At 45.8% G+C, this 144,179-nt stretch overlaps 5 protein-coding genes across 7 annotated transcripts in view; 4 read left to right on the top strand and 1 right to left on the bottom strand.

Annotated features, from left to right (window-relative positions):
* Positions 1–16,574, top strand: part of LOC147213388 (forkhead box protein N3-like) — a 69,045-nt gene extending 52,471 nt beyond the window's left edge. Inside the window, exons 4-6 of the mRNA XM_086142979.1 lie at positions 2,927–2,985; positions 11,558–11,666; positions 12,380–16,574. Of these exons, the coding sequence (XP_085999105.1) occupies positions 2,927–2,985; positions 11,558–11,666; positions 12,380–12,932 (721 nt within the window). The 3' untranslated portion in view covers positions 12,933–16,574. The remainder of the gene's footprint in view (positions 1–2,926; positions 2,986–11,557; positions 11,667–12,379) is intronic.
* Positions 16,575–24,685: 8,111 nt separating this feature from the next.
* gtf2a1 (general transcription factor IIA, 1) lies at positions 24,686–35,192 on the top strand. The gene is made up of 10 exons (XM_086142978.1): positions 24,686–24,923; positions 26,391–26,492; positions 26,782–26,965; positions 28,191–28,255; positions 29,637–29,712; positions 29,820–29,944; positions 30,388–30,495; positions 31,168–31,557; positions 31,642–31,731; positions 33,468–35,192. Exons 1-10 carry the CDS (start codon positions 24,894–24,896, stop codon positions 33,573–33,575), a joined length of 1,278 nt encoding a protein of 425 aa, XP_085999104.1. The 5' UTR covers positions 24,686–24,893; the 3' UTR covers positions 33,576–35,192.
* A 50-nt stretch (positions 35,193–35,242) lies between these two features.
* Positions 35,243–49,389, top strand: LOC147213386 (transcription initiation factor IIA subunit 1-like). Of its 2 annotated transcripts, XM_086142976.1 has the most exons (13): positions 35,243–36,521; positions 36,743–37,037; positions 38,509–38,660; positions 38,752–38,853; positions 40,844–41,045; positions 43,753–43,814; positions 44,030–44,105; positions 44,206–44,339; positions 44,915–45,019; positions 45,140–45,397; positions 45,483–45,572; positions 47,854–47,957; positions 48,576–49,389. In XM_086142976.1, the coding sequence occupies exons 2-13, from the start codon at positions 36,854–36,856 to the stop codon at positions 48,595–48,597; spliced, it is 1,491 nt and encodes a 496-aa protein (XP_085999102.1). In that variant the 5' UTR covers positions 35,243–36,521; positions 36,743–36,853; the 3' UTR covers positions 48,598–49,389. The 2 variants fall into 2 exon arrangements, with proteins under 2 accessions (XP_085999102.1, XP_085999103.1); XM_086142977.1 differs by having other exon boundaries at positions 35,244–37,037; positions 47,854–47,962.
* A 5,558-nt stretch (positions 49,390–54,947) lies between these two features.
* On the bottom strand, positions 54,948–81,726 carry tshr (thyroid stimulating hormone receptor). The gene is made up of 10 exons (XM_086142975.1): positions 81,410–81,726; positions 72,586–72,657; positions 71,674–71,748; positions 69,748–69,822; positions 69,516–69,590; positions 63,675–63,752; positions 62,771–62,839; positions 61,744–61,821; positions 57,340–57,528; positions 54,948–56,908 (listed from the first exon to the last, which is right to left on the bottom strand). Exons 1-10 carry the CDS (start codon positions 81,577–81,579, stop codon positions 55,453–55,455), a joined length of 2,337 nt encoding a protein of 778 aa, XP_085999101.1. The 5' UTR covers positions 81,580–81,726; the 3' UTR covers positions 54,948–55,452.
* Positions 81,727–82,429: 703 nt separating this feature from the next.
* Positions 82,430–125,905, top strand: cep128 (centrosomal protein 128). Of its 2 annotated transcripts, XM_086143330.1 has the most exons (26): positions 82,430–82,541; positions 82,996–83,155; positions 83,241–83,327; positions 84,521–84,647; positions 84,803–84,921; positions 85,977–86,068; positions 86,767–86,839; positions 87,466–87,573; positions 89,246–89,326; positions 89,557–89,631; positions 89,717–89,849; positions 91,370–91,500; positions 92,882–92,953; positions 93,717–93,860; positions 98,733–98,921; positions 99,745–100,206; positions 101,498–101,662; positions 102,721–102,885; positions 110,501–110,560; positions 111,382–111,574; positions 114,291–114,340; positions 119,196–119,219; positions 120,997–121,074; positions 121,239–121,352; positions 123,741–123,849; positions 124,659–125,905. In XM_086143330.1, the coding sequence occupies exons 2-26, from the start codon at positions 82,997–82,999 to the stop codon at positions 124,733–124,735; spliced, it is 3,087 nt and encodes a 1,028-aa protein (XP_085999456.1). In that variant the 5' UTR covers positions 82,430–82,541; position 82,996; the 3' UTR covers positions 124,736–125,905. The 2 variants fall into 2 exon arrangements, with proteins under 2 accessions (XP_085999456.1, XP_085999457.1); XM_086143331.1 differs by lacking the exon at positions 119,196–119,219.
* Positions 125,906–144,179: the final 18,274 nt, after the last annotated feature.

The raw sequence follows: 144,179 nt of genomic DNA, 5'->3' as shown, positions 1-144,179 counted from the left end.
TCATTCACATGTTCTAAAGAGACATACATCAATTCACTCATTCATTCACACATCACAAAGAGATGTGTATCTATTTACTCACTCATTCACCTGTTATACAGACACACAACCATCCACTCATCATATAGACATACATCCGTTCACTTATTCATTCATTCACATCGTAAAGACGTACATCCATTTATTTACTCATTCACCTGTAATGTAGATACACAACCATTCACTCATTCATTCACGTCATAAAGACACACATCCACTCATTGACATGTCATATAGAGACATGCATCCTTTTACTCACTTTTACTCACTCATTCAACCACTCACTCAGCCTAGATTATCCAGGTGTGAATGTCAGAGTGAGTGGTTTTACGTCTTTCTATGACGTGTAATGAGTGTAATGGTGGTTCGTCTCTATAAGACGTGTGAACGAGAGCATGAATGGCTGTTTGGATCTTTACGCCACCCTGATGTGACCCGGCGACCTCTTGCACAATGACGGCCGGGTCAAACTCCAGCGCCTGAGGATGGAATAAGCGCTACAGAGAACGGATGTATGCTGAAAACCGACTCGCCGCGGAAACCGGTGGTCGGATTTTAACCGGGAAATTACCAAACTAATTCCCTCCCCGGTTTGCTCGCGGGGGTCATCGTTAAAGTCGCAACCGTGACAAAGAGATCGAAAGCCTATTCGTCCCGAATCCGGCGGGGGCGCACCGGAAAAAATAGTTCCGCGCGGGTAAACCCGGTTAAAAAAAAAAAAAAAAAAAAAACAGTGACGCCCGTCCGCGTCGGAGGAATTATCCGGTTTCCTTTATCTGCATCTCGGAATTCACGGGCCAATCAATACAACACACTGCGTCTCTCTGAAGAGCCCTCGCTCTCGAGAACGGCGTTGTGAAGTGTAAGGAGCGTGAACGGCTGCACGGCGTGTCTATTATGCTAAGGTCAAGGACTGTCTCCGACACTCAGAGGTGGAGCCAGGAGACGGAGACGCCGCAGGACGGAAGGATGAGGGCGGAGGGAGAGGAAGCCGGGGGGCCGCGACGCTTCTCTTTGTCGCTCAGACGGTTTTCATGGGTCGTAATAACTCACGGCGCGATGCCGACCCCCACCTGCAGCGTCCTTACGCGCGTCTTCAACTCCGTGTGCGTGTTTGCAATGAACGTGTCTGTGCTGAGCGTGCACTTGCGTGTGTGTGTGTGAGAGAGCGTGCACATGTGTGTGTGTGTGTGTGTGCAACTGAGTGAAAGGGAGGGGAGAGCAGAAGCATGCTGGGTAGGAGGTCAGCTTCGTGGTGCATTCCTTCACACTTCATCAGCATCTGGATGAGAGGAGGAGGGGAGGGAAGAATGAATGTCTCAAGGGGGCTGAGAGAAGCTCTCTCTCTCTCTCTCTCTCTTTCTCTCTTTCGCTCCCTCTTTCTCTCTCTTTCTGTCTCTCTCTCCTTCTCTCTGTCTCACTCCCTCTATAGAGAAAGACGGGGGTGTGTGTTCGGGGCTGTGGAAGGGGGGGGGTATCGCTATGAGTGTCTGCCGCAAGTTCAGCCCCTCGCCCCCCCGCTGCACTAAACGCACTGGGGTTGCCTAGGCGATGCGAACGCCACCATGGCAACACGTGTACTGTAGCGTAAGGCAGGTGCCGCCGCGCCGTGGAGCCATTTGTCGAGAGAGGGAGGCAGCGCAGGGGATGGGAGGATGAGTGAAAACTGGAAGGAGGGAGAGAGAGAGGGGGGGGGTGAGATGGGCGGGGGTGGGGTGGTAGGGAAAACAGACAGGCTGTTAGCGCAGGAAAAATATGTTATCGCCGTGGCAACGCAATGTGGCAACTCTCCATGGCAACAGCAGGTGGCTCAGGGCTGAAATTTGCATTTGCTGCTTTTGCTTTTTTGTGCCTCCTGTGTGTATGCGTGCGTGCACATGTGTGAGTGTGTGTGTGTGTGTGTGTGTACGTTTCCACCACCACCACCACCCCCCCCTGCATCTGGCAAGGTGAGAGCCACATCACAAGTGCAGACGTCCAAATCCCTCCATTCAGCAGCTTAGCGGGAACATAAAACAGGCCTCACATTACAAAGGAAAACTCTCCCGACGAGTGGGGAAGGAGCTGGCTGCCGTCCGCCCGGGTCGGCGGCGTCTCCAGGTGTTTTGTGTCGCGCGTATGGCCCCCCCCCGATCTACGTTGTCAGACGCACGCCGGCTGTGTTTGGTCTGACACGAACAAAACAAAACAAAAAAAACACGGGAGTAGAAGGAGCAGCCAGACGTGTCGCCCGTCGGGAAGCTAAAGACCACTCAACCTGGAAAAATTTCCCTCTTCTCCTTTCAAACCGTGGATTTACAAGCAAAGCGGGATCTATTGTCTTTCAATGTGTGTGTGTGTGTGTGTGTGTGTGCGAGCGAGACGACGTCTCCATCTTTTTGAGCAATGCTGTCATTACCCCCCTCATTAGCGTTGCAATGATCAACTAGTCCCCCGACCCGCTCTTCTTCTTCTTCTTCTTCTTCTTCTTCGGGTTCGAACCCGTCTCTCTGCGTGACACTAGCATGTGTTGAATATGTGTGTGTGTGTGTGCGCGCATACCCTCACACTCTCTCCCCCCCTTGAATGTGTGTGAATGGAGCCGCGGTGGGCGGCGGGGGGTTGTCATGAGAAATTACCCCCGTGGACTACGGCGGCGAGGCTGTAATTCTCCGAGGTAATCACAGGGAATAATGGCAACAGTGGGACACCCGGGAATCTAATCACTATAATCAGAAGCGCCGGCTTATAGGCTCAAATTCCTGCCCGCTATCCGCCTGGTGATGAAGCCCGCTGGGCCGGTCCACGACTGCAACATGATCAAATGATTGACCAGTTCTCTCTCTCTTTCTCTTTCTCATCCATCCTTTTTTTTTTTTTTTCATACCGGCATCCCCTCCTCTCCCAGCCCTCCACTGTGGTCGGGGAGTCCCCTCTTCAGAAAGAACGGAGGAGTTCTCCTACAAGGTAACCGTCTCACCTCTGTCAGTCTTGTTCTGTGTGTGTGTGTGTTTGTCTCTTCCTCCCCCCCCCCACAAACACACACACACACACACACTCCACGGTTGTGCCGATTCCGATCGTCTCAATTCACACACACACACCTTGAGAATACACCTTGCTGGGCTGACAGTAGGCAACGGCGAAGGGAAGCTTTTCTGCAGAGGGTGTGTTAGAGTGTTTTTTTTTTTAAATAAAAGTAATAATAATAATAATTTGGCTGGGTGAAGGAGCTTTTGGTGTTTCCGCCTCCCTGCAAGAAGGTTCGATTCGGACGGGAGAGAGTGCACGTCCCCCCCCCCCCCCCCCGCCAGCTGTGTCTGGGTTTCCTCCCACAATCATGCACGAGGTTCACAAAATACCAATTCCCGATGTGCGAATCGTCGTTTGCCTCCACGGAGACGACAGAGCGAATAGTTGCACGTCTAACCGACGAGTATATTTTATTCGTCTCTTTAAGAAACGTGAATGAGTGAACGCTTTTACGTCTCTATATGCTGCTCCGTGATTGGTCCCCGCCTCTCGGCCAATCACAGCCGGGATACTCCCCAGCCCCTCCCTTTTGACCCGGAGTACTAGAGCTAATGAATGAATGAATAATGACGATGACAACGTTGCTGAGCGACGGAGCTGGAAACGAAATCCTCACCTCCGTCTCAGAGGACGGGAAGCGACCCCCCCACACACACACACACACACACACACACACCATCCCCGCCACCTCTTCGACGCTCGAACCGCGCCGGCGCTCCTTCCTTCCCACCCTTTTGTTGTCATACGCCTCCTCTTCCCTGTATTTTCCATTATTCCCCCCCCCCGCCGCCCGCCCCTGGATGGCAGTTTAAATGGACATTCAATCCCAATCAGGGAGCACTCCAGGAGCTCCCTGGGCTGCCGAGTCCTAAATGGAGGGGGAAATGGATACATTAGGCGTCCGCGGCGCGCCCTCCGCCGCCGCCGATAATGGAGTAGTAATGGTCAAGGAGCCGGGGTTGGAGGGAGCGTCTGAAAAACCTGGACTCCCTCTAGACACATGATCCGGGAGCGATGTGTCTGAGCGGCCGGCCGACCGACGGGATAGATAGACGGGTGGAAAGGGGTGGAGGTGTGTGTGTGTGTGTGTGTGTGTGTGGGCGGGGGGTGCATGTGACAGGCGGGGAAGAGAAACTTTTTAAATCTGTAATGTGTTTTTTGAAAGGAGCCGGCGTAGAACGGTCAGGTGTGATATTGCCAGACGGCGTGGGGAAAGAGGAGGTTCTGACAGCCAGCCGGAGGCAAAGACAGGGAAGAGGCGAGGGGGGTGGGCGGAGGTGTGTGTGTGTGTGTGTGTGTTTGGGGGGTGTTCGAGGCCCCTCGGTTCCCGGCGTTATCGCATCCATCTTCCGCTCCCGGAGCTTTCAGACTCGACCCCTCTCTGAGCTGAAGGGGGGGGGCGACTCCCAGCCCACCCGCCCCGCGGCCGCCCTCTGGCTCGGGACGAGCGGAAGGACGCCGAGCATCTGTGGGGCTGTAGATGCACGTCAACCCTCTCCTCACTCCACACACACACACACACACAACCAGACCACATCTATCTGCAAAACTCAAACGTGAACATGAAAACAATACGTTGCTATTTTCCCACTCCTGCCTGTGTTTGCTTAATATTCATTAATACCTTGACGTGCAAATTGAATTGTTGTACGTCTGAAGTGTGAATGGTTGTATGTCTCTGCCCTGTAACTGATTGAATGAATAATAAATGAACGGGTGAATGTGTGGAAAGTCCAATCACGGTCTGCATCGGTGCGTGCACGTTGAACGGTAATACTTACAGTGGAGTAAACGCTGCGGGGCGCTGTGAGGGTTAACTCAAGGTACCGGGTTCCAAACCAACTCCAGCATTTTTTTTTTTTTTTTTCCTCCTTTTTTTTTTTTTTCCACGCGAGCCGGGAGGAAAAATGTCGCGCGAGTCACAGAAAATCACCTCTTCCAAAAAAAAAAAAAAAAAAAAAAAAAAAAAACGTCCGCGCTCGCTTTTTTTCAATAAATAAATAATAAAGATATCGGAAATATCTTCGGCGGGCCGTGTCGCCGGGCGAGGCTGACGCGGATTACACGCCGCCCATTCCGCTTATTAACACCCGTGTTTGTCGTCGCGTCTCGGCGGCCTATCAGGTCCCCCGTAATTGAATGTTCCTTTAATTCCGCCCGTCACCCTTGCGAGTCACGGCGTCAGTCAGCCGGTGCGGGGCCCGGGGAGGGGAGGGGAGGCGGGGAGGTTCGGGACGGACGGGTCGGTCAGCCGCGCGGTCGGACCGCCGGCGGCGGCGAGGTTGGGAGGGGACGGACGCGGTCGCAAAAAAAAAAAAAAAAACACACGCCGGCGAGGAGGAGGAAGGAGGAGGGGGGAGATACGAGGGTGGGCGGCTTTCAAACAGTTGCTTTGTCAAGGTCTGCCGGGGGCGACCTTTGAACCTTAGAGATTGTAAGTTCAGCGCCTCTGTGTGTGTGTGTGTGTGTGTGTGTGTGTGAGGGGCTCCTCTGCCGGCCTGCGCGGAGACTGCAGCCTGCAGGGCCATGTGGAACTCATTTAGCAGGAGAGCAGAGGAGGCTGAGTGCCTGCGCGGCACACGAGAGCCGCGAGGGGCGGCGCGCCCAGGGCTCCCATCGCCCTGGAAAACAGACGGGCGGCGGGCGAAGACGTGGGAAGCAGACAGAGAGGCAGGGAGGCCGACCAGGCGTAGGAAAAAAAAAAAAAAAAAAAGACAAACGAGAGGATATTTTCTCTCCGGGAAAGAAAACGGCACGGTGCAAACAGACTTTTTTTTTTTTTTTCTCCTGTGTCCTTTTTTCTGCTACCAATCAGACGCCTTTTTTTTTATTTATTTTTTTATATTTTTCATTTGTTTTGCTTTAAGTGGGCGAGATGGTTTAGGAGCGCGGCCGGCGCTCCCGCAGCTTCGCTCGTCACCTCCTCTTCGCAGCATATGTCCCAGGATTTTTACCTGCAGAGCCGGCGTGCTGCACGCTCGCCGCACGCTCAGTGGGAGACATGAGTCACCACTATACATAGAATGACAGTGGGATCGATAGGGAGGGAGGAGAGGAGAGGAGGAGTCGGCGAGGGAGGGAGGAAGAGGAGGAGGGGGGGGTTAGAAGACGGCGTACGGCGAGGCTTTGCCGAGAAATGCAAACATTAAACCGAAGAGGCGATGCAACTCACCAGAGGCTGGGAGGCGAGACTTTTTCGCTTTCAGATTGGAGTGCTGTGTCTATGTGTGCGTGTGTGCGTGTGCGTGTGTGTGTGTGCACCCCGGGCAGGAGTGCGTCGCCAGGGCGACGAGGGGCCGAGTCAAACAGAACCCGCCCCACCACCACCACCACCACCACCCCTCCGCTGTATTTCCTGTCTCGCTCACGCGCTCCCCTCTCCTCTCCATCACTTTCTCTGCTGATGCATGATCTACCACTCAGTGGCATGTGGAAGGGAGCCGTTGCCATGGCAACCCCAAAGCCCGACTGGAGCCAGAGGTGGGGAGCACGGGAGGGGAAGGGGGGAGGGGGGGGGCGGGTTGTCAAACCAGGGAGACCTAATGCACTGCCCACACACACAACCGCACAGCGAGTGATCAAGATTACAATAGAGACTCTGTGCAGGGACTTACTTATAAGGTTATGGAGAGCAGAGCTGGAGATATCAGGGGCAGAGCTTCGCTAACTGGAGTCAATGAGATTACCGTGGGCGCAGGCCGGCCGGCGGAGAGTGTATGACCAGCGGCGACGCGCTAAAAGCACCGCCGGCATCATCCGTCTCCGGTTTCGCGACCGAATATGGACGTCGCGGCTTGAATATTTTAATAGGCGCGCGGCGTTAAAAGGGAGCTCTGCGGACGGGGGAGGGCGGAACACCGGCGGCGGCCGCCGGCCACGTGCGCGGCGGCTGGAGTCGCACGCCGACAAAAGAGCCGTTGATTCCCCGCAGCACCTTTCAAACGCCGCGGCCCGCACGTGGCGGCGGGGCCTCCCGGGCAGACGGCGAGGGAAAAAAAAACAGGTCACCGTTTGTGAACTGCGAAGCGACCCCCGGGGAGGAAAGACGACAGCTGTTTTTTTTTTTTTTTTTTTTTTCTCCCTGCAAACCGGGGTTGCCATGGCGATCACCCAGCCTTGAGTAATGAAAGTTTTTGGCTGAGACGGAGGCATGTGTCCTTTTCTCTCTGCGCTTTAATTCTTTCCCTCCGCCGTTCCCGTCGGAAAGAAAAAAACGTGAAACGTTTGCGTTCGTTTTAAAGGGTTTTCCGCGTCCGAGTCCTTCCAACGGGCGATGAACCCGTTCAAACCGACTCCTCGTCGAGCGCACGCCGTCGTCGCGACGGTCGGCGCTTCCGCCTCGCGACGAGAAGCTTTCCGAAAACACGCGTGAGGTTCATTGAATTGTCCAGACATGTGGACGAGAGTGTGAATTATTTAACGTCTCTATATGATGTGCGAATGAAGGAGCGATCAGTTGTAGGTTCTTTATGATGAGAGAGTGAATGGTTGAATAATGATGGAAAACCCCGACCTCTCGCCAGATGGATCCACCCACCATCCCTGCGGCCCCGACTTATGGATACGTGACAGAATGAATGAATATTAGCCTGTCGCTTAGCACCAGTAACTTTCTGCTCGTGTTTTCTTATCAAAACAGGTAGTAGCATCAGTCATTTTTGAGCATTAAATGCTAAGTCAACACTGGACGGAAATCCAGTGATCCTATTTCTCCAATCATTAATTAAGCTTTATTTAGCTTTCATTGCAATGAATTCTGGCCGCAACGTCGAAGTAAAAGCTTGAAAATGTCGACTGCAAACCCGAAAACGGCGATGCCGTTGTTGCTAGACAACCGTCGCGCGGGGAGAGCGCGCGCTGACAGCGCTGACGGCTTTAAATCGTGTGTCTCCCAGATGTCGGACTGGATCAGCGGCGTTGCTGAAACGTGACCCCTCCCCTCCCCTCCCGATTGTTAAACTGTTTGGAATCTGGAGCTTTAGCGGGACACGTGAGGACAGGCGGGGATTTGTTCCAAGCCCGTCATCCTGCGCCGTGGAGCCGCGGATGTTTGTCCCGTCCTGCGGAGATATGCCCTTTACCGAGGGCCCGTCTCCTAATTGGCTTTTTCGCTCGTCGTCTTTTGTCCCGTTTTCCGTCAGAAGAAGCCCAGCCGAGCTCGTGAGCGGCACGTTTACGCCGAACGCCGCTCGCCGCTCGCCCGGGAACCCTTTTCGGCACCCGATGACCTCAGGTCAAACGCAAGCGTGTGTTTGTTAGCGCCACCTTAGCTGAGTCGACCTCTTGACGAGGGCCAGAGTGGAACCGACCGACCCGCGAGCGCGGCGGCGTGACAAAGGCGGCGTCCGTCTTGGACCCCGCTTCCCCGAACACCGCCGCCACCACCACCGGCGTGTGTTCTGTGAGACTCCTCGGGATATCAGAGGGGATATCGTCGTGTTCGCTTCCCTCTGCCTTTCGCATCTTCCGACTGCATCTGCGGTTTGAAGTTCGCTTTCCCTCCCGCATCCCCGTTTTTTTGTACCTCCAGGTATCTGCTTCATCTCCGCACTTTCATGTTCGACGAGGAGCCTTGTTAAGTTACGGCCGATAAAAACAGTGCGTCCCGATTTCGCCGCTCGATAATACGAGCTAATAGACAGCGGGAAAGGCCGGCTTTCGTTGGGAACATTTCCGAGAGGGATGAAACGTGTTTATCCCGCGTTTTTAACGCGGCCCCCCGATAAGCCCGCTGCTTTTAAATGTCACCGAATCAAGACTCCGTGGCTTAAAGAAGGCATCTTCAGACCCATTGTGAAGGAAATTTAAATACGAGGCGGTCCGAGGCGACCCGTCAGACCGCCGGCCCCCTAGCCAGAGGGAAGGGGCTTCAAAAAATTGACACCGACCCCCGTCTTTTAAGAGTCGCTTCAAAAGTTGACGACTTTTGGAGATACGATAGTTTGAATCTGAGGGACGCTTGACCGGCGGTTTTGGGCGAGACGGTGAAGAACGTAGTAGACCTGGAACCAAAACATAAGGATTGACTTCCAGTGAACACCGGCGTTCATATTTGTCACCTTTATCTCCCTCCTTCACCGACCTCTTGGAAGATCTGAAGGTGGAACTTTATTAAAAAACAGATTTTCAGCAAATGAAGGAAAAACCCAACATACGTGATGAGGCGTCGCACGATCGGCTGATTTTCTAGTCAACCTTTCGTTCCCGTGCCGCGTACGTTGCCAAACAGCGCCCGCGTCGTCTCCAGCTCGGCTTCGGCTGTTTAGTCGCCGACCAATGGACGGGTCATGGCACTTGGTTACTTTCTCCCCGTTTTTTGTCGTACGCTAGCCGCTCGCCGCTCTCCTTCCGCTTTTCATCGGACACTCCTGTCTTTTTCGTTGTCTCCTCTTCCTCGTCGACATTCTCTCGCCAGCCTTCCTTCCCAGAGTTTCTCTTAAAAATCTCCACCTCTCCGAATCTCCCGGGGATTTCTTTCTTACAGCTGAGGCTTTCGCACATGGAACCGATAAGCATACCCTGAGTAGACCAGTGAGACCGATTTTATCCGTAGGCCACCAAATCCGATGACACTTTCCATGTAGGGCAGTTCTGGACTGCACTCTTTAAGACGATTGACAGAAACCCAACATTTCCCCAAGTGCGACCTCGGAGAGATCCCAGCTCGGGCTCGGCGGCCTTCTGCCTCGACTGGTTTGGGTAGAAAGAGACAGCGAGAGAACGGGACGGGGAGATAGAAAGCAAAGAGTGAGCGAGACCGAGGTGGGTATGAGGGTTGGGAGGGACGAGCGCTAATCATCTCTTACTTAGAATAACAGCGGCGTTGACAGTTACATGCTAATAGCTGACATGATACAATAATAGCTTTAATATTCATGGGAGAAATAACAATGGTGGATGTTGCAGATCGCTGCAGTCAATCAAGCCGCAGCCCCCGGGATCGTGTGAAATGAGAGAGCCCGAGGACACGGGAGAAGATGTGAGGTTACTATCATGCATAGATGAAGGGACACGAGTGCAGGAAGAGCGGGAGAGAAGTGCATCGCGGGATATCCCTCGACAGAGTAAGCCGATGGCAACGTAACTAGGGGCTAGTCATGCGCTAACCGTTAGCTCTGTCAAAAAGGAAGGTTTCGGAGACGATACCGCAGAGAAGGAACCGGGTAACCGAATGCTCCGGCTCCCGTTCTGCTTTCAGAGACTCCGGGGACCCGGGGGGGGGTCGTGTGCAGATAGTGGATTGTGGGATTTGTAGTTTTTCAGTCTCACATTCCAATGTGTTGATGTGTTCAAAAACTACAACTCGCTAAAGTGGCTATTGGGGGCGGGTGCCATTTGTAGGGCCATCGGCGTCAAACAGGTGCAATACGGACCCGATGTCTCGCTTAAAATGGAAAATCTCTCCCGTTTTTCCTGCTTGTCTTTTCCAAAGAAGTGTAATATTTAATTGCCGGAGTGGCCTTTGTTTGCTCTGTCAGTGTGCGAGATTGCTCAATAAATACATTTAACAATGTTAAATATGTAGAGAGCAAAAAGGGGGAGCTGGGGGGTGAAAGTAAATAAGAATGTCCCCGTTGAATTTAAAAATAAACTGCCTGCTGTTTATCCCAGCACATCAGACGGGCTGGATTTAGCAGAGCCCAGCGGTCGTTGGTAATTGAATGATTCACAGCGGCCTTAACTCATTTATGACGCTTTGCCGCTCAATTTAACCTCGCCTTGCTCATCAATATTGCCCCGTTGGCCTCCCGACGGTCGGCCGGCGCTCATCGAGCTGCTCTCAGGTCTCGTCGTGTTTTGGAGAAGGCAACCTCTGCGTGTTCTCGGGATTTGTTTTTATCGAAAACACCTCCGTGCGCCTCGTGTGCAGTCCTGATTTGGTTTGGCTCCTGAAGTGTGTGCGCGTGTTCTGGAAGTGGACTCGCATCTTTGATTTTGCCATCTAATTTGCTAAATTCGAATGCGGACGGAGCGCTCTGTCCGTCCTCTGCGTTTCTGTCTTGCTACGTTGTCACGTAGTATTTAACGGCCGCACGCAATTGTGCATGTGTGTCTTTCTCAGAACCTACATTAGCATCGGCTACGTCGTCGCCATGTTCGCTATTAGCCGCGGCGAGCCTGACGTAGCAGCTCGGGCCTCTCTATCCGTTTTGTCGCGAGGAAATAGCCAACGGAAATAGATTTTTAAAAAGGCGCTCCCTAGTCTACGAGATGCCGATCGGTTCCTGCGGAAGCGTAAAAAGAGCTAAAATGGTTCCCCCGCTGTCCGAATGCACAATAAAAAGGCCCGGTTCCTGCAGAATGTTGCTACAATGAGAACGGGATTGGTGTCTGCACAGCCCTCTAGTGGGTGTATTGCTTTGCAGCCGTGACGACGTAAAACGCATATGGGACGTCTGAGGGCAGTGACGTTTGACCGCGTCTGAAACGGGCGTAGCTGTTTACAGACGTAACGTTAGCACTAGCGAGCCTTAAGTCTGTTTACCTTTTTTTTTCCCCCCCGCAGTACCCCGTGGTGTGATTCAAAATGGCGCCCGCATACGGAACCAGGCGCTATTCCCGGTGATCAGACCCCTCCCCGTCAGCCCCGTGGGGAGCAGAACCTCGGCCATAAGGTGGGTAGAACTATTCTCACGGTCGCGTTTCACGTTCACGGTACTTCGCCTTCGCCGTGTTGGAGAGGTGCGACGATACAACGGCGGCCTCCCGCGCGTGAACACGCAAACGGGCGTATCGGAGAGGAGAGTCCTATTGAGAAGCGTCCGTAGCACGCGCGGACATGCACATCCATCATAAGAGCACAAGAGTGTGATGGCCCGCGCCGCATAATGAATTAAACATACCCAAAGGCCGGCTAAAGGTATGCAGTGAATATTTGATCACCGCGGGGGTGCCTGTTTTCTTATAAGATATTAATGCGCTAACCCTCTCATTCTGCCGCGGCTGAAATGTCCGAGGGACGTGTAAGAAGCGCCTTTTGATTTATCGGTTGTCAGAACGCCGCCCCCGTCCTCCGGCGCCCGACGCGGACGAGGCTCCTTTGACTAATACGGCCAATTACGCGTCGCGAGGGGGAACTTCTTCAGCCGACCCGCGTCGGATGTCACGGGTTCGTAGTCGTCTTCGTTAAGTTTTCGGGGGAAGATGCCTCCGCCTCTTAGAGACACGAGGGTTTGATTCGAAAAGGGGAGGGGGGGGGGGGGGGGGGGGGCGTCGATAGCTGACGTGAGTAAAGATCATCACCTGGAGTTCTTTGCTTTCGGGCGAAATGAACGGTAAATCGCCCAAACGCCCTCCGTCGGAGTAACTCTGTGCTCCTTCCGCTCAGATCTTCCCTGGGAGATTATCTTAACCGTGGACAAGACAGCCCGTCCCGCTACTCCCCTCCGCCCTGCGGCGAGGACCTTCAGGATGACCACACGTACAGCACGGCCAAGTCCCCCAGCAGGCTGTGCCCGTCCCAGGTCGCGGCCCCTTCCTCTCCGCTGGACGACGACATCATCGCCGTGGAAATCCAATCAGACATCAAACCCGAGCCCCGGGAGATTCCGCTGGACTCTCACGTCGCCGCCGCCGGTGCTACCTACCTTTCCCAGCAGGCCCTGCGCGGGCAGAGACGTGGTTTGGGGGCGGGGGCCGGGAACCCGGCGGGCAGCGGTTTGCCCTGGACCAAAAGCCGAGCGAGGGGCGTGAGCGACACGCTGCCGCTGAAGAAGCGGCGCGCGGCGGCGGTGGAGAAGCCGCCGGAGAGCGACGACGAGGAGATGAAGGAGGCGGCGGGGTCGCTGCTCCACCTGGCGGGGGTCAGAGCCTGCCTCAACAACATCACAAACCGCACGGCTAAGGGCCAGAAGGAGCAGAAGGAGGCCCTGAGAAACTAAAAAAAAAAAAAAAAACATGCAAACAAACACACACACACACACACACACACACACACACACACTGACAGACGGTATACAAAGCACGCACACACACTTACAACACACGAATAGGTCGACAGGTAACCTTACAGCATTAGTCACAACCGACACTTCTCATCTCCCTCTATCTATCTGCAGGGCATTAGGTGAATCCTACTTATTTGTGGCAATATCAAAAATCTGTGTTTTCCTACATGTTCATCAACACTTAACGCCGATGGGTATTTTTTAATTTTTTATTTTCACGCGTCTCTCTCTCTTTCTCTTTCTCTCTCTCTCTCTCTCTGTCTTTCTTTCTCTTGTTCGTTTTTGTTGTTTTAAAAGGGGATGAAAGCCATACACACACACTTAAAAAAAAAAAAAAAAAAAAAAAAAAAGGAAAAAGGAAGCACGCGTCGTCACTGATTCGGACCAGGTGTACAGGACAGAGCGGGATCACGCTGAGGAGCGGTACGTCGGTGGAGAGCGGCCGTTTTTTTTATTTTGTTTGTGTTTTTTTTTTTTTCGTCTTACTCGTTTATTTTTTTTTTCGGTTGTTTTTTTTCTTAATTCTATGTGAATCTGTAGCAATCTCGCGGTGATGCCGGCGAGCGGCAGCGGCCAGCAAGGCAAGACTGCGAGCCCGACCCCCCCTTCCCCAACCCCCGCGACCCCTGACCTCCCCTTCGGCCGCTCGCTAGCATCACTCTCCTACATCCATGAGCACAAACGTGAGACTGTGCCAAAGATAAGCGACCAGGTTGCTTCATGTAGCCAATACAACAGCTGACAAAAAAAAAAAAAGAAAGGAAAAGAAATAAAACGAGCGGAGGGCGCGGCGGAGGGAAGGGGGTGGGCGGACGAGCTCGGGAGAACGACCCGGTGTGTCAAAAACAATTGTAAAACCCCAATGTGATATATACTCATGCACTTAAAAGATTTATTTTACGCCACTTTCTAGTACAAAGCGGTCATGGTTTTTATTTCAAGAGCACTCATAGTATTTAAGAAGAGATATATTAAAATGAAAAAAATAAAAAATAAAAAAAAAGTAAATAAAAAATTAATTAAATAAATAATAGTTAAAAAAAAAAAAAAAAAAAAAAGAATTAAAAAAAAAAAAAAAAAAAATCATCTTTATCATCATAGAGATGGATAGCGTGCCGGGTCTGAGGCAATATCTCCTTCGGTTTGTCGTCGTTGCATAATGGAACCCCCCCCACCCCCGTACTGCTGTCTATATACGTAGACGCCTGGTGTTGTTGCCGTAGCTACCAGAGGCTACCGACTCTTTCCTGTCCATTTTACAATGTCGAAGAACTATTTACATGGAACTGTGGGTTTAGGTTTTTGTTTTGTTTTTTCGTTCGCGTCTCGTTTTTTTTCTTTTTTTTTTTTTTTTTTTTTTTTCTATCCTCACTTGACCCTCATAAAGATATAAGCAATTTGTCCCCACGCGGACAACCCTGTAAAAAGGTTAGAAAATATTTTTATTTTTATTTTATTTTCTTTCTTAATTGAAGCAATTTGACCTGCAGGACTTTTCTCAGTTATATTTGCATGGGTGCTTGTAAATAATGATAATAATAAAAAAAAATAAATAAATAAAAAAAAAAGCAAATCTTTTTTATTCAAAGATCATGTAAGATAAACAATGTATTTAGCATGAAGCATGACTTATTTTCATATAAACCTTGATCCTAGAGGAAAAGAAAAAAAGTTTTGCCGCCAATTCTTATACCCGTGATTATCCTTTTTTTTTTTCTTTTTTTTTTTTTCTTTTTTTTTTTTTTTTAAAAATCCTTTTGGATTCCGAGCGGGCTTTCTAACGACACACCTTCAGGGAGGAGCGCAGGGGATCACTCCGTGTTTTAGAGGCCCGAGGGCGCCGCCGCCCCCCCAACCCGGCTGAAACGCCTCTTCGGGGGGGGCGGGCTTCTGTCTTCTTCTGCCCGTACAGTGATTTTAGGTGTTCAGTGTTAACCCCCCCCCCCGTCTGTAAAGTGTGTGTGTGTGTGTGTGTGTTTTATTTTTTCATTTTTTTTTATTTTAATGCCCAGGAACACACACCCTTTAACATTGTGCCTGCCTGCCTGCCTGCCTGCCCTCAGTACCTCTGTTGTCACGTCTCCTGACATGCGTCGACAGAACCTGTCTTTATTTATGACAGTATTGTTATTTTTTTATTATGTTTTTATTTTTTTGTCCGCCGCCCCCCCCCCTTTCAGTGTGTGTATATGTACATTTGTCCTTCTTTTCATCCGCGTCGTTCGGTGTAAACGTGACGGGCAGTGAGAAACCCCCCCGTCGGTTGTCATCAAGAACGTCATATCTGCCGAAAAATAAAATAAAAAATGGCCGCTCGGGAGAAAACGAAGAAGAAGAAATCGGAAAGCATCTAATGGCGTCGGTGACCGGCAACGCCGCTCTGTTTTCAGTATTATCGACGCGTTGAAGCATGGCTTTTGATTAGCGATAATCAAACGCACTTTTTATTTCTTTTTGCTAGCTGAAGGTGTCCCACTGCAAAGCACGTGTGTGTACATATATATATGTATACGGATATACATACATATATATACTGTATAAATACACAAGGTCAGTGGCGAGCAGTGCTGTACGATACGGCGAAAAATGTCGTGAAGCGATAGCGAATCGTCTACTCAGTATTTCCCCCCATTCCTTCTTCGTCTTTATGGCGTCCGCAAGACGTCCGGCTCCTCCTCAATCTCGGGCGCCGTCCACGCGGCGGCCTGGATGGGGTCAAGTTTTTTTAATTTCGGACTATCGGTAGGGGGGGTTCGACGCCCGCTCGGACTGACCGATGTCATCTCAGCCACCTGTAGCACGCGTCGCCAGCCGACGTGGAAGAGGAGACGCTCGGTCGGGCGGTCGGCGGGTGGGTTGGTTCGCTCGTCCGGCGTCGAGCTCTCCGCCATCGCTCAGTCGACGACGTGCCGGCGGATATCGTGTTCCCGGGTTGTCGTCCTAGCAACCGACTGTCACCGACGTGGAGGGATGGGGAACTCCGTGGGAGGTGGAGGTGTTTCTCTCAGAACTGCCAAACAGCCAAGGAGTGTTCTATTCTACCGGGGAAATAAAGAAATTGCTGCCATTTTTTTTTTTTTTTTTTATTATTATTCGTCGAGCGTTTACCATTTTCCTTTTCCCCCAGGAAATCGCCAGCGCCGCCGCCATTTTCATGTTATTTTTTTTATTCTCGGTGATTGTCTGAGCTGAGTATCGGAAAGCCATAGGTTAGTGATGTCAAAATGCAAAACCGCGATCGATCCGTGAGATGTGACGCAGAGTGCGCCCCGGGTGTTTCATTTTTTTTCTTGTTTTTTTTTTTTTTTTTTTTTTTTTTTTTACGATAAATGTTTCGATTCCCTCCTTATTGTGCAATCATATTGCCAAAGAATTATTTCAAGACCTATTTCATCACTACATGTAAATATCAACGTTGTCCGATACTGTGGCAAAAAAAAAAAAAATTATATATATATATATATATATATAAATGTTGTTTTTATTTTGTTTTCCATTTTCTGAAAAACTACAATGATGTTTATGTGATGTATTGTCTTCCAGTTGGTTGCAATAATAAAAAAAAAAAAAATACAAGTTGCAGAGCATCAGCTCAGCTGTTCTGTTGGACGGCAGCCGGCGAGGATCCGGTCGTCGGGGATCCGCCAAAGCCCCGAGCCAATGGCGGTCAAATCAGGTTTCATTTAAACGCCGCCAAATAGCGTCGAATCGGTTGAGAGTTGGTCCGGAAAGCACTCTTTATGCCGATCGAGAGATCGCCCCGACCCGTTAGCGAGCGCTCGGCCACAGCGGCGAGGAAACAATTGCTTTTTTAGCGGCGGGCAGCGCAACGTGGGCGGCCTTCCGCCTCGACGAAGACGAAGTGGGCAGGGACCGTCGCAAACGTATTCGTGATGTCGGCCTCATCGGATTCAGACGTTTAGGGAAAAAAAAAAAAAAAAAAATGACGCCCTCGTCCCTCCCACTTCCAGCCCTCGCCGAACTCCCTGCGTGGGTAACACACACCGGCCACGCGAGACGGGAGACTCTTAATTTGCTCTCAAGACTGACCCCAGTCATTAACCTCCCACATTCCCATCAACAAGGGTCTTATCATAACCGCGCCTCCTCCGCCCGTTAATTATTCATTTACTTCCTCTAATCGTTTAAGTTCAATACTTCTGATTAAATTCCAACTCTTCTCTCCCTTCGGAGAAAAAGGCAAATGAAGCTACCGAAGATTTTTTTTTTTTTTTTTTTTTTTTATTTACCCCCCCACACCTTATCAATCCGAGGCGGTGCCATTTCGGTGCGGCGTGGCTGCGGCGGCGGCGGGAGCCTATTCATTATTGAACGCCGGGACGAGCTTAATCTCAAGCCGGCGCCTCCCTGTGCAGCCGCGCTCCCACCACCAACACAACTGGAGCTGGCAGCTCCTCTGTTGCTATGCAACTAAAGCGAGAAGAGGAAAAAAAAAAAAAGAAAAAAAAAAAGGTGGTGGGGGGGGGGCGGTCTACATCTTCAGAGGGCATCATACTACTCAAGAGTGAGACTCAAAGGTGGAGGCTCCACGTCTGATCACACCTTCCGGTTCGGAAGGCGCCGCCCACCGGACGCCGGGGCCTCCGATCGTCTCCTCCTCCACGCCGCTTCCTTTTTTTTTTTTTTTTTTTTTGTTTGTTCGCCTTTCTAAAACACAGATCCTCCCGTCAGGGGTGTCGAGGAGGCCTTTAATTTCCACTAAATGGAACCGGGTGGCGGCGGAGGTGTGTGTGTGTGTGGGGAGGGGGGGGTTGATGGATGTAGTCGGCGTGACGCTCACGCGGCCCTCTTAAAGAATGCTGATGCGTGGCACGCCGACTGTTACCCGGGTCTTTATCATCCACAGGATGACCAGTGAGGCAAGTTTCCATGGAGACAGAAGTGGAGGTAATGTTCTCTTGTCAGCTTTCATTTATTGCCGAGCTTTATTGTTTTTAGTAAACCCCCCGACCCAGTCCGGCACACGGCGGTCAGAGGTGTATTTTTGAATAAACAAGATCCGAAGCTTTAACTCACCTTAAATATGGATTGAATTATTGCTGTTTTATACAAACTGAATGGGCCGTGAGTGTGTGTGTGTGTGTGTGTGTGTGTGTGTGTGTGTGTGTGTGTGTGTGAACCCGACTCCAGGCGCGTGGCGTGATCACACTCTTGTGACAGCATCACATTACTACACGCTCCGGAGGCCCACCGTGGACGCCCGGCGTGAAACCGACGTCTCACACGGAGCGACGTGATCAATTCCCGATCGATCGGCGATCGGCGTCGATGAGGTGACCCTTAAACCCCGCCTCTCCCGCCCTCCCCCTATTCGGTTGAGCTAAACCGTCCCAGCTCGCTCGCAATACAGGATCAATATCAATCCAATAATCGGCCGTATCAGTTTTCCACCTGCACCTCGGCGCCGCGTCGCTCCGGCTAACGGCTACAAGTCTGATCATTAACATGAACTGTAAGGTGACCTCGGCGCCGGCGAGGAAACCAGGTGGCTGGAGCGCGGACGTGACGGTAATAATAGGATGAATTAATTGTCTTATTATATCCTTTGGCTGGGAGCGACGCTCGATTGTGTGTGTGTGTGTGAGTGTGTGTGTGTAAGAGATCTACCTGGGGGGGGGGGGGAAGCCGCGGCGTAAGAGAAAATCATTCTCTGGCTCTATCTAGTGGCTGCGCCGCGGCGCCGGCGCCAGAGGGACGCGAATGTCACCGAGGTCACACGGCCATTAACCGGATGCCGCAACTTCAGCCCCGGCGTGCGGCGAGTGTTCCTGCCCGGTGACAAACACCTCACCTCCTGATTGGGCGATTCCATCACTGAGTCACTTCAGGAAGTTACCGTTTCAGCATTCTGTTATTTTCATTCATTCATTCATTCGTCGTCCGCCGGAGTCTATCCAGGCCGCCATCGGTCGAAAGGCCCCGTCAACCAATCGCGTTCATCCGTTCATTCATTCAACCGTCAGCATTATCTCGCTCGTTCGCGGATCATATCGGGACGTTGTTCACACGTCAAATAGACGTACGATATTTCTATTCGTACGCCTGGGCGTTTTGCGCCCGCGGCCACCGTTTTGCAGCACGACTCCGAGCGTCCGGCGGTGCATCTGTGCTCCCACGACCTCGCGACCTCACCCAATTCTCTGGTCATTTCCTCACTCCGTTGTCTTTTTTACCCTTGTTGGTCTCAACCCACTATTTTAGTTAATTTATGTCATTGTCACTCTATGTTTTCATTTAGTTTTTCACCCTTCCTGTCTTTTTTGTTGTCATTCTATCTCTGCTGCCTACTTATTTATCTGTCCACGTCTTTTGCTTTTTCCAAATGTCTATTTATATTTATATTCACATTTATTGACACTTATAAATGTCTTTTGCTTCGTCTAATGGATTGTCTATGTATATTCATATTTACTGACACTTATAACTGTTACGCTGCTGTGACAAAAGAATTTCCCCTGAGGGGATCAATAAAATTGATCTTGTCTTATCTTAATTTAGGGTTTTCAATCAATCTTTATGGACTGTGGGAGGAACCTGGAGGTGGAAAGGCCCCGTGTCGGAATCCAACCGGTGACCTTCGAACTGCGAGGCCGAACGTTTTAACGTCGACGTAATCCAAAGCTAAGCCCCGAGAGCCTTATCGAAAAGAGCAAACAGAGTACGCGTCAGGTTCCCGTGGAAACCAGAACAGTAAAGTTCAACGTTTGGGAATATACAAGCCGTCGTCGCTCACGTTTACGGTAAAAAACATTAAAGGTTCTCCGAATGGAGTGCAAACGCGTCGTGTTTGCAGACTGAAGGATTGAAAGCGGTTCAATTCACACCTCCCGTCAGCTTCCGAGCTTATGTGCCGGCAGATCCTGCGCATCCGCTTTCCGGGGATCATTTTCACAGCCGAGGATAAAATGATATTTGATTCGTGCCCCGTGTTGGAGGTCCAGGTCCGCAGAGATACTTGATCCTGGAGGAAAAAGACGCAATTTCCACCTCCGTGGGTTGCCTCTTCTTCGCTCCGCGCCTGGAATGCGAAGTTCAGTGCGATGTAGTCGAGGGGGAAGCGATGGCCGCCAAAAACGCCTCGCCCACCCTGGAGGACACGGGACGGGTGATGGTGGAGGCGGGAGTGGGATTTGGGACGGTTTGGAGACGGTAGTGACGCCTGTTGTTCCATCCATCCGTTATCTACATCGCTTATCCTTTGAGGGGGCGGAGCCTATCCCTGCTGCCACTGGGTTGGAGGCGGGGCTAATGCTGGGCCGCTCACCTGTCTACGCTTACCACATACAACCATTAGCTCACGCATTCAAACGGCACGATCGGACGAAAAACGTTCACCCTCTCGTCCACAAACAGCTGCTCATATTTATAATAATGTTTACAATCAGTGATGTGCGGTCTGTAGAGGCAGGGGAGGCCGGGCCTCACCTGACATCATGGAAAGAAAATAATGTAAAATAAAAAATAAATTAAATGGTTATATTGTTATATTTATTCAGTGATTTGTACTATCAAGTTATTTTCCACTTAACTTCACCTTTTTTTTTTCCCAAAATCGCTGAAAAATAATTCACTTTTACCGTTCAAATATGAAGAAGAGACATGCACTGACACGGCAACCGGCTGAGCCCACTATGGATTGCGCGATGATTATGCTAACTGTGCTGCCATGCTATCCACTGAGACCGCATTGCTAAGACATGAACTAAATTTCCATAGTTTAGCTGACGTGTATAATGTTTTTCATCAACAACTGTAACGTTTTACTTGTGCTGAGGGATCATAAAACCACTGCGAAGAGACATTAAGTGAGGCACGCAGTGACGGTGCCTCACAGTAGGGGGCACTGGTGATCCCAGGGATCCTTCTTACTACTCGGCTACAAAATAATAGAATTAGCAATAGCAAGCTACAGTAAACGTTGGTGCCCCACCAGCCATGGACCTCACCGCACGTAACTCTGTTTACAATACCGACCTATTGCCAATAAAAATCCCAATGCACTGGGGACAGAAAAGTAAGAATTTCATTGTACTTATACTTTACATATGAAAATAAACACTTTGAATCTTGAATTTAAGTGACACACACAGTTGCCGGCGTCTTTTCAAGGAACACCTCTGTTCAATAACCGCAGACTTTAGCCGGCTCGTTATCGATCTAAAAACGGCGTATTTTACTTTTTCGCCGCTTCCAGCTCTGGGGTTGCAGCGGACTCGCCGTAGAGGAAGCTGTCGTTGCTCCGCCGTCCCATGCGGGACACCGGCGGGAAACAGAAACAGCTGAAAATTCCACCGGGGACAAGCTGGAACTCTGCATCTCATGGGTTTGTAGATGTTTTGAAAGGTATCTGGCTATTTAGCGCGACTCCCGAGCCGCCGGCAGCGTCTCTGAAGCCCGTGAGCGGTTGAAACTTCGCCATCTGTCCTTTGCATTAGCTTGTTTTTGTCGCGTGTGACTCCTCAGACTCACACATGTAACATCAGATAGAAAATCCGCATAGGTGGCGGGAATCTGAAAAGCGGGGAATATTTCGTCTTCTTTTTTTTTCTCCTAAGCCAATACAGATTCTAAACGCTCGTGTAGCGGGAGCGTTAACATCATAACTCAGTCACAAGGATCCAACCGGTGTCTGTGAAAGTCCTTTCAAAGCTTCCATTGAGCTTCTTGATGAGGTTCGAAAGTTGTCCTCGCTTTTTCTTGGGCTTGTCACCTTTAGTTTAGTCCCTTTCAGGCAATGTTCCCTCTAATTTTTCATATGTCTGGGCGTACAGACAACTGGGATCATAGCTTCCATTTAGTCCATATTTTTCCATCAGAAAACTGGCTTACTACTTTAGCTTCGCTGCATGTGTTGCAGAGCAGATCTTTCTCACTCGAAAAAGAAAAATCTCACCCGGTTTCATCGCTTGTTCTTCTATTTGCACATACTCCAACAGCCGTTCCGACATAAAAGAACGGCATTTCTGTTTTGCTTTGGTTTGGTGAGTGGACGTGTCGCATTCGCCGCCCGCTCGTTTCGCCATGATAAGGGGTTAGCATGTTAGCATGTTAGCATTAGGGTCTTTTAACTCCGCCACACTGTTATTATTGTTATATAGCGTGTATGGGCAGAGCAACTGCTCGAGTACTGTCAATGCCGTGATTGGCTGCGTAGCGTGATTGCATCGTATCGTATGATTGGCCGGACACCTGTCACTCACTGAGTTACACAGCAAAATGATACGGAAAAAAATGTTACGTATGTAATTCATTTGCGGTGCACTAACGTCGCTAGATAGGTTTTCTTGTGCGCTGTGCGCAATTGTGCAGTTGTGCAGCTTAGAGGGAACATTGCTCTCAAGTGTATTCTTATATTCAACATCAACCAAATGGAGGGCGGCTCACTAGCACAGTGTTTAGCGCTTCCAGCCTCACAGCTGGTATCCCCTATGGGGATCAATAAAGTTCATCTTATCTTATCTTATCTTATCTTATCTTATCTTATCTTATCTTATCTTATCTTATCTCTATTTTACTTGTGAATGAAAGTGAATGGGTGTACAGGACTGTCTCAGAAAATTTGAATATTGTGATAAAGTTCTTTATCATTTGTAATGCAATTGAAAAAGCAAAAATGACTTTTTCAAATATTCTAATATTTTGAGATAGGATTTTTGAGTTTTCTTAAGATGTAAGCCATAATCAGCAATACTAAAATAATAAAAGGCTTGCAATATTTCAGTTGATTTGTAATGAATCCAGAATGTATGACTTTTTTTTTTTTAATTGCATTACAGAAGATAAAGTACTTTATCACAATATTCTAATTTTCTGAGACAGTCCTGTATGTCTATATGAGGTGTGAATGAATGGATGAATGGTTTTATACTTGGCCCTGTGATTGACTGACAGCTGGGATGGCCTCCAGCACCATGGCAACCCTGACTGCAGGTGAAGCAGTATAGTTAATAAATGAACGAATGAATAAATTGATGAATTGCCGTGGAGAGATATCCGCTGTTTCCCTTATATGCTGATTGATATGAACGATATGCGATGAAAACAAATGGAAAGTGTCAATGTGAAGCGGTCATGGAAAGGGAAATGCATTTATCTGTCCTTTTAAAGTGACCACTTTAAAATGCCATCTATTTGGCGGAAAGCAGTTGATCACACCTCAAAGCCGCCGCTCAAATCTGCAGTAATGGAAATGCAAATCCCTCCCGCTGTGTTAATCTGACCTCACAGATCCGAACCAGCTCAAGCCGAGCCGGCGGGAAGAAAAAGTCCTGCAAGTTTACATTTGAAAAAAAAAACAAAATAAACGGAGCCGGTTCATCTCCGAAAGGCAACTTCAGGAGACACGACGGACCGAATGCTCGAACCGAACGGGTAAATACAGAGTTGCTGAACTGTCAGGGAACAGTTTAGTTTCTGAGGCCACTCCAAAAATGAATGTACATATCTTTAGATAGCCATATAAGTGCTATGTGATGGTGCATTCACATTTAATGCACACAGTAAATCCATGTAATCTCTGCTTTTAATGAGATAGCCAATTATTGTGGAATCTAAAATTGTGCACAAAATGTTTATACTGTTTAATTTGGAGTAAAAATACAAAACGGACTATTTTCATTAAAAAAAAAAAGTAGGAACCAAATCGCACATCAAGTTTGTGTTTTACACGTGTTGCTATTTTTAGAAGCAGAGAGGGTCTTGTTTGTGTGTTCTGCCTCTGAGAGGGAAACCTCTGCACGTAGCTTGATCACACTCTTGTGGCAGCTTTATATTATTACATTAAATTAAAAGGAAGACGCTGGAGTCATAAACTGAGCATTAAATAACTGCTTTCACACTGGAGACATCTTATTTGAACTTAATGGCATAAAATTTCACTGCTTCCAAGACAAGTCTTTCATTATGGGATGCTCAACAAGAGGCATTCCCCTTCCCGTCAACCGCAGGAGATTAACATTGTCTATATTGGCGTTTCCCAATGTGTTGGAAGTCAAAATAACTCATCGTTAATTCAATCACTTGTATAATTTTTAAGCACCGTGTGGGAACGTGAACAAAATTGCAAAGGTAAATTAACGAACCAGTAAAAATAAGGAGGGAAAAACATGCCTATTAAAGCATGCCTGTGAAATAATAAATTCAATCATAATGTGCCTGCAGAGCATGGGTCCACGCCGCAGTGAGTCTTGGTAATGCCGTGCCACCCGCTTCAGGCAAACCTTGGGATGCAAAAGGAACAGGGACAAGAAACCCGTGGCGTTGTGGAAAATTGTGGAGCGTGCATTTAAAATTGAACTGCTATTCCCTTTTGCAAACACGTCAAATCATAACGTGCTTTTATTCAATTAGCTCCCGCAGCTAGGCAGTATTGTGATCAAGGAGGGCCTACACTGTCAAGCTTACTTTGTCGTAATTGAAAAAATAAACATTTTTTTACTAATGATATAATAATAATTACAGAATTGTCACGATTTTAATAGTGGTAGCTCAGCAGACGTGGGTTTATAAAGAGTCTACCGTGTGCGTTTCAAGACTTCAACGTGATTTAAAAAAAGAACTACATTTCCCAGTAGGCTTTGCGCGAATACGCATACTCCACACCAAATCTCGCGTTACGCGCGGCTTGACCCTGCCCTATGTCTCGCGCACTCGCAACTCCATCGCTCAGTATATAAAGCAGAACAACGGCGGAAGCAGGACGGCTGGGGAGTCGCAGCCCGGGATTGTAAATAAGACCGCTAAAACTGTGTTTTATTTACAAGAGTGATGCCGGCTGTTTTACAATACCTTTCCCAGTTGTTTTAACCGTTTTTTTGTCATTTTTTTGGCTCTGCTCCTCGTCTATTTCCGTGTGGTTTTTACACTACGCGTATAATGGCGAGCTCGGCTAACTCGAACCCAGTGGTAAGGATCAATCTCAAGGATTGTCAGCGGGGAAATGGGGGTAAAGTTAACGGAAAGCTGTCGACCATCTGGTTTTGTTTATGCAGCAAAACGATTTTGATTTTTTTTCCTCCTTTTTTGCACACATCACTGTTATATCCAATAAAAAAATTAAAATGGGCTCAATCTATCGGCCATTTTAAACGGTTTTGGAAACTAACATTAGCCTAACGATGGTCTTTCAGGTGAGACCATATGGAAAAAAGCAGCAATGAGAGTAGTCGATTTCCATGAGAGGTGTGTTTAAAACTTGTAGAAGTTTGGATTTTTTTTCACATGAAAATGCGACTTCTACGTCTGTGTGTCTCCCCTTTCTAGCCACTCGATTTAACTTTGGCTTTGTCACATCTAAAATTAATGCTAGTTACATCCGATGTGTCGCGTTTGTGTGAGTGCGGATGAACCTCGAGTGGCTGCTTTCGTTGATAGGAGTGAGTCAAAAAGGGACAAATGGTTACTTCGTTTAGTTTTTTTTGGAACAGATGTACTCTAAGCACCTCGCATCCTCCACTTTGAATGAATAGCGCAAAAAAACGTTTTTTTTATAAATTTTCAAGTATCCGCAGCCGAGTCAATCCTCAAACGTTTCAGCCCGTTGCCTCATTGTCCACCATTCCACGACCAGAAAGCAGAATAGCCGCCCCATAACCAGTTATTTCTTTTTATTTTTATATTTTTTTAACCCACGTCCTCTCAGTTTACCCCCTGAAAAGACAACCAAAAAAAATCATTTTGACACAGCCGAACATTTTAACGCTATTTCGACCGAAAAGAAAAAAAAAACACCCCTCCGCTTGTCAAGGCTACATTCCGTGCAGCGCTCCGTAAAATGGCCTCCACGTCTCTCCTTCTCCGCGCTTCTGGCCCTCCTCCTCTCGGTTGCCTGGTTTTATACAGCCATATTGGCTCTCTAATATAGACTGCCCGGGATGGGAAGGTGCTACCCGGCTCTACGTCACAGCACATATAAACACCAGACGGCTTTAAATAGTGGAGGAGCAGCCGGGGGGTGGAGGAGAGGAGCGGCGGGGAGCGGAGCTCCGAGGTCCGCAGCGCGGACATCGGGGACGGTGGCCTCCGTATGCGCCACCGCGCTTTTTATATCCCGCCGCCTCGGTCGTAATGCGGCTTTCGCGGATATTAATAACAAAAGAAAAGAGGCCCTAATCCGTGTTGTTGTTGTTGTTGTTGTTGCGGCTGCATGTCCGCGGGGCCGGCGTTGGGATTACATGAGAATAAATCGCTGTAGTTGTTGTCAAAGGTCATTATCAAGTCCACCTGTATTATTGAACCCCTCCCTGTGTTTGCATTGGCTATTAATGATCATTTTACTTTATAATTAATTCCTTTTTGCATCCTTCCTGTCGTATTGTGAAAATTAACACAAAATATTTCCTCACTTCCACCCCCCTCCCTTCCTTTCTGCAGCCTAAGCTGTATAAGTCTGTGATTGAGGACGTGATCAACGAAGTGCGGGAGCTGTTTCTGGACGAGGGAGTGGACGAACAAGTGCTCCTGGAGCTGAAAACGGTGAGTGACCTCAGCAGCATTGTTTCATGTGTGCAGCCTCAGCGGGAAATACTACGTGTCATCTGGTTGGGGAGGCTACTCGCTAGTATTCTGTGTTTTGGTTTTACCAGCAACCACTACTCGCGCACAAACCCAACTGTGTGGCCTGGTGGAGGGTCACAGATTTCAGTGCGCTTTGTAATATTCCAAAACGGAAACCAACAAAACATGATCCTCAAATGTAGACTGATTTGATTGGCCTTTATATCCCTTTTTTTTTTTTTTTGTTGATTTTATCTGGCGCTTCAAGCTATGGGAGAACAAGCTGTTGCAGTCCAAGGCAGTGGAGGGCTTCCATACCGAGGAGCAGGCAGCCCTACAGGCCGCTCAGCAGCAGCAGCAGGTTCAGCAGGTCCAGCCGGTCCAGCAGGTTCAGCAGGTGTCTCAGCCCGCGCAGACCCAGCAGGTCATCCTGCCCCCCCAACAGCAGCAAGGTCAGTACGGTAGAGCGCGGCTCAGCGTTGTATCTGTGATGTGGCCGAGGAAACGGCGAGTCCACCCATGTCGGAGTTCTAGATGTTGATTTTCAAGCCGAAACGGAAAAAAGCAGGCTCGTGAAATCTAAACCTTGTTTTTGAGACGCCCAGCGAGGGCCGGTCAGATATCAAGTGACCCAGTGCTTGTCCAACCTGTTTCCTTTTTTTTTTTTTTTTTTAACAGCAAATATCCTCCACGAGCAGTGAATGAGATTATTGATCAGAGCTTGAGGAAGGATGTCGCCCGTATAATGTCACACACCACGTCTCAGAATCAGCCATATGTCAACGTTCCCCTCCATCCCATTCATTCCCTCCATTAATGGAGTTAAATTGTTTCTGTTTTCTTTGTGAAATCATCTGTGGTCATCAACGGGACTAGCTTAAGGTATATCTTTCCTTCAGTGAGATTTCGAAGCACAATCCAAACCCGGTTAACTCACGCACACACTCTGAAATTGAATCAAGTGAATTAGCGGATAGCTAGTTCTGCTGGAGTGTAATGTGCCCTGAAACGTTCTCCATTACGGCAGCAGGCAAAGGTGCCACAATTCAGCCCAAAAAGAAACACACGGTTGGGAAGGCTGTAAAAATACCCCGCTATGGTCGCTGTTTTTGGAACGTCCAATCGAGAGAGGCGACGGGAGGAGCGGCGTGGCAGCTGTGAATCACAGCCATGACACGTCAACTCCGGTCTCCACCACAATTCATCCGTCCATGCCAAATTGAATCCATATTAACCTTCAAGTTATCTTGGTTTTACATTTTGTAAGTGATAATTCACTTTATTTGCGTTTCTAACCTCCAGACAGGGCAGACATCCATAATACCCACACCCTCACTGGCTCGGGGCTTCAGGCCTCAGACCAGGCTAAGAGCCGCAGCAGTGCGTTGACACTCGCTGCATTTTGATGTGATGAATGTAGACGCCGACGTTTATTGACGGCATCGCGAAGGACCCGCGTGTCGAGATTGCGGGTACGAGACGGCATCGTGATGCTCTGTGAAGGAGATTTAGTCGAATAGAGCGGGCTAAGTGTCGGAATAAATGTGAGAGCTGCATAACTGAATTTGACTCCTTCCTATTAAACAGGTCTTCTGAAGAGGGTGAGCTCTGAAAGACTGAACTACTCAAATATTTATGTTTATTAAATGATGACCCAGGCCTGTTTCTGTGTTCCAGCACCCCAGCAGCAAGTCATCGTTCCCGATTCCAAGATTCTCCAGCACATGAGTACAACCGGGATGGTAAGGAGACGGCGACTATCGAGTAAAGACAACCTGTCAGAAGTTGAAGTTGTGTATTCCAGTTCACGTTCAAGAGCCCCGTCAAATATTTAAAATGGGTTGTCTGATTTGCGCACAGATGCCCTTCACCACTCAATGCAAGTAGCACGACAGTCTTAATACAGATTGTTTGATCGGCCTGGGAATCAAACTAGTTAGAACCAATAAGAAAATTGCAAAGTTGCATAAACCCTCTCAGGCTCAAATTAAGTTGTGGCGTAATTAGCTAAGTAGCATTTAGCTGTTGCAAATCTGCAACATCTGCCTGGAGAGGGTTAAGAAGAGGAAAAGCTAGCTTTCAGCCTTGCCTCTGAGGTCCTGGTGTTAGCAAAGTGTCTTCCGGGACCCGTTCACACGGAGGTGAACACCCACGCGGCTCGGTTGGATTCCTCGACAGAGTCGTTTGAAAGAGGGTCGCAAGGCGAGCATGAGCAGCGTCGGCAAAATATGCCAGACGTGTCAAAGTCAACCGGTCCAGGAAGGAGGCCGTGACGTGACATAGCAGTGTGTTTGATTTCTCTCTTCTCATGCAACCAGTCCACTGACCAGAGTATAGAAATGATCTCCCGATAAGCCTGCATGTTAAGGGACTATTCTTCAGTTTCCCCACAGATATTTATACAAAGTAAGTCGGGTTTGTTCAGTCTGTCTGTATCTTATTACACATTGAAGATTCGTGCCGGGACCTGCAAAGGTTACGTTTCCACGCCACGGCTTGTCATTGCGTCCTTTTACACTCACGTTTTATTTTTTTTATTTTTGTTTTTTTGAGTGCTGCTTTTTTTTTTTATTTCCTCATATCGTCTGTTGCACTCATTGGCAGGCGTAAAGAAAAACATCCATCTCAAACCCAAATGTTAAATTTGGGTGGGCTTCACACACGAGTTTGAAATTGTTTTGCGGCTTTCGATGTCTATTTTAAATCCCCGTCTGACATTTACTCAATGATAAACCTTGCTTGTAGCGCTTGCATATTCCACACTCCTCAGTGTGACACCTGTCCATATAGCTTGCCGTGGTTTCCTGATTTTTTTTTTTTGTTTTTGCAGCAGCGGCCAGCGCGGCATCTTGAGCGCCACGTATTGATTTTCCGTGTAAAATCTTAAACCTGGCCGGAGCGCATTGATTGGCCGGGCCCCTCCCCGCCCCTCCGTCTCTCTCCGTCCAAACTGTACAGACAGCTTGTCTGCGAGTCGGTACGAAAAGAGACGCGCTCCCACCTGGGTGGGATATCGAGGGAAACGCCAGAGTTGTTTTTCCCCCCGCGGACGCGACGCTTGTGTGTGTGTGTGTGTGTGTGTGTGATTGAGATTCATGTTGGCGTCCCCTCTTCTTCCACTAGAGTGCAGCAGCTGCCGCGGCAACTCTCGCCCTGCCCGCAGGCATCAGCCATTATCCGCAGCTCATCGCGAGCCAGGGTGAGCCGCACTCCAGCCTGCATCTCCATCAGACCCGGCGTCCACTTCTAATGCAACGTACTGAAACACCCCCCTATCTACATCTTCTCCTCCTCGTGACCCCCCAGGTCAGATCCTGCAGGTGGTCCGCGCCGCCAACGGCGTCCAGTATGTCATCCCGCAGCCCCAGCAGCAGATCCTGGTGCAGCAGCAGATGCAGCCGGGCGCCGTGCAGGCTCCGGTCATCCAACAGGTAGGCCGCACTGCACACACACACACACACACACACACACACACACACACACACCCTGATCTGTTGTATAAATCTGCGAGTGATCAGTCCACAATCTGTTTGTGGAGGGTTTGGCAGCGTGTCTTCTGGCCCCGCCGCAGTGGAAATAACCAGCTCGCGGAACAATAAATACGAAGGATGGAAAAAGGAACGGGGAAAAACATCCAACAAGTGGTTGTGGAAAGTCAGGAGGGCCTCGTGTGCACGGACGCCGAAAATATTCAGCTGCGCTCTCGGGCGATATCAATGAAGTCAAGGATGTTTTGAAATTCCTGTTTCGAAATTGCGCTGGCCTTTCTTCGCTCTGGGAAGAGAGACCGCCAGTTGCACCCGTTTTAGTCAAATGTGTTGTCATTTGTCCGATAAAATACAGAGCTTACAGATGTGCGTTGCACCCTGTCCAGGTCCTGGCTCCCCTGCAGGGAGGCGGCATGCCTCAGCAAACAGGCGTCATCATCCAGCCCCAGCAGATCGTCCTGGCTTCGGGAAACAAGGTTCAAGGCAACGCGCAGGTCAGCGCCTGAAGACCCTCAACGATTGTTTATTTTATTTATTTGTTTTTTTTGTGTTTGACACACATCGCAGTAGTTCCATCGTAGAAGTGTATGTGCAATTGGAATATGTTCGTCTTTATAATGTCATTTCTGAGATCCACGCAGAAAGAAAAATAACACAAGCTGTCCATCAGAGGAACAGCACATGTTAGATGTTTTGGAGAGAAGGTTAGAGAAGCCAGACTGAGATGGTTGGGTCATGTACAGAGGAGGGATAGAGAATATATTGGTAGACGGATGCTGGAATTGGAGCTGCCAGGCAAGAGGTCTGGAGGAAGACCAAAGAGAAGACTTATGGACGTAGAGAGAGAAGATATGAAGGTAGTTGGTGTGAGAGAGGAGGATCCAGAGAATAGGGTTAGATGGAGAAAGTTGACTCGCTGTGGCGACCCCTGAAGAGAAAAGCCGAAAGAAGAAGATTATAAAGTAGCAATGTGAAATACAACGGTTTTTATAGATATTTATGAGTATTGACGATCTATTTGAGTTATATTTTAGGGACCAAACGTCAGTCATTTCACCCCTTCGCTCAGATTCTGCGGCTCAGTTTTTGCACATCCCTCTGTCCCGGCCGCGTTCCAACTTTGAGACCTTTCTCCGCATGTTCACCACTCCTGCTTTCCCCATTAGGTGATGCAGGCAGCCTTGGCTCCGCAGCCCGGTCAGGCGGCGCCGGCCCAGGTGCAGCAAGTCCAGCAAGTCCAGCAAGTCCAGCAGGTCCAGCAGGTCCAGCAGGTCCAGCAGGTCCAGCAGGTCCAGCAGGTCCAGCAGGTGCAGCAGGTTCAGCAGGTCCAGCAGGCCCAGGGCTCGGCCGCACCGCAGGCCCCGGCCCCGGCCCAGCCACAGGCCCCGGCCCAGGCTCAGCCGCAGCCCCCGGCGCAGCAGCCGCCCATGATGCTGCAGGTGGACGGCGCCGGGGACACGTCCTCCGAGGAGGACGAGGATGAGGAGGAGGAGTATGACGAGGACGAGGAGGAGGAAAAAGACAAGGACGGGGGAGAAGATGGACAGGTGGAGGAGGTGAGGTGGATTTTCGCAACTCCGTCGCTGCCCGTTGAAGGTTTTTGCTGTTGTTTAACCAACTGGCGTTTGCTTGTTTTCCAGGAGCCGCTGAACAGCGGGGATGATGTCAGTGACGAAGAGGACCAGGAGCTGTTCGACACAGAGAACGTCGTGGTGTGTCAGTATGACAAGGTAGGACGTGACCTCAAGAGACGTGCCGTGTCACATGATCCATGTGGCTAATTTTGACACGTCACGTTTGTTGATGAGTTGTAGCTGTAAAAATTAGACACGTGAATTAAAATGCCGTGTGACAAGCAGGGAGGTAGCCAGTGGGAACGCTCTTCTTACTCGTTCGCCGGCCAGTTGTTTTGATCCGTGTTTCTTCTCAACGACACCGGATCGCTGAGTTTACGAACGAAGATCCTACAAAGCCCGCAAGGTCGACGCGAACATTTCGAGACGAGACAAAATCCACGGCGAGCGCCAGAAGAGCAAATCTGTGGAGTAATCCGGCCAGAGGCCACGCCGTCATAAGCACCCCCGGCTGTGCAAGCGACACAAAGAACCGCAGGGCCGACCCTTCAGCATCCTTTTAATCAACAGTTGCCAAACAAGAAGCAGAAAAACCCTGAAATGGAAACAGACTGCATTCACAAGTCAGTGAAACAAGTATTAGTCTGAAAGCATAACACTGGCGACATCATGGCGTAAGAATAACTTGCACCTCGATGAAAGAGGAGCGGTAATCTGAGTTTATGTAACCATAACAAGGACCGTCAAGCATTCACTATTAACTTTTTTAAAGAATATCGCAACTAAATTTCAAGCTTAAAGAGAAAACCGTGATCACGTAGATCTAAACCAATTTTTTTTTTGGTTTTAAATATTCTGGCTGAGTGGTAAGGGATTCTGCCTCACAACAAAAGGGTCTCTGGTCGGATTCCATGCTTGCGTTGGGTTCCTCCGGTTCCTCCCACAGTCCAGAAACATGCAGGAGTTTCATTGAAGACCCTTCATGTGGCAGACGCGTGAATGGTTGCATCTCTAACCCTCTGGCCGTGGACCCTCGGTACCAGGCCCCACAAGACAAGAATAAAGTTGTTTAAAAGTAACGATTTCATTTTCACGAGCCTCCCGGGTTTTTTATTTTGAAAAATCCCGCCTGCGCCTCACTGCTACGCTTGACTCCGTCAAAGGGTTTGTCGGCAAGCTAACCCTCGCTAAAACAGCCCGTGAACAAATATCAAGGGAGAGCTTATTTGAAAAGATGAGACCACTCTGTCAAGAGTGCCGGCAAAAAGAGGCGTGTTTAAAAGAAACGCCAAGAGTCATAAGTTGGTTCGCCGTGACAGCTACAAGATGAGATATTTCAAATATTTAGCCTCGTGTTTATTCGTCGTAGATGCTTGGTTCTTCACATTCTGCTTGGATGTAGAGAAGAGTATCATCTGCAAACAGCCTGAGCTGCGGCCGACAGATCGGATCGTGTGTGCAGACGGTGCACGGGATGCTCCGAGGCCTTCAGCGTTCCCCGCGCTCGGCCGCGGGATCCTCACATGAGCTGATAGCCGGGATGACGCCGTGGATCTGGCCTCCCATCCTGCTCTTGGAAGCGACCGAGACGTAGCGTTTGCTAATCCAGCTTGTGACACTGTAACCTCCACACCCCATCTGTGATAGGAACAGATGATGCACTCACCGGGGCTCGGAGAAATCACGTCGACACCAACCCCGGTCCAAATCTCCCGTCAGTGGGATAAGCTTTTTGCTGGAACCGCGGAGCCATATTAGCTGGCACCAAATCGGTCGTGGAACCATCGGTTCTCCAATGGTTCTTGACGCGTTCAGGCGAAACTGAGTCGTGATTTGTTTTTGTTTTTTTTTTTTTTAAATACGCTCATCAATTTTCCTCTGTCACTCCCCAGATCCACAGAAGTAAGAACAAATGGAAATTCCACCTAAAGGACGGGATCATGAACCTGAACGGGCGAGACTACGTTTTCTCCAAAGCCATCGGGGACGCCGAGTGGTGAGGCGGAGGGGGAAATGAAACGGCGACAGGAGCCGGGAACTCTGTGACTCCTCCTATCCAGTTTAACAGACGCTTCAAATATCCTTCCATATCCCGTGACTGGATTTTATTTCAGGAAAACGTCTTCTGGGGCTTTGAGAACTCTTGACAAACCCAAAGGACGGCGAGGTGCTGTACGACCCGGGCGTCTCCAGGCGCACCCCTGGCCGGAGCCCCGCCGGAGCCGGGAAACCCACGGCGGAAGGGGGGGGGGGAGAGGAAAAAAAAAAAAAAAAAAAAAAAATAGACGCCTGAGAAAACGAAAAAAGAACGACATTCATTTCTCCGCCAGTCTCCTGAGAGAATTCACTCACATCGGAAACACATTTCACATCGTACAGGTGTAGTGGACCAGAATGACCACCGCCCCCCCGCCCCCCCCCCCCTCGTCCCCCTCGGTCCTGCTGGAGGTCAAAGGTCGTTCATTGTTACCCTGTAGGTGGAAAAAAAAAAAACAAAAACACCGTAATAATGCACTGTAGTCGGTTGACTGGATTGACTCGTGTCTGAAATTAAGTCCGAAACTTAATGCCACCAGTCGAGATCGCTGCCTTTCGGGGCCAGAACCAACTTTTGGCTTCCTTTTTTTTTTTTTTTTCTTTTCTTTTTTTTTTTTTTTCATTCTGGGATTGTAATTTCATGTCTCAGTCCATGTTTGTGATAAATGGTGCTCCAGAGTGTTTTACGTAGTTTAACGACCTGTTTATTCTTTTAAAAACATTTTCTTCAGTGTGATGAAGAGTGGAAAGACAAAGAAGGTAATGTTGATATTAAGGTAACCAATCGTCGTGTAAAAGGCATTGTTTTGTTTTTTTCCCCCCAATCTCGCTCCGGAAGTTGTTGGAAAAAAAAAACAAAAAAACAAGAGTTTGTAACCGTCGGCCCCCCTCTGTCATTCCAACAAAAAAAGTCAACACAAAATTCATTTCATCATCGGTTTGCGTCGTTCTTAATTTACCCCCGCCGCCCCCTACGCCAGATGGGAAAAAAAAAAAACCTTATGCACTGTCCTTTTTAATGGATTTGTAAGGAAACCCGCGGCGTCGCTCAGCTCCAAGAGAGCGATTCCACGGCCGCCGCGCGCCTGTCCGCTCAATGTCCATCTTGTGAGTTGGTTTTTTTTTTTTTTCTTTTCAGTAGGGTGGGGGATGCGGGGAAATGGTCACTAAATCAGCTGCTTTTCTGTGCACAATCTTCATTTTCAAGACGCTACAACCGAATCTAATCTGTGGGGTCGGGCGTCCTCCTTCCCCTAATTTTTTTTTTTTTCTCTCCTATTTATTCCTGAAAGTAATTAATTTTTTTTTTTTTTTTTTTTTGAAAGGTTGAAAAGCCGCACCGAACTGTGCTCTTATAATCTAATAAGTGTTCCTTTTTTCTCTTTTTTTTTTTTTTTTTTTTCTCTCTGTCAGACGCTCAGTGTCAGAAGCCACCGTTCCACACAATTTCACGCCCCACTCTTTCGTGCTTTCATTTAATTCATGTTTTTTTTTTTTTTTTTATAGAATATTTTCTATTGAAGTGAGTTTAAATCCGAACCGTGTGATTGTTTTTAACCAAACCCCAGTCCCTTCCCTCCCCAGTTTTCGCGTCAAAGTAGCCGTCGGCGGGTCACGTGGTCCGCGATGTGTTTTTTTTTTTTTTTTTTTTTTTTTTTTTTTTTAAAAACAACCCCCCCCCCCCCCCCCCGTCAAGAATCAATGAATTAGATCGAGGAATCAAAACACAATGTGGGCAAAGATCCTAACATCTCCCGGCAAAAGCTTGGCAAAGAGCGTCTCAACCAAATACCTTTTTAAGAAAAATGAAAAAAATAAAAAAAATCAATAAAAAATGCCAAGGGGTGGGTTTCGTTTGAGGCGGAGCGCTCATGAGAAGGCGTGCAAAAACGTTTTTAAGCCGCTTCTATCATCCCGCGAATACCGATCACGAATCCACCACGTCGCTCGTTTTTACGTCAGTTCCATACTTCTGGATGTTGCGTGTGCCTTTTGATTTGTTTTTCTTTCTTTCCTTCTTTCTTCTGGTACTTCTTCACAGAATGATGAGCTTCTGAAGATATCTGTTTAGAAATGTAGTCCCGCCGCTTTCCCCGCTTTGCTTTTGTTGTGACTCCTAATTGCTGTTCGGATAATTAAGGAAATGTATTGTTCATTAAAATTTTATAAAAATTAAAATACAAATTTGGAACCAAGCTGCCCGTCGCCGAAAGCGCTTCTCTTTTCGTTCGACAAATTACCGCCAGAGATTCTCGCGCTCGCGTTTCAGGAACTGTTTCACGATTGGTCGCATCAGTGTGTCGCTGCGGGTTCTCAAGGCTTCCGGTGCTTTAAATGCTTAAAACGTCGTTTATCTGATTCTCAATCTATGTGACCTGTGAATTTTGGGTGTCTAAATAATGAGACTGAATGGTTGAACGTCCCTGTATGATGTGTGAATGAGAGGATGAATGGTCGTATGTCTATTTGTGGCCCTTTTGGCTGGCGGTGGGTCCGGGGGTTGAACCCACCTCTTGGCCAATCAAAATCCATCATCTCCTCCTCCTGCAGGCCCTGTTCTCCCTTCACCTTTGTCTTCATCGCCTCCTCCAACGCTCCGCCCAGACCCGGTCGTCCAACCCGGTCGCCCCGACGCCATGGAGTCTCTGGCCGATCTTCCCCAAAAGGGCCCCCCCTTCCGGGAAACGCGCCGACGTCATGTGATGTCACGCTTCCCCGGGAGTCATCTGTGAAGTCCCCTTTGCTGCCGCCAACCGACCCCCCCGGTTCTTGGCCCCCTCCGGACGCGACTCAAACCGTTAAAACGTTGCACTCCGGCCACCACCGTCCTTCCAGTTTCGCATCCAATCCATCATGCCGCCCTAAACACTCCCGCCGTAGCTGTTCTGCAACCCAACCCTTCATCCGGGGTCAGCAAAAAAAAAAAAAATACAGTTTCTCCGACCTCCCATCAAAACAAACCCCCTTCCTTCCCACGCCACCCTCCAGGTTCTCGTGTTATTCTCCAACTAAACTCACTTCATAGGACATCTGAATTCACCCCCGTCTCCCTCTTTTTTTTGGTAAATCTCACCGATATCTTCAGCCGTCCTGACTTCTCCTCCTCTTTCTCCTCGTCCTCTTGCCTTAGAAATGACCCGCCTGCCTTTACGTCTCGCCTCGCCTCTTCGTCCCTTCTATCATCATCCATGCTATCAAAACCGAGTCTTTCTTCTCTTCTATGAGGCGCACCTGAGTTACCATGGAGACAAAAGCGTCGCCCCCCCCTTTCCCCCTTCCAAAACGGAACGGAATCATCGGGGGGTCTCTAGTTGCACGGCGGCCCCGGACGGAGCGGAAGGGGGCGGAAGTTTCTAGCACAACCCAAACGTCGTCGACTCAGAGGGAGAACGCGGATGAGAAGCTCCGCGGGGACACCGGACGAGGTAGGACTTCTTATTTCTTCTTTATTTAGTTCTTCTTTATCGAGATGAACATCGGGAACGCGCTAGTCGCTCCGTAGCTGGATGGTTTTTGGCATTAGCTGCGACCAGGGCTAAACCTGGCGTAGCGTAAAAGAAAACAAAAGACCCACATAGAGATACTTGGAAGATTTAAAGATCCCCATATCTCAGCCGCTCTTGGACCTCCCATCGGAGCGGGGCCGATAACATATGAGGCTATCAAGGATGTGATTATCTCCTATTACTGGCAGTCAGTGGATGAATCGCAGCTGCTGGTATGTTTTATTTATCAATCTGAACAAAAAAAAGATTCGTCACCGCCTTTTAAATGTTTCAAACATCAAGCAACTGTGTTTTGTTTGAGCTTAATCGTGCAGCGGTCAGCGCCTCCGCCTCATGGCGAGAAGGTTCCCGGGTTCGTTTCCGGACCCTGATTGGAGACCCTAAATGAAAGAATGAACCGACGGTTTTACGTCTCTAAAAGACGAGTGAATGGTCGGATGTCGATCCGACATGTGAATTCGAGGGCGAACGGTTGGATGTCTACTTGATGACGAGCGAATGGTCGGAAGTCGCCGAACGACGAGTCGATGAATGAGTGAATGGTTGGTTGTCAGTCTGACTCGGGAATGGTTGGACGCCTCTATATCGATGGCTGGAATGCAAAAACCTCCTATCTGCAAATTTTTCGATTTTGGGTTTTTGCATTTGAACGGTGAGAAATGGAACGGCTCCACATTTTCAGTCTACCTGCAAGATAATCCCGCCCTTTCTTTTGACATAAATGTCACATAACAAAACTCCTATGTGCACAATGAAGCAGAAAAAATTAGGAAAATGGTAAAAATATATAAGAATAAGAATAAGAACAACTTTATTAATCCCGAAGGAAATTGCTGTGCCAGAGTTACAGAAAATATAACAGTAATAAATAATAAAAGAAAGGCAGAATTAGAAATAAAAATAAACTATAAACTATAAAGTGTATCAGTGAAACTATAAAGTGTCTTAGTAAGCAGTGATAAAACTATAAGTGTCTTAGTAACAAGTGAGGTAAGGAGTGCACAATAGTATGATAGAAGGGAACATTGTAGTGTAGCTGTTATGAGATGAGATGAAATATTGCACAGTTTCTGAATATTGCACAGAAATGAGATATTGCACATTTTTGTTTGTTTTTAGGTTAAAGATAGGTTTAACCTAAAGATATGATATGTATTTTTAAATTATAACATAGAAATATAGTCTGGGAACAATAAAATATCATTGAATATCTTTAACAAAGACCATACTATAATCAAATGAAACATTTTTTTCATTTCCTGAAAAAAGTGGTTCTTTTCAAATAGGAGGCAGACCCACAGCCCCAAGTGCAGGACAAGCAGAAGCTAATGAAAGAATGAATATTTACATTTTTTTTTTTTTTTGTAACACTTGATGTTTAATGTGACAGGTGAACTCTACAGAAGTGAAATGGACCAGCTGGGCGACAACCCCAACGCCCCGATCCCCGGTGGTCCCGGCATGCACTGCAGACCGGTGCTCCAGCCGTACGTCCACCCCAGCGTCCCGTACGGCCAAACCGGCCTTTACGTCCCTCACCAAGTAAGTGGCTCTCGGTCCATCGCGGAGCTTTCGGGGATACCGCCTCCCGAGGTACGCTAAATGTTTATCCGACCTTTTTCTTCCCTCGCAGCCTGATCTGTACAAATCCGTCATCGAGGACGTGATCAACGGTGTGCGGAACCCCTTCCTGGACGAGGGCGTGGACGAGCAGGTGCTTCAGGAGCTGAAAACGGTAATTGTTCTGTCGTGTATTGTTTAAGCGGCTTAAACGTTAAAATCGGTACCAATGGCTCCGTATCGGCGGTTGAAACGATCCGTCCACGGGTGCATCCGCCAGAGCTCATCGACGCCCAAATTACGGGTTTTACCGCGATGCCGCCGTTGCTTTATTTCATCCGTAGCCGGCTGTTAGCCTCTCCGCCGCTACGGTCTCGCCTTCCGACCACAAAGGCGCCGTTTAACCGGATTTCCAGCGGCGCGGGTTGAAGGGCATCTACCGGCATCACGCTACGCCCATGTCGTATCTGAGCCGCGGAGCCTTTCTGTTATCATTTCATTAGCCGTGTTATCAGATTCCGCCAGTCGCGCAGCTCGCCGTCTGCAGCTTGCAGCGCTAGCAAAAACACTGAAACCATCAGGAAGTTATACTAGCATCACACCTACGAAGATAATCTTTTCCAAAAATAAATATCAACGCGCCCGGTGGTGCCGGTCTTCGTGCAAAGGGAGCAACGGGTGGACCCGGAGCGCCTTCCTGCACCTGCGCCGCTTCCTCGCCGGGGGCGCTGGATGAGGGCGATCGGCGCTGGCCGAAAACTGAACGGAGCCATTTTCTACCCAAAACTTTCTCAAGTTATTGCCCAATAACCCTCCGCCATTTGTAGGATCTGCCGACCGGCCTGGAATCATTGATGTATTTTGTCCGCAGCCCTGGAACATCTCTGTGAGACCCCTTTTCTCCCAGCGTCCATGCCAACCGTCTGGGATTAGAATGTCGCCAAGTCCCTTTCTTTCTTTTCTAGACGCTTCCAGCGTTTCAGATCGATTATTTTTTTATCTTTATTTAAACACGAAGGGGTTTCGAAGAAGGGCTCTCCATGCCTATGATGCACGTCCAGGTAATTTATACAGTTTCAGGTGCACTCCCAGGAGTCTCAGTTACATTAATAACTTGACCTCCATGTAATTGTTTCTGCATGCCCGCGAAAGGGGAAATGTCGTGCGTCATCCCATTGGACGGAGGAGCGAGCCAGCTTCTTCCTTGTACTGCTCGTCCTGGCAGTCGGGTATTCAAGAATCCCCTTCCCACAAAGGGGACTTTTCTCCCGGAGAGGTTTCGGTTTGGCTTTTTTGGACCCAGAGACGATAACAGAAAGAGGTCGTGGTGGTTTATTGATAAAGCAGCCGAGGGGGGGCTGAAAGCTTTCACAGGGGCAGGAACTCCAAAGATATTTGACAAGCTAGGGGTATGTTGAGCCGCATTTCGTAATAACAGCGCATTTCCTAATAAACGTCCAGAATGTAATAACTTTTTCATTTCATTTTGTGATAGCCTCATTTTGTAATAAATTGCCCCAACGCATTTTGTAATAAATCTTGCCGCATTATGCAATAAGTTATTACATTTTGAGAAGATTATTACAAATGCATGTGCAACTTTTTTATTCTCTAGGAAATGTAATAACATGGAATTTATAGAATATTCTCTGTTAATGCAACCTTTGAATAGTGTACTGATAGTAATTGCTAAGTACTGCTACTAGGCTAATACAGTGATACTAATAATAGGCCTAGCTTTTTAAAATACCTTAAAGTAAAATAAAATACAATTAACAAACAAACTATGCTTTAGAATTGTCATTATATAATGCACCATGTTATTACATTTCCTAGAGAATAAAAAAGTTGCAAGTGTATTTTGTAATAATCTTCTCAATATGTAAAAACTTATTACATAATGCAGCACAATTTATTACAAAATGCGCTTGGGCAGTTTATTACAAAATGCGGCTTTATTGCAGAATGAAATGAAAAACTTATTACATTTTGGACGTTTATTACAAAATGCACCATTACAAAATGCGGCTCAACAGGGTGCAAGGGAATTGGTCTGTTGCCGGCGTGGCTAGCCGACTAGCTCGTGATGGCGATGTGTAGCAGGAGTGAACTCGGCCGCTAACCCGTGTCTTTCTACTCTTTTCTTCTACTGTCTGCCGCCTCAGCTGTGGGAGAACAAACTGCTGCTGTCCAAGGCGGTGGAGGGCTTCCACGCTGAGGAGCAGGCGGCCCTGCAGGCGGCCCAGCAACTTCAACACATGTCCCAGTCTCAGCAGGGCATCCTGTCCCCCCCGCAGCAGCAGCAGCAGCAACAACAACAACAGCAGCAACAACAACAACAACAACAACAGCAGCAGCAGCATCAAGGTCGGCTTCACAGAATAATGTGGAATACTCTGGTTTCCAATAGCGGAAGCTTTCATTGGCCCCGAGGCCTTACGGCTCACGTATGCTCACGTTATGTACGTATATAGATTCGTCCCTTTCAAACGTTGTTAAAACATCATGGCCCACGTGAGTGCTTTTCGTTAAGAAAAAATCCTCTAGAGCAGACCTGGGCATTGTACGGCCCGCGGGCCACATGCGGCCCGTTTTGCTTTTTTATCCGGCCCGCCAAGCTATTTTCTTTGAACATTTTTAGTATTTTTAATCAATATTGAATTTACAAACACCTGATTTTTTTCCTTTCGTTTAATTTTCTGTGGATGATTTTATACAAAATAATATCAGTACATGTATATACATGTATATGATCATCAATGATTTTTAAAGTTAAAATAAAGTGTCAAATTTTTTTTATTTTTTTTTTTATTGCAATTTTAATTTAGTTCAATTTACAATTTACACCCAGGTGGCCCGCATATAAAAATCAAATAAGAAATGTGGCCCGCCAGTCAAAATAATTGCCCACCCCCGCTCTCGAGGGCCGTTCGGAGTTCACTTCCAAGTTTCAAACATTAGCAAACATGGTAGAGGAGCTGGTTAAAAGATACGCTCTGAGAAAGAGGCGGCGCAGTGGACGTCGGCGGTCCTTGCGGCCATTAAAAACACGGCGATGGAACGGACGGAGAATTCTCCCTGGTCATATCGATGCCGCGTTGTCGTCTTCTTCGACGCCCCCCCCCGGGACGTCCGGCGGTTCTCTTCGGTTGACTGCGTTGGGCTACGCGAGCTCCCCGAAAAAGTCCAAAATTTCAGAGGACGGGCAGGAGGTCGCTTACGGCAACTCGATACATGATCGAAGAGGAGTTTTTAACCGTCGCACCTTCAGCTTGACCCGGGATGTGCTTTCCCTTCCCGGCTTCTCGCGTGAAAGCGAGAGAAAGAGAGAAATCTTTTGAAGTGTGAGATAAAACTCCGGGGAGAATTCGTCCGCCATTTGTCAGCAGGCTGACAAATGATCTCCCACCGGTGGAAAATGATTTCCACACACTCTCTCTCCGACGAGGGTGAAGCACGGGAATATGTCTATCATTCCTGAGCCCACGGTTCGGAGTAAAGTCTTCGCCTCTGTGTGGTTTGTTACTCTATATTTATTTTTAAGATATCACATATGTGACTAGAACACCTAAAGATGGTGTTTGCTTTGCCAACACTGGGCGCTTCCTCTCTATATTCTAGATGATGATTATCTCGTGTTTTGATGACAGTCCCTCCTCAGCGCTACTAAATCTGAACAGCAGTCATTTAAGGCGTCCGCGGGGAAAACCTGAATTTCCCTCGTATGACATCTGTTTTCAAGCCGCGCTCTTCGTCAGCTGTTCTAGTGATCGGCCTGAAATGTTTTTTCGGGGGCCGGCGGAGCGATCCCGCCGATCCCCCGACAGCGAATCAAGTGTCGTGGTGAATCGCAAATGACGGAATCGTCCGCGAAGAAGCCGCTCCTTCCCGGCCGTCCGTGCCGAAACCGCTCGGAAGGTGAAGAAAAAGCACGAGACGTTCAGAACGGCTGAAACCGAAGCGACGCAAGTGATCGTCTTTCACGCCGGATTTATCCGCGGGTCCGAAATTGGGAGGGAGTCGAGGCAGGCTGCATGTTCCTGAAGCGGTGACCTGCGCCGCATCATAATGTTCCAGATCAAGGGGGTTGAACTTCACAAAGAATACCAGAGTACTGTTTTACATTTCTGTTTGAAAAGCTGAGAAAAGAGGAACACTGTGGGTTTTTTTTTTTTTTTTTTCTGACCGCGGGGCGGCGCAGGGGTGCCGTCGGTCGGCACCGCAGCCTCACAGCGAGGTTCCTGGTTCGACTCCCGACAGCGGAGTCGCCGCCGAGGAATCTAAACTCACTAAATCAGCAATACATGCGAGTGAGAGGGAATGTATTTTGATGGAATGAGAGATGAGATGAGAACAACTTTATTTATCCCGAAAGGAAATTCTTGTGCCAGAGTTTCCAGCAAAAACATAACAATAATAGATACTAGTAGGAAGGAGGGAGAATGAGAAATACGATAAAATATAAATTGTCAAGGTTAATATAAATTGTCAAGGTTAAAGGCTATCAAGTGTTTAAGTACAAAGATTTGAAGATTCCCTGCGGCCGAGGGAAGAGGAATTAAAAAGTCTGATAGCCTCAGGTGGGAATGCAAGTGGAGAATAAGGTTTTACGTCTCTACCCGCGGCCCTGTGATCAACTGGCAAACCCCAACTCTCGGCCAGCGGCGGCTGGGATGGGCTACGACCCCCTTGCGGCCCCAAGTGCAGGATAAGCGGTAGAAAATGAATTAATGAAAGTTCCCCTCTAGCGCGGCTGTTTTTTTCTATCTATTTGCTATCATAGACAGCGTGTAATTAACGCTCTCGATGAATTTGGGCTTTTGCAAAGCTGAACGCTGCACTCCGGCATGAACCCGCTAAAAACAACTTACCGCCACCCTCCCCGACTCCGAGAGGACGGACTATTTGTTTTTTTTTTTCGATCAGGTTTTAATTTAACCTTATTTGCTCCGCTCAGGCTAATGAATACGTCACAAATCCGGGTGTTGGATTTAGATTCGAGGGCAGTCGGGGAGTAATTCCCGAAAATATTAAAATACCACCTGAGCCTGTTTGCTATGTCTCCGCCCTGCAGCCCAGCAGCAAGTCATGGCTTCGGATTCCAGGATTCTGCAGCACATGAGCGCCAAAGGGATGGTGAGTAGATCAGGAGAGGGGTCAAACTGAGTCGTCGAATCGTTTTAAATCCTAAAATACGTTATCGGACGGGCCGGATGGGGAGTTTACCGATCGAACGACCTCCCTTAGAAGTAATCAACCAGATAGATATCTGTTCATAAAGGATCCTCCGAGGTTTAACCCCCCCGGGGGGGGGGTTTAATTCAGAGTAACAATCCTCCCTCCTCCACTAGAGTGCAGCAGCTGCCGCGGCAACGCTGGCTCTGCCTGCAGGGGTCGGCCATTACCAGCAGCTCATCACCAGCCAGGGTGAGCCGTGCGTCTCGCCTCCGTCCGTCCGGCGTCAACATTTCGCGCAATGTGCCGAAAAAGCGACCCGACGTCTTTCCTTCCTTCTCGCCGACCCCAGGTCAGATCCTGCAGGTGGTTCGCGCTCCCAACGGGACCCAGTACATCATCCCGCAGCCCCAGCAGCAGATCCTGGTGCAGCAGCAGATGCAACCCGGCGCCGTGCAGCCGCCGTTCATGCTCCACCACACGCAGGTCGCTCAAGTACACGCCTCTTTCGGACTGAAAAAAGGGAAAAAAGAAGAGTTTTTTTTTTTTTTTTTATCTGGAAATCCATCAGGAGCGACCATACATGGCTGCTCCTATTCTTCCCTCCTTTGTTTTCGTCTCCATCAGCCGTGACTCCTCCAGGTTTCCTACCGAGAAAGTACTTAAACCCGCAAACAAAGGGCGCATTAATACAAATGCATTAAAAGCGCCATTACGGTATAATATCACGTTCCTCCATCGACATCCACGCGAGCGATTATAGTTTTTAGGCGAGGCTTTTTTCTTGTAATGGCTTCGTGGGCAGGCATTAGGCGGAAAATGTATGAAAAGAAAAATCTTTTCCGCCCCTCGTCTGTCTTCTGCTCTCTGTGACGGCTCCATTATCTCAAATGATTGCCCGCCGATATGTTGCGGCTGCATAATAAGCCGGTAATTAGCTATCCCTCGCTACAGGCAACGTCAAGTACGGGAAAAAAAAAAAAGAAAATCTGGACTAATTAATCAATCTATGATGCCGATAATGCTGAGAAAGCTCTTCATCTCCCGCCGACGTCGTCCAGGTCCTGGCTCCTCTGCAGGGCGGCATGCCTCAGCAAACCGGCGTCATCATCCAGCCGCAGCAGATCGTCCTGGCTTCGGGAAACAAGGTCCAAGGCAACGCACAGGTCAGCGCCTCGGCGGCAATAACAGATTAATAATGCGGCGCGGTGCGCTTCGAGGACGGGACCCGAATGAAAACGGATCCACGGTTGTTGCATGTTCGGCGTCGCTCTATTCCCCGCCAGGTGATGCAGGCGGGCGCGGCTCCCCAGCCGGCGCCGGCGCCGGCGGGCCAGCTGCAGCAGGCCCAGCAGGCCCAGGGCGCAGCTGCGCCACAGGGCCCGGCGCAGCCCCAACCTCAGCCGGCGGCGCAGCAGCAGCCCCCCATGATGCTGCAGGTGGACGGAGCCGGGGACACTTCCTCGGACGAAGGAGAAGATGAGGAGAATTGCGAAGCCGACAAGGAGAAAGACAAGGAACGGGGAGGAGATCGGCAGGAGGAGGTGATTCCAGTTCCGTTTCCTTCGTTCGGCGGCCCGTCGGAGACGTTCGCCGGCGCTCGACTCGTTCGGTTCGTTTGTTTTCCAGGAGCCGCTGAACAGCGGGGATGATGTCAGTGACGAAGAGGACCGGGAGCTGTTCGACACGGAGAACGTCATGGTGTGTCAGTATGACAAGGTAGGACCTCAGAAGACGTGCATAAATGGATATAAATATACATATTGCACGATAACGTAGTTGCTTCCCGGCCGGCTCAAATAAACCCCACTTCCATCAAACTCCTTGCCAATGCTGTAATAATCTATTCAATAATTAGCGTTAGCGCAGCGCTGATGGCCTCACAGCATGGAGGTCGAATGAGGTTGAACATGAGGTATGAAGGAGTGGTTTAAGTCTCTACGTGAGTGTTTATTAGTCTCCATGAGGTGCGATTGAGCGAATGGTTGGACGTCTCCATGACGTTTGAATGAGAGGGTGAATGTTTGCTTTTCTCTAGATCAGAGGTCTCAGGCTCGCAGCCCTCAAAATAATATTTTGTGCCCCCCCCCCCCCCCCCCCCCCCCGCCTGATATCAATTATTTTTCTTAGTACAGCCCGCGTGTTTTTTTCTCACCTGCATCTGGGTGTTTTTTTTTTTTTACAGTGGGTTTAAATAACCCTAACCTAAAAAAAACAACAGAAAACTGCAATATTTCATTTCACTGTGCAATATTCAGAACTGTGCAATATTTCATAACAGCTAGACTACAATTTTTCCTTTTATGATACTATTGTGCACTCCTTACCTCACTTGTTACAAAGACACTTATAGTTTTATCACTTGTTTACTAAGACACTTTATAGTTTCACTGAGACAGTTTATAGTTTATTTTTATTTCTAATTCTGCCTTTTTCTTCTTATTATTTATTACTGTTATATTTTCTGTAACTCTGGCACAATAATTTCCTTCGGGATTAATATAGTTGATCTTATCTTATCTTAAAAAAGTAACTTTGCACTGTATTTTTTGCTTCGAAATTTGTAAACAAAATGATTTTTTGATGAAAAAACATCGAATTAAAACAATCTTTTCTTATTTCTATAAAAAAAAAAAACACAAAAACTATAGCAAAAAATAATTTGCAAAATTAAAAAGATTGATTTAATCACCAGAATAGCTTTGTAAACATTACACCTCCTCTTATACATGCTACCAATCCATTTTTTAATAAATTCTAGTGGCAAATTTTCCCACGGTGACAAGATTTTCTCTTTTAACTGAACAATAATTTTAGTGTGTCATTTCCTCAATTATTTTTTAATGGCCATTTTTAATATTAATTCATCATGTATTTTTTAGAGGAACAGTTCATGACATATAAAGATTTTTGTAATTTACCTGTTTACCTCCTTTACACTAAAACCAAGGAAAAATTTGGACTTATTGTTACTTCCAGGTAATGATTTTACTGGTCCGGCCCTCTTGAATTAGGCCGTATGCAGCCCCCGGCTAATTCATGGATTTTTATAGGGTTATTACAGTGGCTTCCTTCTCCCGACACGTCATGGTGGACAAATGAAACGGTCTCGGCAAACCTGCTCACATTTACGATCATTCTTAACATCAGCCATTTTGTGCTTTTCGTACACGCCGACGTCGTGAAAAACACGTGCAGAAATGTATTTGATGCTGCTGGAAAAAAAAAAAATTTAAAAAGCATTTGCGTGATGTTCTGGTAGTTGGAAATGTTACCCTCATTTATTTAATGAAAGTTTTTTTAAAAAAAAAAACCTTTCCTGTAACATCTGGACGCATTAATATCTAATTTTTCAACAGACACCCGCGGATTATAGACAAGTGAGGCTTATTTATGTACAATTTCTTTTAAAAATTGGTCTGTGCAGCCTATATCTAGGTTCACTCTATAAGAATAAGAACAACTTTATTTATCCCGAAGGAAATTGTTGTGCCAGAGTTTCAAGTAGAACATAACAATAATAAATAACAGTAGGAAATTGCATAAACAGTAAAAAAAAAGGGGGGAGAATAAGAAAAACAAATAAAAATATAAAGTTTCAAAGTCAAGGCTATAAAGTGTTTTATAGTCGAGAATTTTCAGCATGTCTCTATATGAGGTATGAATGCATAAGATAAACTATCAGTCACCATAGGGGAAATTCCTTTGTCACAGCAGTGTCACAGTTATGTCAAAAAATTGAAAAAAAAATATTAATAGAGATGAATGAATTAATGAATCAGCCCTCTACCTCACAAAAAAAAAAAAAAAAAAAAAGAAAACAAGTCAGCCAATCAGCATCGCCAGTACATTTGTCCTTTCGTTGATCACGAACGGCCAATGTTTCATTTCACGCCACGCTTCAAAAGGTCACGGGAATCGGGGAAAAGGTCACGGGCTGGAAAGACGTCATAATTTAAATTCTCCCGTTAATACTTTTACCGCCTCCTCCGACCCTCAGATTCACAGGAGTAAGAACAAATGGAAGTTTCAGCTGAAGGACGGGATCGTGAGCCTGAACGGGAGGGACTACGTTTTCTCCAAAGCCACCGGGGACGCCGAATGGTGAGGTAGAGGAAAACAAACAAACAAACCACAAACGGCGACGGGAACGCCTTCCTTTTCCTGTCAAGCGAAGAAAATATTCCAAAAAAAACATTGTTGACTTTATGGAAGGGTCCGTGAAGGTCCGATCACATCCTGGCTACTGGACTTCTCCTTGAAACGTCTTCAGGCGTTCATGGTTTACCTGCTGGGCTCGATCCGTGTTCTTTGGAGCCCCTCTAGCAACGCAATCATTTTAGCATTAATTTTAGCAATAATTTACAAAGTCCTCGAAGTCCAGTTTCTTTTTCCGGGGATGTTCGCCGCCTCACCCGGGCGATGTTCTGAAACGCAACCGGGGTTTTTAGTATTCCGGAAAGGGGGCTCGTGCGAACCCTCTCAACCCGAACCGACGCCAAACCCCCGGCAGGTGAGCGCCGGGAACGTCTGAACCGGAGAAGCCTCTCAGACGAGAGGATGGACGTGTTCAAGGAGAAACTGAAGTCTAGACGTCGTGACGAGATCCGACGACGATTATTGACCGTCGCCAGAATTAAAGAAACCGGGTGAAAAACCCTCTGTCCGATTAATGTTGTTTCTATGTCTGTGCGTGTCATTTCCCCCGGGTTGGTGTTCCAGGACGTGTCACCTGGGACTTTGAGGATTCTCCGAAGAAACCCCGAAGGACCGCCGAGGCGCCGCGACACCTCGGCGCCCCCGGTGGCGAGACCCGCCGGGCCACGGGAGCCGCGGCGGAAGGAAATTCAGCCATATTTGAAATGAAACGTCCCGCATCGCACAGGTGTAGTGGACCGGATTGACCCTCCACCATCCCCCCCCTCAACACAATGTCCCACAGGGGGGTCAAAGGTCATTCAGCGTGACCCTCTCGGTCAGAGGTGGGCAATTATTTTGGCTGGCGGGCCACATTTCTTAGTTAATTTTCACGCGTGGGCAAACTAGGTATCATGTAAATTGAACCAAATGAAAATTGCAATTTAAGTATTTACATTTTTTGGCATTTTATTTCAACTTTACAATCGTTAATGATCATATAAATGTACCAATATTATTTTGTATGTCATTGTCTATACAGAATTAAACACAAGGAAAAAAACAAGGAGTTGTTTTAAATTCAATATCGACTGAAAATATTCAAAAAAAAAAAAATTTGTTTTTTTTTGAATATTAAAATATTCCAAAAAAAAAAAATGATATTCAAAAAAACAAAACAGGCGCCTTAAAATGCCCAGGTCTGCTTTCGGTGACCGGATTGGGTCATGTCACGTATATCTTTCTGTTCTTGGTTTGTAATTAAACACAGATGAAGTCTGTGAAGCCTCCCGAGTGTTTTAAATTAACGCACGATGCGTCATAACTGTTACTGACCAAGAGTTACTGGGAAAAACACAATATTAGTGTTAAGTGTTATTAATAGTTGTCTTAAGTCAATCTTCAGGGCAGGACTGCGGCGCAGTGGTTAGCGCTTCTCGGCTGTCATCGGGCCAAGAGGGGAGGTTCAGACTGGACGCCACAGAGACGCTTATAGTGACATACACAACTGTCTCAGAAAATTAGAATATTGTGATAAAGTTCTTTATCTTCTGTAATGCAATTACAAAAACAAAAATGCCATACATTCTAGATTCATAACAAATCAACTGAAATATTGCAAGCCTTTTATTATTTTAATATTGCTGATTATGGCTCACACCTTAAAAAAACTCAAAAATCCTATCTCAAAATATTAGAAAATCACAAAAAAGGAATTTTTGTTTCAGTCCTGTACAACCGTTCACTCGCTCATTGACCGACTTATATATCATCGCCCTCTTAAAATAATCGCCTTTGTCATTTTTTTTTACAAAAATTTTTTTTTTTTGGCTTAAATCATCTCGTCATGATGCTGACCACCTCTGGTAAAATTGCCTACATCTTCAGCTAAACAGATTGTGCCATTCTACACCTTTAGTAGAAATTGCCTGTGTCAAGATTGCGTCAAATGGTTCAGTTTTTAGTGTTTACTGAAAAATCTGAAAAAATGACCTATTATTTTAAGCGGGTGACGATAGGTATATTTGCAGCGATTCACGCTCATGTCACCAAGAGAAATGCAAACATTCACCCTCTCATTTACTTAATACAGACGTGCAACCATTAGCCCTCTCAACAACACCAACAAGGATAAAAGAAAATTCTGCATAAATAAGCTTCACTTGTTTTTAAGCCGCAGGTGTCCCCGTTGAAACATGAGCAAGATGTTACAAGAAAGATTGTTTTAAAAACCTTTACGTAAATCAACTACAGTAATATCTACAACTACAAGTACATAATTCTTTTTTTCCAAACAGATGCCGAACTTACATGCAGCAAATATTTCCTCCTTCGACAGTCAGACCGATCGCTTTCGACTCGAAAAGCAGCATCAAACGCATTTTCCGCGCGTCTTTTTCACGATGTTGGCGTGTGCGAAAAGCGCAAAATGGCTGATATGAAGAATGATCGTAAATGCGAGGGCGGATTTGCCGAAAATCTACCGTAACGACCCCATAAAAATCCAACAATTAGCCGCATCGCTGTAAAAGCTGCAAAAATGTAGCGGCTTATACGTCGGAATTTCCGCTCCAACCATTCACTCATTCATTCAGGCGTACAACCATTCCAACCTGAAAGAAGTTTTCCCGTAAATGAATAAATAGCGATATGGTTTCCTTGTAAAATCATTTTATTATCGTTGCATTATTGTTAAGCTGGTCTTGTTATATGAATACGTAGGAATACACAAGTTGAAAAAAAACCTATTGACAGTTTAAAATAGTCGCCAGATGCCTTTTGAAAGACTCACTCCTGCTACGTGCTCTACATAAACCCCGACAACTGCGGAATCAAACTCTGCGGTTGCGTTCATCCCGACGGGAAACCGCCGCTTTACTACATCTGACGGCGCCCAGACGGAGAGACTCCGTCCGCGGATCCAGATCTCGGCCTCGTAATCCCCTCGTCTGGAGGGCCGTCACGGTACGCTCGCTGCGGCTTTCGCTAATCCCAACCCAAACTGATAAAAATCCCCGCCTGTTTCCTTGCCGGTAATTTAGACAGGGAGGTGTGGCGCTGCCGCGGGATTAACGCCGAATCAGGGGAGCGGCGTTTTCGAGGAAGGCTGTCAATCCGGGACGTCACGAAGACGCATTCAGCCTTGAAATGGAGCCGGTCCCGGGAAAAAAAACGATGAAGTTGGCCCTTGTTGATACTTCTGGACTCGCAGACACAAGAGTCTTTGCCGCCGGCGGGCGAGTCCGATAACGAGACCCTGGAGATTTCCTAAACTTTATGGCCGTCTGCGTTTACCCGGTAACCGGCGGCGACTGCAAATCAGGACGGGCGTTTCCCTTCTATTCTGTCCCCTCGCCGTGACCCACCGTTTGTTTTTCCGGTGTTGGACCTCCACCCGGTGCCACCCGCATCCCGGATGAACTCCCTTCGCTATATGAACCCCTCCGGTGTTGCCATGTGAACGTCGTCGTCCGTTCGCTAACGTGTCGTGATGTCGTCAGGTTTGCACTATGGCTTGTCGTGAAATTGCAACTGGCGTATTTGGCGCTCCGCATCGTTCCCGTCCCTTCGTTTGTGCACGAAGATAACCTCGTCGCTCCCCCCCCCCCCCGAGGTCCCGGCCTCTCTCATGTCGCAGGTTCTCGGCGTCCATGGCTTCATCTACTGCAGGTATCCATTCCATGTCAGCTGTTAGGATGTAACTGTGAGCGCTAATGTTGTTATTAATATGAGATTATCCCGACTCCTGCCTTCTGTCTCCATCATACTCTTGCTTTCAACACTATATGGCCAAAAGTGACATCGCATTCCTAAACCATAGGGTTCACTCTGACGTGGGTCCACCCTGTCAGCTAGAACGGCTTCAACTCTTCTCAACTCTTCTTTCCACGAGGTTCGGGAGTGTGTTTCTGGGAATTTTTGACCAATTCTTCCAGGAGCACATTCATGACGTCACACACCGAGGTTGGACGAGAAGACCTGGCTCTCGGTCTTCGCTCTAATTCATCCCAAAGGTGTTCTTTGGGGTTGAGATCAGGACTCAGTGCAGGCCAGTCAAGTTCATCCACTCCAGACTCTTGTCATCCATGTCTTTATGGAGCTTGATTTGCGCACTGGTGCACATTCATGTTGGAAAAGGAAGGGGCCAACATTCGGCGATGTGTTGCTTGGATGCAGCCGCTCGGCCACGGAAAGCCGTTCCTTCAGCCAATCTGAAGGCCACATGAAGTTCGGGGGTCCGTGGCCATCGACAGATATTTGGCCGACCCGCTCCGTCAGTTTACGCGGCCTAACGCTTCGTGTTGCCGACTTGCCGTCGATCCCCAAACACTTCCACGTTCTTCTAATCCAGCTGACGGTTGAATGTGGAACATTTAGGGTTTCACAACAGGTGGCGTCCTATCACAGTTCCACGCCGGAATTCACCGAGCTCCCGAGAGCGACCCATTCTTTCACGAATGTTTGTTAAAAAAAAAAAAAAAAACCTTTGCATGCCGAGGTGCTTGATTTTACACACCTTTGGCCAGGAAACGTCTGATTATATTTGGACGGGTGAGCGAATACTTTTGGCCGTTTAGTGTATCTCGCTCTGTAACCCAACCGGTCAAGGTAGAAGGTCGCCCACATTGACGGGGGGACGTTGAGCGTCTTGTCAATTATTCTAAAGTTCGGTCCAAACCCGGAAAGTGTCATCGTAAAACCTGACTTTACCCGACTGTCCCGAGGGAGACGATCACCCTCCGGTTTTGCTTTCAAAGTCTTAAGTTGTCATTTTAGCGAACGCTGTCGCGCTGAACAACCCACCTGGAAGCCATTTGACATTTCAAACGCGTCCCCAGGTCTCAGTGAATTCGGCGAGAAGACGACGGGAGTTGTTTTTGTCAAAAGAGAAATAACCTTAAATCACCCGTCATGAAACATTCAGTCGCCTGAAAGGGTTTCGAGATGATGGAACGACGAAGAAGGTTGTTTTCACAGACGTCCTCTCGTGCTTCGCTCCAGCGGTTACTCCCGTTTCAGCTTCTAGAGAGTTCTTCAGGAGTTCAGTCCGTACCTGCCGGCCCGTGGATTTGAGGTAAGCCGTCACGTCATCGGCACTCGAGATCTTTCCGTCCCAAATAGAAGAGCCGAAAGTGCACTCGGCGACGTGACCTTTTTCCTTTCTTTCTGTTTTTTGCCGTTCGAGCTGAGCGACCTCGAACCCGGGGTTCCAGAAGTGCGGAATTCCGGCCCCGCCCTGCATGTCGGAGGAACGGCTCGCAGGTGGGTTTATTTGAAATGCAAGCGGAGGAACCGTCGGACAATCTGGCCCATCGGTTTGAGGAGGAATGTCAAAATAAACCCGGCTATGTTTAATTTTCGAAGACAAGAGGCCAAAGATCTCGTCCAATCGGATAGATTCCTAACATTCACGCTTTCGGCCTGCGGTTCTAACGGACCCGGCTTCTCCACACGAGCAGATGTTCGACGTCCCCGTCAAAAACCTCATGGCTGACGCTTTCTGGATGTTTCGGCGCACCGTAGGCGGCACCTCTGTTAAAAACAAACAAAATGCCTTCCTACGGCTCATTTATGCTCAAAGAATCCACACAGGGACGCAGCCGCCTCCTCCGTCCTCATGGTTCATTTACTGCGGAATTCCGTGAATGCCAAATGCAGCATATGGAGCGGCGGGTCCGTGCTGTGCAGGACGCTCGAGCGCAGCCAGCAAACGGAACAAAGAAGAAAAGATAGCTTCGGTATAACCCGAAATTCTCTGTCCACGTGTCTCCGTGCATTTTATGGCCGCACAGATTTGCTAACGTGAGCGTACGCGGAACCTTACACGAACAAAGTTTTGGTAAATGAACAAACTCACTGCTAACCGCTAGCAGAGATATGCATTAGCAGTTATTCACGCTACATCTTCCATCGTATCTATGTTTTTTTTGGGGGGGGATTTTGATGTACTGCCGGTGTTGTTTTATATCGAATCAGTCACAGTCATCAAAAGTGGGTGGAGATGAAAGATTGGAAGTCCTCGCTAAAGGCGAGAAAAGAGATGGCAGCAAAGTTTATGTTTCAGGTCTTGGTTTTCGGGGCAATGTGGCGAGATCTTCGGTTTGTTCCATCCTGGAGAGCAGGGCTGATAAAGGGAGCAAACACTCTTGAATATTAAAGAGTCATCAGCGTAGAAAATATGCTTTTTAGGCCTTCCTGAGCGTGGAAAAAACTATAAAATTTAAACATTAAACCAAAAACAGTTTTGGTTATGAACATTTTGGTTTCAGAACAGCATTAAGGAAATGAAAAATTTGTTTTGTTTACAAACACCTTGGTTTCAGAATAGCATTGAAGAACCAATGAAATTCTTCGGTAATTCTTACAGGTACTGCGGTACAGGAAAGGCAACTGCAAACTGTATTTTCATGGCAATTTAAAGACAATTTTAAGACAATTGTCCATCCTAGTATCCTTGAGTTGTCTCTGCAACAAGTGAAAGTCTAAAAAGGCCAAGCTCATCTTCTTTTCAAAAAAAAAAAAAACGTCACCCGTGAAAATGCTAACTGGATGTTACGCCGCCACCTGCGGGAGTTGTCCTTTAACGCCTACTGGTCCGCCATCACTCTGCAGCTACAGGGGCGCCGCTTTATTCGCCTTTGGAGCTCGATCGCTCCCACCGAAAGGCGAATCCCCTCCAGGTCGACCGTACTCGTCTCCGTCGGGAGGGCAGAGGGAGGCAATACCGCGATACTGCTTGAAAAAACAACCTCGGCATTCCAGAGGAGCTGCAGGGGCCTCAACAGCTGATATTCGCGATTATCATACCTGTCTGTAATTTGTAGAAAATTGGCTAATCATCAAAGTATGCCGGCTTTTGCTTTTCGTAGAGGGAGACGGAGACTCGGCTTTGCGGCGGTTTAAGTGAAAGTAGCCGTGTCTGGTGAAATGAAAGAAAGTGATTACAACAGAGCAGACAAATGTACACATACGTTCATTAAAATCACGGGGAAAAAGCCGGATCAAGTCGCGGTTACAAAGTCCAGTTACCGCGTCGTGGAAAGAGCCGGGCTTTTACGATTTCCGAGGCGGTCGCGGCTCTCGAATCCGTTTCACACGGAGAGGTCTCGTCATTGAAAACAAACGAGCTCCGACTCTCCGCTTCAATCGTTTATGTTTATACTCCGGATTATTATTTTTCATCTTTTTCATCCGGCACCGGTCGCAGTCCTTCTAAAAACGAAAGGAGCTGAAAGTGAGGCCGAGCCGGGCCGGCGGCTTCGGTGACACCCGATATACTCGGACACCTGGAACCGTAAAAAAAAAAATCATCGCGGCCCAAATTGTGAAAACAGCTGAACTTGGCCCTCGAGAAAAACCCCGAGCGCACACAAAGTCCCGGGGCTTTCTGTTAAATATCCAAACAGATCTTCTCTCCCACCTGGATCCGTCTTGCTTCTCACACCTGGATCTTGTCTTTCGCTCATGTGTCCAGGTCCTGACTCTCCTTCGCGCCCGTCCCCTGGCCGGCCGCCTGCTGGTAGGCGTACCCGGAGCACTTCTTCAGGCAGACCGGCGCCATTTTGCGTCCGGCGCTCTGTCCTCTCCTGACCTTATCCTTCTCTTTGCGGACCTGAGAAGCGCCGCTGCTTCCTTTGGAAGAAACCGTCTGACCTCGGAAGAGCTGCGCCCGCTGTTGACAGAGGCCTATCTTGCTGAGGAGGATGAACACGTCCCCTCTGAAGGCCTTGGTGAAAATGGCGTAGAGGAACGGGTTGGCGCAGGAGTTGAGCGGGTAGAAGAGAACCAGTAGGATCTTGGAGTTCGATACGGTGATGAGCGGGTGGTCCAGCACGGCTGAGATGGCGTAGAAGGAAATGGGCGCCATGCACAGGAAGTCGGTAAAGATCAGGACGGCCATACGTTTGGCGATGTTGGTATCCTTGGATCCCGATCGGTAGTGGGGGTTGCGCACCGCGCAGTAGATCTTCACGTAGCAGGCGCAGATGACCAGAAAGGCCAGGATGTTGAGGAGCAGCACCGAGATGACGTAGACCAGAGCGACGGCGGACTGGATGTCCATGGGGAGGCAGATGCTGACCTTCTGGTAGCTGCTCACCCCGACCAACGGCAGCAGCGCCAGCAGGAGGCAGAGGATCCAGCCGGCGAGCATGACCGCCGCCGCGTGGTGAAGGTGCAGCTTGCGATCCAGCCGCATGGCGAAGGTGATGGCGTACCACCTTTCCAGCGTGATGACGGTCAAGGTGTAGACCGACAGCTCGCTGGCGAAGACGGTGAAGAAGCCGGCGAGGGCGCAGCCGGGCCCCGTCTGCCAGTCGATGGCGTGGTTAAAGTACTCCGCTTGGGTGTGGATGTCCACGGAGGCGATGAGCAACAGGTAAATCCCCATGCAGAGGTCTGCGAAGGCCAGGTGGCACATGAGGAAACGGGAAACCGAGAGCTTGTAATGGCTGGTGAGCAGAACCAGCAGCACCAGGATGTTCCCCGATACGGCCAGCAGGCTGACGAACCACACCGACACGCGCAGGAATCGAAAGCCCATGATGTCCTCGCAAGGGTTGAACTCGTCGGGCACCGGCGCGCACGCCACCTCTTCCCCTTCCTCGCACACCACGTAATCGTTATGGCTGTCGAAGTCCTGGCTCACGTCCTCCTGGGGGTTCTTGAGGGTCTCGCCGAAGCCCACGTCCTCGTTCGGCATGCCGCCGAAGTAGACGTGGTAGTGCAAGCTGCCGTGGAAGTCGCCCCTCTTCGGGTCTCTCTGCGCTTCGCCGCGGCCCTCATCCTTCGGCTCACGGTCGTCGACCGTTTCCGGGGCGCCGGCGCCGTGGACGGAGAGCGCGGGCAGTGTCCCGACGGAGCGCTTGTAATGCTGGTCATAGTAGGCGGTCAGGTTACAGATACGGTACTCCAGAAACCTGAAATGCGCACAAGCATACATGTACAATAAGGGACCACAAGATACAAGAACTCCCTTGAGTTTTTACTTAAGTGGTCCTGACTGACAGCAGTGTAAGATTCATTTATTCATTCATTCATCTGCTGTATGTACTGCTGATCCTGCCGTCAAGGCCGAAGGAGTGTCTGCAGTCACTTGGCGAGAGGCCGGTTCATCCAGGAGATCACGGGTCCATCTCAGGGCCACGTAGACTCATCCCTGCACTCACTCTCTTTCACGTCATATAAGCATACAACCTTTTACCTGCTTGTACCTCGTATAGAAACCCCAAAAAAAGCGTCCCACCCCTTGTCGGAATCGAACCGGGGGACCCGGCGCCGACCTCTGGGATTTTAAAGGTAAATGCACCGGAGGTTTAACCTTCATCCCTCCCTTCCTCTTTCGTCTTACCCTCTTTTCTTCTTGAGGTTCTTGAAGCCGCAGCAGTGGCTGGGGTAGGTGAGGTTGGCGACGGTGAGGTGCTTGAAGATGTTGATGGGCGGCAGTTTCTTCAGGGCCCAGGCGTCGCGAGCCCTCAGCTCCCGGAGCGAGCCCATCCCCGTGGAGGGCAGGGAGGTGATCCCCGTCAGGGATACGTCTCTGGAAGAGGGGAGGAGCACAGCCGCTCAGGTTGGTTTTATTTCTTCGTTTTACTCATATCGATGATCTGAGAAAGACGTCTGAGGTCCTTTTCTGCTTTTTGTCTTCCTCCTGAATTCACCGTTTCCCGGTAAACCTTTGGAGGAACGGAAGCATCGACCTTTTTCGAGCCCGCGACGGAGGTATTCCCGCGATTGGCGCTGCTGAAGGCCCTTTTTAGTAGATCAATTTCAGAGAAGGCGCCGTTGTTTTCAGTTTTATTTACTCGTTCTTGAAATAGGGCGAGTTCCAAATGGATTCCCACCCATCCATTGTCTACCGCTTCTCCCGCTCAGTATTTTGGGGGATGCTGGAGGCCATCCCAGCTGCCGCTGGCCGAGAGGCTGGGTTCGCCCCAGACCGCTCGGTCAGGGCAGAACAACCATTCACTCTCTCTTCGGGCTTCTGGGGAATTGTTCCCATTTTTTCTCGATTAACCTGTTTTTGGACCGCGGGCAGAAAAATCACGCGGACTCGGGGAGAACACGCAAACTCCAGAAAGGTTCGAACCGGGGTGCTACGCGCCGAACACGTCGAGCACGGCGGGTTAGCGCCTGTGGCACGGCTGCTCAATCCGTCGATCGGGATCTACCAGTCGATCACTAAGGTAATTGGCTGATCGCATGACAATAAAAAAAAACTGACGTCAGCCTGTCATCCTTCCTGTTACTTGATTGATATAGATGACTTTTTTTCTGACACGGAGAGATCACTGCACGTGCACAAACAGCGCAAAGTGCAGCTAAACAAGCTATTCAGCAAGTTACCTCCAGTTTTTTCTCTTAAACTTAAGAAAGAGTGTAAAATGAGCGGGGGAGCCGGATCAAGTAAGAGGACAAAAAACTCAGCACTTTTATACAGAATAGGAGGAGGACTCTTGTTTTTGATGACATTTTCGAATACCAAAGAAGGTGTTTATTTGGAGCGGCGTTTTCGGACAGTTGGTGGAAAATACAAAACGGACGTCCCGCCAAAAGGCGAGCTGAGGAAGAGAAAAGGTGAAGGAACTAAAATCCCAATTGTTCGGACAGCAGTCGCTTTTCACACAACATACTTGAAAAGCGAAAGCTTTTGAAAGGGTCACGTCATCGTTTTCACGCCGGCTGGAAGCAGCTACTGTCCGGACTATGATTCAATTCCGTGCAAGTCATCATAGTGAACGTGGCTAGTGATCATAAAAATGTACATCATTATTTTGTGTTGCGCAATATTGCCCCATGCCGTTATGCAAGGTACATCAACATACATTGTACATATGAAGTTTTGCATTTTTGTTGCGGGTAGATCATTTTGACCTGGTCATTTTATAAGGCACTGGCCTACCTTCTACCTGCTGTAGCGATCTTTCACCGCCCCATCCGTGCAATCTTTTTATTTTATATTTATTTTTTGCTTTTTTTTAATTTATTTTTTGCTTTTTTTTTTTTTTTAATTTACTTTTATTATTTTTTTATTTATATTTATAGCTATATTTTTCCTACTGTACATTTACTGTCACTTCTACAATTATTTCCCCATGCGAGGCACCTCTTTTAAAGATTTCTACCAGACCATATATAATAGTGATAATAATAATACATGGGATTTTTATAGCGCTTTTCATGACACTCAAAGACGCTTCACAAGTAAAAAAACAGAAGGAACAGAACATACACAGAATTATTGGGAAGAAGTCCAAATTGCAGAGTGTGGCGATGATATATGTTGCACGCTGTTAATTCTATCATGTTTTTTTCCCCACTTCCTACACACTCATCCATATGAGTGTGACAGTTGAAAATCCCCATCATGGGATCAATAAATTAAATTCTTATCCCCCTTATTCTTATATGACAGGAACGAGAGAGTGAATATCTGTACGTCTCAAATGAGAGGGTGAATGGTTTTATATCTCTATATTTGCCCCTGTGATCCACTAGCAACTGAGTGCAGGATAAGCGGTAGAAGATGGATGGATGAATGAAGGAACACATCTAAATGTCATCTTAAAATGATGCGCAAACCCCATAAAGAGGTAGAGAAACGTAATAACTTGACGAGAAGCAAAGCCGAGAAACGAGCCGGTTCTCCTGCAAACGTGGACGGTTAAGGAGAGGATTATTACGCTGTCATGTAGCATTTTGGTCACAAGCGACACGGCCCGTGTTTTCATTTCTGCCCGCTTGAGTCAGAAGACCGATATTATCGAGCACGAGCGAAAATACGAGTGATTTACTTTGATCCGAAGAAAGAAAGTGGATAAGCGGGCGCGGATCAGGATAACTGATCGGACCGCGAGAGGAGCTGGAGGTGAAACCAAGATGGATTAAACCTGCGCGCAAACTCCCATCTGTTTCCCGGAACGAGCTCCTCGCTCCTTTAAGCGATCACATGTGGTATTTCTCCCGCTCGGGCCCGTCACGCCAGAGGCCGTCTCGATCACATTATGTTGCGAAGCGGAGGCGCGACCGGCTCGCCGGCGTCCCGGGCAGCCCGTCGGTGCGCTTTTGTCATCGCCAGATGTTTCGCTCATGATCTCACGGAAGTGACTTCACCCGCTGCATTGTTCCTCGGAAGGAACCTTCACGCGAAACACATTTCTCGCCGCGAGAGCCAAGAACCGAGAACCACGGCTCCGCGACTGCGAAAGACACACCTGACGACGTCCCGACTTCGGAATTTATATAATATAAAGTTTCACAAGTGTTTTTGACATAGAAATGGTGAATAATTTGCTCATTTAAACAATTTCCCAAGCATAGGACCATTAAAATACATCTCATTTCATATTTGAATACTACTCAAGAAAACCAATATACAGATTTCATAACATATAAATATTAATCCCAAAACCTAATGTTACATTACATTGCATTTGGCAGACGCTTTTATCCAAAGCGACTTACAATAGAGGACATAGGGACTGCAAATACACTTGCAAATACACGATGCACAGGAAATATACAGAACAGTAAGCTTGGGTTAGTGAGTTTTTTTTTTTGTTTTTGTTTTTTTTGACAAAGACATACACAAACCCACACACACACTGCATAGCCTAACTTGCTGCCTAACCTGCTCTGGGGCATCAGCGCAGTAAAAAGTCCTGAAAGAGAAAAGTTTTTACCTGTTTCTCGAAGGATCAACGATCAACGATAACATTCATTCATTATTGATAGCAGCCCATCTTGTCCGTCATTGGCCGGGAGGCGGGGTTCACCCAGGACCGGTCGCCTGTCAATCACAATCACGTGACGGCTCCTTCCGAGGATCGCAAAGGTAGTGTGTGTAGATCGCGTGGCGTTAAAACGTAGACGTCAGCCTATCATCCTCAATATGAAATTTGTCACTTGACTGACAGTCAGTTTGTCCAATCTGACCTTTTCTGACACAGACGTCACTGCGCATTTGCGCAGAATGGCGCGTTTTAGTTAGCCTCCAATTTACGTCTTCTAAACTTATGGGTACAAAACTGAGCGGGGGAGCTGGACCGAGGAAAAAGACTAAAATGTATCACTTCCGTACGGAATGGGAGGTGGACTTTTTTTTTTTTTTCCTATGTCATTTTCAAAGTGTGTTCGCCTCATCTGCCTCATCTGCCATCGCTATACCGAAATAGGGAAATGTGGAGCGGCGTTTTCAGACCGTTCATAAAAACTACGACGCCGACCTCCCTCCGAAAAGTGGGCCGAGAAGGAGAAAGATGAAGGAACTAAAATCCCAGCTGTCGGGACAGTTGTCATTTTTCTCAAATCTAACTTCAACTCTGCTGCCGACTCCATTCAAGTCATCAGAATAAGATATTTACCAAAAAAGTACTCTGTTGTAGTGTGTCATAAGGGTTCACGAAGTTATGCAAGATCAACAAACATTTATTGTGTTAAGTCTACTCAGTAGATATATCAATAAATATATATTCAGCATTTTTAGTGGAGGTTGATCATTTTCACATGGTCATTTGAAAAGTAGCTCACAAGGTGAAAAAATGTGGGCACCCCTGCCATATATGGCTACGTAACCGTTCACTCTGTTATTCACACACTTATAATGCGAGAATGTTTCCTCTATCTGTCTAGAAAGAAGAAAGATGAGATCCATCCATCCATCCATCCATCCATCCATCCATCGTTCTCTAAAAATAACAGAACGAGTCTGCTCTCCAAACGTAGAGGTACGTAAGGCTGCAGGCCGCCGACTTACAGGAGCATGGGGCCGCTGATGGCGCCGGCGAAAGCCATTTCATCCATCCTGGTCAAATGTTGATTCCTGTGAAGGTAACTGGACAGGAAAGCAGACATTTAATCCTATTAAGGGAAAACACAGACAACATGAAGCTGCCACAGAGTTCTTGTCCTGCATGGCGGGAATAATAACCACTATCAGAGATAGGGGAGAAGTGTTTTTATTTTCTCACTTCACTGCTTAGCGGTGTGAAAAACCCCGGCGTTAGCTAACGCTGTCCTTATTTTGGCCAAAATGTTGACATTTTGACCCGAGCGCTGGAAACCTCAGGGGGGGGCAGAAGAGCGGGGGCCTCTTTGTTGGTCAGTTTCTCGCTGGTTCTGCCCATTTTAGATGCAAGAAAACAGCTGGCCAGTGACCAAGGGGTTTTTTAAAAATGTCCCAAAATGAACAACGTCCAAGCAGCGATGTCATGCGTTCCTATGGAAACAAAAGATGACCTTGCCTCGGAGTTTGTACTAAAATGGTTCCCTGGTTCCTTTGCTGTCTGAATGTGCAAAGAAACAACTTTGTTCCTGAGAAGGCTCTTTAAAGATGGAAGGGCCAATTTACATCATTTCTGGACAGACGCAAAAAAAAAAAAAAAAACAGTGGTGCGGCAAAATGAAGGAAATGAAATTTAGCTTCCTTGGGCTAATGTGCTGAGGCCAGGATTTGATTTAGTGACTTAAAACGGGCTCCTGTCACCGGCGCAGAGCGACCCGGACCCGCCAATCAAAACTTTGGCTCGGGGCCCCTCGGAGAGCAGGCGAGACGCCCGCAGGGACCATCTTCTTATCCTTCGGGTTTCAGGCACGGAAACGCACGCGCCGGATGTCCGACTGGGTTTTTATAGCGCGGGAGAAAACACCGAAGACGCTCACCGGGAACGTCGCCTCAAAGTTCTGACTAGCGACTCGCAACGCGCTCGGCAGGAGATCCACGACGCGTAAACGAGTCCGTCGGTGACTTCCTTCAGGATGGATTGGAGGCGGCGTTTACGTACACTTGATCCAGACGCGTCCCGTTGAAGGCGTGATGTTGGATTTCCCGGATGCCGTTCCCGTACATCATCCTGAAAGAACGCATCCAACAAGTTAACGAATCCGGCGCCGTTTTCCCGTCCCCTCCGTTCTTTCCAGGATGCGCCGAAGACGAGCGAGACCTACTTACTATATTTCCCATTTCCGTCCGGGTAATTCTGCGGTCGTAACCCCAAATTCTCCGTAAATGCCGCTTCGAAATTGCGCGATTTCGAATTGCACCCTCCGACCCCTCCGCTCCCCGACTCCGGAGCATGACCGCACATCTGCGAGACGGCCCGGTTTGTGTGTGATTTTCTGTGTTCTTTGTTTTTGCAGTGTGTGTGAGAGTTCAGAGGGAAGACATGTTTCTAAGGTGAGGTCATTCTGGCCGTCCCCGCGCCTCATCTAATGGCTACATTAGGATTCCGATTTGATTTAGGGGATGAAGGGATAGGTATTAAGCCTGCATTACATCTCCCTTATTCACTCTCATATGGAAAAAACACGCAGCGGTACGTTTTCTTGCACGCGCGGGTGGAGCGCTGCAGATTTATACGTACGCATCCGTTGCTGCCGACCCCCCGGGGCGGCACTCTCAGGAACCGCACGTCCTGAAAGCGCCGCAGCAGCGCCGATACACCCCAATAATCTTACTCCGAGTTTTTCCCCTCGTCGCCTGTCTCTAGATCTGGTGTGGAAGGAAACTTTACCTCCTGACAGTTCTTGCAAATAGCATTAAAGTTGTGTTATGCTAATATCTAGTGCTAACCGCTAATGACAGCAGATAAGGAGTATTGGCAGCCAGCGTGTATTCAAAATCAAATATAGGATGATGTTTTTGAGTGTGTGTGAGTGTGTGTGTGTGTGTGTGGGGTAATATCTCACACTGTGAGGACGTCACCAGTGATGCCGCGGAAGGAGTTGGCCGGGATCTCGGTGATGGAGGGATGATCGACGATCTCCCTGCAAGGGAAGTACCAGACCAAAAAGGGCGGGAGTGAAGCTACGACGCAAATACGGACCATTTTGCCGGAACACTGGAGTCGGAACGATGGTGTAGCCGAGGTGCTCTCGAGAATTATCTCCGGATAGGAAAATAGAGCTAGATACATCTGAGCGAGGACGTAGGGCATTCGCTCTCTCATTTATATGTCATATTTAGCCATTCAACCATTCCCACATCTGGGTAATTTAGGCTCCAATCGACCGGACGCTGGTTTTGGGCCGCGAGAAGAAACGGAAGGGCTCTTAAGGAAACCCACGTAAAGAAAGACCTTCTGTCGAGAACGAACCCAAGAGCTTTTCGCGTCGTGGCGGAAGCGCTAAACGCTGCACCGCCATGCAGACTGCAAAACATAAATACTTCTTTGTCAAAACAGAAAAATCATCTCTGAACAGCGGAGGAGGGCCTCAGACACAACCTTTCACAAATGTATAACGCCGTAGCGAGATCAATACCGAGATAGATTCGCACACACGGACCGAAACCATCTGCGCCCTCAAAACAACCCGAGAAGATCCACCACCAGGACCAGCCCCCGTCACGTCCACCTGAGCCTCGGGTCATGCGATCCAACAGGATCCTTTTCCGATCCAGGTAATCCCACTAAGTCGCTCTTTTGTTCCATCGAACAACACCTCAATTAGCGTAACAACCTCCGTAAACTCCTCCGTTTACAAGCCACCATAACCTAGAGACGCCCAAAATCAGAATAGAATAGAATCGGAAACTCCCCACAGGTCGTTGGAACTGAAGAAGCCTCTCGGACGAGGGGGTGAAACGTCTTCAAGTGAAGAAATTCAAGATTTCAACGAGAATTCGCCATGAACTGGATGACCGAGAACCTCCACAGACAACATAAATATACTTATACAGAGCCGTACCGTAGTCCGGAGCGAACGCTGAACATCAGAGGGTCGATCGAAAAGTTCAAGGAAAGCAACACTTTGCTGTGTGCTTCACTGGTTGTGTCCTGTCAGTTTATCCACGGTGCAGAACAGATGGTGGGAGAAGAGAAGGAGAAGGTGATTGGACGTCTGATTGGATGGGTACAGAGTGGACAACTCTCTAATTGGAGAACTTGGAGAACCCAACTCGGAGAAGTTGACAATTGGGCTCGATGGAAATCGTCCACCTAATTCGGACGATTGGATCAAAACACCGGGAAAACTCAAGGCAGACAAAAATTAGCGTCAGCCTGAACCTAAAACAATTGTTATCTTCATTGGCCCGACAGCGGTGCTATCCCCTCCACCTGCGAACTTTGTCTCTGTATCGGAACTCGTCTTCGTCATCGGAGACGATTCGGCGGGACCGAACGGAGACCGAAGTCCGCGGGCTCTCGCGCACACACACACACACACACACACCCTCAACTCAACGCCTTCTTCCCAGCTCCTCCCCTTCCCCTCGTCGCAGGAGGCGAGCGCTTCTGTTGGGCAGCAAGCATGGCCTCCAGGGTCTGAGATACCCGTCCATCCCTTCCTCAACAGCTTCCCCTTCCAGCACGTGCAAGTCTTGAGCACTGTTTTAATGTCTTATTTGCAATGTCCTATTATGTTGCTTATGAGGTGTTTTTTCCTAATCTCACACTGCGCCCCCCTATAGGAGTCTAGTTTGGGATTGGCTTTTCCCCTCCCCTTCGCTCTTGTCCCCCCTTTTTTCTTACGCAACATGGTGCCCTACGTGGCAAGAAAAAAAGTAAGAATTACATTGTACTGGGAAACACTTTTAAACACTGCACATACGACAACAAAAACTTTGAATCTTGAAATCTTGAACCTTGCAGACACCACAACTCTCATCTGTAAGAGGAAGAAGAACCCACTGGAGGTGGTGAATCCGGTGAGGGACAAACGTGCAGAGCGAGATCTTCCTTGGAATGTGAAGGAGACGAAAATGAATTCGGTGGACAAAGACAGAGAGGTACAAAAGTCCCTTCGTGAGAATCGCGTGATAAATTGAGGACGTAGATGGGTTTCTTTACCAAGGGGCGACAATTTCCAGCGAGCGACACTGAACTGAGAGGAAGATTAGCGATGGCGAGGGAGGCGGTACAGAAGATGGCAAACATCTGGTCGGCTTGAATCTCAAGCCGGGGCGACTTCATGCGAAGGCCTTCCCAATCGCTACGTATGGAAGTCCAGAACTGTGCACGAGACCGATGAGGGCTTTCAAAATACGGTGTTACCACAGAGTACTGTGGATGCCGGGACTGAAAGATGGAACTGACTTTTGGGTACTGGACAAAACTAGAAGCGAGCCGACCGTCCCGAACTCCACAGAGAAGCGCGAGATTTTTTTTTTTTTTAGGAGGCGTGATCCGACCAGGAAGTCCCCCTCCTGCGGCGTGGCTCGAGGCCATCGGAAAAATTACAGGGTTTAGTCTAGCATAGGGAGTCGGGGCAGCGGAGGATAGCGAGGAATGCCCAACCTGACAAAGAAGAAGAAGAAATGCAAAGCCCCTCGGTTGGGAAATCGCGCAAACGTTCAACCTTCTGGGTACTCATACTTTTGGGGGGCAGATTTTAGGAGGTTTGGTTCGGCCCGACCATCGCGCAGCATGAAGGGGGGGTGTGTTTGTACGCAAGTAAGATAGGAGTCTCTGCAAGCTGGACTCCGAAAGCCAAAAGTTCTCACGGCTGCAATCGCTCTCATTCGTGCCTGCTCTCCATCAATCCCTGCTGCGGCCAATACAATGAGGGTGACTTCAATCATGACACATCAACAAATCGCAAACTAACTCTCGGCGAAATTCGGCTTAACGAATGAGACGTGACTGAGGCCTTGGGTTTTATTAAGGCTCTGTTTAGGAGGCCTTATGTGTATCCCTCGAGCTAATTTACATTATGGTTCTCAGGACAGGAAACATGAGGTGCTGAAGGTTCCCCTCTGGTCGGCGATGACCTTAATGAAGTCACCGAGACCGTCAGCGCTTGTTTAACCAGTGAAGATTGTCGTTTTCTGATATCCGCAGTGGTCCTTAGTCTAGATCCTCCGAATTGCACCTTATATTTCTGAAAATGAAGAGCAGTATTATCAAGAATAAGTGGACTCGCTGCAGGGGTTTTCACAGTTGTGTGATGAGCCAATCCTCAAAACTCAAGATACCAGAGACAAAAGATAGGGCTATTGACTTTGGGGCAAGGGCTTCCGCCATCCTCCTAAACCAGAAAAGGTAGAAGTAGTTTGCAGACGTTTGAAGATCAATCATGTTTAGATCCCGCCAGGCTTCTCCTAAATAATCCCTTTCAGGCAGTTCAGCTGTTTCAGTGCCAACGAATGGCAATTACAACAAATTTCATTTGTCTTGTTCGAAGCCTTGGCTTTGCTTTTGCCTGCAGGTTCCGGTATCTGCCGGGAGGGAATATGCCGAGTACAAGCTCTAGAATCATTGGCCGTAATACTGATGGCTACCGCCTCATTTGTCAAATGGGGGAGGGGGGGGCATTATTAGAAAAGCTCCTCATGAGCCTCTACACCCTCTCTACTACAGGTTTTCCCTCATTGCCTCTGCACTTAGGTGTAAAATATCCACATATAGCAGGGAGGCCCACGTTCTCCCTTTTTTCCCAGAGGCTACTAGCTATTTGACATTGTAATTTGAGGGGTCGTTACTTGACTATACTTTGGATTCTCCTGTTATTAAATACATGAGCTGACTGTCCTATTAGTTTTGGATGTGTAATGAGCTTGCATCCCGTTTCCAAAGCTAATCTATTTCCAAAATTGTAATCTTGCCCTTTTCTGTTGTCAACAGGGTCTGGGTATCTTTGAAGAGGAAGCCCTCGAGGCGGCCAAGGACTCCAGGGTAGCGGAGGTCATGGTAAGCTGCTGAGAGAGTCCGTCCTGGTACTTATCTGCGGCGCTTCACCGCACAGGGTGAGAGAATCAATGCCATCCGAACAGAGCGGAGAAGGCCAAGGAAAAGGATTAGTCTCTCAAAGTGCAGAAAAAAAAGGATCTGCGGGTAGACAAGGTTAGTTTCAACCTTGGTGTGACCCGCCCCATCAGAGAAGCATCCATTATGGATTGGGACAGCTTGAAGGAGAGTGCCAGACTTCAGGCTGTGAGGCTCAGAGTACATATGCATACAATTCAAGATACCCAATGCACTCCTACCTGCACCTTGAACTCCTCTGACACTTCTCGCCATGGTCTTACAGCTCTCATACATGTCCTGCGCCACTCTAACCTATCTCTCTGCCGCTCCAAACAACCTCATACAGTACCACAGTTCCTCTGTCAGAAACCTGGGTGTTGCCTTTGACCAACATTCCTCATTTAGCTCCAACATAAAAAGAAATTCAGGAGCTGCCTTCTTTAGTAACGTAGAATTGTAGAATAAGGCATATTCTGGCTCAAAAAGCTTCCAGACTGGATTGTTGTAACTCCCTTCTCTCTGGCTGTCCTAACAAGTCGCTAGAGACTCTCCAGCTCATTCAGAAACTGTTGTGTGTGTTCTAGTATGAGGGATTGTGTCTCCCCAATATTGGCGTCTCTGCAGTGGCTCCCTACCTATAAAGCTCTAAATGGCCAGATGCCTGCATATCTCAAGGAACTCCTGATCCCTACCGCCAAGTCAGATCCATACGGTTCCTGCAACACAGGGCGGCTTGTGGTCCCTGGAGTCTCTAAAAGCAGAGTGTTTGCTTATTAATCGTCTGTGGCACCATCTTCCAACTTGAATCCGGGGGGTAGACACCCTCTCAGTTTAGGAATGGGCTTTAGACCTTCCTTTTTGGGATAGTGTACAGTTAGGTCTTAGCTAACCCCTTAGTTATCCTGCTGTAGGCTTAGTCTACTGAGGCACCTCTCTCATTCCTCTTCCTATCCTGTCTTCTGTCTTCCTATCCTTTCACCAATGCGTGATAGTAACCTCATGTCTTCACCCGAGTCCTTGGGGACTCCAACAGGCTTGATCTGCTGCAGCGATTGTCACTAGCATTTCTGTTGTGACTATGAGACCTTCAATGCCTGGCCCTCCCGACTCCTCAAACCACCCTTGTTTCTGTCACACTCTTGCTTTCTATCTCTGTCTCTTTCTCTTGCTTTCCCTCTTTCTAACCCAACCCGTTGAGACGGAGGAAAAAAACAGATTAAGCTCTGAACTGTCTGGCGTTTCTACCTGGTAAAGGGCGGTTTTTCTGGCCACTGTCGCCAAGCACTTGCTCATGGGGGATAGTTGGGTTTCTGTAAATCATTTTAAAGAGTGAGTGAAGACCTGCACTACTCGGCAGTTGTCATGAGACAACAATTTGTCACCGTCTAAATAAAATTTGACTTGACTTGACTCTCTTGGCACCCTGTCATGTGTCTTTTTCTTGATCGACAAAGGTCCAATGCAGCTCCCTCTGGCCTTCTCCGTTCTTCTCTATCAAAATTCTCAAATCAAATGCTGCATCTGTGGTACTCTGTCTTGGCACAAGACCGCACTGCTGCTCACAAATGCACACCTCTGCCCTCAATCTAGCTCCCACTACTCTTTCCCGTAACTTCGTTGTATGGCTCATCAACTTTATTCCTTTATTCGGGCGTATCAGTTAATTCCGAGAGGGTAGTTTCCAGGTTAGAACCACAATTCAGGCCTCAGTGAGTCAAAACTGAGTGCCAAGTGGATGCCGTAACACTTTAACTCTTTTTTTTTTTTTTTCTGAAAGTCGTGTTTTGACACAGTATTGGCTGTAAATACTGTTCACAGGAATGCACACGTTGCACATACTTACAGTATGAAGTTCATGTCACTGGAGTGGATGTTGCCCAAGTTGGGGACAGAGGTAAGACCGGTATTGAGAAGCCCCCTAAAGGAAGACAGATAGCATCTTTTACCAACATTATGCTTATTGATGAGTTATTAATGTCTGAAAAAGGGGTTTAAATGCTTGCTCGCTGAGAACATTTTTCATCGATGTGGTTGATTTTTGGGGTCTTGATTCAAATGGATCTCCAGGCACTCACAAATATTTCAGGCTCGGGAGATTCTTGAAAGCTTCTCCGTCAATGGCAGTCAGACTCTTGGCGTTGCGTATTTCTCTTCCAGGACAAACAGAAAATGTTATTTTGCACGGATGACAATGCAATCTGAAATACAGACGCGTTACTATCTGCTCTGGTTGTGTGTCTGGTAACTAAACCGCAGCACCCTGGGAGGGAATTGAACAAAAGACTGAAGCGAGTAGCTACCTGCTAGCAGGAAAATGTGCATGGAAGAATCTTATGATGGAACATTAATAGAATTCTAGGATCATTAAAGTTAATTAGCATTAGCTTAATGCGCCTGCTGTCATGAGACGCTAGCTCCAGGTGACCTTGCTAGTCTCAAAGCTTGTACACATTCCACAAGAGTTGAGAAATTTGTGTTTTTTTGCTTCTTTTGGTCGCTCAGTCGACGGACCGAGTGTCCCACCAAACAAGAAGTTGGTGGTTCGATGCCAAGTTCCTGCTGCCTCTATGGCAAAATGTCCTTGGGCAAGACTCGCTCCGTATTGCCGTCTTTTGTGACACTCGCGCCACTTTCCAAGAATTATGAGCCACTTGCATATCTTTCTACACTTCATGAGTTACAGTGATTTACATCCTTTTATACCGGAACCATCCATCACTGCACAACTTTCCGTGGCAGCAGAGTAGCGGGAATGAAAAAAACGCCTCTGCTTTTCTGTATTAACCATGCCCACTTCAACATTCCGACCAAAAATTCTCAGACATCCGTCAAGAAAAACCGATCTACCAAAACGGTCAAGGACGAGGTGCAAGAACAAAACGGATGTCAGAAGTGAAATATCAATAATTTATTCCTAGCACTTGACACACTTCATTTCATATATACATGCATATTGAGATATAATTCATTGTAGGCGTGTTGCTATAAACTGTCCGTTTTATTACAGTTGCAAAGCCTGAACCGCCAGCTCCGGTTGCAGCTTCAGATCCGCAGACGCTCCCGGGTTTAATTAGCCGACAGGAAGCGGAGCGTTAATTTGTGTCCGATCCCAAAGGGAAACCGGAGTGAGACGCCATTATTTCGCAGAGCCTCAACGCCGCACCAATCAGCGGCAAACTCGCTCCGGAGATCCAAAATACACCGGCGTAAAGACACCCGACCTCTAACCTCAGCCGGCGGTTTGACTGACTCCTTCCTTTATTTTGATACGCGGGATTGGGCAGCCGATGAGGACGGGCAATAAAAGCAAGAGATAATCAAGATGTAATGGACATCCGTTAGGGTTATTTTCTCGGGCACCTCAGAGGCCGACAATTTGGGAGGGCGGGCGGTGCTTTACGAATCATCGAAATAGTCTTGCAGTGAAACATGAGGTGTTCCGTGGGTCACAAATACCGCTACTAAGAAGTGGGCACAACATGGTGGACTATCGTAAATGTAGCGGGGGGGGGCTGAAGAAGCAAGGGGAGGAGCCAAAAAAGTGGCTAGTTGCCGGATGGCGGTAATCGTGGCAACTGGACTTCTTAAGATCGTTTCACCTCCCATCCCGAGTGCTTCTTCAGTCCCGTTATGTAACTGCTGGGGTTGGATGTTGGTCCAAGTTGAGATGGTTGGTTATGTTGCTAAGTGACTTGTCTCGCTGCAGCTAGGTTAGACGGAGTTGTTATGTTCATGTGTCTACAAATGTGGGTACAAATGTGAGGATTCCAGGGACTCGCCTGAGTTGGAAAATGAACAAGTAAGTGTGAGGCTAATGTGAAGATTTTGTAAAACAGAAGAAGCCGCTGTGATCAGTTGGAAGACGATGCTCTCCTATAAAAGCTATTGAGGGGGAAGGATGTGCAGGTGGTTGTTGTTTCAAAGTAAAGCAGTGGAAGCTGGAAACCTCCGATCAATACGGATCAATAAGGAGTCCGCCGTTCTCCATTTCCGCTACTCACATGTGGGTGATTTTCTTCAGGCCGTGAAACGAGTGCCTCTCCAGCCTCTTCAGCGCCATGTCCAAATATATATATCTGGGGGAAGGCGAGGAGCAGAAATGACATTTGCAGACCGGGCGCAGGATGTCCCGCGTTAGCTCGACCGACTTTCGCGAGAAAGACGACACGGCTGCAGAAGTGAGGGGGATAGGCGGAAACATAGTTTCACAAAGTGTGTGGTTTGAAAAGCCGTGAGTCTTTTCCCGAATTTATCAGCCCTACTCGCCCTTAAGCCTCCCAAGACCGGGGTAATTTTCCAGGTATGCGTCTCAGGTATACATTACCAAGTCATCAGCTATTGTTTTTCCACGTGTTATTCCTCGCTAACGCTCATGCTACTTACATTAACACTGAGCTTGAAACGGGATCGCTTGAAAAAAAAAAAACGATTCCCTATATTCGGTTGAAAGAGTGGCCTTCTTATCTTTTTTTTGGTTACATCATGGAGTCATTACACAGCAAACAAGGACATCAGAAAGCCAGGTCCGGCAATTTTCTTTCGGCCTCGCGGAAAAACTATCTCTTTGTGAAATTACTTGGATGCAGACTAAGTGGCCGGGGGTCAAGGCTTAAGTGTGTGTTTTGCCTTTACGCGCAGACTCAGGGCTCTACTGGGAGTCTGAAATTACCCCACACCCGTCAGGCTCCGCTGAAATACCGATGTCCAAAATCCCGCTGCGGCCGAAGGGGCGTCATTAGAGCTTCCAGCTGTGATTAGGAGCCGCTGATACTAAGCAGAGAGCGCATCGGCCGAGCGGAGGAACCGAGGGAGGAGGAGGAGGAGGAGGAGTTTTAGGTGCAGCGGTCGAAGCGGAACAAGTGGGACGAGAGGCGATTCTCACAAAAATGGCACCGAACGTGAAGTGAACTCACATCCCGGAGACGTTGACCAAGTTATCGAAGGCGTCCGTCGGCACCGACGGGAGACGGGTCTCGAACAGCCATCTGCGCGGAAACAAAAAGAAAGACGTGTCAGTCGTCAGGAAGGCATCTTCCGTCCGTCGAACCCGGTAAACCTCCGGGTTGTGTGAAAGGACAATGAATAAATCAACAAAACCGAGCCCAGGACCCACCACCACCACCACCCCTGTCCATTTTTGGGGGGGCGGTGGAGGAGGATCTGGACTTGACTCGGACGTGAGCTGGCAGGCGGATCGTAAGGCGTCTGGGTTTATTCAGGACACCGTTTCGAAAAAGTGAAAGTGTGGAAAATACATGGGTAGAATACAATGGGCCTACACATTGTTCTGGAAAAACCCGGTGCCTCGATAGGCTGCTGCGCGAAATCAAGGGTTTAATTAAAACCTGACCGAAAACAAATCATCTGTCCTCTCGGAGTGGGGGAGGGTGGCGGTAACTTTTCTAGCAGGTTAGCGGTTCATGCTGGATTCCTGCGCTCAGCTTTGCAAAAGCCCAAATTCATCAAGAGCGTTAATGATATTATATCTCTGATAGCACCCTCTGTTATCAGAAAGAGAAAAAAACAGCTAGCACAGCTACGCTAGAGGAGAATGTTCATTCATTCATTTTCTACTGCTTATCCTGTACTTTTGGTTGCAAGGTTGCCGTAGCCTATCCCAGCTGTCATTGGCCGAGAGGCGGGGTTCACCCTGGACCAATCACAGGGCAAAATACAGAGACGTACAACCGTTCGCCCTCTCATTCACATGTCATATCGAGACATAAAATGGTGCGCTCACTTATTTGAATTAAAACTCAGCTGAGATTCCCCACGAAGGCGGGGTCTCGCAACGCAGCTGTTGACGGAAGTGATCATAGATGACATGATCAGTCCAACAAAATGATCCTGGTAGTGACCATGCAAATGAGAAGGTAAACAAACATGGCCAACAAATGGCTCCCCGGTGGCGTTGTTGGCGCCGCTATATTGTCTTTCCTCCATTAGCAAAGTCCAGTTTGGTTCCGCTGTCCGCCATCTTTGTTCTGACAGTCCCGGTGGTTCCTGTCGTTTTTGCCTTCCGAAGCTTCTTCCTCCGTCGCGCCTCTTCTTTTTCATTCGCTGACGGCTAACTGACAGCGGTCCGCAATTGGCTATAAATTCAAACATGTTGGATTGACAACTTCTGACGTCTGGTCGGGTCCGGTTTCAGATTCGTCGAGTGAATTGTGGGGAATAAACTTCTGAATAAAACAAGGTTCTAGAGGCATTTATTTTGCCTGTGGACATTGATAGCACGGAAAAAAAGAAGCGCTGCGATTTGTTGTTCTTTCTTCCCTGATCGTACAGCGGATGCTATCACCATGCAATGACAAATCCATCGTGGGTGAAAGGGTGTAAGCTGGCCGTTGCGAGTGGAAGCGGAGTCTGTGGAAAGGATTCACGGCGCCGTGCCGAAATTGTTCCATCTCAAAGCAGGGAGAACCCTAGAACATGACTCGGCTGGAGCCGCGAGAACAATAGACGAATTCAAGGTCCGAGATTTGGCTCGGATTCTGAATTCGAACGGAGCTCGCACAGGTCCGGGGGGGGGATTAGTCAGTAGACGCAAGAGCACGGCAGCTTTGACAAACCCAAACAAACAGGGGGGACGCAGAGCAGACCCCCGACACCAAACACCTCCATCAGAACCCCCGCCCTGCCGCCCCGCTCCTACCCAAATAACCCCCATCCCGAGACGGTCTTCATCTCGGGATGGCTTAAGGGGTAAATTACCGGCCCAATTTGTCTTTTTGGGATAGACGCCCAAAGAAAACACGGGCCGGGAATCCGAGTTTGAAGTGAGGAGAAGCCACATCGTTTATAATCGTGTCAGAAATCGAATTAACAACACGGCCGTATTCGCCATTAGGGTCATTTTGATGTATAGCAGCCCGTTCCCGCTCGCGGATCCGAGCCTGTTCCATATTCATCGGCAGAGTTCAGCCCACGGACTTTCCAGCGAAGAACGCCGGAGCCGTGGAACATTACGAACGCCTCGAAACGTGATGCACACACACACACACACACACACAGCGGCGGCGGCATCTCTTTCCTACAACTTTCCATCTCGAGCCTCGCCTGACTGTATTTTTCATTTCCACGAGATACTCAAAGATATGTCTGTCTTGTTTGTTTTTTTCTAAACAAACGAGATTCCCGCGAGAATGGAGCAAAAATTTCCATTTCACCGACTGGATCATTATTTCCAGGCATTTCAGCTTCGGCTCAGCGTGATCGATAATCCCTGCCGATCCTCTCTCTCACTCTCTCTCCCTCCAGAAAATAGACCCAGAAATTCCTATATTCGTCAGCTGAATGGGGGCTAAGAGATAGCCGATATAGCAATTTACCATAGGTTTTAAACTCCCGTTAAAAATCCCGAGGCGTTTGAAGCTCTTGAATGCATCCGCCTCTCCCCCTTCCCCCTTGAAGTCTTTTTCTCCTCGTAATTATTCTCAAATGGGACTCTCGGGGTGTTTGAGCAAATGTGCTGCAAAAGGTAAATATTGTACTTGAACGCGCCGTCCAGACGCAGGCGGGAGTCACGCTACGCCGGCCGCCGAGCGCGTCTGTGCTTTCCTTTCCACCTCTCCGCCTCCCCCGTGACACATGGAGTAACCTCCACAAGTACACACCGCCTAAGTGTCCACATGTGTGTTCCCGCTCTCTCCCCACTGCTCTCAAAAACAAACACACACACTCGTGCAAATGGACGACTGCGCCGCTTTCGAAATTTTGGTTTGTGACGGTATCCTCCACAGGACAGTATGCATTAGCATTAGCCTGTTTTGAGCTCTTTGGAGAAGGTGGCCACCTGAGCACATATGTAGTCTAAATCTGGGAGATCCAGAGTCTCCAGAAGGGGAAAGTGTCTGAATGCATCTTCAATATCCAGGGGTCAGAAATTCCAACCCTCCAAGAGCAAGGCATCCCATACCTCGGGAGGAATTTCAACAGCACCTCGAAGGACAGTGGGAACTGGAAAGACACCACTACCAAACCCGAAAGCCTGGCGGGAGAGAATCGACAACATTTTTCTGCTGGGACGGTTCAAGGTTTGGTGCTTCCAATACGGCATCATACCAAGACTCCAGTGGCCATTCTTGTTTTACGACTTTCCATTAACCAAGGTGGAAGCGATGGAGAGAGTGTGTAGCAGGTTCCTCTGGACATGGCCGGGTGTCAAACTCTATCGCAGTTCTTCAAAGCACCATTTACCATTCGCCTCACTTGCGGAAGAATTCAAGGTCACCAAAGCAAGGGCAAACTGTACACTGCTGCTGATGAAAACATGCGGCATACATGTATACCATCAAGTGCGGGAAAAAATGGAAACTCCAGGAAGCAGTGGAGGAGGCGGAGTGTGCCAGCCGCACCTAGCTATGGGTAACTACAGTACAAAGAGCTGGAGTGAGACCGACGCCACAGGTAGAAGAGAGCTTGCAGTGCAAAGCATCCATGGAACAGCAGAAGAGGAACGGCGTGTTCGAGCGGTAGCGCAAACCTCTCGGGCCCACTGGACACAGCTGGATGAGGCCATGGAGTGGGCACTGTCTTGGAGGGAGCTCCGGGGGACGGACCAGGGCAAGTTGAGCTTTCTGCTTCGTGCTGTGGATGATCTCTCGCCTACTCCAAATAATTTGAAGATTTGGGGCAAAGAGGAGGATCCGTCCTGCAGTCAGTCACCGCACCCTGAACCACTTCTTGACTACATGTCCGAAGGCACTTGCTGATGGAGGCTACAGGTGGAGGCACGACAAAGTCCTCACAAAGTTCCTGAGAGTCAAGGCCGATAAACATCCGGCACCCCGTCACCCAGAAGCATCACGTTCTAAACACAAGGCAGCACAAGACGCCAAGCAACTCACCAGCTGTCCCGCATCAAAAGTCTGCCTGGGAGCTGCGTGTCAACCTCAAGAAGAGGCTGATTGTCTCGCAGGAGTTGGTCGCAACCACGCTCCTACCGAACATCCTTCTCTCTCCAGAAGTGGAAAGATCATCTTAGCTGAATTAACAGTACCCAAGGACGAAATAATAGCCATCTCCCACTAGCTTGAGAAGGTCAAGTACCAGGACCTGCTCAGCAAGGCCAGGCAAAAGATGGCACAGCCTTATTCTCCGTCGAGGTTGGCTCTCGAGGCTTCCCCGCAACTCTAATGCGCTACTTTTTGCAGAAGATCAGACCGGAGCTGGAAAAACTGCAGAAAGCTATGGTGGAGATAGCCGAGGTAGCTGCGCTTGTCAAGAAGCCACAACTGGAACAGGTTAAGGAGCGAGACAGCTGTGACCCTGCTGAGGATGCAGAAGAGGTTCTCAGCTTGGCTCAGCCCCCGACACCTAGACGCTCCTGCAGTCTCAGCTTGTAGCAAAGCATCTGATGTCGACTTCAACCCCGGCATTCGCATTAACTTCACAGCTTCTCCGTACATTCACCCATTCTCGATCTATATCGCTTATTCTGCAGTCAGGGCCACTGACCGTCGCCTTCGTGAAATAATCGTCTAAGTCATCGTTCAACTTTTCAGAAAACACACAAAACTGACCCGCACGTTGGACAGAAAGACAGACAGAAAGGCTCCCTCGCTGGAATCAAACCAGGGACCTTCTTGCTGTGAAATAGAACCCTGTTAACGTATTTAAATAGAAATATACTGACAACATTTGGCCACGTTGGGGTTCATCACTGAGGTGAGCGGCGACTTCTTCACGCCTCATCTACCGGAACATCCCCTCTCAATACGCGGCCTATTTCTGATTTTGCAGATGTTTATATTTTGCCGTGAGGCGTGGCGGTCACATTTTGGCGGCGGGCTCCCACGTCCTTGCCGGAGGGACCCGGGTGAACTTACGGTGAGGAATGCCGAGTGAGCGGGGGAATGTGTGCACGTGAATTGGAGCAGCGACGAGGAGATAATATATTGTGACGGCTTCTTTTGCAGGGTAAAAAAAAGAGGATTATCGGAGAAAAGACACTTTCACGCACACGTGTTTAAACGATCCGGCGGCTTAAGAGGCCTCGGCATTGAAGGAAACTTTGAGGGTTCTGTCATCGGGACATTTACGCTGAGGAGGCGGCAGGACGGTCGACCGCTTCTTTCTGCAGAAGCGCAAAACTCCAAGATCATAATGCAATCGACGCGGTCAAATCACTTTTAGAGCAATTTAATAGGACCGTGGCGTTAAATTTGGATCTTTATTGAAGATAACTGAGGATTAAATGAGAAGTTATCCAGCGTGGCCCGGTGGAGGACTCCACTGGGCATGCTCCGTGGGCTGCGGAGCGCAGAAGGCTGCTTGGCTGGGAGTCGAATTATATTTTGCTTCATGGGCCGCGAAGCCGTTTAACTAGAATAAAGGCAGTGAAACTTTTTGAATTGACTGTCAGAAATCTTGTGATATGATATGATATGAGTGTGTGTGTGTGTGTGTGTGTGTGTGCGGCACGATGATCCACATGGATGCATCTTTTATGTGGGTTCTAAGGATCCGCTAAGATGGCGTGCAGAGTTATTCGAAGCCCGCGGCCCAACACCGAGCACCTTTCGGAGATAGGTTTTTTGAGATTCATTGATTTTAAAGCAGTCGTTTCCACGGTAAAATCTTTTTAAAAATCTGATCCATCACCCCCGGTGAAAGAAAAGCTTTGTGATCCAGCTATGAAAGACTGAATAATTCTGAGTGTGGAATGGTTGCAGCTGGGAGTTGGTTAATCTCCATGCTCTTCCTGTGTCTTGCTTGGGTCTCCTCAAGGTTCTCCGGGTTCCTCGCACAATCCAAAAACATGCAGGAGGTTCACTGGAGACCCTGAATGTGTGAATGACAGGCTGAATGGTTGCATGTTTATGTATGGTGTGAATGAGAGAGTGAATGGTTGTCTATATATTGCGTACAGATGAGAGTGAAGGGGTTGCATATCTCTGCACAGGTCCAGGGTCTCAGCGTCCAGGTGGCGTCGACGGTCCAGGTGGGAATGTCGTCGGCCGATCGCCTCTGAAAAAGTGCTCCTCCGGCATCGAAATTTGATAAACTGTGTCACGTGGGTGAGTTTTATGCGTTCCCTCCATGCAGCATCAACTCAGGGGACGGTGTAAACGACGGAGGCCTACACCAGCGCGTGTCAGGGCACGTCGCTCGCTCTATTGCTTAACTTCATTTTCCAATTGAACAATTTAAAAAGCATTTATTGTGGGTGACCCGGACACGTCCCGGTCTGACGTGTATTGATGAAATTTATGGGGTCTTATCGATAATAATAAAAAAAATCCATTACTACAACTGCCACTAACAACAACAACATCGCAAGCACAATTATAATAATAATGACATTTTATTTTATTTTAAAAGTTAGGAAAATTGCCCCGAATGAGTGAGTGATTGTTTGTCTTTATATATGGCCCTGTGATTGACTGGCGACTAGTCAAGGGTGACCCTGCCTCTCGCCCAATGACGGCTGGGATAGGCTCCAGAACCCCTGCAACCCTGACTGCAGGATAAGCAGCAGAAGATCGATGGATTTTATTTTATTTTATTTCATTTTATTCTATTTTATTTTATTTTATTTTATATTTATTTATTTAATATATTTTTTATTTTATTTTATTTTTAAATTTCATTTTAAGTTCATCATTATCTATACTGCTTCATCACACATCACATAGAGACATATATCCATTCACTCCCATTCACATTTCATATGGAAATATACAGCCATTCACCCCCTCATTCACACGTTTGGACAATTTAGTGTCTCCAGTGAACCTCCTGCATATTTTTTGGAACGTCAGAAGAAACCGGAGAGCCCAACAGAATATGTCAGACCCGGGAAGAGCACGGTGACTCCACAGGCCTGAGAAAAAAGAAAAACGTGCAGATCCGCTGCTCAGTTATGGATGGGTGCTGGATCAAAAGTATCAACTAAACAAAAGTTTGAAAAAATCCGCACGCCAAGACTGCTCCAAAATTAAAGATAATTTATTTTACGTAGAGTAAAGAAAATGTACTGTAGCCTGATGTTTCAAGTAAAAATCCGCTCTTCTTCAGACGCTTACCAAAATATGTTTAACAAACATGTTATTGTGGCGCCATTTTTAAAGGCAATGATCATGTGATTCCTCTGAATCCCTCCTTTTTTTTGTGCCTTTTATTAGATATTTCATTTTAACATTATTTTCCACTTGTTTTGAGAAACAGATACTCTTAACATATGTACACAGATGGAACTGGAAAGTTTTGATCAGAGGATTTGCGCATATAATACATACAGAGACTATATACAGGGGAGGAACAAGACAAACAGAACATGGCAAGGAGAACCCAAATAGACAACAGAAGAACATCCCTTTAGACAAGGTCTAATATCAAAATCCTCATTTCAACCTTGTGGGGTCAGTGTTCCCTGTGTGAATATCCAAAACAGTCGACGTTTCAAATGGATAGAGGTCAGGTCCCCCCCTCTGCGAGGACATTTTACGGCCTTTAAGCTACTTTAAGATGGCAGCATTGAGTCTAGTTTCTTTAAATGTACTGCTACAGGGCTAGAAGCCACTTGATTTGTTCACCAATGCTGGTTTTTAGCTGTCTATTTGTTTTTCCCACGTATGTTAAACCGCAACGTGTGTGGTGGAACATGAAATCACACCTCTGATGTTGTATTTCTTCCCTGTGTGAGGATGATAGATATTAGTTTTGTATGAGAAGTGGCATTGTGGACATTAGCCGCATAGATAATAACAATGGGGGATAAAAATGAGGGGGGGATCAACGCTTACAAATACGTTACGCTATATTTTATTCTTCCTTTTTTTATCTCCAATTCTCTAAATTTATTTTATAAACATTCATCTTACGTCTGTCATTTTCCCAACGTATGTTTAAACTAAAAGGAATAGAAGGGGCGAGAGTTTGAGCCTGCAAAGTGATATTATGGCTGATATTCCTCTTCAGAATCAGTGATACAGGAATATTTATGGTTGCATAAAGCAAACGGCATAAACAGACTCCTGCGTGAATATATTTATATATATGTACATATATATAAGCGCAGTTTATATGTATATGCATGAATGTATATATATATACATATATATATATATTTTCACACAGTATATATGTGTCTATATAGACAGGACTGTCTCAGAAAATTAGAATATTGTGATAAAGTTCTTTATCTTCTGTAATGCAATTACAAAAGAAAAATGCCATACATTCTGGATTCATTACAAATCAACTGAAATATTGCAAGCCTTTTATCATTTTAATATATCTGATTATGGCTTACATCTTAAGAAAACTCAAAAATCCAACCTCAAAATATTAGAATATCATGAAAAGTATTTTTTGTTTTTTTAATTGCATTTCAGAAGATAAAGAACTTTATCACAATATTCTAATTTTCTGAGACAGTCCTGTATGTATACACACACACACACACACACACACACATATATATGTGTGTGTATACATATATGTACATATGCATTTAACTAGTATATCTGCAGAAATGCACATCCAATGTCACAAGTCATTAAAAAGCACGATTCAAACGTTATAATTATAGATTTTTTTTTGGTTACTTCGTGAATTTTTTATTTCATCACAGATGGTGGATTCCTTACAAGCAGGAATAACTTGCTCACAATGAAAGTGTCACCATGTAGTTTGGGTGTCATTGCAACGGAACAGAGACAACGGATGCAAAGCGGAAGCTTCGCAAAAGTTGCCGTTGCAGGGAAAGCATCCCGTGCACGGTTTACTCACAGCGTCTCCGTGCTCGCCGGCAACTCTGGAAGTGCGTCGATGTCGAAGCAGGAGATGGCGTGTGTCTCCCACTCGTCGCACTCGCACACATCCGGGCACGAATCGCTCCGCGGAGCCGCGCAGACGCACAATATGACGAGCGTCCAAAAAGCGCTTGATCCCCCGGCCATGCTCACAAACTAGGTTCAGATTAATGATATCAATAATGTGATGATAATATTTAAAAAAAAAAAAAAAGTTTAATTAAAGTTACTCCCGGGCCAGTCGTAGTGATGTCCACAAACCAGAATATGGTTTGCAATCCAGGATTTTGTCTATAACGACCGAGGGATTATTAATATTGTTACCATCACTGTCATTAATGTTGTTTATTTCATCCGAATCGCAGATTAAGCAGGGGTGTCGGCGCTCGGGGCCCCCGCGGGATCCTGAGCCGTGGAGGAGGCGGTGATGCTGCAGGAGCTCCTCGGTGGGTATCAGGAGGTGGTCTCCAGCTTGAGGAGAGGTTGGAGCTCCGTGGAAAACGCCCACCCGAACCATCGTCCTGTGCATTTGTTTTGTCACATCAGCAAATCCCCCCCGCTGTATGTCACTGAACACTGAATTTAATTGACACGATGGAGAACTTTTCATGTCTTATCACGTTTTCTTGTAGTTTAAAAAAAATCATTTTTCACTTTGTCTGTCACATGCATTGGCTTCTGCGTTATTTTTCAAATAAAGCCCTCAGCGTTTTACCTGTTGCAGTATTACCCCTGCTGAACAGTGCTAAATGGTGTTTGTTATTGTTTTTTCGACGTTGGACGGGATATTTTGTCGTAGCCATGGCAACAACACGTCGCTTATCCTCAACGCTCTCGTTGCTCTCTCTCTTATGAGCGGTTCTACTGGCGGAACCGCAAAGTTCTGGTTAATGTAGTCCATAAACAATATACAGTCAATGCGGACCTCGTATTGAAAGACTACATTTCCCAGCGTCCTCTGACACAACTGCGCTTTTTTGTGTTTTCGCTGCCCGGACGCGGCTTGTTCAAGTTGCCACTGTCCTACCGGGGGACTGAGATTTCTCCTTAGAGTTGTACCATTTGAAGCGAAGGAATGTAGTTTGATCGCGTACAGTATTTCAGCGTCAGTGAGTACTTTCTCTCTGGCCGCAGTACACATGTCGTACTTTACATTTTGATCTTAATTCTCGGACAAATAGCAGAAGTTGGCTAACGTTTGGGGAGCTAGCTAACGTCCAGCATCTCCCACTTGTTGCTAACCCGGCGGAGCAACACCCACTAAAAATGTCAGGGGGTAATTGTGAAAAATACATTTTTGTATTAGTGTTCTTTTTTCTACTCTAACCTCAAAGAGTTGTCACAGCAACAATGACAAATCTCCGGTATTCTCTTCAGTTCATGTCAAAGTCGGAGTTACTGATAAACACCGGGAAGCAGCCCCGCCTGATTAATGTTAACGTTTTTAGCTAGCGATAATCGAATCACCCTCCGTCCCACTCAGGCGTTTACATCCTTCTTTTTTTTTACATCTATATATATATATTTTAAATCTCCTGGTGGATAACTAATCTGTCCCGCAAGGATGGAGACGACCAGTGAGTCGGACTCCTACGACAGGACGCCGAGCCGCAGGCCACGGGGACGTGAAGCCCACGGCAGAGCCGGAGGGGACAGGGGCCGCAGCGGTGCCCGGGGAGCGGACATCTCCGAGAAGATCAGCACCCTGGCGGTGACACTGCAGGTGAGATGTTAAACGCGCTGACAGCTAGTTAAGATGCCTTCCAGCTTGGCTGTCGTACTAGGAATCCGTGTGTTTGTGTTGATAGGACACCAGTAGAAACCTGACGAAGGTGGACAAGATGCTGGAACAGTACCGGGATCAGACGGGCGACCAGGCCGACGCCATGGCTCTGGTGAGAAGCTGCCCGGTGGTTCCTGTGCAAATCATTTATGTTTCATTTTAATCCAGGCTTCTGATTACTCTTTCAGTTGTAGGAGTCAAAAAATATATACTTTCCCTATCTTCCCTGACATCTAACACTCAGCGCTCATGAATGAAATCAATGCCGTGTCGGCTTCTAGTCAACTCCTTAGTTGTGTTGTTTATCTTGCCATCATTAGACCAAAAATTGACCACCGGTATCGATCGTAGCCTCGGGGCTTGAGGATCACGAGCCAGTGTTCTCCTCGAGCCGGTCCGGACCCCGGATGAATGCAGAGGGTTGTGTCACAAAGGGCATCGGGCGCAAACTAAACCTGCTAATAGAAGATAGGGCCTAGAGGAAGAACAATGAGGGGATTTCTGCATGGAGTGAAAGAGGACATGAAATGAGTTGGTGGGAGAGGAGAGGATTAGATGGAGGCAGATGATTCGCTGCTGCGAGCCCTGAAGGGAACCACCAAAAAGAAGAAAAATTTAATTGAATGTGTCATAAAATCCTCTTTTCCTTTCTGCTGTTCACTTAGGGGGTCGCCACAGCGAACCATCTTCCTCCTTCCCTCTCCTCAGTATCCTCTCCTCTCACACCAACTAACTTCATGTCCTCTTTCTGTCCATCCAAACGCCTCAAGGCCTCCAACCTTTGCATCCTTCTACCTAGATGTTCACTGTCCCTCCTCTGTACATGTCCAAACCATCGCCGTCTGATTTCTCTCCCAAACATCTTGATACGCGCTGTCCTCCTGATGGACTCATTCCTGATCCTATCCATCCTTCTCACCCCCAAAGCGAACCTCAACATCTTCATTCCTGCTGCCTCCAGTTCTTCCTCCCATCTTTCCTCAGTGTCTCCAAACCAAACAGCATCGGTGACTTCACCATCTTCTAAACCTTTCTTTTCACTCTGGCCGATAATCTTCTATCACATCGGACCCTTTTTGTCCACCCGTTCCAGCCTGCTTTAATACTTTGCTTCTTTTCTGTCATGCTTCTGTGAATTGTTCTCTGTCCTGTCCCCCCCCATCACCCGTGTTCATCTTAAGGAATTATTAAGAAATGTTATTTCCTCATCTCCAGCCACAAGCAATCATTTGTAGCTTCTTACTACCACGAATCTAATCCTTTCCCCTGTGGCGTGTGTTGCGTGTGTGCTGTTTCCAAATGAAGCTGAGGAATAGCCTGGAGGAGTCCATCAGTCAGCTCCAGAGTCAGAGGGTCAACAGATCCAGTGATGCCCACAGCTCCTCGGCCTCCCCCCTGCGGACCAGTGACGTGGAAGGTTGCTCCGGATCAGGTGCGGGGAAGCCGAATTGAATTTTCAAGAGCTGGACTCAATAAAATTGATTGACAGTCAAAAAAATGTCCGTATGCAATCAACGATATTTATATTTCAAATGAACAAAAGAGGTTCATGGTTGCTTAAACAGTCGAATTTATTTGGGATTTCAGATGGCCAGCGTTTCTACCCCACCTCGCCGCTGAAGGACTACACGGACCCCCAGGGAAGGAGACGGAGGTCGCACTCCGCCGGCGTTCGCTTCAAAACCGCCGGCCTGCCGGGAGAAGATGTGAGTACACAGGGACACTGATGATTCTTTACTATTCGCGATGTCACTCTTAACTGTTTTTATTTTTCTGTCTTATTTGAATTGTTTTTCAAAAGCATGTGAAAATATCAAAAGTGAATTGGAATTTAGAAACCTTTGCAATGAGCCAAAGTCCCCTAAAAATGAAGACAGATGTTGGTAAGCTGTTCTGTGAAAATGAATGTCATTTCTTGTTTCTTTAATGGAAAAATGAGGAAAGTATAGTTTAACTCATATATATTTCAAGGTTAGCTCAGTGATGTGGACATCTCTCTGAATTCAATGCAATATCAAATAACTATAAATGCTGTGCTCGGACATCTTTCACAAGCTTTTAAATACAAATGAAACTCATTGACTTTTTTGACATGACTAAAATTGAATATAATTTTAAAGGTGTTTTCTAATGCCCTTTTTCACCCTCAATAATCCAACTTTAGTTCTGATGGAAGAAATTCTTATATCAGGGCTCGTCCATCAGCACAGTGGATGGACCAAAAAGACAAAAGCATGAGCAGGATCAATAAATAATTCATAAAAGTATTAATACAAACAATATGAGAGCGTAAACAAGATGCGCAGTTACAGGCATGAAGATGCAAGTTTGATTTTTAAATGAACTAAAGAAGTACTCAAAGGTCAAACCTGGAGTGGGCAATTATTTCTTATTTAATTTTTGTGCATGGACCAACTAGGTATCATGTAAACTGAACAAAAAGAAAATTGCAATTTAAATATTTTGGCATTTTATTTCAACATTAAAATTATTGATTATATAACTGTACCAAGATTATTTTGTATTTAATCATCCATACAAAATTAGAAAAATGAAAAAAGAAGGAGTGTCTACATTCAATATTGATCAAAAATACTTATTAAAATATTCAAAGAAATTAGTTTGGCGGGCTGGATAAAAAAGCAAAACGGTACGGATGAGACCCGTGGGCTGTAAAGTGTGTGTGTGCGTGCGTGTGTGTGTGTGTGTTTATACAGTCTCAATTTCAATAATCAGCGTCCGCCTTTGTTTGCCCTCTCAGATTCACACCTTACACCAGTCCCTGAGGGATCTGCGCTGCAACCAGCAGAGGTTGTCGGTGGAGCTGGACAGAGAAATCCTCCGGAGGAACAGGTATCAGGCTGGGGGAAACGTCAGACGGTGGAAAACTGAATTTTTCATTGCTTTGCCCCTGCACTGCAGAGGCGAGTTGCAGGAGCGATCTTTGTGGCCACACAAGAAGGAAGCAAAGTTCCTGCAAGCCCGGGTAGAACTGGCACAGTCATACAGCAGCGATACGCAGTTAAAGAAAGAAATTCACATCATTTCTCGTTTAATTCACGTGGAAAAAAAAACAAAACAAAAATTCTCTTATAAACGGGACCAGACTTGGCTGTCGTTTGGTGTAATGAGGTGATTCCAACGTGTTTGTCTGCTTTATTCAATATCAAAAACGTAATGTGCTTTGATAACCGTTTGGCAGGCCGCACAAAGCTGGCTGGTGTCAAATACTGATGTTCTCCAAGCCACGTTCTGAAAACATTGGCATCTGTTCTGGGAGGCTTTGAAAACCGGCGTGAGGTTTTCCTCGGGCCTCCCAACATCACCGTCTTCTTACTTGGCAAATGAAACCGGAGCCCCGGGAGACGAAGAGAGGACACGGCCAAATCAAACAACCGCGGAGCCTAACTAACCCTTCCGACCAGACACAACTGATCCCCCGCACGAATCTTTTCCTCTACATATTGATCATTCGGAGCCTGGATTATTATTTTTTTTTATTTAATGCAAGCAAGATTGTCGCGGCCTGCTGAATTTCTTTGTTTTTTCAGGTCGGATATCGACACCAGGCGAGCTCTGGAGAGCCTCACGGAGCACCTGACGACGCCCCAGAAGCAGGAGTCGGTGAGTCGCGTCTCGAGCAAAACGCTTTCCTGATTAATAGTCAGCGAAGGCGATGCGTTCCCTCCGTCATCGCCGCGATAACAAATTTGCCACGAGCCAGGACAGCCGATTCGATCGACATATATTTATTTCGCGGCTCGTCTCATCGGTAGACGTGAAAAAAGATAAAGGTATTAACCGTCTCCCGCGGTCGGATCTGACGATTCCTGACTCAACATGAACTCCTCGCATCCGAAGAAGAGAAAGATAAACATCCTTTTTTTTTTTTTTTTTTTTTGTTTTATTTTTTTTCGTCAGAACCGATTTATTTATTATCTGGTGCGGACGCCTCCCGCCCTACATCAGTCATGTTTAAAACAAACAAGGCTGATTTTTTTTTTTTTTTTTTTTTTTTAGTTTTATTTTATTTTTCGCTTGCTATTGAGGAAATAAGTGACCTATAAAGAATATTGTATAATGTGTATCTTGCTATGAGGTTTTGTAAGAATGTGTATGACTCTGTTAAGGAACCTGTTCTAATAAATGTTCAAAAAAAAAAAAAAAGATGTAACCGACAGTTATTTTTGATAGGCTAATTAAAAAAGCTTGCATCTCCTAAAACAATCAAGGCTTCTGGGTGTTTCCAGGTGTCGTCTCGCGTGGAGCAGCGCCTGCAGGAGCTGGAGAGAGAGATGCACAGCGAGCGGGAGTGGAGGCCCGACCGGCAGGCGGCCACGCCTGATGAGCCGCAGGAGGTGACGCGCCTCCTCGCTCCTCACCCGCGCTGATCCGTTCATCCCCGACTCACCCGGAGAGAACGCGGCGTCAGCTCGGCGCCTTTGAGCGAGAACTCCTGCCGGCCCGTATTTACGAGCTTCACCGGAGAGGTCGCGCTTTTGTCCGCACGCCGGTCGAGAACATTTTTCAAAGACACGCGGCATGAAACAAATGTGAGCTTGGAGAATCCCCTTGAACTCAGGAGCCGTGCCCGTATCTCACACGGACACATTCGTAAGTGTGTTTTACGGCGGCGTAACAGTTTTGGGGGGAGCTCCGACAGCTGTGAGGTGGGCTCTCTCCGAGCGCCCTTTTAAGTAATTCGCGACAGAAGCAGGACCCCTTCGACCAAAAAGCTCTGTTTTTAATCTTACGGATTGACGCCGCGCGGCGGAGGGAAAAGGAAACCCGCGAAAAGACCAGACAGTGACGGGAGCGCGCGGCGCGATAATAACCCCAAACCCCTTCGGCGACCCTCCGCGCAATTAGAAGTCAATTTGAACGTCGTCTGTGTAATTGCGTTCCCTTTGAATTCCCGTTCGCTCTGCGGGTCAATGTGGCCAAGTCGTCGCCTTTTTTTTTTTTTTTTCTTTAATGCCCTCCCGTCCTTCCTCTTTACCTCAGTGTCACCTCGTCTCCTACTTAGAGACAATAAAGCACATCCAGCCATTAACTCCGCCGCCGCAAAATTGGCTGCTGAGAAAAGCAATTACTGCTTTGCCGTATTCCCTGACAGTCATTTAGAAAGACATTCTCCTGGGCATTTTTATAAAAGCGCAAATCGCCGCGAGATCTATTAGGTGCACTTTAGCGAGGCCTTTTTTTTTTTTTTTTTTTTTTTTTCTCCTGGAATCCACACGGCAGAATGCCACCGCCGCGGTAAATAACACATCAGCACTCTCTCACTTCAGTACTTTCCATTTAGCTCCTTGAGTAATTCTTATTATGAAGTCATCTGCATCATTTTTTAAAAGCTATGTCTTGGTTTTAAGTGTTGAGATTTTTTTTTTTTTTTTTTTTTCCCTTTTTTTTTTCTTTTGGGTGAACTAATCTCCATATTTTACCTGGTTTGCGTTCCACGTCCGTTGTAGTTTAGCGGTAGACCACGGGGGGGGGCTGTGCCGCTGCTTCTGCACCGAAGGCCAGGAAACCTCAGCACACGATGGCGGCGATCTGCGGACGCCGATTCATTTGCATCCCTCTCCTCCGTAGTGCCCTAATGGGACACCAGCGGGGCCCACGGCGATGGGGAAACAACATGTTTGTCCAAAAGCTAAGGGTAAATAAACAAGCGTGAGGAAACGAAGAGGAAAATAATCTCCTTTACGACTAAAGAGCAGGAGGAGGAGAGGGAGAGCGGAGGGAGCGTTTATTCCCAGACGCCGGGCCCGCTGTGACGGGAATCAGATAGATGATGAGTCACTCGGGTCGACGTTATTGCGAGCAGCCGGTAATTCATCGTCGCAGCCTGCTCCGAATGAGGGGGATCGAGTGGGATCTAAGCTCCGTACAAATTCGCCGTAATGCCCCGCGTCTCGTTCCAAGAGGCGTAGATCGGAGACGCGAACGACGGCCCCAGCGTTTATCGGTTTGCTACCAGCCCTCTCGATATGGGGGCTTCTGCTTTTTACATTTTTATTTGTTTCCCAGACGTTCGGAGGACACAAAGTCAAAGGCCAGCGGAAAGAGGAGCTCAGGGCAGCTGGTCTACTGAAAGCGGAAAGGGACAAGGTGAGAGGGTTTGCTGAAAGGAAGCTGTCGTGTGTTTAAGGATGTTTTGACGACGGGTAAAAAAAAAAAAAAGCCTCCCCTCCCGTGTAATTTCTCCCTAATTATTTGGCATTCGGACCCTTTGACTCCTCTTCGCCCCTCCGGATAGAGACGAATCTCGATCGGGGCGCGCCCTCGCTCCGCCTCGGCTCAGCAAACTCCTTCACTGTGCCCTTATCGCTGTTCCGCAGCTGGAGCAGGACCTGGAGAGAGCCAGAAGACTGCTGGAGCAGTCAGAGGGCAGCAGGGAATCCCTGCTCCATCAGGTTCGCCCGGATACCCCGTCTCGTCAATAAGAGGGCGGCGATGTCCTCCGTCGCTGACGCCGGCGGTGATTCCCCCTTTCCCCAGGTGGAGGACATGCGCGGCGAGCTGCTGAGAACGAGGAAGGACAAGGCGGAGCTCCAGAGGATGTGGGCGGAGACGCCGCAGTCGGACGCGCAGCAGCACGCGGAGGACGCCCGGGGCGGACGGCGAGTGCCAGGTACGAGATTCGGACCCGGAGGCGAGGAGAGAAGAGAGAGAACAAACCCGATGTGACAGATAGTCTACAGGAAGGTTAGAGGAAGAGGTGCGGGGGGAGTTGCTCTGCCATGGAAATGCACAGCGAGTTGTCTTATTTCATTTAGCAACACCTTCTTTCTTTTTTTTTCCCCTGACACGTTGTCAGCCTTTGGTTGAAAACATAATTTAAAAGGGTGAAGACCAGAGGTCGGGGATGAGAAGCCGCTGCATTAAAAGGCTGAAATGATAAGTGCGAATCTGATGAAAGGGGAGAAAAAAAAAAAAAACAACAACTTGGAATTCAGGGAAAGAACTCGGGACCTTATTTTCCAGGTTTGGGTGAATAAATCTTTAATAAGAAGAAGAAAAAGGAAAAAAAAAAAAAGGCCTTTTCACCGGGTCCGTTGCTGGGAAAGAAAACTTTCATGAACAAAATGGCTTTTGACCAATTCTCAGCAGGAGTGCTGGGTTTGCTAACAGGAGTCTGTTTTACCATTTCTTTTCATCAATATCACGTCTTTCTCGGAAAGATGAAATGAAGGCAGCCTTTTATATTGTGTTGTCGACTTCAGCGGAAAATTTTAACCCCCTTTGAAATTGCTTTTTTTTTTAAAAGCAGCACAGATTCAACCAAACTTGACAATAGATCCCAGGGGGCGGAGCTTGAAAATATGAAACACACCTGAAACACACATCCACCGCGCTACAAAGAACCGTAAATTGTGGTTGTAAAGGGTGGTGGTAGCTGCCCGGTCCGGATAATAAACACGATAAGGAAAGAAAATCAGCGGCAGGAAATCCTAAGAGCACAAAGGCTTTGCTCCCACGCGGTGTTTGACGGCGGGTTCGGCTCCCTGTCAACACAAACCTGATGAAAGGGTGCTGACGGGATCGAAAGTTGGTCAGAAAGCAACTCCTGTGTTTTTTAATAAATACAGAATGAGACCGACAAGGGAGAGGGAAGCCGTGTGTGTGCCTGAGAGAGAAAGAGATGAAACAATAAAAAAAAAAGAGAGGGCAAGGGAGGGATAAGCAGATAAAAGAAGGGGAAAGTGAAACAGGGCGAAGAAAATCGAAGGAGGAGGACTGAACAGAAAGTAAGGTCGCGGTACGAGGAAGCCAAGAGATGCAGTAAAAAGCAAAAAAAAAAAAAAAAAGGAAGTAAGCAAAAAAAAATCAATTTCCTTAAAAGATATTTATTTGAATTTGAATGCAATAAGCTTCATCTAATCTGAAGTGATTCGAAATGACTCCTTCAAAAGGTGTTAGTTAGAGCGGAGCCGTTAGCTGTCGCGTCAGCTTCCCTCAAATCACTATTTCTGCCTGTTCACGCAAATTCTACCTGCGGAGAGGACGTCGAGCCCCTGGAAAAGTGTCAGCGCCATTCTAGGAAAAGGTGCTGCGGCAGTCATGAAAACAAACAAACACCTCAGCGGGTCTGCGGAGCGGAAAGCTCCTGACGGTATTTTGCGTTCCCCCCCCCCCTGTTCTGTCACTCAGACCTGGAGAAGGAGATCGCAGAGCTGCGGGCTCAGCTGCGCAAGGTCTCCGTCGGCGCCGACGCCGAGGACGCCACCAGGGCCTCGGAGCGGCAGGAGAGGGAGAGGGTTCAGCTGAGTTTGAAGGTGGAGGTACGTGGGTCGGAGCGGGGCTCACCAGAATACCGGACAGGTTTAGTCACCATCTGACTCTTCTGACTGAATAACCACACCTATTCACAAGTGTGTGAAAGAGGGATTGCACACAAGTATTTCTCTGTTTAGTTTTAGACTTAACTTATTTCTGGTTACAGTAGAAACTAAGCATAAATGTTATTTATTACCCTTGTTACAATTGCTACACTCGTTACACTTAGGTTAGGTCAAAACATGATACGTCTCATATGTTGTCCTGTCTTATCTACACTGCTCAAAAAAATAAAGGGAACACTTAAAAAAACACATCCTAGATCTAAATGAATGAAATATTCTTATGAAATACTTTGCTCTTTACACAGTTGAATGTGCTGACAACAAAATCACACAAAAATGATCGATGGAAATCAATTGTATCAACCCATGGAGGTCTGGATAAGAATCACACTCAAAATTAAAGTGTAAAAACAAACTCCAGGCTGATCCAACTTTGATGTAATGTCCTTAAAACAAGTCAAAATGAATCTGTGTTGCTTCCTGAGTGGACACTATGATTTCACAGAAGTGTGATTGACTTGGAGTTACATTGTGCTGTTCAAGTGTTCCCTTTATTTTTTTGAGCAGTATATATGGGTTCTGTCTACACATGGGATAGTGAGAAACATAATTTCAACTCCTTTGTGTGTCCAGTGCATGTGAAAGGAGTTGACAATAAAAGTTGACTTGACTGGAAATCTTAGAGGATTTAACCCTCCTCTACCCGAGGCAGGGTTCTTCAGGATTGGTCTCCGCACCTTCTGGAAACCTTCGCGTCATTTGATCCTCTTGAACTCGTCTCAATCGCGAGTCAGTTACTACTTGCTGTACCACTTGCAGCCATTCGATGAAAACAAACAAAAAAAAGGTGTTAAAACACATAAACTGTTGTTAAGCCGACAGCTGGCATCAACTGAACGCTTGCATTTACGCTTCGGCAGATTTTCTAATCCCTGATGCTTGTTTCAAGGACAAAAAAAAATAAATAAAAAGTTTGAACTCCCACACTTCCAATCCCATTGTAGAGCTGGTGGAAATATCAGAAGTAGGTGTTCTTGCACGCGTCCCTTCTCCGCTCTACGTCGATACAAATGTTTGGATATTATCAACACTAAACGAGCAAAACAGAAACCGTTTTTAGGAGCCCGGGCTCGGATGATTCCATTTCATGGTTAAATTCCAAAAATAAACAACCTATTAATACACTCTCTCAACTCAAGAGTCATGGCCGCACTTCAGAGAATATCGCACTGGAACATCCAACGTGACGGTGATAATCTATGTATTTATAAGATAGGAAGCTAATCCAGTGTTCTCTTGCGCTTCCTGACTCTCCTCCCAGGAAATGTCATCTGACTTGGTGCGGCGGGACCAGCAGCACCTGCGACTTCTTGAGCAGTTAAAGGAGATTGAGGTATTTTGGTTAGTTACGGCTGGTTGGTGTTACTCCGGGCGTCACTGAGATCCTTCAATAACAGAAAAATACTTGTATTTTTTTCATACGGAGTCTCCAAATCCAGAGGCTGGATGTTAATAACGTTCACCGCTGCGGTGTTTCCATGGCGATGCAGTTTAACTGATGCACTGCGTTGTAGCCGCTGACTCCTCGACGACACGAGTATTTTGAGAAACCCCGCTCGGCGAAATGAGCGCGAGTGCCGGGAATCGATCCCCGTTAGAACAAATTAAGTTCCCGCTCGGGAGCCGCCGAGCTTCTTCACAACAAACGACCCACGTCGGTGTCATGACGGCCAAAGAAGAGCCACGGGATCGTCCAAGGCATTACCATTCATTTCCCACTCGCCGTCGATACCCGAACCAAGTTGAACGGAAAGACGCATAAAAAAAATGGCTGATAGTAATCTCTAATTTCACTGGCTGGGAAACAGATTTCAATTTAAATCAAGCAACGGGGAAGATTTTTGAGAAAAGCCAGGCGATGAAAATATCCAGTAAGATTCATCCGCCGATTTCCGCGTCGACTTGCATGGCAGTCTCGGGGAATCGTCGTGGTATTTTTAATGGCGTTTCAGTCCGGCGCCACGATGGCCGAACGACACGCTGATGTCCCAGATCCCCCAGAGCCCTGCCACCCGCATATCAAACACGCAGATTTTTGATTCGCCGTAAAGACGGAAGATGCACTATTCATAAGTTCGATTACCATTTTCCGGCAGAGCCGCGGGCAGGCGGAGAAGCGGGAGATGCAGGAGGTCCTGCGGGAGAGCAGGAGAAGCCGAGAGGAGCTGAAGGCGAGGGCCCAGGAGGCCGTGTGCCAATGGAGGGCAAAGTGCAGACGGCTGCGAAAGGAGCTGGAGGAGGTGAGAGCCCCGGCCCGGTCCCACGCTGACGGGTTTTTGCGGCCCGGCCGAGCAGGACGCGCTCATTACACGACTTTTGACACCTCGGGCCTCAGAGGCAGTTTCATCTTACTTACTGCTCATCGCTGAGGAGCCGGCTGTCTTTGGGAGAGAGAAAAAAAAAAAGAAAGGAAGCAAGCAAGCAAGCAAACCGGCCTGGTGTTGAAACGGCATTATTTAAACAGCTCTGTAAAAGTCAACAACACAACAGTCATTTTTAATTACATTCCTTAATGTAGCCGGAGAGCTCCCATCTATTTCCAGATACTCCCGAAAGGGACCGTCGGACGTGCAATGCCGTCTCACCCCATTTACATTCTGTGCACTCCGTCAATACCGCCGCCTCCGTTGCAGTGCTTGCTGCTGTGGATTAAGATCCTTTGCACTTGGGAGTTCTTCACATCCCTTAGCACCTTTCAGTTTGTTTACCATTGCACGTCACGTGAATGGCGGATGAATAATTCGGCTGGTCAAGAGATGCCGCACGGAGGAGAAACAAGGAAAGTGTGTTTCGCGGGGAAAGGCATCGACCTCTTAACAACTTCGTAACTGGCACGCTATCAACCTGTGACCACCCAAAGGCCGAGCATCACGGCACAAATCAGTTTTTCACACCGACTTTTATAACACTTCGATCTCTACAAATCAGTCCGCTCGATGGTTACGGTCGGTAAACTTTGGCCGAGTCAGTCATGAGATACAACATCTGGCCCGTTCAGCCGAAAGGCAAGCCAATGCTGTTGGTGGTGGTTTACAACAACAGCAGCAGCAGCGGCAGAAGCTCTCTCTGTTATGTCAGCAAAAACGGAGCATATACGCGTTTGGTCAAGCTCTTGGCTGACGGTTTGTCGTGCTGCTGCTACAGACAATAAAGACAGACATATTGGAGCAGAATTTAAAAGGTCTCCAGAAAGTCTGCAGTGGTAGCAAAGTATGTTAGGGTGGTGCAGGACATGTATGCTGTGAGACAGTTGTGAGGTGTGTCTTTGGTGTGACTGAAAAGTTGGAGGAGGGACTACATCAGGGGTCAGTCATAAGCCACTTCTTGTTTGCAGTGGACTGACAGATGAGGTTAGACAGGACTCTCCATGGACTCGGTTGTTTTGCAGATGACACTGTGATTTACAGTGAGAACAGGGAGCAGGTGGAGGAAAATCTCTAGAATGATCCGAGAATGAGAGAGTTTCTTATAGCGAGACAGAATACATGTGTGTAAATGAGAAGATGAATTTGAAGGTGGAGGATTTAAAGTACTTTGGGTCAATAGTTCCCGAATGGAGAGGGTGGAGAAGACGCGAAGAAACGAGTACAAGCAGGTTGGAAGGACTGGAGAAACGTGTCAGGGATAATGTGTGATAAAAGAGTATCAGCCAGAATGAAAGGAAAGAGGTTGATTCGCTGTGGCAACCCCTGAAGGGAGCAGCCAAAGGGAAAAGAAGAAGAATTTCAAAAGTTCTTGTTCCGAGGTGGGTTTCAGCGGCCATCCATCAGCACGGGGGCCAGCAGACGGGGACTACATTTACATTCCCTGGTGAAGTGATCCGATGTCATAGCGTAGTGCTGGCATTGAGAGATGACATACCTGCCCAGATTTTTAAAATTTTCTGCATCTATCTCACACACACGTCTCACCCCAGGCTGCTTCGAAAGATCAGTTTGGCCTTTTAGTAATTTGGTTGCTTGGTCCCTGTTTGGAGTGGATGTAATAAAGTCTTAGAACCAACAAAAAAAAAAAAAAAAACACTGTAGTGCCAATCATATTGACAAAGTAATGAGCTTTTTCTCGCATGGCTGGCATGTCGCTCTCTGTAAAAATATCCATTTGTTTGGTGTGACGATAAAGCATTTGAGCATCTTGTACGGAAAATGAACAAACACAAAAATGCGCAGACGACGCAGAAGTACTTTCAGTTAATAATTGTGAAATCTAATATTGCAGAACGAACAGATCTTGGTAATTGTAAATGGTCTCCAGTTATATCGGGCTGTCAAAGTGCTTTCACATTGGATTATGTTCATAAACCGGCAGAGGCAAAGCTACCACGCTAGGCGCTAACCGAACCGTCAGGAGCAACTGGGTATTCCCTGACACTTGCCGACGGGAGGAGCCGGGAATCGAACCGCCAACTTCGAGAGGAGTGTTGGTTCAGAGAGTCTGATTTAGAGAGCGACTGGCCTTTTTCAGACATCTTTGCCTGTCAAAGGAGGGAAATCAATCACACGTAATGACAGTGACCAGTGGACCATATGTGTTGGTAAACACACACAGCTTGAAGCCCCCGTGTCAGCGGACGGATGTTTTTTGCATCATGACAACTTTTGGGGGAAATAGTGAGGAAATAAAAAGACCGCTAACTCCTTTAGCGTAGGATCTGTTTTACGACGTGCCTTCAGCTGAGACCGTGAAAAAAATACACTCTGGTGATAGAGGGAGTCAGTCTCATCTGAATTCCCTGATTCTTTCCACATCTCAATATCAACAGGGCGAATCACTAAATTCGATTAAAGTGTTGTTAAACTCGCCAGATATCATCAACGTGTCTAGTTTAAGAGTGGGCAGGGGCTCTTGGAAAAACCGCATTCTGGTTAGCTCACGCAGCAAAGCGGGTTAAAATGTGACGATTCAAAAAAAAATCCTTTAAGGAATGAATCAAATGAAATACTGTACATGTGCGACGACTCTTGAATAGCCGCCGTCCCTTAATCTGGGCGCTGTTAACCCCGCTGGGCTGGCAACGCTGCAGCTGGTAAGGAATGGTAAATCAATTTTCAGCAATTGCGCCTGCTGCTGCTGCTGGCTAGTTGGACGAAGCACGCGCCAGCTGGCAGCGGCGTTAGCGACAACCATCTGTCTTTGTTGCATATTCTTAGCTGATTCTGACTCACTCCTATCTGCTTTGACTTTGAGGATATGTTTCCGAAAAATGCGAGGCATCCGGTTACGTCAACACTGAAACGCGATTCTCCTAGCCGCAGCCTTGAATCGGGCGGATGGCGGAGCAGCACAGCAAGCAGCCTTCCCCCCCCCCGTAAAGGTTCTCGGATTTTCTCTGCAAGCATTCACGCATGATTGGGAACTAGAACAGAGTTTTTGACTGGGTAGGTGCCGTGAAGCTTTGAGAAGATCATAGAAAACGATCACTAGAGGATGTCCAAGTAATTTATTGGGCGTTCCATGAGGAAGAGGCTTTGCACAAGATAATGAAAGGGGGACCCTCGCCCCCTCTTAAATAATAAGCTCCATAAAAAGAACGATTCCCGACGGAACTGTTATATCGGGTAGTCTTTCATGTGCTGGTGGGACTAATAAGTTGACACTTGTTTGAAATGTGAAATTTTCCCGACAAATCAGACCCGCTCACCGCTCCAGATATCTGCCATTAACGTAATGCATCGCAGAAACGTGCCGTCATATTCATTCAGTCAGCGACAGAGAAGACATATGGTGGTTCTTAACCTGGGTTCGATTGAACCCCAGGGGCGAGTCCATCTCAAGGGTTCGGCGGAGGTCAAGACCCACACCCGATTCATATAATTCGTGATGACACGAATGACACGATGACACCTGGCCGTCACTGCCTGCACGTGATCACGCCACATAGCTTGATTTATTTGTGCTGCATGTTTTTTGGTGCGCTCAGTAGTCGACTTGTGACTGTCGTGATGGTACGTCGCGCGATTTCTTTCTTGATATTTTAATCCCTTCATACTAGCTATGACGAATGTGTACAATATGGATTCACATGTAGAACAGAAAGCGACGGGAGCCTAACTTCCTGATTAGCGATAGCAAGTTGAACAATTCTAGTCTGGCATCGGCAAAACTAAGGGAACACTTCCTTACTCCTTCCTGCTCGTTATTATGTTCTTGTTTTTGGGTGAATCATGTTTTGCTGGTTTTCTTCTTTGAACACAGTGATGCTGATGCACGGTTCATTTTGTGCACCAATAAAACATATCTTGAATTTGAATAAAACACATTTTATTTCTCCAATAAATAAGGGTTCGGTTAATGCGCATGTGAAACTGGTGGCGTTCAGTACCTCCAGCAAGGTTAAGAACCACCGTGCTAGGAAATACACACAGCTAAACGATTAGCAAAGCTAGCTATAAAGCAATACAATTTGCATGCTTGTTAGTGCAGCATACATTAGCCTCATCTTAATAGAGCGGGATGCATCTGGGCTCGACGTCTTTGGTTAAAACCGTTGTCTTAATGTTCTATTTTCTTCTATCTAGGAAACTTGCATTGAAACCAATGTGTTAATTTTCATAGGCTCACATTGTCCGGGTACATATTGCAACGGCGATGACTTTGATGCAGAAAGCGCTGGTCGCGGTACCGTTCCGACGTCTCCCCCCGTTCGAGCCGAGCGAGTCACCTCCAAACACACAGTCGGCAGCGCCGCGCCTCACAGACGCATCGACAGACTCCCACGCGGCGGCACTCGACGTGACGGGAATTCATTACAAAATCATTTCTGCCCCCTTAATGAATTAGGATAGAGAATCAAGTGCTCAATTAAATGATTAGGGTCTAAGCTACAGCGGCGTCTCAGCAAATAGCAGCCAAAGCGCAAGTATTAGAAGCAATCTGCCTTGAGCAGACCTGACCGCTGTCCCTTATCGGGAAGCTGAGTGCGAGCTTTTTCCTATCGGCGCTTGAGCTGCTACCGCATATGTTTCTCTGCCCTGTCTTTCTGTCACTCTTTTTCCCCGCTCTCATCATTATTGTTAGGGCTTCTCTTTGTACACCGTCGTCCTCCCACTTTTCATTTGTCACCCTTTATCCCCACTCCCCTCCTCCCGACACCCCGTCCCGCCCCACCCCAGGCTGTCGGGGAAAAGGAGAGCTCCCGCGCCCAGCTGAAGGCGCTGAGCCAGCAGGCGGAGGCTGCCCACAGGGAGCTCGCTGAAATCCTAGGCCGTCTGGCCCAGCGCGAGGAGGAGCTCCGCCGCAAGGACGTGGAGCTGTCCGCGACCTGCCAACGCCAGCTGACACTGGAGCAGGACATCCGGGAGGTGCGGGTCAGGGTCGACCGTCCATATATAGATGTTCCGTTTCAATCGGCGGGAAACAAAATCAGTTTTTTTTCCCCCATTTCACCGATCCTTTGTTTGTGTCGTCAAGGGTAGGCAGTCGCTTGTTTTTGCGGTATGTTTATTCAGTGCACCCTCTCAAAAAAGTCAGCGTTCAAGGTTCTTCAGTTGTTGAAAAGAAAAATAAACATTTTCACAAAGTTACTGAGCTTCCTCAAGGATATAAGCATCAGTAGTTTCTTCATAAATTATTACATTACATTACATTACATTTGGCAGACGCTTTTATCCAAAGCGACTTACAATAGAGGACATAGGAACTGCAAATACACTTGCAAATACACGATGCGCAGGAAATATACAGAACAGTAAGCTTGGGTTAGTGAGTTTTTTTTTTTTTTTTGACAAAGACATACACAAACGTACACACACACACACACACTGCATAGCCTAACTTGGTGCCTAACCTGATCTGGGGCATCAGCGCAGTAAAATGTCCTGAAAAAGAAAAGTTTTTACCTGTTTCTTGAAGGTTGAGATAGATGATGCTAGTCTTGTTGCTTCCGGAAGTTTGTTCCACCACTGAGGTAGTAGAACTGAGAACAGTTTTGCCTGAGATCGCTTAGAGCGAGCAGAAGGTACTGCTAGTAGGTTTGTATTAGAGGAACGCAGCTCTCTGCCGGGAGCATAAGGTCTTATCATTTCGTGCTTGTTTTGTGGCTAGGAACTAGATTTTTATAAACATTTCATTGAAATGAGCTGAGAAAAAGGTTACCGGGCTTATAACAGACCCCCTGACCTGTAGGCGAATGAGACCTCCGCTGCACTGAAGGAGGAGATCCAGCACCAGGCCAACATCCAGGCGGGTCTGAGGGAGGAGAACCAGCGGCTGAGAGAGCGAGCCGACACGCAAGACCTCCGCGGCCAGAGAGATCAGAGAGCGCAGGCCGAGCTCCACGTCGACCTGAAACAAGCGGCCGCGAGCCGGGCCCAGATCGCCCGGCGTCTGGCCGAGGAGGAGAAGGCCAAGAAGGAGCTTCAGGCGACCGCCGGGGAGCTGCAGGCCAAGCTGGCGGCGGCGCTGGAGGAGCGGGCTGCTCTGCGGCGGCAGCTGGAGCTGGAGAGGGAGGTGCACCGGGAGGAGCTCGGCAACATGGCGGCGACCGTGGAGGGGGGCAGGGCCAAGAAGCACCGGGAGTTGCAGGACATGCTCTCGCTCTGTCGTCAGGAACGGGATGAAATCAAGACGCGTCTGCAGGAAGTCAAAGTAGGTCTCCGTACTTTTTTCAAACCGGTCGTACGCAATCTGAATATCGGCCTGAGGTGGCAAACCTGGCGTGCGTGTTATCATCACGCGCCAACCAAAACTGATATTTTTGATGTGCTTGCGACACAAATCCAACCAAGCATGGATGACACACACACACACACACACATCTATTTGAATTGGCTAGCGAGACACAAACATGCAGAGCAATTACCCTCATCAGCCGGGACCGCGTCGTCCCTGGATACCGGGAGCTCTTAATGGTGCGCGGCGCCCTGTGGATCATCGCGGCCATTCGCCGGCTCCAGGCGTGAATATTTAAAAGCCCCGATATCAGACCTCAGAAGCCTCATCAAGAAGGCAGTGAAGATATGGGACTGCACTCCACTTAATCCCCCCCGGCACCGCGCCCCGGTCCCTCCCGCCAATATCTCAGACGACGAGGCCTCGTGGGTCCATTGTTTCTTAAGGGGCATGGTCCTCCCCGATACGCTTGGGTTTAGCCCATTAGCCGCACTGAACGGCATTAATATCTGACATAGTTCATTGTAATGGTGTCATTTCCGAGCGCGGCGAGGACAAGGGCGTTTGCCGGGATGTTTTTAAGTGCCGGCCCGCGGGTGTCTCACAGAAGCCCACCTCATATTCACAGAGCGCGTCCACGGGCATTTATTACACTTTTTACACAGTCGGTTGTCGAAAAAAAAGCTTGAAATAGTGTTATTTCCCCGTGCTTGTCCTCTCTCCCCCGACTTCTCCTACTCTCTATCTCCCCCTCCACTGGCTCTCTGTCTTAATCCGGCTCTTATTGCCTCACTCCAATTTTTAATTCTGCATTTTCCATCTGCTTCTCTCCCCCGCCTTTCTCCGGTCCTCAGTCATTGTCTTATAATTCTGCTTTATTTTCTCATTTATAAAGGTGCCGTGTGTCATAATGCCTCACGTAGAGATAGAAGATCCTACAGTTCGGAGATTTACATTCAGCGATTCTCTGCGCCCATTATATAATATTTAGTCCGGGGTGGGGGATGTCATGACGGGCTGCCGTCGCCCCGTAGGTGCCAGACTTCTGATCTTTCACACATCGCCGGGATCCGCTGATGAATTTGACGCCTTGTCAGATTCAACAAGCTCACCTTACGCCGATTAAAAAGCGGGCTCGAAATTTTCAACGGCCCGCTCAACATTCTCCCCGCGCTTTTTTTTTTTTTTTCCTCCCGCGGCCGGAGATATCCACGGGCCTCGACCGTTTCCAATTACCGCCCGTGTAAGGAGTCTGCTCTCCGACCAGGCAGACGCAGCGGCGGACAAGAAGCTCTGCGAGGCGCTGCGCGTCAAATTGGACAGGATGAAGGACGAGTGTGACAAGCTGACGGCGCAGCTCAGCGACAAAGAGGACGACTACACGCGTATCCAAGACAAGTATCAGCGACTCAAATCAGAACTGGATGATGAAGTAAGCCCTCCCCGTTTTGCATCACGTGCAACCCAATAATAATAGACACACATAAGGAACCGATAGACCACAAGTACTGCCTGTTTGCACTTTGGTGTGTTTACAATGATCAGATTGTTGTCAGTGGTTAGCCGTTAGTGGTTAGCCGTTAGCGGTTAGCGTCCCGATGGTCTGTGTGAGGTTTGCATGCTTTGCCCGTGCTTGCTGGGATTTTCCTCCCGCTGTCCAAATCCATGCAGGAGGTTCATGGGAGACACTAAAGTGCCCAGATGTGTGAACGGAGCCGAGATAGGCTTCAGCAGCCCGGCGATCCTGAGCGCATGATAAACGATACAGACGTTGAGGTCATTTACGCACCATACTCAAGGACCAGCGTCCCTTTTTTTTTTTTTCCCCCCTATCACTCAGATCAAGGATATCAGATAAGATAATACTTTATTGATCCCCATCGGGGAATGGCACAGCAACACAGGGCAAGAGCACAGGTAACTCAAAGATATTTAAAGTCAGGTTACGCAGTCAGTTAAATCTAATAATGATTGAAAAAGCCGAGAGCTTTCCAAACCAGCCATGTTTGAAATGGAGCTATGATAATGCAATCTTTTGTTTCTTTTTACAGTAGAAGTGTATTCACTACCCTATTCTGATTGATTGCTGGGGCTCTGTGGGGGGCCGCGGTATCGACTCGGAGTCGTGCGAACGGGGAAAAGGGGGACTCTTAATTATATAGCGAAGGGTGCTTTCTAATCACGGAGACAAGGCTAATGATCCACTGTCTCTCTGCAGCCGTGGTAACTTAGTTCCTGCGCCGCGGACGAATCGATTGACCGCATCTCGGCAGAGACCCTGAAAGTATCGACAGCGGAAAAAAAAAACAGAAAGGTTTCTTAACTAGGCCTGTTTTAAGTGAAAAGAAAAACGGATCTCATTCCCAAGGTTATGCGTGGACTGAGTGTAATTCTTAAGGACAGAAAGGGTTCTTTCAGCAAGAAATAGGGAAAAAAAAAAAGCGACAGCATCCAGAGTGACTCGCCCTTGCGCTCTCGCATCCTCCACAGGTGAGGTCGGGTGAAAGGGGTCGTGAGTCGGAGTCAGAGCTTGTTAAGCTGCGGGAGAAAGTGTCGCGGATGGAGGCCGAACAGGAGTCGGTGCTCACCTCTGTAGGCGACGGGCTGGACGCCGCCTGCCGCGGCCTGGCGAGGAACGACGACGACAAATTCCAGGTACGTTAACCGCTAACAGCGAGCGATCGTCCTCGGAAACGAACGTTCCCGGTTGGTCCCCGCTCCTCCAAGTGTGTCGATGTGTTGCTGAGCAATACACCGAACCCCAAACTGCTCCCCTGGCGCCACTAGACGGCTGCCAACTGCTCATGGGTTCATCCATGATGGATTAAATACAGAGAGGAATTTCCCGCAAGGGATTAATAAAGTATAATAAATAAAAATAAAAATAAAAAAAAACATGCTTAAATCCACTTTATTTTTATATCTTTCTTGATAGCTTCATTTAGCTCCCCCCTTCCCCTCCGCAGTGCACATTGGTGCAAAAAGAGAGCCCAAATTTAAAAAAAAAAAAAAAAAAAAAAACAGAAAAGAAGATTACATGATTCATGTGAATCCGAGTCGCCTAATCGTGTCCAGAGATGAATATCGCTTTAACCGAGAATTAACCGTCTCTAAGGAAATATATCCTGGGTATTTTTTCCCCGATTTTTTTTATTTTTTCAGCATCGCAACTTTTTTCTGCATGTCTCATATGTGTTTTTGTTTTGTTGTGTGCAGTTGATCGGGAGGGAAACACTTTGTTGTTGCGGCCGATAAGGACGCCTTTCTTTTTTTTTGTTTGCTGGGGTAAAGAAGCAGCAATTGTGAGCGAAAGTCAGCTTTATTCTCAAAAGGATATTGATATCCTCATGTCCCTGGTTCTGTGCTACGCTGAAACTACCCATGCATATACACTAATAGCTTGACTTACGAGATCAATTCTTTCCATGGCCGAGCTCCTACTCGATTTATTCATATGTCCGATGAAATTTCTCCAATGAAATGAATTGAAATGCTATTCATCCCTTCCAGCGGCTCGTTTTTGTTTTGTGTTTTGAAATGAGAAAATGTGTTTTATAGATACAACTAAAAATGTCTACAAAAATTACAGTGCATAATAAAAGAGAATTTAAAGAAATAAATTCACCTTGAGAATCAGACGAAGATGCCGGCAGCAGAGGAGGAGATCATTCTTTATCTGGCTTACTGGCTACATACTTTATGCTACAATGTATTGCTAAATGTAACTTGCACGCTTTGCTACACTTTATGGCTAAACTTCATTTATTGACGGACTGAATGCCGCTCCTCTTTTCAGATGACTTTGAATGACTCTTCCAATGCCTCGTCTATTGACGTTCCCTCCGTCCGCTACAACAAATCCCCGTAAATGTCCTTTACCTTCTTGCAGATGATGGTCTCCGTCACAGTGCCTCACCAAAAACGACTTCTCCGTCTCTCAATTGACAAGTCGACAACGGTTCACGGCTCGCTCGTGTTTTCATGGTTTTAAACGCCACTCCACAGATGGCGCTGTCACACGGTCATCCCTCTCGCTCCAAACTAAAAGTATCAAAAGCAAAAAATGAAAATTATGAAATTGCTGCACTTGGAAGTCAAAGGGTGTGCTGTAGTTGGACGCATTGGGGACACACTCATAGTTACTGTAACCGGCTTGCATTGGCGTGACAGACAGTCAGGAGGCTCAGGGTGAAGCGATGGGGCACGGCTGCATAGCAACCATTTACTTAATGAGGTATAAAAAACAACTTATTTCTTTTAATATTTAGTAACTGTGAATCACAGCTGAAGATCAACACCTACCTTGAACCATGTGCTCATAAAATGGACTAAAAGATTGTTTCTGACATACGGAGGCTTGCATTTCCACCTCTCACGCAATAAATTGAGCATTACTCGCTGCGGTGTTTGTCTCGGTGTAATCTGACCTTGTGCCACCACCGTAGCTGGATGTGTCCTCTCCGAAATGCTATTTGGCACTGGAATATGGAGAAATAGGGGATGGATTTAAAGAACTACTGCATTTTAACAGCGTTTGCATGCTGCTCGTGTAGTTTTGGTGGATAAACACAAGCTTAAGGGTGTTTTTTTTCAGACAGTGAACAACTGTCTTACACTGAGAAAACTTTGATTAGTTAAGGGAGGCTCCATGTAACCGACCGGCGGCGGCTACCAATGGATCCGAGTCAAAATTGCCGGTTCGATTCGAGTGACTGTATTTAGTTCGGCAGTCGCGCTTGAGCCGCGTCTAATCATTCAGCTGTTTTCAGAGACAGCAGGAAAGGTCATTGTGGACGCATCCCATCTTCTCTTGGACTGCGGCGCGGCGAATATCGACATCTCAGGGACTTTAGGGGGATAATCCTCTTGGGGCTCATTTGTTTGCGGTACGTGTTGGATAGAGGGAAAAAAAAAAAAAAAGTCAGAGTCAGTTGAAGTCTGGCAGGCGTTTATGCATGAGGAGTGCACGGATTTGCACACCCCTCACTCACTTCCTGCCCGCCTTTCAGTGAAAAATAAACCACTATTCTTTGCTTGGGTCCTTAAAGACCTGCTAGAAATTCACCGCGTTTCGTGCTACTTTGCAAAATACCAAACCAAAGCAAAGGGACGCGCGGTTTTGAAAATTCTGAGAAATGAAAAGTGGCCGAAATTGCGAAAGCCACCCTTGCAAAGAAAAAAAAAAGAAAGACGGCCTTCGTTTGCTCTCAAAACCCGCTTTCAATCTTTTTTTTTCTCCTCGCTACCTCCGCAAGCCGAAGTCGGTCAGGGAAACGCAGCCAGACCGTGCAAAGGTTGTCTTTTCACTTCTTGACTGTGTCTCACTTGTACAACGGCCACTTGACTCACAAGTACCAGCAAAAAAATTTGGAGGTTGTCTACCATAAAGTGCCTTTCTAATTTTAAAAGAGTTTAAAAAATAATCGACAAATAGGAAAAAGGTGGGCTTTGAAAGACGGGCTGGAATTAGACAGGAGGCCTCAGGTAGAGCACGTGTAGAAAGTTAAAATAAATGTATTCTTTTTTTTTTTTTCTTTAATTTCTTATTCAGTTGCTCTCCAATTTAGTTTTACACACAAACTTAAACACAGACAGTGCTGCCCTGTGATGTCTTCAGCCGCCGCACTAATTCGAAGCGATTCGGAACGCAGTGGGTGAATATTATCCGTTACCTTCACAGATTAAAAACAGAAATTAATTTTTGCGATCCGAGCCGAGGTCTCTACTCCCAGCCGGCGAGCGAATTAAACTTCTAAATCCTCTTCCAGATTCCTCTAGTGATTCATGCGTGTAAATCCCGTCTTGCTGGCATTTTGTTGCAAAACAAAATGTAGCATGGGGTGTGTACAGATGTTTTCTTTCCCTCTTCTGATTTATGAGCTTTATTCACTCTCTTTCAAACTCCAGCTCCAGTGGTTCGGTGTGTTGCCAGCCAAAAAATATATGCTTCACTGAAGACAGATCGTTGGTAGAACGCCCATTACAATGTCCGTGACATCTAATCCCACTTAGTGAATCTACAATGATCAACCGTAACATCAGGACCAGCGGCTAATATCGTCCAGTTCCCCCTTTTTGCAATTTAAACAGCCTTGAAGTAGATAAGGTGACCCCTTGCAGACCTCTGAAATGTGAAGATCTGTCTCCCAGACAGTAGCAGCAATGTACTTAGGGTCCTGCGCGTCGCCAGTTGGGGCCTCTGCGGATCAGGCTTGTTTGTTAAGCAGAAATTTACCCGGTCGCTGAAACAACTTGAGCTCATCGTGTGCTCTTCGAGCTGTCTCCGGAACTGTGTTTACAGTGCAGCGGGGCGTGTTATTCTGCTTAGTAGCGGCTAAAAATGACCAAAAAAACTAAATCGCTAGGACAAATCGTCACACTTTGCCACTCCCGGATGATGATGGGTTCTTATGCACGACATAGTCGGTGAACCCGGTCTGCCCCCGTTCGGTCTGGTCGTATGGATTTCCCCCTGTCTACTCCGGGACGGACAACATCCCGCCTCATCTGTAATCTGTCATGTTGAAAAGAAGTCAATTCTGGCGGTGATTGGACTAACAAGGGGGATCATTAGCACTCAAGGGAAGTATTAGGAGCCTCCGGGTTTCCTGACTCTGTTAAGGCACCGGCGGATCATGTGCAAGACAAGCAGTGCGCTGAGAATCTTAAAGAATCAGACTCAACAAGACTTGTTAGTATGCGGACTGATACGTAACTAACCGAGTGATTCGAGAAAAAGGTCACTTCGTCAATAGGAAACTCAGATGGCTTATCAGTAAACAAACCCATGACTACAGCTGGAAGAAGTCTAGACCGAATCTGAAGAAGAAAGATTAAGTCTTCCTACGGCACTGCATCAGACAAATTTCCCTGCTGTATCGGGCAGTTTAAGGGAGCTTGGGATTCAAACCAGGAACGTCCGGGTCCCAAGAAGACGGGTCGGAAACATGTCTTGTTAATTTTCTCTCCCTCCAACTTCCCTGTCTACTCCCTTCTCCTTCATACATTTGCAAAGCTCCGTATTTAAATCCTGCCCTCCGGGGGGGGGGGATCTCGGCATTCTGCTTTGCTTCACGTCGCATTGCCTCTGACGTTTTTTTTTAACCCGATTTCCATTCGAATAAAGCTTCACCTGAAGACAGACCCAACAATACACAAAGCAGCATAATCACGTCTTGAATTAGCGATGGGTTTCGGTGTATATTATTCATGTCAACACCGGAGACACCACATTCAGCTCTCATCTACTGTGGTTTAATTTTCAGATCCTGTCTTTTTTTTTTTTTTTTTATAGCACACGCTGCCTCTGACGGGAAGCATAGACGCGTTCTCGCCCTCCCACGCAGTCATACGTTCTACCATGTGGAGACGGAGATCTCTGAGCAGCAAACCCGCGCTCGCCGATCCCCGTTACTGCCACGGCGGCAACATGGGAGATTTGTTTGCTTGGATCTGATTTAAGGAGCGACAGCTTGAAACAGTTGCTTGACAGAGGCGCGTTGACAAAGTTGTTTGCCAAGATATAGAACTGAAAGTGATGGCGGGGGAAACGGTGTGCGCCTTTAAAGGCTCTTGGTTACGCGAAAATACGGTGCCACAAGGGTGTATTTGGGGGAAGAAGAAGACGAAAAAAAACGTGTGCTTCTTAATAATTTTGTTCTGTTTTTCTGGGTTGTCAAATTGTGTGTGAGGTAATGCTTGTGGAGGGAGAGTTTCCTTTGCTCCGCCACGACAGGCAAAATATTTCCAGATAAAGGGATTTGCATAAAAGGATCTGAGTGGAAATGAAGTATCTTTTGTTTATACTTGGACCAAAACATTTCGCTACAGTTAGCATTTACTTTGTATGTATCACGGGTGGTACTTGATTGGGAAAAAAAAAAAAAAATTAATTGGAGACTTTATGAATTAATCTGGATTAGTCATATGTTAATCGCATTTCAATATTTGACACCCGACCAAAAAAAATGTAGGTTAGTTTGATGGATGAATCCATAAACACGAGCTCACACTTCAGAATCTGTTTTTTTTTTCCCTCATCAGTCTACGACAAAAGAGTGTGTACAAGATATGTGTCTCTTCATCATATTCCATCTCCAACCGGCTGCTGGATTTTGGTTTGATATTGTCTTTTTGGACAGCAGTCCGTAGCTCTCGACGTGGATGGGGACATTTTCGTTCTGGATTTGAACCCTGATGTTTGTTCGAGTCGCTGGTTTTAGCAATGCCGTTATCTGCCGTGTCAAATTTAACATATTCAACCCGTGCGCCAGTGCAAAGCTAATAGTAGCATCCTGTGCATGAGCAGATAGCTAATATTGTGGACCTGTGCACTTGTACAAAGTTAACGTTACAGACCTGCGCGCTAGTTCCAACATGTTGGCCTTGAGGTGCTAACATAGGGTGGTGGTGCACCACCTGTGTGTCGGTAGAAACACCTGCACTGAGAAAATGCTTAGCAAATTATAATTAGTTCATTTTCTTAGTAATTTTTTTTATTATTAATCAATTATGAAAATGAAAGTAAGTTCCGGCCATATATGTATGTATGTATAAATCCGCATACTGCATGACAGCCACTCCTTTTAATGTTTTTTTTTTTTTTTTTTTTCCAAAACTTTGGTCGGCATCTTTAACCACCACTGTATATTCCAAAAATCACCTCTGTGACATTTACACTTATCATTCTGAGTGAAGTGTCTGGAAAGAATCGAGCTCAGACAAAGGCACAGAAGTGAAATGGCTGACCTTCCCACCTCCAGGTCACTTTCTTTGCCACCAGGTCAGGGTGTATTAATTTATTTCTTATTCATTTCCGCCGTGACATTTTTATCCCTTGATTACAAAAAGAGATGTGGGTGTAGAAGCGAGGGAAGGAGGGAGGGAGGGCTATCCATCTTGACCTGGAGAAAAAAAGAACCTTGTTGTTTCAATTCCATTTTCCACCTGGCATCCTATGGACGATAAAAGTCCCAAGGTTTTGCATTTTTGATAAAGTAACAGTTGAAGCAGTCAGCCGCAGCTGTGATCGCCCACCGTGCTTGTCAACCATGTCAATCTGAGCATGTTAGCTCACCCATGTTTAAGCACAAGTAACCTTCACAACGCAACGGGCCCGGCCAGCGTCTTGTTAGCCACGCTGAGCCATCAATAAACACGTGAAGGCAAAGGGCAAAACCCACCTTCATCGTACTTCACATGGAAAATACGGTAGAGGCTCGTGAAGCTACCAGGTTGTTAGCTAAAGGTCATACCGCCATGTCTTTCTTTTTTAAATCTGTGAGAACAGTCCTCTTCTCCTCTGGCTGTACCCAAAGGCCCAAAGGCGGCGTGATGCTAGAGGATATTTTAAAAAGGCAGGGTTTTAGCCTTAACAAGCCAGAAGCTGTAGACCCGTAGTACCTATTTGTTCGTGGGGAGGGGACATTGAGTCGCCGTACCAGCGAGCAGTGTGGGCTCAGTGATCTCCCCAAGGAGCTCATCAGCCGTGGAAGTGAGTCACTGTTGCATGAAGGAGAAGGTCAGGCTCCACCAGTGGGCCTCAACTGGAGTAATGGAGTTCATCTTGTTCTGCAGCCCCCCCTTTTTTTTTTTTTCTCTTTTTGCTCAGCAGCAGCACATTAACCTTGACGCAGCCCGCGGTGCTGGGGAGCAGCCGCCCCCGATCTCATTCACCGACCCGGTCCCGTGTCCGTAACTGCCGGGATGTAAATCATATCTGAGGTGAAAATAAAGCATGCAGGTTTTTGTTTGCCGTCGGCTACAAACTTTAGCTTTAGACTTCAAGTTATTTTTCATTTCAAGGTGTAAACACTAATTAACTGCACTATTTAAGCGCACGCGGACGCTAAGATGCTACATCTAGCGTGATGGTTCGGCTACGAGTCCAATATATCAAGATATGGTTTATGTCTCTATGTTTTCTGCTCCACCTTTCTGGATATAAAGAAGATCAGTGACTCTTCCTCATTAGTTTGGATGAAGCACGCAAATCTGATGTTTACTTCAATATTTACGCCAATTCAAAATGCTTAAAACAGGGATTTATTCTTGTCAATGTTTTATTTTTTTAAATCCACGGATACATCTGTGCATCGTAGCCTCTTGGGAGGCCCGAAACCCCCCACTTTGGGAAACCCTGTTTGACATCCGCGAAATCCTCAATTGCAAATCGGATTGGCGTCGCCTCCCGTGGCAGACGTTCTCATATTGGAAATGAGTAACGCTCGCATTTGCATTATTCTTTGTCTTCTTTTTTGCTGTTTAACAGGCTATCGCCCAGAAACCCGGATTAGTAAAAGACCTCCACCGCTGGTTGGCTGAGACAAAGGTATGATAAATGCCAGTGGAAAAGCCACCATCCTTAGAAGGGGAATTTTTATTTTCTGCGAATATTCAATTATATGACCTGAGATTGTGTGAGTGACGCGCGTCCCCGGGCCTGAACCAAACAGGACATTAATGGAACGTGCCGTCGCTCGATTAACTAACCTTCACCGGGGAGAGCGCGCGGGATAGCGCTCAGCGTCGGATTTACCGGACTGCTTTTCACAGCTAAACACAGACAATATGAAAATTTAATTTAAGGCTGGATTTATAGAATTACAAAGTATTTACCACGCTGTCTTCATACCTCCGCTGCGATATGTTCCACCTCTCCAATCTTTCATCATCTGCGGTGACAAACAAGACGGAGACATGCCATAACGTCCGCCGTCGTGATTTACGGTGCTGTTTATAAACGCGTGGCGGGCGGTTTACTCCGTCATGTTTATTTCCTGTCACCGCTGTGCGCTTTTAATGGGGTTAAAAAAAAAAAGACAAGAATGGAATAAAAGATAATTAGCTTCCTAGTTTGCAGTTAGCACACCACGGCATGATTCACAGGCTTAGAAAGGAAGCAGAATTATGATCCCGATTTACTATTCGTTTTAATTGGCCGGCACGTATACTAAATATTTTTATATTTGCCACGGGGGGCTTGCATCTGCTGATTGAGATGTTGCAATTAGCAGCACCTTGATCTTGTCTCTTATTATTATTTTATTCATAAAACCTTGGATTGATTTGCTCGCTTCCTCATTTGAGATAGCGAACCCACCTGGGTGTAGACTCCTCTTCAATTTGTGCACGTGTGTTTTAACTAACCAGACCAAGCTATGCTGGCTGTGCGAGGAAGTGCGCGAGCGTGACACGAGGGAGCAGCGCCTGCGGAGGCAGCACCAGCACGCCCGGGATCAGCTGAAAGCGCTCAGGCGGAGTCGGGACTCGGAAAACGCCGCCATGCTGGAGCGGCTGGATCGACAGGAGAAGCAGCTGCATTCGCTCAGCGCGGAGAAAATAGGTAGACGGCTTCTGTTCTCCCCGGGACGGAGGAGAAAGTCCTTTTGATGGCTCTTACGAGGCAGGCGAGGCTACGGTATTTGTAGCGCTCCAAATTTGTTTTTGTTTTTTTGCCACTTTACTGGTGCCACTGTTGTTAGACTATCCTGGAGAGACATAAACCCTAAACTACACAATTTGAGACCAATTAGTGTCTTCTTTTTTGATGCAAACGCTACTGGAAATCGCACTGTATTTTTTTTTTTTGCGGTTTGTTTTCCCAAGGTTAGCGGGGAACACAAAACTTTTTAAAATGATTTGAGCGGTACCTGAGACAGGCCCTGCTGAAAATGCAGGGATCACTTTTTGACTCCTCATTGAGAACTAACCTGTGTTTTCAGCTCTCTCTCTCATTCATAGACAGTCGCCTTGTAATTTCAGGCAACTGATTCACAACATAGATGTTTACCAGGGTGTGTGTGGTGTGTGATGTGTCCGTGTCACTGTAGCTTGACACTTCGGCACTTAGCGTGTACAAATGTCGTTGAACTTGGCGCCTCCATGAAAATGCCTTTGCAACTGCTGCCGAGAGACTCGAGAGAAAATAGCTAAGAGAAGCTGAGAAGCGTATTACATTTTTATTGTGTTTGAATAGGTAGATAACCAGCCTCTCTCTCTATTTTTTTTTTTTTTTGTTATATTATCTATTTGCTCGTTCAAAATGAATGTATCAAAACACCTTTTGCACCTCCTAATCTCCCGGTAGAGTGTCCAGATCCTGTTTTAAATTTTGCAAAAATAGGTTTGTATTATCGTTGATGGGCACAATGGCGTATCAGTTCAACCTGCGCTGAATATACAATTCTGGCTGAGTCGAGTCAGATTCCCACAACGGCAAATCACCATCACTTTCCTGTAGATCAGGTCTGGACCACACTGTAAAATAATCCACAGAAACCTAACATTCCCCCTCGGAGGAAGCAGCGGCGAGGAAACACCGCCTTTTACTGGAAGGAAACCTCGGACAGATCGAAGCTCTGTGAGGGCGGCCTTCAGCCTCCACCGGTCGGGGTAGAAAGAGAGAGAAAGCAAGAGTGTGATTGACAGCTAATAACTCCTAAAAAATACCAATAATTACAATAATGCTAAAAGGTACATGCTTCTAGCTGATATAATGCAATGAGTTAATTATCATAATAAATAATGCTGGGCAGCTGGCAGGATGCCCCCCGGGAGCCTGCGAAATGAGAAATAAGAGGTTAGTGTCAGTCAGGAGTCGGAAGGCTACCTCATTCAATTTGAACCGAACAAAACAACAATTTGCTGCCATCCGTGAGAACGTACAGATGGATTACAATGGCCGTTTAATAGCGGTATTTTATTTTCACAGCAGTAAACAAGTTTTTTTTTTTTTTTTTCTCCTCATAAATTCCATTTTATAGAATATACGAAGAGACGGTTTTGTAAGCTATCAATGCTAACAAAACTTTTTTTTTTTTGTTATTTTGAAGCATCGCCTCCCTTTGCTAGGAGTCTCGTTCTGCCCGATGTTGATGGAATCAGTCTGTCCTGGATGGTTGCTTGCAGATGAGGACCAGGGAGCCTGGCTCTCTGTCCTCCAGTCAAAACTGTTGTTTTGCAGAAATGACCGCTTTCTTGGTGCCGGCTGATTATTTACGTTGCTTGCAGAGGTGGAAATGCCATCAACTCCAAGCGGCTTAGCGGCAAACACAGTCTGAGGGAATCAAGGGTGAAATGAAGAAAAAGGGAATAATAATGCGGCGGTGTTTTCTTTCTGGAATGTGCCAGGACTGATTTTCTCAAAAAAAAAAAACCTTCTTAATCATCATGTTCAGATAAATTACTGTGTCCCTTTTATTGACTGCATCCCGCCATTAGTTTTCCCGCCACATAAGGGCTGGTCTCATACAGAAACCGAGCCACCAATATAGGCTATTTTTAACTTGAAGTCAAATATCTGATGGCCTTGCAGGCAACAGAGGCGGGGATAAAAAAAAAAAACAACCCACACATCCGGCCAGATATCCAAGCGGTCATCTGAGAAGTAGCAGAAAGTGACTTTTGATCTCCAATGCAGTGACAAAGAAAGCAAGCGACTGCAAACACAGGAGAAAACCACATCCTGTGTGATATTCCAAGCAATGCAGAAATATCTCAAAGTGCATACTACGATATTTCCATAGACTCCGTGAAAGGATTCAGACAGTGTCTGATAAGGCAAATTATTATAGCCATTCCAGACCATGGCGGTAGGATTATTTAGGATGTAACTTTTTTTTTTTTTTTTTTTTTCCATAACTAATTGTCTTACCCTTTCACATTAGTAAGGTTATTGCAATTCCCTGTTTAGCCTCAGTTAACAAAAAGGAAATGGAAGATCCGCCTTGTGTGGACACCCATGCAAATAAAGTCCAAAATAGATTCAGCCGGTGAAGTAAATGAGAGCAGGGGGAAGCAAAATGTAAAATTCTTCTTCTTATTTTTTTTTTTTTATATTGAATTTTGTTGAATGCTGTGATTTCTTTATTCATCATTGCAACAACTGTTAGCGCTGGGCTGAGGCACTCTAATTTTTGATTACCCAATCATTTTCCTTTCGGTATAGGAATATCCTGTAATGTGCTATTTTCCCGTTCGTTCGGAGTGAACACGCTCACCCTTGTGAATTTGCCGTATTCTTTCACGTCTAAAACTGAAATTGCGATTTCTCCTTTCAGAACTGTCGGAGAAGAGTCGTCGGAAGGATGAAGAAATACGGAGCCTCCAGGTCAGCCCTTTATTCCAGCTAGGCCGCGTGATTTCCAGTCACTAGATGTCGCCTTGCATTGGCACCTTCTTCGGAAATGCACAAATAGGCAACCCCCCCCCTAAAAAAAAACAAAAAAAACAAACCTCAGTCGCATTCCGCCCACAGCCCTCCCCTCGTCTTATCACGGCATTGTGTTGTCACCCCGCGGAGAGCCAAGAAGCAGCCAGCCAAGGAGAAAAACACAAAGAAACACACACTGTAGAAAGTGACGCCTTGTGAACAATGTCAAGCGGTGACATATGCGCACTGGGAAGGAAAACATGTACAGAACTGACTGTTGTCAGCGGATGACACATTGATTTTTCATAGCAGAGAAACTTTGTGAAGGATTTGTTTCTTTTCTCTTAAGCGAGATGATTCCATTTAACTTATACCGATCGCGACGGTGCATAAGAAGTAGGCACGTCTCCCGGCAGCATGATCTCCACGGGCAGCGAAACATGCTCTCATCAAGACATCTGTTTTTATAACATGTGGCATGATGGTCTTGAGGCTGCAGCTTGATGTGACTGGTGGCCAAAAAAAAAAAAAAAGTTATGAAATAAGCAAACTCCAGCTATCCACCTATCCTTTCATAGTCCAAACATATTGGGAAATAGCTGAAATAGCTACAGATACATTTATGCATACATTACATTTCAGGTGTTTTGTGCTTTTATGTAAGCTAAAGTTGGCAGTTCACTGGAACTAAAGTACACATTGACAATAGTGAGCAAATGGACAATTATGGCATGTTGCATTCTGTGTATTGCAGATAAATCCCCTACATAAAGTAATATAAAGAGAATTCAAAAAATATACTGCAATTACTGTCTTTGTTGTAGAAAGCGGCAAAGTATGAAATTGTACTGTGCAGATTGGTTTACGCAAATAACAAAAAAAATCTATTCAGCAGCTTCATTGTCTGCGTTAAAAGAATCATTTTCAGTTGGAAAGAACACCCTGAAGCTGAATATGGTTAGAAGATAAGTGGGTGACCTTAACAGAGGGGTTTTTGTATTTAGAAAAGTCTGCAAATATCGCATTACGCTCAATGTGTCAGTTTATCTCTAACTTCTTTTTGGGGTTTGGGGCACCGCGGATTGAGCCGTGACCCGGAGGCTGCAGGTGACACGGAGTGAAGATAAAGATGTTCTAGATCCCTCATAGCTGATACTTTAGTAGTTGAGTAATGTGCCGTCCTAACATGTTCATGTTTCCACGCAGTGCAGCCAGCAACAACTCAAAGCGCGTGACAGCTATAATTAACAATAGCTCTCACTGTTTTGTCCACTCAATGTCAGGGAAACCGCAAGATCTGCCAATTCAGCGTTTGAAGTTGCAAAGCAGCCGCCTCCTCAGAAATGGAAAAAGTTATGTTGACTTACTGTTTCCTTGTGGGAACAAAATAGCACTTTACCTTTTCTTTAAGCACATTGTATCACTGTCTCGGGAAAAATACCCGGGGTATTGAGTTCTTTGCCGCAATAGTCCAAAACATGGCCATTTTGTATTAAAGTAGATCCACGATACTAAAACAACCCTCGGACGAGTGATGAGAAACAAAGTGATGTGTGCGGAAAACAACTGGTTACTATAACAATTTATTGGCTGTCCTGTATGAGAATGGTTCTGGGTGGTACAGCAGAGTATAATAACATCATAACTGCATTTGACTGAGCTAATGGTTCATTAGACTTGCATCTGTTTGACGTGGCCTGGGAGAAGCTGTATTTTTCCCATATGTTTTGCGCTCCAACCTGTTCCATCTGCAATAATCTCAGTACATTTGTTCTTAATCATTGCTGTTATCATTCGATTAGGTAGCTAGCAATACGTATACTATAGTGTTAAGCAATGATTGTACTCCTGCCCTTTTTTCCAGTATCCACTCTATCCGTTGAGCCGCTCAAAGGTAATTTCCAGACACATTATTCTTAATCATTTTGTCTTTTAACTTGCTCAGTTGCTACATCCACTGTGGTCAAGTGTGAGTTGGATGTATCGGATACTGAAATTTGGTCTTTTCAAAATGGAAAGTCAATGTGTTCACCATCAGCCCATCTTTCAGTGTAGATAGACACCAGGGGTGCCCACACTTTTATGCCTTGTGAGCTACTTTTCAAATGACCATGTAAATATGATCTACCAACGCCGAAAATGCTGAATTCATATTTATTCATATATCTACTGAGTATTCTTAACACAATATACATTTGCATAGCTGCATGAACCCTTGTGTCACACTACAACAGAGTACTTTTTTGGTCATTACCTGACTCTGATGACTTGCATTGCGCGGAGACTGCCAGATAAGCAAAGTCTGAACAGTAGCTGCTGTTAGGCGGTCTCAAGCTTTTGAAATCAGCCCCTTGGAAAAATTGCCTGCTGTCTGGACAATTGTGATTTTAGTTCTTTTTCCTTATTCCCTCTCAGCTCGCTTTTCTGAGGGAAATTTGTGTTGTAGCTTTTTATGAACAGTCCGAAAAGTGCCGCTCCACATTTCTCTTTTTTTGCAAGAGCAATGGCAGATTGACAGATCAAGCGAATGCACTCTGAATATGACGACGTGCATAAAAGTCTTCCTCCAATTGTGCATGGAAAGGGTACGTTTTGGTTTCTCACCAGATTCAACTGCGGCACTTATGTTTTACCCTTTCTTTAGAAGAAATCATTTGAAAGGTGAAGTTGCCGGTTACCTATCTGGAACTTGTAGTTGCTTGCGCACATACGTGGTGGCTCAATCACCCCTTTGGGAACCCCAGATATACCTCCTAAAAGTGATATTATGTAAAAAAAGTAAAGGTAAAAATTTAAAAAGAAAGGTAAAAGAAAGGGGGAAACATAAGTGGTCCTAAACAGCATCCTTGAGGAATACCGTAGCACTTTTTTTTTTTTTTTTTTCGTCTGGAAGGCCAAATAATTGCTACATTCGTTTAGTTACTAAAAAGCAAGCATAGATAGCAACTATTATTCCAACCTGAATTTGTTCTTCATTAGTTAAATTGTAACACCCTTCTTTGAATTTATCACGAGTCCCCATTAGCTATATTTAAGTCAAAGTTGGAGTCTTCATGTAGTTCTGTGTTTAGAACAAACCTGCTTCCCTGCGTTCATCAGAAAGCGGTAGATTCAGAATGCATTTTTGCTCCGTTACTCGGACGTGGCAAATGCCTAAAAATTGAAAATCATCTGCAGGTCCAGTTCTCATGCACATCTGTCAGCTTCCTCCCGTTTCCTGAGTATATCCAAGAGAAAGCATTGTGTGCCTCCTGCATGAATTCCTCCTTGCCGACATCCATCAAATTGTAATGATGGCTGGTTTCGGCAGCCGAGATGCGACTGCCACAGATACGGCAGATGATTCCACTCAAAGGTGTCATGGAATAATAGACAGTGTGTCTGTTGATGGTATTCGCGCTGCCTGTCCGTATTAATAATTTGTTTCCTCTGGAATAATTCAGCAGCGCATCGGCTCTTCAAACACGCGTGCGGCACGGCAAAGGCAAAGAGCGCCCATCATTACGGTCGTGCCCAAAAAGAGGGACTTTAATCCATCACCAAAACAACCGCTTTCCCCTTTCTGAGTTAAAGCGTGGACAGATTTAGTGGAGCTGACTGAAAGCGACAGGCAATATCCAGCTTTGGGACTCGTTGCGGTTACAGTGTTTGCAAAGCACAAATTCAATAATGCACAAAATCCATCCCAGCTGCTATTATGCAATGCGAGTGATTTGAATCGTGTCTGAAATGGCCTTATGTGTGGGATAGTATGTTGGAGGGAGAAGAAATGCTGGAATCGGGTTCCCTCTCGAGGCCTTCGACACCTCGCAGGACCGATATCGATCCCCGTCGGAGCCCTTTGTTCGCGAGGCGCGAGGCGTGTCGCTTTTCCTTTGTCTGATGTCAACACAATCAGGGAGGTCTTGCGGTTTCATTTTCCTTCATTGTTGCGGCCCGCTCATTTCCAATGAGCACCTTTAAATTACAATTTTGGTTTTATTCACCGTTGCCAAACGGCTTAGCAACCCATAATTGTTGTCTCGTGTTTCTGACGGATCGCCTTAAGCCCTATGGGCGGTGTGATGCAATGGACAGGAAGCTAATTGTCGTAGCAAGGGAAGCCATGGGGTTAAACAACCGATCGGCGGATTTGCCGTCGCAACTCTTTTCAGACCACCGGCTCTCCCGTAGTAGCTGACAGCAAAACACGTACACTCGCACACATACAACACCATCCCAAAAATGTCTGTGTGTGTGCGGTTCGCATCTGCTAGAGCTCATGCGCAATTAATCAGCACTCCCAGACCCAGTCGAGCTTTTAATTATGAAGAATGAGGAAAGAGGAAGATGTAGGGAGGGAGGACAGCTAGAGCGAGGGAACACGGGTGAGCAAATACAAATAAAAAATAAAGTCTTGCCTGGCCGAGAGCGGGGGGGAAAAAAAAGTACCCCTGTTACAAACACATCAGTTGCAGGTGTGTGTTTGAGTGGCAGATAAGAGGCGCAGCATCACTTGCGCATTGTCATAGAGGGAACATCAGTCAGGAGCTGGATGAGCAACGAGAGCAGTTTGTCTTTGTGCGTGCGTGATAAGAAGCTTGTTGTCTTCCAGGCTCTCCTCCTCCAACCTCCCACTGCCATTTCTCTTCCTTGTTATCATTTCGTTGGAACATCCCACTCTCCTTGCACTTTTCTCTCCCACGCGCTCTGCCAAATCTACCTTTTTGTGCGCGTCCCGGCTTGTTTCATCGCCGTACGGTCGGCTCCGCGTTTTGTTTCGCGTCTACAGTTTTGCGCGTGAAGTCATCTTTGTTTCTTTCCCTCTTTCCAGGATCGCGTTCTGGATCTGGAGACGGTAAGTTAAAACCCCGGTGTCGTGTCGCGTCTCGGCGGGATTCGTTCGAAGCCCCGGTGGTTGTTAAACGTAGCGGTCGCGTTGACTTTCGGCCTGAATCAGCGGAGCCTCGCAGGCAGGTTCGGTCAAGGTTGTATTTGTTTAGAAATCCGCATAGGCCAACGCAAAGTTGGAAATTAATTGCTTTAGTCAAGGCTCAGACCGCTGTTAATAATCATAAGTCTTGCTGATGGGGTTAAGAGTGGAGGTGTACCGACAACACGACGTTGACCTAGCGTCCACCGCCAACACCCTTAATCAGCTGTTTGACGGCGGCGTGGAATTGCTTATCTTAACTGACAGCCGAGGAACATTCTGCCGGCTCAGAGGAAAATACACAGTAAATTAAGTCACGTAGCTTGTGCCGTCTATCCATCGCCATGTACGCGGCGCCGCTCGGTCACTTCAATTAACCGTTGCGCGATAGCAGAGGAAGTACCCCGCGCCGAATAATTGCCGCTCGCCGTATCGACGCCGCAGACGGGGCACGCCGCTGAGATCATCCGGCGAGTCTCACTTCGGTTTCTCGCAGTCGGCGTGAGAACCCAGAACAAGTTATCGCGCTCCCATCTGAGCCGCGATGTGACGGAAAGGAGAGCGACGAAGCGGGGAGAAGCATGGATTCCAAAGACCGCGGCGCGACCCAAGTCCAAACCGAGCTACTGAATAATTCAGATCCTCGGCGTGGTAATTACGATCGAATCAATAGGAGCCATCCAGTGAATCAGATGGTACAGACCGCATTCCAAAAGAATAAATGCCAACAAAGAATTAGATTATTCAGGCTGAAATTAAAAAAAAACAAACAAACTGTATTTCGGTAGTGCCAGGTTGTAAAGGATTATCTTATATTTCTCAGATGCCGGTTTCGCGGCGCCAACCATTAAAAAAAAAGAAAGATCGCAAATTGCAGCAAACCCTCCTCGTCACCCCCGCCGAATAAACCCTCTCATCCCGCGTCGACGGTAAATGTGACGTACGTCGCCGGCTAATCCGCGCTCTGCGATGAATGCCCCGAAGTCCTGGTGGAGCTCCAGATGGTGGAGGAGGGCGAAGGCATTGCCTCAAAGGAATGCTTAGATTTAGCGCCTTGAGCCTAAATATGCCAAATCTGCATCTGTGCAAAAACGTTTTTGCCTATTGCTTATTTTTCAAATATCTGTTCTGCGCCTGCGTCCCCGTTTATCCACTCGCAGTCTTTTCCTCGTCGTCGTTAGCTAATTGCAGCGATACAGCGCATTAGCACTACTTAACCCGCTCAAGAACACGTAACGGTGGAGGCGGAGATATTTGTTTTTATTTTGAAGAAGGAAGAACTGGAAGCTGTTTTAACACCGTGGTTCCTAACTGTAGGCCGTCAGAGCATTTACATTTACCGAGCGACATCCGCGATACTCGTCGTAATTAATATTCGTGTTTATATTCAGGGTTTGTCCAGTACACGTTTATCTGTGCACATTAAAATGCTGCAACACGGGAGGAGGACTCAGCTTTGCCAACGCCACAAGCAATCGCAACTTCAAATGACCCTTTGACTGGAATCGGTATCTCATTTCACTAAATATCCCGCGTTTGGCCGCCTCCTCCCTTCGCCGTCACCGTCAGGAGGCTTTATTTACTTGTGTAATTATTTCCGGGCCGTTTTGAGTTTGCGTGGCAGCATTTGTCTTTTTTTCGTGTATTGATATGAAAATATTCACAGTTGTTCGCGCTCACGCTGTTGCTCTGCGGTCACCAGAATACAAGAGTGGCCCTGGACCACTTGGAGTCCATACCGGAGAAGCACCGTCTCATGGAGAACTTCAGAGACTTGGAGGTGAGATTTATTCATAGACAGATAGCTGAGTATGAAAATAAAAACCAAAGGTAATGATTTAATGTCCCCCAGGTCGGGTTTGAAAATGAAACGCACTCCAATGCACGTAACGACTTTGTACACGGAAGCTGTTTCTGTATAATTTGTTCCCTTCTCTTGTGCAGGAGTCACAGCGGCAGAGGGACATGATGGAGCAGCGCTACGCCAAATACAAAGAAGTCGTCTGGGATCTGCAGCACCAGCTGAATGAGTCCGAATGCAAAATGCAAGAGTACAGAGTATGACGCGCACACACACAAACTAACGCGAACAAACACACACTGCTAAAGACAAGCGGTTACGTATCTTCCGGAAAAAATTTGAGGTCTTTCAAGAGCCGAAACTCGGAAACTCAGAAACCCACACTTTTCTAATTTTAGCTACTAATCGTCTCACTTTGTATAAACAACAGCTGTTTTGGAAACGATTGCCTGATTCGGGCAGCTAGTTATTAGTCCAGCCCGCTAATGTCAGCGTCGCCGCGCCTCGGCTAATTTGCAATTCGTGTGAATAAATGCATAGCTTTACACGCCGGGTAATGAATCACAGATGGATGGAGGATGACGGGCAGCGGCGCAGAGGTGCGCTTAAGCCACACTTAAATTCTTTACCACTTATCTTCCATTGTTCATCCGCGACAGCAGCATGAGGAGCCGTCCGTACGAAACCGCACAACCATACAGCCTCTTTGAAATCTGTTTACTCCGTCAGGTCCCGCGCCACTTTGTCAAACGACTTCCGTTTTTTTTTTTTACACAAAAAAACAAAAAACACCACAAAAAAAAAAAGAGGAATGCATTAAGCTAACAGCAGCCGGCAGTCCGGGGTTTGTTTCGGGGAAGTGAAATTGATGGGACATCTTAGCGGCGCCTCCGACTCCATCACCGCGACTCGCCGCGCAAACAAACAAACAGCCCCCGCGCCGTTTGGAGTACCAGTTCCCGGCTCGAAAAGGAGGAAAATAGCAGCCATTTTTTGCAAAATGAGTCCACACGGCGGCCCTGATGTTGCATTAACGAATACAAGTGCTGGTCCGGTGCGGGGCCAACAAACGCCTGCTAAATCAGCCTTTTATCAAACGGCAGAGCTAGTTTACCACGGGCTTCAAATCTCCTACCGGCTGCACTAAATACACTGAAAATCCTTACTTACGAATGCATCAACTTGCGCTTTTTGCGAGACACGAGCCGTCGCTCAGTCGATTTTTCTTGCTTAGTGATACGAGCAGGGATCGGAGTTGCGAGCGACTTAAATGCCACTTCCCTGCCTGTCAAGTGGCATTTAAAAAAAACGTTGGACGTGACCGCCACAAGGTAGCCCAGCGAAAATCATTGAACAACACGAGTGTGGTGTGCCACTTGTCCGTGACGAGATAAAAAAAAAAAAATGTTGTCTGTGAGATACTGTGACGGAGAGCGTCATCTGTGACAACGCGAGAGACATTTACAGGGATTCGGTGCAGCAGACGGTGGAAACGTCAACAGACGAGGCGTCAGAAGAGTCATTCAAAGCCGGTCAGGGACGGGTTGATCGTTTTAAAAAAAGGAGCGGCGTTCACTCCCTCGCTAAATGAAGTTTAGCCTTAAAGTGTCGCAAAGTGTGCAACTGTGTTTGTCAACACATCGTAGCATGAAGTGCGTTGCAAGTAAGCTAAAGTTAAGCGATGTATCACCAGATGAAAAACTCCTCAGCCGATCTTCAAGGTAAATTGATATAAACCTAATACACATATTAAAAACAGTTTATTTCTTCACATATTTTTTTATACACTATTTGTGATCTATAAAGTACATTTTTCTCATTTTAAAAACGTACAGCTGGAACGGATTAACAGGGTTTTAATTCATTTCAGTGGGGAAATTTAATTTGATATACGAGCAAACTGAGTGCGAACTCGCCTCCAGAACCGGTTAAACTCCTGAGTCAAGGTCTTAAGGAATCGACCGTCCTGTGAAGACCCTTCATGCCGCAGGGCCACGTCGAAGGGCAGCCATATTTGGCTGGGTTTTCATCGGCGCCGGCCTGAAATTGGATTTTGTGCAATTGGTGCGTATCAAGGTTTCCCGCCGGCACCGTGATGTGCTGCAGAGTGAAAACCGGTGCAGAGAAACGGTGATAAACGGACCGTAATTTCCTAATTTTATTTATTCCCGAGTTTTAATGACGGTTTTTCTTATCTGGCGGTCTGAAATACATTTGGGTTGTGAAACACATACAATGACGGTTTCCAATTTGTGCAAGCATGATCGTGAATCCCCAGAACCTCATGTTTAGTTAGGTGAGTAGCAAAACTATGACTGTAGCTTAGCTATGAAATGAAATAAGGAATTGTCATGGTTAGTTTGGTAAGAACTTTATTATTGTTAGAAAACTTCTAAAATGTTTTGACTCGAAAGTAGACTGATGAGTCTTTATCTTTTTATTTACCCAACTAATTGGGTTTTACTTATACTTGAATTGCTGTGTTTTTACACACCGCTTCACAGGGAGCTCAATTTGGCTTTTCGGGGATGAAATAACATCGAAAAGCCGATTTTTTTTTAATTTTTTTTTTCGGTTTGGTCTTTATCATTGGCCTTGGTGTCCGTGGACCACTGCTCCTTCTCTGACCCGGTCTGGTTTTCCAGGAGGAGAAGCTGGACACCACATCTCGGAGCCTGAGGCTGGCGGCGCTCTCCACCTCCGTGAAAAGCCCCGCCAAGTTTGTCAGCAGCACGCCGAGGACGGAGACGCTGTGTGAGTATTCGGAGACCGGAACCCCTCATGCTGCAAGACGGACTGCCATTTATTTCTCATTCAGAGACATTTCTAGAGACACTTCAGCTATTTGCCGGTCGTTTATTATTCAAGCAAGAACAGGAAACGGCTCTTTAGAGCGTTCACCCCACCCTCAGGGGTCGGGACACACTTTTATTTCTAGAATTCTTAATGAAAAAAGGGGATAAAAACTCAATTTGGATGCCATTTCTTTGTTTCTTCAAGTCTCTCCCTTATCACGGGAGCTGTGTCTTCCGGACGAACGATTAAACTTTTGAATTTTTCATATTTCCTCCCGGCAACACGGACTCATCGGCGTGGCCGCGGCGCCCCTCTCATTCCCGTTACAACGCCCTCAGCTTTTTTTTTTTAGATATACCTCTAAGTTCCGGGGTCGATTTGAGGATGAAATACACGCTCGGCATATTCCCGCCATTCGACACCCAGAATTCAACTCCTCCATCAATGCTTAGAAAGTGTGTGTGTGTGTGTGTGTATCATTGCCAGTGGCCCGTTGCCAGAATCCCTTGTAGCACTTTTCCTAAGCCGCGTGCTGATATTTGGCTCAGTGTGAGAGACCCGTAATTATTGCGGCGTCTGCTCCGCTTCCAGGATGGGCGGCGGCCAAAAGCCCATCCACAGCGTCGGCTCTTTGCCGGGCGAGTGGCGGGAAAATAACGCCATCGGTCGATTTTCAAAGCAGGGGGGTTGTAGGTTCCTTGGGCATTTTGGGCCGTGGCTTTGCTCCGACGTACGTGACGTCTTTCTTCTATCACCTCCCTTTCCAGTCGCTCCACGAAAGCGCCCGAGCAGCCCGGACTTCGAGGAATCGCTCATCCCCAGAGCCGAACCCCCGGCAGACTAGCTCCAACTCAGGGTGAACCCTGTTATTTGTAGCGCCGGTGACCCCCCCCCCCTCCTCGGACGTGCTTGGATAGGGTAAGACCACTGGGGGAGTTCAGCCTGAGAGATTTCACAATATAAAAGAATATCATACAAACTCATATCATACACACCTGTAAGCCGCTTTAAATGAATGTTGTTATTCCTCACTACTGCACCGCTCCACCCTCAGTGGTCCACGCTCTTTAACACGCCAGCGGGTTTCTCACCATTATTTGCCTTTTAACGCTCAGGAAAATCAACGCAAACAAAATCTTAGCGGGCCTCGTCCACCCGTTCCCGCGCCTGGCGTCCGTGCGCCGCGCACAGCGTGTTTATGAACGCCGGCGCCTTCATGAATGTGAGCTGAGGTGTTCAAATGCTGCCTCTTTTTTTTTTTTTTTTTTTTTTTTTACTCGAATTTTAACTCGAGGATTATGTTAATTACCTGATCTTTGGGTTTTAATTTGTTTTCATAGAGTGACGCAGTCAGGACGCTTTTTATTTATTTATTATCACTGTACTTTTCACACCGTCGGTGCAAACAAAACTCGTAATGCACTCCAACAGTATTGATGGACAGGGGAAAGTCTTTGTGCACTCATCCACACACAGACACACACACACACATAAACACACACAAACACATATTGAGCACAGATTTGTGTGCCTATGTTGGTGAATGAGCCTTCTGGTGCCTTGTGAATATTTGTATGTCTTTATAAAAGTAACACACATACACACACACACACACACACACACATATATATATATATGTGTGTGTGGTTGTGTGTGTGTATTTCTTTTTTTTCCCCCATCATGAAAATGTGACAAATGTTTTTTTTCTACTTCAATCAAGTGTTTCTGTTTACTGTGTTCTAAATTTCATTTTGTACTATGTATATATACATATATATCTATATATATTTATAAAAAAAGAACCGGCAACCACTATGCCTATTTCTAGATGCCTGTTCTATCAACAATCTGAAGGCGTTTGCACTACAAATAAACCACTGATGCAGCTGAATAACTGTATTTCTAAGCACGCGCGTTTGTGTTCCGAGTGTTGGGTCCGCAGCGGTGCTGCGCCTGTCGCGATTACACCCGAAATTCCACATCGGCGAGAGAGCGAGATCCGGCCCTGCTTTGATTCACCGCCAGGCCTCAGATCCGCAAAGGCAGCTCGGCAGAGCGAACATCTCTCAGCGCTGCCAGCGGTGCGGCGGAGTACTGTGTGAAGATAAGGAGACGCACCAATTACCGTTCAGCTCTCACAGTCGCACTGCAGCGGACAAGTATTTACCGTTTACGGATGTTACTGCAGAATGCATCAACGGCAGGTCAGTGATTTCCCGATAATGGGACAGAACGGTTTTAAGAACCGTCCAGCTCGAAGTTTGTTACAGGATCTAGCCTCCTGCGGGGGAACCTTTTAGTTTTGCATACTGAGAGGAAGTGTGACCTCCGTGAAGAGAAGGAAGACGGCACATGAAGAGCGAAGCTCCCACAGCATTCGTGTTCCCTGGGAAGAAGAACCATGGACTATCAGATGGGTTGAAGTGTTTTTATTTTCTCCCTGCTCTGCTTCACCGTTCGAAGAACCCCGCCGCTAGCTAACTCTACTCTACTTGACACTTGTATGTTCTCGATATGACAGGGTGAACCCTGCCTCAGCAGGGATAGGCTCCAGCAGGAAAGAAAATGAAGGAATACATTTTTTTTATAATTCTCTTGGAAAAAAACACTGAGGTGGCCTGGTCCTTTAATTGCAGGTTAATTCTAAATAACAGAAGAAAAAGATAAAAATACTTTTGAAACCATTGACAACTCGCTGTGGGAGTGTTGTGATGTTTCCGGTCTTGTTGGGAGCGAAAGTCAGCAGAAACGGTGTAGAACCGCCGGGCGTCCGTCGTCAGCCCGGTTGGTCGGTCTTCTTTACCTGGTGACATCAGGTGATTTTCGTGAATAGTCTCGTACGGCAGCATCTCAGATTCCGCCGCCTCCGGGGTTGGGAACTTATCATTATACTCAGAAATGTTACACGCCGTTCAAGCCGGCGTTAATCTGACAACCTCCGTGACCCAATTATTTGCTCCCAGGCTCTTGAAAAACACCCCCAATGTGCTGTCACTTGACCACTCAACGGTTTTATCTCACTATTTTTCCTTATTTTCTGTTTAAAGCGTTATCTGCTGCGGTTCCTTTCCTCCACTGGGCTTTCATTAGTCAACTCTTTCTTCAAGCTGAACTCTGGTGATTATTCGCCTCGTGCACTTTGACTTCGCCCGTCTCTTAGTGACGCTATGGATTGTGGCCTTCTCCGGGGGGGGCGGCGACATTAATCGTCCCCCTGTTCACCGCCGCCGTTTGATAGATTGGAATGACAATTTGTACACTCTCTCCGTTCTTGCTGACATGGTCGACCCCGTGATCTTTCCCGGGGGAGATGAATTACGCCATCTGGGGAAATAATCGCAGCGGGTTGCCATAACAACTTCTGACCTTTGGCGGGGGTACCTGACGGGTCAGACATACCCGTCACTGAGGTGGTTTATCACTGCGTTAGCTAAAGGTGTTAGCATTCATAGCAGCTTTTACTGGAGTAGTTGTAGGGGCGGCAGGGGGGCGAGAGAGTGAATGGTTGTGTCTGTACGGCTGTGAATACTTGTATGCTTTCTATGATGTGAATTCTGAGTGACTACATGACTAAGAACAGGTGATAGAATTGTTGCATGTCTATATGATGTGTAATTGCACCAGTCAAGAACTACAAGAATGAGAGCGAATGGTTGCATGTCTCTGACCTGTGAATGCCTCGCATCAGCAAGGTACCAGGTCGGATTCCGACTCGAGCCTTTCTGTGTGGAGACTCCCATGTTCTCGCCCGAGTCGGTGTGGGATTCCTCCCACAGTCCAAAAACATGGAGGATGGTTCATTGAAGATCCTAAATTATCCAGATAAGTAGTGGATGGTTGCAAGTCTCCTTATGAAGTCTGAATTGTTGTATATCTATATGAGAAGGTGACGGTCTGTCCATCTATGTGGCCCTGTGATGGACTGGTGACCGGTCTAGGGTGAACCCCAACTCTTACACAGTGACAACTAGGATAGGCTCCAGCATCGCAAAAATCCTAGCTACAAGAAAATCAGTACAGTTGGCCGAATGAATGACGAAGACTATCTTGGCTGGCCTGGGATCCCCTCAGAAGAGCCGGACTAAGTGGCCGGGATCAGGGAAGTTTTGGGCCTCTACTTTAGCTGCTGCCCCCGCTAGCCGACCCTGGATTAGCAGTAGAAGATGAATGGATGAATTTACCAAAGTGCCACCCCTCATGTAGACTCCAGCCTTCCATCTCTTACGGCTCATCCAGGGTCGGGAGAGTAGATGTACCCACACCTCCCTCTCCTCGGTCAATTCGTCCAAAATGTAGTCCCTCCAGGATGTCTTCTCCTGGACCTGAACCACCCTGATCGGATGCCTAGCTAGCAGCGGCTACTCCAAGCCCCACTTCGCCGCAATATAGCTGTTTCATAATATAATGAAATATAATGTGCTGGGTAATCTAAATACCCAGCTGGCTACTTCTCTCAACTGTCCAATGGGAGCAATGTGAAGCTTAGCCATCTGTTTCCTTGGCGCTGATATTTCTACATTTGTCTAAACAAATCACCCCTGGCAGGATCAGCAGCTGTTGACTGGTGACCCCCGACTGCCTAATGTGATTCTTCTAACGGCAACCGCTGTCTGCTAGTCTGAACTCTATTAAAGTTTAAAAAAAAAAAAAAAGAAAACAACTCTTAGATCAGGCGGTACCGACAGACCCGTCCGCCCCCCTGATCATCAAATCCAGCTCCAGCGAGTAGGGAGCGAGTAATGTGTAATGCCAGAGGTTTGCACTGATTTCTACGTGTCTTTCCTGACAGAGGAAACAAGGCCAATATAGACGTCTTAGTCTTCATTGTCGATAAAAGTAAATCTAAAAAGACTTATTCCTTCTAATCGTTGCTTGGACTCTGAGGTAAACAATCAGATTGTGTCAGTATAAAACAGGTGAGTGCAAATTTCAAAGATAGAGCATAGAAATAACCTTATAAATACTTTCAAATATAACAAAAAACATTATAGAACCAGCCCATCGGGGTTCAGTGTTTTGCCCAAGGACATTTCGACAAAGCAGACATGATGAGCTGGGAATCGAACCGCCAACCTCTCATTTGGAAGAAGATCAATATTTTTTAACACAAGCCAGAGTTTTAAAGATGATGAAAACTTCCATCACAAACACACATACACACATATTCTGAATAGGACCTATTTTAGTAATTCCATATATACATGTATATATATGTACATATATATATGCATATATGTATATATATATATATATATATATATATATATATATACATGTATATAAGAAAAATATATAGTTATAAATATGTATTATTTTTTTGATCAATATTATTATTACCTGTAATACATATTTGATCATTTTATTTTCATAATGGAGTTCTCCGTGTGTGCATGGGTTCCTCCAGGTTCTTCCCACAAATATGCAGAGGTTCATTGGAGACCCTAAATTCTCCAGGCGTTTTAATGATTGCGTGAATGGTTGTTTCACCTGAATAAGAGCGTGAATGTTTAACGACGTGAGTGAAGATTAGATGATCGTTTGATTACATGACTAAGAATAGGAGATTGAATGGTTGCATGTGTATATGACGTGTAAATGAACGAATGAATGGCCATATGGTGACAATGAGTGAATGTCTGACTTGTGAATGGTTGTGTGTCTGAATATGAGGTGAATGAGCGAGTAAATGGCCGTATAGGATGTATAGGATGAGAGTGAATAGCAGCGCTTTATGTGAATGATTGTTGACATGATGTGTGAATGGTTTTATATCTGTAATGAACCTGTAAATGGTTATTTGTCTATCTGACATGAATGGGAGTGATTGGCTGCACGTCTATTTGCCATCAACATGTACATCTATGTGACGTGCAAATCGAATAGTCGAATAGACGACATGATGTTTAGAAGTGAATAATTGTGTCTATATGACATGAATTAGACATTGAGCACAACGTGAATAAGGGAGCGAATAATTGTTTATGTTACCCGAAAACCGACTGGTGACGGGTTCAGGGTGAACCCTCCCTCTTGAATATTTGCTCGCCTGCGTCTTCCGTGTTTCCTCGTCCTTGCGATCCCCCTTTTCCAGGTGATTTGAGCGACAGCGGCGCTGCTCGCTGCTGTGTGTCCTGCTCCAAGGCATTAACAGCAGGCTGTTGGTTGTAAAGCTGCAGCGCCGTGGGAAAGTTTCCAAAACAGCAGGCGGCCTCCTCTCCTTCTTCCTCCTCCCCCCTGCACCTAATCGTGCAGACACGCAAAACATCAGCTTTGTTAAAAGAACAAAAACACACAAAAACAACCATTTTTGCACGTAATGGCTGGCGTCCCTCCCTCTCACAGCCAATCAGAACGCAGCGGGGTGTCTTGCGAGGTTGATTCCCATTAAGCGTATGTCAACCATGTTGTCTTCCGGCCTTTGGGATTAACGTCTTTATACAAAGTGCGATCAGATATGTCGTTAAAACTGTGGGTTTGGCGTCTGCTCGCCGATGTGTGATTTTTCTCGTGGCGCCGCGGCGTCCCGTGGGACCAGGATCCAGCTCTAGACTGGATCAAGGACCCTTCGGTGCCTCCAATTAGCCCCACGCAGCTTTGCTTCTGGAATAATGAAGTTTAGGGATCGAATGTAAAACGCAAATTAAAGACGACCCTCTTGGCTGCTGTAATATCTGACCAACCAGAGACGGCGGGGAAATCATGGCACGGTTTGCCAGAGGAGCGCTTTCCTTAATTTGAAAAATTCAGATATGACTGATGGGCTGCAGAATGGCGGCGCAGGGGATCAGAAAGGAGATCCCTGGTTGGAATTCTGCGCGGCGCCTCCTGCTTGGGCTTCCTCCGGGATCCTCCTACAGTCCGAAAACATGCAGGAGCTTCAACGGAGACCCTGAATGTGTGAATGAGAGGATGAATGGTTGTATATGATGAGTGAATGAATGAGTGAATGATTGTATGCCAATATGACATGGTTGTATTTCTGTATTGTACTTGTGAATGAGAGGATGAACAGTTGGTCTCTGACATGTGAATGTGTCTACAGGTATGTGATGGTCAAATGACTGAGTGAATTGTTGCATGTTTATATGCAGTTGTGAATGAAAGAATGAATATTTGCTATTCAAATGAGTGACTGAATGATAAGATGTCTATATGACGTGATTGGGAGGGAGTGAATGGTTGTTAAATGTTATTATCTGTATGAATTGTGAATGAGTGAATGCGTGGTTGTATGTCTGGTGTGTGAAAGAGTGAAGATTGAAAGGTTGCGTCTACATATATGATGTGTAAGTGTGTAACTGTCTTTACATGCTGTTGGAATGATTGTGCGAATAGTTGTTTGTCTCTACAGGACATGCAAGTGAGTGAGTGAGAATAAGAAGGTGAATTTTGCATGAATGAGAGGATGAATAGTTGTTTGTCTTTATATGAGTTGTGAATGAGAGTGTGTGCGTGTGTGTGTGTGTGTGTGTGACAGGTCTAGCTAATGAATAAAATGAAAACAAATGTATCCAAACGAAGCATGTTTTTATTAGTTCTTGCAGAGGGGCGCTGGTTCAGCCGGCGAGCCCCGTTACAATCCCAGAGTGCAATCACGTCCCGAGGTTTTTCACGATCATCGACGAAAGCGTAAATTTCCTCGCCTCAGATTTTCAAGGACGGATGTCGGATGTCCGAGAGTGCAAACATTTAGAGCGGGCGCGAGAAGCCCGAGGCCTGTGAGTGACTGAGGATGTGGTCGTTACGCAATAGCCGGCGTCACGTGCTGGGGAGTGACGTGGCGCCCAACGGCACCTGGGCCGAGTTGTTGCCGTGGTGACAGGATCAAGGATGAAATGAGGCGACGCTAAAAAGGAGAACAAAACCGGGGGAAAACCTTCAATGCGGTAAATACTACCTGTTAGGCAAAAAAACTTAAAAAACCCGACGGTGCTTATCACCTCCTCTGTCACATTTCCGCATTTCCCATCATCCATTGGATGTGTAATATCAGTTTAAACCGTCCTCTCTCTTTCTCTCTCTTCTTTTTTCAAAATGCAATTATCGTAATGCCGTGTTACTTGGTAAAGTGCAACCCGGCAACCGAGAAGGGGTTTTTCCTATTTCGCCGAGTGGGGAACATTCCATAACTCTGAATAGATTATCCACGGAGTGGAGCGAAATTTGGAAAACTGTGTATCGGGTTTGCCCCAGATGAGGACTTGAGAGAACGGCGGCGGCGGCGGCCTGAGATGGCGCGGTTGCCGTGCAGCCGAGGGGCGACAGGACAGAAAGGGGGGCATTGAGATGTTGCTGGCCAGTTCAGGGAGATGTGGGCGCACATTTGTACTTGATGTATCTGCTTCTGGACGTCTCATGGAGTGGTGTTCACTGCGTGTGTGTGTGTGTGTGTGTGTGTGTGTGTGTGTGTGTGTGTGTGTGTGTGTGTGTGTGTGTGTGTGTGTGTGTGTGTGTGTGTGTGTGTGTGTGTGTGTGTGTGTGTCACTGTATCTGATGTTGTGAAGGTGACTTCGGCAAAACAAGCTGTAAACTGTGACATGGTCGTATGTAATGGTGGCAGATAATTGCTGAGGCTATCTGGTGGGACACACACACACACCCACACACCCACACACACACACACATACGCAGAGCTAGAGGTGTGTTATCATCGAGACACAGTGGCCTTTTCTCTGCCCGGTGCTGACAGGTCAGACTGCACTTTCATTGAATCCACACACACACACACACACACACACACACACACACACACACACACACACACACACACACACACACACAGTAACACCTTTGACCCCCTCCAGGAATTTTTACCCCCCTGCCCCGTCTGCTAACGTGCACCCGTTCCCCGTGCACGCCGGAGCAAAGTCCCTCCTGCTGGAATAGTGCAACGGAGCGTAAAGCTGTGGAGGAGTGACATTCTGAAATGGCAAAAAAAAAAAAAAAAAACAAAACATAAATAAAACAACTCATGTTTGGACGTGGGCGATTCAAGTGCTAAACGGCGTCGGGGTGGAAGGGGCCGGGAGCGAGGTCGCTGGACGACGCTCAGCCAGCACCTTTATGGCGGCGAGTGCATCGATACACGATAAAAACAGCCCTGCTGTGTTCATGCGTTCATGCGTTTATGCGTCGTGGTCGTGAAGTCAGAGTTCTACACCGCACGCGGACCAATGACTGGATCATTTTTATTCAAAACCAGCGGACTGGAAAAATAAAAGATTGGATTCAATTAAACTGAAGTAGTTGTGGAAGGATTCTAAGTGCATTAGAGGCTCTGAATATTTTTTTTTTTTTTTCCCCCTTTTCTATTTCATTCATTATCTGTAACCACTTGTCTTGCACTCAGGGTCACTCTGCCATTCATGTCATAAAGGGAACGTACAACCATTCATTCTCGCCACTCATATTTCATATTTCATTCACTCATCCTATAGAGCAGTGGTCCCTAATTTTTTTTGCCCCAGGTACCGGTTCTAAACTTTTTTTCAAATTTCACTCATAAAAACTAGTCAGTTCACAGTCCATTACACTTTATATTGGGCAATAAATAGCATTACCGTGATTTCCGGACTATTGAGCACACATGAATATGAGCCGCACGGGCTTAAAATAACTAAATAAATATATGTGTACATTTATAGGCCGCACTTGTCTATAAACTGCAGGTGTCCACGTTGTAACATGAGATATTTACACAGAAAGATGTTAACTTTTAATGAAATACATACCAGTAACATCCACAAATATGTGCTGGAAATACTTTTTTTCTGAACAGCGTCTGTAATATGGCTGATGAAAAAGATTAGTAATAAATAACACAATCTATTTTCTATCCCTGCTTTGTCCTACTCCAGCTGATCGCTATCTTGGTCTCCTAAAACTATTAAACTCGTCTTCTTTGCTGTTGGGATTGAATAGACTCGGAATTTCACGGTAATTTCATTGGTCCAACGTGACGAGGCTAAACGTTTTGCGGCATGAAGTTGGGGCATCCGTAAATTAGCTGCATTATTGTTTAAGCCGCAGTGTTCCAAGTGTGTGAAAAGAGTAGCAGTTTATAATCCGGGAATTACAGTTAGTGCTGCTGTAATGCAAAGGTGGAAACAGTTGTTTTTCAAAATAAGATATGACCATTCAGTCTCTTATTATATCCCTCAAGAGATATATTACCATTCATTCTTATACACTCATTATAAAGAGAAATATGACCATTCATTCAGTCATTCACGAGTCCATCCTCTCATTCACATGTCATATAGAGACAAACAACCATTCCCGTGTAAATATACCACCATACACTCCTTCACTCACTCATCGTCACTCATGTACTTTGACCATTCAAATGTCCTATTGGGATATGAGTATTAAGGTCACATGGTATAGAGATTATCAGAGAAATATAACAATTCACACATCCTGTACATGAGCATAAGAGCATTCACTCTCTCACTCACGTCACAAGAGTGACTATTTATTCACTCTGTCATTTAGTCCTGAATATAAATGCAACCTGCATTTACTCTCCCTCTTGTCATATAGAGACATACAACCACATCGTCACTTCCATATGTCGGCGGTTGATTGGGTCTGAGGAGCTAATTGAAAGCTCGGGAGCGGAGGAATAAAACTGTGTGTGTGTGTGCACTTAGAGGTGAGACACAGAAAGTGAATCAAGCACACACACACACACACTCTTAATGGGTCTGCTAATGTATTAGTGTGTCAGGGCCGTGTTGACGCAGGGGTATCAATGCTCTGCAGCCGCTAAGCCACCGTGTGTGTGAACTCCTACGGGGGGGCTCGAATGTGCCTAATGGCTCTGTATGCCCACACACACACACACACACACACACACACACACATCAGGCCTGTGCACATAGCAGGTGCGTGCCCTTCATAATACCAGCAGTAAGGTCAGCAAGCTCATATTTTACCTGTCAGGACTGATCACTGTCGCCTTCACAGCTGCTTTTGCTTTAGCCCAAGGGGCTTGAGTGTCTGTGTGTGTGTGTGTGTGTGTGTACACAGCGCGTCTCCTCAATCTTTACAGACGGCTCCAGCTGCAGTCGTTCCTTGTCAGCTCCTGCGAAGTCGCTGCTTATTCTAAAAAGGGGAACCATATTAACCAGTTCGTTGCACTTCTCGACGGGTCGGTTTAGAAATGCCGACCCTCCCTGGATGATGCTCTCGAATCCCCCATCGAGGCGGGACTAATGCAGCCTGTTTCTCTGGAACACACACACACACACACGCGTATGTACAAACACCACACACACACATTTGCACACAAATCCATTTGGAAAAGTCATTAGCAGGTACTAATTGTTTTTTTTCTGTCAATTACGATATGAGTTATCCAGCCAGCGTGAGCGGGACTGAGGTAATTTTCATATTCTCGTGTGACAAAAGAAAGAAATAATAATAGCAGTAGTAATAATAATAACAATAATAATAATAACAATAACGATGTTGTTACATGGCTAAATTAAATCAATGATCAGCTGAGCAAACAGGTCGTGAATGTCAAATTGACGCATTTCCTCGCCGGTGGCGATTGAACGGTGCCTAATGATTTTACTTTACGAAGTGATGTTATATTAATTGCAAAATGTACTATGTTTGAACTGGTTAGCAGTGGTTCATCTCACCGCCCTGCAGCAGGAAGTTTGATCTCTACCCACGTCTGCACGGGTCTCCAGTTTCCTCTCACGGTCAAAAACATGGAGCCCCGACATGAGTGAGTAATGTTTGCATTGTGAGTGAGCAAATGAATGGTTTTGAGTCTCTGAATGACATGTGAATGACAAAGTGAATAGATGTATGCAATATATAGTATGTTTATGTGATGTGAAGAGTTTTTTATGACTATATGACGTGTCAATGACTATATGATGTATGAGAGAGTGAATGGTCGTCTGTTTCTATATGATGTCAATGAGAGTGTGAAAATGCTCTTATGTCTACAATGTGCAAATAAGTGAATGGCTTTCTGTCTATATGATGTGTGAATGAATGACTTAAATGTATGTTAAAACGATGTCTGATTGGGTTTATGTCTGTATGACATGAGTGAGAGGGTGAATGGTTGCATTTCTATATGATGCCTGAATATGTGAGAGTGGTTGTCTGTCTCTATATGACGTAAATGAGAGGGTGAATGCTTGTATGTCTAGGATGTGCAGGTGAGTGAGTGAATGGATGTGATGTTTTATGTGCCTTTATGATGTGTGAATCTGTATCAATATATATGTATGACAGAGTGAATGGTTGTCTGTCTTTTTATAATGTGAGAGGGTGAATGTTTATATGATGTGAATGATAGGGTGAATGAATGCATGTTTATATGATATGTGAATGGTTTTATTTCTATATAACTTGTGTGTATGAAAGTGAATGGTTGTTTGTGTATGATGTGAATGAAAGGGTGAAGGGTTGTATGTTTTTATGATGTGACTGACAGGGTATTCACCCTTGTATGTTTATATGGTTGTATGTTTATATGACATGTGAATGATTGGATGAATTATATGTTTATATGATGTGTGAATGGTTTTATGTGCCTATATGACGTGTGAATGAATATATGATGTATGAGAGTGAATGGATGCCTGATGTGAGAGGGTGAATATGTCTTATGTCTATATGACGTGAATGATAGGGTGAATGGTTGTATGTTACATGATGTGTGAATGTTTTTATGTGTCTATATGACATGTGAATGAAAGAATGAATTACTGTTTGTCTCTTTTTGATGTGAATGAGAGGGTGAATGGTTGTATGTCCTGTGATCGATGAGCTCCACCTCTCGCCCAGTGACAGCTCAGGATAATCAGCATCGGGAATGAATGAATGAATGAACGAATGAATGAGTGATTTTGCAGGAACCAGCTGGTTCTTCCAATTCCGATGAGAGAATTTCTGTTAAAAAGTATTTTCCTGCTTTTCATTCATTGAACATATCAACCTTTGACATCTGCCAGCAAAAGATTTGGGCTTTTTATTTACGTTCAAGTTCACAAGTAGGCCGAGAGTTCTGCTACGGTGTAACATCGTGAGTGAGGATAATCGTGTCTGACGGATGGCCCTGATCCCAAATCAGCTCTGACAGCCGGGAGATAAAGGCAAGGGAGGATCCTCTGATGCAAAGCAACCCGTTGAGCACGGCTCGGTTTACCGACGGCCGCGTAAATACGGCGCGATCCCTAAAACCGGTCATCTCAGCGAGAAACACATGAGGGTGGCTCTCCTCAGAACTCCGGTGGGCCCGAAGATGAAAAGCCAGTGACATCGGTATTCTGCTCCGCAAAGGTTAGACAAACATTTTGGCCTTGAATTTTGACCAATTTCCTCTCTGCGAAAGAAAATGCGCCGCGATGAAACCTAGACATTCCTGCCCTGTGGGAATTTGCTTAAGGAGCTAAATTTCATCCAGTCAATTTTAAATTAATTTTAAATAAATTTTAAATAAAGTTCCTTTTACATCATCTTGGAGTCTGTGTTATATGTATATTGGTGAACTTTTCGTGTTAAATATATATACATATATATATATATATATATATTGATACATATACTATATGTCTTAATGATTGGGAAAAATCTAATACTTAGATACTTCTATAGATGTATGTATATATACTTATCTGTACTGATATACTTATGTATATATATATATATATATATATATATAGAACAATCAAAAATATGTATACACATCATGTTTATATAGGTATACACATACTTATATAAACACACATATGCACATAGATACAAACATACATACATGCATAGATTAAACACATATACTAATATATACATACACTGCTCAAAAGAATAAAGGGAACACTTAAAAAACACATCCTAGATCTAAATGAATGAAATATTCTTATGAAATACTTTGCTCTTTACACAGTTGAATGTGCTGACAACAAAATCACACAAAAATGATCAATGGAAATCAATTGTATCAACCCATGGAGGTCTGGATTAGGAATCACACTCAAAATTAAAGTGTAAAAACAAACACCAGGCTGATCCAACTTTGATGTAATGTCTTTAAAACAAGTCAAAATGAATCTGTGTTGCTTCCTGAGTGGACACTATGATTTCACAGAAGTGTGATTGACTTGGAGTTACATTGTGTTGTTCAAGTGTTCCCTTTATTTTTTTGAGCAGTATACATACAATTGGTTGATATAAAAAAAAGTCTATACATATCATATCTATATTAACTATAAAGATAAAAGCATGCATATGTACATATATATACATTTATACAGGGGTTCACTTAGATATATGTATATGCACACAATCTTACATATATACATGAATATATATAGGTATATATATTTTATATATGGGTATATATATAAACATGTGTCATACATAGATGTGTACATTTATATTTGGTGGCTACATAACATGAATGAGATTATCTTCTCTATAGTAGTACATTCCATGTATCTAAATACATATATATATATAGACATACATACATACATGTATACAAGTACACATGTATACTTATATATATATATATATATATATATATATATATAATCAATATATATCTCAAATATTTCTCTCTCTATATATATACATATATACTAAAATATGTATATGTATTTACACATTTACTTATACACATATATTTTCATATATACACGTGTTAATTTATTCATTCATATACATATATGTACATACATATACATATAAACAGTTACATATTTATATAAAAGTATAAAATGTATGTTTATATATATGTGTATATATGCATATACATAAATATATAAACACGTGTATATATGTATAAACATACGTATACATATACTATCAAATATATATATACACACACAGATATACATATATATGTATATGTTTGCAAGTTTATACATTACTATAGTATTTAATTATATGTTAGAGTGAATCTGATCTTTGAACCTATACATATATATGTATATATACACACCGATATATGTATATATGTAAATGCAACCCTGCATATATATAGGGTTGCATATTCATATATGTGGATACATATATACATACATATTCAAAAAAGTATGCAAGTATACTTGTATGCTTACACATATATATTTACACAAAATCTAACAAACACACAAAACACATAGAACAAAAATACAAAAAAACACAAAACAAACAAAATATACATGTATACATGAACCTATATGCAGGTATGTATACATATAGACTTATATTAACACTTTGTATGTTTGTACAAATAATGAGTTAATCGCTCGACTATTATTTAATATTTTTTTACAGTTGATGAGAGAGTGAATACAATTATGTATACAATTATGAATGGAATTATGTATAAACATTTACAGTGTGTGTAAAATAAGTGAATGTTTATTTTATATATTTTATACGTATATACATATACTAAAATATGCATATAAATGTATAAAATAAGTTTATATATATATATATATAAACACACACACGTATATATATACATGCATTCATGCACATACTCAAGTATATATGCAGTGATTGAATAGATATACGTGCATGTATGTTGGTAAATAATTATATATAAATGTGAATATGTGTTACGTATTTATATATATGTATTTTTTAATATATTTATATATATGTATGTGTTTGTATGTATCTAAATATATACAAACACATACATATATACGCATAAATACAAATATACAAACATAAACATTTATAATAATACATCGAAATCTCTAAACAATTATAGACCCTATACTTATATATGACTAGATACATAATGACATGCATATAAATACACACATATGTATATACATACATACATGTATACATTTATATGCATGGCTATATACATACATACATGTACATACATATTTATACATATATATGTATATTTATACTTATGTGTATATACTTCTATTTACAGTGTTTGTACGAGTAAATGTCTATCCTATTATATATATATATCACATGTATGATATATATGTATGTGTTCATATTTATATATATATATTTTACATACATATATACTTAAAAAAGTGTGCTTGAAAACATATACCTAAATATGTATTTATAAAGATAAGTATATACATATCTATGTATATATGTGGTAGCTATATGACATCCATGAGAACTCACCGGTAAATCTCACACACACACACACACATATATATACATATATAAAAACACGTGTAAATATGTACTTATATACATGCGTTTGTGTGTATCCAAACATAAGTTTATAGGTACAAAAAATATATATGTATACCCTTGTATGTATGTATGTATATGTATACATACATATGAACATATGTATATTTATATATACATATTTTTCATATATATAGTATATTTATATATAATAATATAATATATGTATATATATACATATATAAACATATATCTAGATATGTATGAATAAAAATATATAAATACGTGTATTTATACATACATGTGCATATATAAACACTTAGATACTTATATATGTATATATGTAATTCACTATACAATTATATATTTATATGCATGATTGAATCTCCCTGACATAGACATATTTCTACATTCACTAGAAATATTTATATTCATACATTCATATATGTATATATATACATACATACATACATAAATACATGTATAGGTATCTATATACACGTGTGTATATATACACATAAATACACTTATATATACATTTAAACATATATACTTGTATTTGCAGTGTGGGTACATGAGTGACTGTCTATACTATTATATATATGTATAACTACATATATACAACTATATTTACATGTACAACTATATATATACACCTATATATACATACATGCAAGTGTATGTATGCATATTATATGTATACATATTTTTATATATATATATATTGAAACACACATATGTATACATGTATATATTGACATGTATATATATATATATACGCATAAATACAAATATACAAACATAAACATTTATAATAATACATCTAAATAAACAATTATAGACCCTATATTTATATATGACTAGATACACAATGACATGCGAATAATACGAACATATGTATATACATACATGTATACATTTATATGCATGGATATTTACATACATACATGTACATACATATTTATACATGTATACTTCTATTTGCAGTGTGTGTACGAGTGACTGTCTATACTATTATATATATATTATATGTATAATGTATATGTATGTGTTCATATTTATGTATATATTTTACATACATATATACTTAAATAAGAGTGCTTGAAAACATATACCTAAATATGTATTTATATAGATAAGTATATACATATGTATGTTTATATGTGGCGGCTATATGACGTCCATGAGAACTCACCGGTAAATCACACGCACATATATATATACATATATATATATAAACACACGTGTAAATATGTATGTATATACATGCATGTGTGTGTATAAAAATATAAGTATATATGTAAAAAATATACATATATGCACATATATGTATGTATATATATATATATATATATATATATATTTCTACATTCACTAGAAATATTTATATTCATACATTCATAAATGTAAATATATACATACATACATACATGTATACATATCTATATACGTTTGTATATGTATGCATAAATACACTTATGTATACATTTAAACATTTATACTTGTATTTGCAGTGTGGGTACATGAGTGACTGTCTACTATTATATATATATATATATATATATATATAAAACTATACATATATACAGCTATATTCACATGTAAAACTATATATATACACCTATATATACATACATACAAGTGTATTCAAGTGTATGTATGCATATTATATGTATACATATTTCTACATATATACACACATGCATATGTATATATGTATATATTGTATATTGTATACTTATATATATATACTGTACATACATACACATTCATAAATACATATGTAAATATACACATATAGTGTGTGTACAAATAGTGAGTAAATTCTTACAATTAAATTATATATACACATTTACTTTTATATATTCATACATATATATATATATATATATATATATATATACACACACTTGTATACTTATATATATACACACGTATATGTAAACATGCATTCATGCACATATTCAAGTATATATACAGTGATTGAATAGATATATGTGTATGTATGTTGGTAAATAATTATATATAAATGTGAATATGTTTTACGTATTTATATATATATTTTTTAATATATTTATATATATGTATGTGTTTGTATATATATAAATATCTACAAACACATACATATATACGCATAAATACAAATATACAAACAAACATTTATAATAATACATCTAAATCTCTGAAACAATCACACAAAAATGATCAATGGAAATCAATCGTATCAACAATGGGGGTTTGGATTAGGAATCACACTCAAAATTAAAGTGTAAAAACAAACTCCAGGCTGATCCAACTTTAATGTAATGTCCTTAAAACAAGTCAAAATGAATCTGTGTTGCTTCCTGAGTGGAGACTATGATTTCATAGAGGTGTGATTGACTTGGAGTTAGATTGTGTTGTTCAAGTTTTACCTTTATTTTTTTGAACAGTATATATATATATATATATAAGCATATATATATTGACATGTTCATAAATACATATATAAATAGACACGTACAGTGTGTGTACAAATAGTGAGTGAATCTCTACAATTGCTATATATATATATTATATATACTAGTATATATAAATACTATACTATATATAAATACTACTATATACTAGTATATACTATTACTTTTATATATTCATACATATAAGTATATGTATAACTATTTATATATACAAAAAATGTATATGCATATATAGATATACATAAATATCTATATCTGTATGTATAAAAATATAAAAACACGTGTATTTATACGTACATTTACATTTATAAACACTTAGATACTTATATATAGATATATATATGTAATTCACTATACAATTATATATTTATATAAATGAGTGATTGAATCTGTCTGACATACAGACATTCATATACATTCACTAGAAATATTTATATTCATACATTCATATATGTATGTATATACATACATACATACATGTATACATATCTATATACACGTGTGTATATATACACATATATACACTTATATATATACATTTAAACATATATACTTGTATTTGCAGTGCTTGTGCATGAGTGACTGTCTATACTATTATATATATATATATATATATATATATAAAACTATACATATATACAACTATATTTACATATACAACTATATATATACACACCTATATATACAAACATGCAAGTGTATGCAAGTGCATGTATGCCTATTATACGTATATATATTTTATATATATATATATATATATATATATATACACACGCATATGTATATATGTACATATTGACATGTGTGCGTGTATGTATATATATATATATATATATATACATACACACATGTTCATAAATACATATATAAATACACACATACAGTGTGTGTACAAATAGTGAGTGAATCTCTACAATTACAATATATACACATTTACTTTTAAATATACATACATACATATAAGTATATGTATATATATTTATGTATATACCACACATTTATATATATACATTTTATACTTGATATGTGTGTATATAAATATTTATATATGTTATAGTTATATATATATAATTACACACTTTTGTCTATATGTAGACATATATACTTATATATACATATGTATACACATATATACATACATGTATTTCTACACGGATACATACCCACATATATACTCACATGTACAAACATGTATGCACACATACATACCTACATATACACACACATATATACATGTTTCAAGAACATCCATACCTACATATTTACACACAAATTAATGCATACATATATACATAAATATAACCACACATTCATAATTATATACAAACATAATTCCCTACATATGCGCAGATACATATATGTATACACATATATATACATAGATATATGCAAATATATACAAACATACACACACAAACATACCTACATTATTGCATGCATATATATAAACACACATACATAGGTATGTATGAACACATACATACCTACATATACAGATAAAAATAAATACTAACATACATGCACACGCATAAATACATACATACATAAATATATATACTCACATAAATATATCCATAAATGGATACACATTGCAGACCTACACATAAACAGACAGATGATTACATATGTGTATATTCACATACACACCGCATAGGTATACAAATATAAACACACATACATACATACATACAT

The sequence above is a fragment of the Fistularia commersonii genome, chromosome 36 (genome assembly GCF_037954325.1).
Source record: "Fistularia commersonii isolate RoL2024-O1a breed Wild chromosome 36, RoL_Fcom_v1.0, whole genome shotgun sequence".
In the NCBI taxonomy this organism is placed as follows: Eukaryota; Metazoa; Chordata; class Actinopteri; order Syngnathiformes; family Fistulariidae; genus Fistularia; species Fistularia commersonii.
The sequence above is the reverse complement of the archived record's forward strand: the minus strand, read 5'-3'. Positions and strand labels throughout refer to the sequence as shown.

Bases quoted from the DNA above. Each gene is read 5' to 3' on its own strand.
- LOC147213386 (XM_086142976.1), top strand. From the start codon at position 36,854: ATGGAGACAAAAGCGTCGCCCCCCCCTTTCCCCCTTCCAAAACGGAAC. The intron at 38,661-38,751 runs GTAAGTGGCTCT...CTTCCCTCGCAG, and splicing joins GCCTTTACGTCCCTCACCAA to CCTGATCTGTACAAATCCGT. The intron at 44,340-44,914 runs GTCGCTCAAGTA...GACGTCGTCCAG, and splicing joins TCATGCTCCACCACACGCAG to GTCCTGGCTCCTCTGCAGGG.
- cep128 (XM_086143330.1), top strand. From the start codon at position 82,997: ATGGAGACGACCAGTGAGTCGGACTCCTACGACAGGACGCCGAGCCGC. The intron at 87,574-89,245 runs GTGACGCGCCTC...TTTGTTTCCCAG, and splicing joins CGCCTGATGAGCCGCAGGAG to ACGTTCGGAGGACACAAAGT. The intron at 119,220-120,996 runs GTAAGTTAAAAC...TGCGGTCACCAG, and splicing joins GCGTTCTGGATCTGGAGACG to AATACAAGAGTGGCCCTGGA.
- gtf2a1 (XM_086142978.1), top strand. From the start codon at position 24,894: ATGGCGAGCTCGGCTAACTCGAACCCAGTG. The intron at 26,493-26,781 runs GTGAGTGACCTC...TGGCGCTTCAAG, and splicing joins TGCTCCTGGAGCTGAAAACG to CTATGGGAGAACAAGCTGTT. The intron at 31,732-33,467 runs GTAGGACGTGAC...GTCACTCCCCAG, and splicing joins TGGTGTGTCAGTATGACAAG to ATCCACAGAAGTAAGAACAA.
- tshr (XM_086142975.1), bottom strand. From the start codon at position 81,579: ATGGCCGGGGGATCAAGCGCTTTTTGGACGCTCGTCATATTGTGCGTC. The intron at 71,749-72,585 runs GTGAGTTCACTT...GCCTTCCCCCAG, and splicing joins TTGGTCAACGTCTCCGGGAT to ATATATATATTTGGACATGG. The intron at 63,753-69,515 runs GTAAGTATGTGC...CTTCCCTTGCAG, and splicing joins AGTGACATGAACTTCATACT to GGAGATCGTCGATCATCCCT.